The sequence below is a fragment of the Stigmatopora argus genome, chromosome 20 (assembly GCF_051989625.1).
Source record: "Stigmatopora argus isolate UIUO_Sarg chromosome 20, RoL_Sarg_1.0, whole genome shotgun sequence".
Taxonomy (NCBI): domain Eukaryota; kingdom Metazoa; phylum Chordata; class Actinopteri; order Syngnathiformes; family Syngnathidae; genus Stigmatopora; species Stigmatopora argus.
Window position 1 is genome coordinate 6043079 of NC_135406.1, and position 144179 is coordinate 6187257.

The 144179-nt window shown below is 39.5% G+C and overlaps 9 protein-coding genes and 3 non-coding genes across 14 annotated transcripts; 8 read left to right on the forward strand and 4 right to left on the reverse strand.

Annotated features, from left to right (window-relative positions):
* Positions 1–8436: 8436 nt before the first annotated feature.
* Positions 8437–43339, reverse strand: snx2 (sorting nexin 2). Of its 2 annotated transcripts, XM_077589153.1 has the most exons (14): positions 43127–43339; positions 40430–40505; positions 37235–37395; positions 34743–34806; positions 34478–34669; positions 32535–32613; positions 27826–27901; positions 24595–24708; positions 24430–24523; positions 22157–22362; positions 21941–22084; positions 13935–14015; positions 13781–13852; positions 8437–8742 (listed from the first exon to the last, which is right to left on the reverse strand). In XM_077589153.1, the coding sequence occupies exons 1-14, from the start codon at positions 43223–43225 to the stop codon at positions 8692–8694; spliced, it is 1509 nt and encodes a 502-aa protein (XP_077445279.1). In that variant the 5' UTR covers positions 43226–43339; the 3' UTR covers positions 8437–8691. The 2 variants fall into 2 exon arrangements, with proteins under 2 accessions (XP_077445279.1, XP_077445280.1); XM_077589154.1 differs by lacking the exons at positions 8437–8742; positions 13781–13852; positions 13935–14015 and adding an exon at positions 18106–18365.
* A 382-nt stretch (positions 43340–43721) lies between these two features.
* Positions 43722–54886, forward strand: rnf214 (ring finger protein 214). Its single transcript, XM_077589170.1, has 6 exons — positions 43722–44180; positions 47558–47805; positions 49881–50014; positions 50097–50325; positions 52397–52594; positions 54292–54886. Exons 1-6 carry the CDS (start codon positions 44114–44116, stop codon positions 54622–54624), a joined length of 1209 nt encoding a protein of 402 aa, XP_077445296.1. The 5' UTR covers positions 43722–44113; the 3' UTR covers positions 54625–54886.
* A 5047-nt stretch (positions 54887–59933) lies between these two features.
* Positions 59934–63574, reverse strand: LOC144065896 (uncharacterized). The gene is made up of 2 exons (XM_077589123.1): positions 63308–63574; positions 59934–62075 (listed from the first exon to the last, which is right to left on the reverse strand). Exons 1-2 carry the CDS (start codon positions 63432–63434, stop codon positions 60355–60357), a joined length of 1848 nt encoding a protein of 615 aa, XP_077445249.1. The 5' UTR covers positions 63435–63574; the 3' UTR covers positions 59934–60354.
* Positions 63575–64158: 584 nt separating this feature from the next.
* LOC144066502 (U1 spliceosomal RNA) lies at positions 64159–64323 on the reverse strand. The gene has a single exon (XR_013297653.1). It is a non-coding gene; the product is annotated as a U1 spliceosomal RNA (small nuclear RNA).
* Positions 64324–65704: 1381 nt separating this feature from the next.
* On the forward strand, positions 65705–71226 carry LOC144065932 (uncharacterized). The gene is made up of 2 exons (XM_077589178.1): positions 65705–66011; positions 69802–71226. The coding sequence occupies exons 1-2, from the start codon at positions 65885–65887 to the stop codon at positions 70740–70742; spliced, it is 1068 nt and encodes a 355-aa protein (XP_077445304.1). The 5' UTR covers positions 65705–65884; the 3' UTR covers positions 70743–71226.
* Positions 71227–71687: 461 nt separating this feature from the next.
* Positions 71688–90169, forward strand: LOC144065906 (uncharacterized). 2 transcript variants are annotated; one of them, XM_077589144.1, is made up of 4 exons: positions 71688–72041; positions 75531–75896; positions 76186–76671; positions 89954–90169. In XM_077589144.1, the coding sequence occupies exons 1-4, from the start codon at positions 72008–72010 to the stop codon at positions 89977–89979; spliced, it is 912 nt and encodes a 303-aa protein (XP_077445270.1). In that variant the 5' UTR covers positions 71688–72007; the 3' UTR covers positions 89980–90169. The 2 variants fall into 2 exon arrangements, with proteins under 2 accessions (XP_077445270.1, XP_077445269.1); XM_077589143.1 differs by lacking the exon at positions 89954–90169 and having other exon boundaries at positions 76186–78276.
* On the reverse strand, positions 81606–87678 carry LOC144065924 (uncharacterized). The gene is made up of 2 exons (XM_077589169.1): positions 87444–87678; positions 81606–86403 (listed from the first exon to the last, which is right to left on the reverse strand). Exons 1-2 carry the CDS (start codon positions 87553–87555, stop codon positions 85289–85291), a joined length of 1227 nt encoding a protein of 408 aa, XP_077445295.1. The 5' UTR covers positions 87556–87678; the 3' UTR covers positions 81606–85288.
* Positions 90170–95579: 5410 nt separating the features above from the next.
* On the forward strand, positions 95580–97593 carry LOC144065942 (uncharacterized). Its single transcript, XM_077589188.1, has one exon. It carries the CDS (start codon positions 95631–95633, stop codon positions 96435–96437), a length of 807 nt encoding a protein of 268 aa, XP_077445314.1. The 5' UTR covers positions 95580–95630; the 3' UTR covers positions 96438–97593.
* Positions 97594–102324: 4731 nt separating this feature from the next.
* Positions 102325–109390, forward strand: LOC144065864 (uncharacterized). Its single transcript, XM_077589063.1, has 2 exons — positions 102325–102929; positions 105797–109390. Exons 1-2 carry the CDS (start codon positions 102800–102802, stop codon positions 108376–108378), a joined length of 2712 nt encoding a protein of 903 aa, XP_077445189.1. The 5' UTR covers positions 102325–102799; the 3' UTR covers positions 108379–109390.
* Positions 109391–121348: 11958 nt separating this feature from the next.
* Positions 121349–127681, forward strand: LOC144065897 (uncharacterized). Its single transcript, XM_077589124.1, has 2 exons — positions 121349–121754; positions 125527–127681. Exons 1-2 carry the CDS (start codon positions 121619–121621, stop codon positions 127227–127229), a joined length of 1839 nt encoding a protein of 612 aa, XP_077445250.1. The 5' UTR covers positions 121349–121618; the 3' UTR covers positions 127230–127681.
* Positions 127682–136965: 9284 nt separating this feature from the next.
* trnai-aau (transfer RNA isoleucine (anticodon AAU)) lies at positions 136966–137039 on the forward strand. Its single transcript has one exon. It is a non-coding gene; the product is annotated as a tRNA-Ile (tRNA).
* A 314-nt stretch (positions 137040–137353) lies between these two features.
* On the forward strand, positions 137354–137427 carry trnai-aau (transfer RNA isoleucine (anticodon AAU)). Its single transcript has one exon. It is a non-coding gene; the product is annotated as a tRNA-Ile (tRNA).
* Positions 137428–144179: the final 6752 nt, after the last annotated feature.

Sequence of the window (144179 nt, forward strand, 5' to 3'; positions counted from 1 at the left end):
GCTTATACGCGAGTAAATACGGTGTTTAAATTTGGAGTGTACACATTATACCCATTCACAATGCTAGATGGTGCTACTTATCTATATTGACTACAACTTATCTATTAGGTTGACTAATTTATTAGTTATTTACTGATGAATTATTTATTGATTAGATATCTGTCCGTTTGTTTGTTGTTGTTATTTGTGCACTTCCCTATGTTTTTTACTTATTTTTGTTACCTATTTATGGATTGTTTGTTTATTCATTATTTATTAGCCTATTTGTTGTTATTAGTGGTGAACCTTTAAATCTTATTATACATGTATAATGACAAAATAAAAGCATTAAATTCAATATATTTGAAGCAAATGCTGAACACTTTGATGGTTAATACAATTATTGTAATTGTTTTATCAAAGTAGGGGTCGTCTTATATTCGGGTCAATACGGTATATATTTTTTTCCAAGTATTAAGGTAAGAAGCATGTATTAAAAAACAACTTCCTAAAATTGAAGTGACTTGATTTGTTCTTTTTAGTGACGGCACAACTTGAAATGGCGACTCCTATTTGCGAAAGAATCAGAATTAAATTGAGTAAATATCTTCAAGTAATGAATACGCATCAATCCACAGTTTGTTTAGCAAACTGAACATCAACTGCAAATCAAAATAACAATAAAAACAAGTGAAAACGACAAAAGGAATATGCAAATTTAAGCTATTGGTTTTTTTTCCCCCAACTTAGCACTTGTGTCAACACGTTGTTGTTGCCAAAATGATGAAAAAGACAACAGGGTGATTGGGAGGCGTGTCCAGGCTCGTCATGGCGTGGAGGCCCGTCGCCATGTCACCACTCGGCGCCCCCTGGGGAGGGAGCCGCCCATCAAACATAAAGGTTGCGGCTACTTTGCATAATCGTTAGCGCCACGACAGGAATTCGTTGCAGGGACAATCAATGTTGTTTTAAGAGACACCCCCTTCCCCTCCCTCCAAAATAAAGGTGCAACAACAACGGCGACAATGACGACGGCTTTTAGCGGAATCAGCGTTAATTCATTTTAACGACTTATTTGGAGCCGATCGATTGGCTTCACCGCGTTAGCTAGCATGTACTTCGTAGTTATAGTCCGTAAAATGACTCAAAACATGAATTCACTCTGGTTATACCCAAATTATTTTTTATTAGTGTTACATTCTGCTGTTTAATTGTGCTGCAGAGCCCAGGTGTGTGTGTATGGGAGGAGTCTACTGGATCACACCTGTGTCCCATCTGAACGCCTTGCTAATTTGTAATCGACTCTCCTCATTACTATTAATGGCCATTTATTGTGATTTCTTGTTTTGATCCTCTATCAGTTCATTTAAACCACAGGTGTTAAAAATACGGCCCACGGGCCAAAAGTGGCCCGCAATAGGATCTGATCCGGCCCGTGGGGGTTCTCCTTGACGGACATTGTGTAGCTTATTCATACTGTACGTATATCATTTAACGCTTCCATTTTTTTCGACAAGGGCGCCGCAATAGACACTATTAATTGGTTCCAAAGCTTTTTTCGTAACTTGAACATTTCGTAAGTAGGTGTACTTTATATGTAAATTCTCTCATTCGTTCCACGGTCCTGACAAAACTACCAACACACAAAAATGAGAATTTATTAATGTCTTAAAATAAATAAAGCCTATGAAAAGGTGCCCTGCGCTGATGAGACATCTTCCTCCACGGCCGTTATAGATGTAATACCCCTGTTTGTCCGCCAGATGGCGGCAAGAGCGCGTCCTACCAGGGCCAAAAGCCGTCCACTTTGTAGTATACTTTAGACTTTTATGTGTGCCACGTTGCATTTGTAGTTTTAGCTTAATAAGAATTCAAAATAAATTAGTGGCTAAGGAAATGCATTTACATTTTGGGGGATTTCATAACTTGGATCATTTTTGTATTTCGAGTCACTCATTTGCATATAACAAAAATTTGTAACCTGAAACTTTCATACCTAGAGGCATTCGTAAGTAGAGGTATGACTGTACTTTGAGATAGGAGCTCATATCTCAATTGTTTCTCATATAAAACAACTAAATATAAATTAATCCATTCCTATCCTCTGAAAAAAACACCTAAAAATAGGATTTTACAATGGAAATGTGTTCCAATTCACCACCTACGCTCATAAAGTAACAAATACCTATCTAGTGGTTATGATCTTCAATACTAAAATGTGACAGTGTACACCCATGCACTTAAAAATAACTTTTAATCTTGTGTTTTCACTTAATTCGGGACTGTTTAACATAATAAAACACGTAAAAAATGCAAACTCGTGTATAAGCCGCTCCCTGATTCCCAATTTTCACCTCCATATTCATGGTTTTAATAGGGACAACAAATGTGTTCTTTTGAAGGGAAAATCTTAAGAAAAATAATCACAGGTGGTATTTTTGAGATACTGTATGAATCAAAAGCATATTATTAGCGTCAATATCATAAGTTAATTATGCCTGTCTTTGGAAATGCAAAATATCAAATTATGCAATTTGAAAAAAGAAAGTAGTCTATCTTGATGAGAACCTGATTCTAATGACAGAAATATCAATTTTCTTACCAGAAGTTTAAGATGTTGTGGCCGTGACCGGACGTTTGGTCGCCGGACATTTGGTCGCCGGACGTTTGGTCGCCCGGGTGAATATAATTTTGAGAGCTGGTTTCAACAGTAAACTCTGTCATGTTGTCAAACGTCCGGGCGACCAGGCGTCCGGGCGACCAGGCGTCCGGGCGACCAGGCGTCCGGGCGACCAGGCGTCCGGGCGACCAGGCGTCCGGGCGACCAGGCGTCCGGGCGACCAGGCGTCCGGGCGACCAGGCGTCCGGGCGACCAGGCGTCCGGGCGACCAGGCGTCCGGGCGACCAGGCGTCCGGGCGACCAGGCGTCCGGGCGACCGGGCGACCGGGCGTCCGGGCGACCAGGCGACCGGGCGTCCGGGCGACCAGGCGTCCGGGCGACCAAGCGTCCGGGCGACCAAGCGTCCGGGCGACCGGGCAACCGGGCGTCCGGGCGACCGGGCAACCGGGCGTCCGGGCGACCGGGCAACCGGGCGTCCGGGCGACCGGGCGTCCGGGCGACCGGGCGTCCGGGCGACCGGGCGTCCGGGCGACCGGGCGTCCGGGCGACCGGGCGTCCGGGCGACCGGGCGTCCGGGCGACCGGGCGTCCGGGCGTCCGGGCGTCCGGGCGTCCGGGCGTCCGGGCGTCCGGGCGTCCGGGCGTCCGGGCGTCCGGGCGACCAAGCGTCCGGGCGACCAAGCGTCCGGGCGACCAAGCGTCCGGGCGACCAAGCGTCCGGGCGACCAAGCGTCCGGGCGACCAAGCGTCCGGGCGACCAAGCGTCCGGGCGACCAAGCATCCGGGCGACCAAGCATCCGGGCGACCAAGCGTCTGGGCGACCAGGCGTCCGGGCGACCAAACGTCCGGGCGACCAAACGTCCGAGTACCGTTGTGGCAGCCATATTGCTTCTAATGTCCAAATATCTCAATCTTTTCAATGGTTCATATTACTGCAAAAACCAAAAAAAATCAAAGTGGAATTTTGCTTTATTTCAAAATCTAGGCTACTCACGTCTGGCCAGTCAGAGCACGTTTAACAAGCTAAGATGGCGACGCCCTGAGCGAGCAGTGACAGGCACAAGTGAGTTTTTTTGACCTTTTATGCAAGCATTTTTTTCTTGAGTTTTATTCATAGACTTCAAAATAAATTTTGTTTAGATTTTAATCTTTTCTCTATTTTGAAATAAATGAGCGTATTGGCCACATTGTCTTGCGTCATGACGTCGTGATGTCATGACGCCATGGAGCCATGACGTCATGACGTCATGACGTCATGGCGTTGTCACCTTGCAGTTTCGTGCATGTCGTCTTTTTATGCGCATATAAGCCGTATCCTCGATTCAGTCATTTTTGTCCGACAAATGAGACTTATATGCGAGTTAATACGGTAATAAGGAAGCTTAAAATGGCGCAAAACAAACAGGAAGACACCTAGAAATGCCCAAAAATGAGCAAGAATTTGCAAACAGACAAGAAGCATCCTGGAAAGTCCCTCAAAATCAGTAGGAAATTTAAAAAAAATACCAGAATAAATGGATTACCTGCTATTGACCGATGTCTAATTCACCTGAACTGGCTGTGGAAGTGCCAGCAGTATCAGCCAATGAGTGAAGTCGTCTCCCAAGTACTCTGTACTGGAGGACAAAAGAGCAGTATCTCCAAACCTAAAGTATCATTAAAAAGAGGAAAAGTTAAAAGCCGAAGTAGAAAGAAAGAAAAAAAAGTAAATTAAATCTTTCATGTTCTCATTTAAAGCTCTCGCACGCGCTGTCAGCGGCGTGCATGACAAACTGGTCCAATTTCACCGTGGTGGTCTTCTGAGATTTGTCTCCCCCCCCTTTTCTTTTTTAGCTGGTGTCAGATGTGGATCGCGAACAGGGAGGGAGGTTTTTCGGGGGTACCGGGTGTGTGTGTGTGTGTTGGGGGAATACGGGTTGGCGCTGGGGTGGGGGGGTTCCTAAGTGACAGAGCAGAAATAATTAAAGTTTTCGCTGTTGTTTCTTATCGGCTGCTTGGGGCTGTTGATCATTTGGGGGTCTGTAAAAAGGGGCTTGTGCTACATCAGCCGATATGATAAACTAACTCAACAAGGTCACAACAACAACAACAACAACGACGACAAAGACATCATCACGGCCATTATCTGCCGCCGCGTGCTTACTCAACAAAAGCGGGAACATGAAAATGTCGCACTGGTGTCCACGGGTGGAGATAACGAGACGGCAAAAGGCGGGAAAATGATGGCGGCGCCGTCCAACGACGACGCTAATTTGTAGCTATTGGGATGTTTTTGGTTGAAAACTACAATGCACGGAATAATAGAAGTAGTGTTAAAAGACATATGATTTTTTAAAAATTGTTTGTTACCAGCTATTAGCATGACGGGACAAATTTTAGCGCCATTTAGCATCCATTAGCTAAGTTAAAAAAACTAACTTTGAAACACTAAAGCTATTTTAGGGGACAAAAGGCACAACTACAATTGTTGTTTCCATTTTTTGACCATGTTTTCTTTATTAGCATTTTGCACTCAGCGCTGCATGCTAACTAGCGAACATTTTATCATATATAGGACAAACAACATAATTACCGTAATACCTTGAGATATGAGTTTAATGCATTCCAGGACCGAGCTCGTATGTCAATTTACTCGTATCTCAAATCAATATTTCCCATAAAAATGAACTAAATACAAATGAGTTCATTCCCACCCGCTGAAAAGCATAACATAAACTTTAATTGAACTTAAATGAACTTAGATTACTATACACACACTTAAAAAATAGGTGTTACTCTTACGTTACACTAAATTTAAACCTTGGCAAGTTTAAACCGAGGCAAAGATGTTAATGTATTCCACCTCGAAACTTCCTGCCGGACCATTTTAGATATATTTAGATTTTTTTATATGAATGGATTAAAAGCCCTGAATATTCAGTTTTTTAAATAGATCTAGAACAATCTTTATTTTAGTTTTTTTTTAAATATATTTTGAAATTTTACGAAATGATTTTTGAACTAAAAACACAAAAAAATGATTAAAAAAATTACAATTATTGATTTAAAAAGGAGGAAAATCAGGAAATGTAATACACATATATACTCTTCATTTTAATTTGATCCTAAAACAGAAGGTCGGCACCTATGATTTACTTTCTCGGGCCGCACAAAGTGATGCGGCGGGCCAGATTTGGCCCCCTGGCCGCCACTTTGACACCGGTGGTCTAGACCAAGTGTGTCAGACTCAGGTTGGTTCGTGGGCCACTTTAACGTCAACTTGATTTCACGTGGGCCGGACCATTTTAGATATAATATTTAGATTTTTTTTAAATAAATGGATTAAAAGAACTGGATTAAAAGCCCTGAATATTCAGTTTTTATCGATCTAAAACAATGTTTATTTTAGCTTTTTTTTAAATATATTTTTAGATTTTACAAAATGATTTTTGAACTAAAAACTGAAAAAATGGATTAAAAAAATACAATTATTGATTTAAAAAGGGGGAAAATCAGGAAATTTAATATACATCTATACTCTTCATTTTAATTTGATCCTAAAACAGAAAGTCGGCACTCATGATTTACTTTCCCGGGCCACACAAAATGATGCGGCGGGCCAGATTTGGCCCCCGGGCCGCCACTTTGAAGCGTTCTGGTTGACGGTGAGAGGCTCAAATAACAACATTGCCACCGTTTGCAAAGATGCTTTCAAATCCTGCTGATAAAACTGGAATTTTCAAACGTCTATTAAACTGTGTTGTTTTTTTTATCCACTTTCAACCCATATGCCGAGTGATGCATTTAAATACAAATGGGAATTGTCACACTCAAAATATTCCAATACAGTGGCGAGTTTGGTGCATTTATGAATAAAAACAATAAATAAACTGTTGGATTGTGTTCATGTACATTTCATTAAAAATAAATACCACAACAAAATGGAAACATTAGTTAGTAACATTGACATTAAATGAAATGACGAGGATACATTCTTTATTTTCATCACAGGTAAATGACATTTCACAGCAAAATTACAAAATATAAAAGTCCATTGGCAAAAATGAAAAAAAAAGTACTAAAATCAAGTGAAGAGGGAAAAAAAAATCTAAAATTAAGACAAAGCAGTGGGGAAAAAAATACCTTTTGAAAATTGAAATGTTAATCCATAAAAAAATTATGATGAAATTCATCTATTAGCTTATTTTACAGGCAGGTATTTTTCAGTTTCACATTTTAGCCACAAGATTTAATTAATTAGCTTGGCGGCATGCTTAACTTTTTGTGTGGGGCGCTAATACAAGCGATGGCACAAAAAGTGATGATATATCATTTATAATATTAACTTATTTACTGCAATTGACACCAATGAACATCTATCAACATCAATGGCAGCAAATTAATTGACTATAAATATATTGATGTGTTGAAATGATTTAAGGACAAGGCAAGTTGTGCGAGGATGCAAGTTGCTAGTTAGCAAATTGTTAGCCACAATGATTTAGTGTAGCTTAGCTTAGCTGCTTCTTGATAAGAAAGCTTTAGACAGCTAACAAATGCTACTTTAGCTTGCAAGTACATCAGCGGCAAATTGTATTAAGTCTAACAAAACCCTTATCATCAATAAATTAAGATGAAATGATAAACAATTGAAGTGTTCTTTCATGCCACTTAGATGCTAGTTAGCATAGCATTTGAACGGTGAACACAAGGATTGATAAAATGTACAAATTACAAACAATGTGGTTTCACATTTTGGTAAGAATGAAAGAGTAATTTGATTGGCTAAGTTGCGCCCAAAAGTGATAATTATTATTATTATTATTTTTACATTATATGAATCGGAAGTTGTTGGGGTTCAACTTTTGGCGATGTAAGCTCAGTGTGAAAAATTAGATATTAAAATACGTGCCACTTTAGTATCTTTTGCTTCCGCTATGTTGACCCGTAGTCCAAGTTTTCTGTGGACTTTGTTGTTAATAAATTTATTATTTAATGCTAATTGGCTTGTGTGTCTGTCTCCTCATTGGCTGGGTTTTTCTGCTGTGGTAGTTGCGACTTCCAGGTACCTCTTACCACCAGGGGGAGTTGTAACATAGGGTCAATATCATAAGGAATTTATTATGCCTGTCTTTGTAAATGCAAAATATCAAATTATTCACTTTGAAAAAAGAAACAAGTCTATCTTGATGAGAACCTGATTTTTTTTCTAATGACAGAAATTACATTTTTCTTACCAGAAGTTAAAAGATGTTGTGGCAGCCATTTTGCTTCTAATGTCAAAATATCTCAATTCTTTTGATGACTCATATTACTCCAATAATTGTCACTTTCGAACAAGAAATAAAATGAAAAAAAATCAAAGTGGAATTTTGTTTTATTTCAAAAATGTTTTCACGCTTTATGCAAGATCCGATTTTTTTCTTGAATTTCATTCCTAGACGTCAAAATAAATTTTGTTTCGCATTTTATCTGTTTATCTTTTCTCCATTTTGAAATAAATGACCGTATCGGCCGCATTGTCTTGCGTTATGGCCTTTCGTTTTTGTCATCTTGTAGTTTAATTTGTACACGTAGAAGCCGTACCCTCGATTCAGTCTTTTTTTTTTGTCCGACAAATGTGGCTTATATGCGAGTAAATACGGTAGGAGTCTGAAATTTTAAGATTTTTCAACTGGTGGTGAACTTTGATACAAAAAGTGTGCCTCAGCCCAAAAAGAGTTGGGAAACACTATCGTATACAACACATACGGCCATAAATATTGTAGTAAAGTTGAGGTTAATACATTAATAGGAACAATTTGTAATTTGTTTTGAATTTTCCGCGCTGCGGAAGACGACAATGAAACTCATTCAAATTTAGACACAGGACAAGGCAACTCACTCAGAAATGGCATGTTTTGATATTTTGTACGTGGCTAATTTAAATGGTGAAGAGTGGAACATAAAAAGTCCAAATCGGGGAGGACCTTCCCATTGCTTTAAATTTTCTTACTTGACAAGACAGAAGAATTTGTAGAAAGAAGTTGTCAATTTTCCAGAGGAAAGGGATCCCATAGTGTGTTAGCTTCAGATTTCTACAGAAACAAGGAGGCCAGGTGCATTGTGGGAGCTCTAGGAGATGGCTTTGGCCTCTGGTAAGAATGCTTCCCAGTACTTAATCAGCTGTTCACAAAACACAGACAAATCCTCTTATACAACAATGCAGGGTTTTTCTACATAGGCACACATAGTATTTAAAGCCAAATTACATTTTCAATCTCACTTAAATTCCTTTTTTTCATAGAAAAACAGATCGCAACCACATATACAATTTTTGGGGGATTTTGACAATATATTAACGCTGTTGCTAATCAATGAGTATCAATGAGAGTATGCATGTGGAATCTCATGAAAGTGTGTTCAGGACTCAGCTCTCTCACCAGCGGGTTTTCATATTTTACCTCAAGTTAGCAGAGAGCCATATATGGCTCCCAAACCATATGTTCCCTACCCCTGCACTAGATGGAGCTGTAGTAGCAGTTTCGTGAATTGTAATATAGATTGACTAGATGGATCTGTAGTAGTAGTATATCGCGTTGTAATATAGATTGACTAGATCAGGGGTCTCAAACTTGCGGCCCGCGGGCCAACTGCGGCCCTCGGGACGATAATTTGCGGCCCCCGTCTTAATATGAAAGATTAATGTTCGTGCGGCCCGCAAAATTGATATGAATGACACTTGTGTTCGGAGCAATGTTCCCTCTAAGCTGTGCGCGTGCGCAATTGCGCACTACTTTCGTCTTCTCTGCGCAGTAGCAATCATATGGCGCGCAGTAAAAAAAAAATCTTTTTTTATGTAATTTTTTTTTTTTTTTTTTTTTTTTTTTTTTTTTACCCCTTTCCCCATGATGGCGCCGTTTAAGTGGCAGCCAGTGGCAGTAGCTCTGTCCACTCATGTTTTTCGTGTTTTACAGCATGTTTTACATGAAAAATTAGAGGGAAAATTGACATGCACCTGCTTGTGGCAAGTGTGATACTGGTGTGCCCATAGCGAGCAATGATGATGTCGTGACCGGATGATTCGCCTAAAGACGTTTCGCCGACGGACGTTTGACAGACGGACAGGTCGTACTAGTATTTGTTAGTTTAATGATTAAATACAAATACTAGTATTTGTATTTAATCATTAAACGCTGTTTTCAGCTGGATTTGACCGAATTTGAGAGCATTTTGAGCCGTTTGGCGAATGGACGTCTATAGACGTTTTTTTGCCTCCATCGCGATATCATCCAGTATTTGTATTTAATCATTAAATGCTGTTTTAGGATGGATTTGACCCGATTGCTGTCATTTTACGGCTCGGTTCTGCTACATCTGCCTGCCCAAGAGTGCTTATTCCCGGACTGCCATGCCTGCCCAAGAGTGCTTATTCCCGGGCTGCCATTGATGGTAGACGAACATTGATTTTTACTATAATTTGGACAACACCGGCGGCGGGCCGGATTAAAAATCCTAACGGGCCGTATATGGCCCGCGGGCCGAGGTTGAAAAACTTGTACACACACGATCCGGCGGGGCGAGCGTTCGAATCCCGTTTCGGCGAAACCTCCGTTCGGCCGAATGAACGTTCGATGGAACGTCCATTCGGCGACCTGCCCGTCTGTCAAACGTCCGTCGGCGAAACGTCTTTAGGCGAATCATCCGAGTACCGATGATGTCGCTCACACTGGTACTCAGTGCGCTCAGGGAGGTTGTCTTTCTGCTCAGACCAACAAAAAATTAGAGGGAACTTTGGTTCGGAGCTGAATGAACCAATCACGGTGAGGTATACGGCTCTGGAGGGCGGGACATCGGCCGGGCTGTCCAGTGCCTCGCTCACTCACTCATTCATTCCTCCAATCAGCTGGGCGGAGGAGAAGCCGTGAGGCCGATCACTCCGCTCGGCGCGCACACTCCTCCGCTGCTCTCAGCATAGAACTGAATGAGGCGCTATGATCCGTGATCCAGCCTGTGTCAGTGTCTGTAGCCATCTCCGCGATTGAAACGGAGAGCGAAAGTGCACATGCGCCACAAACCCGCGCGACTGAATGTGAAAGATCAACCCGAGACTCATTCCAAGTGGAAAAACATATTACAGAGCCCCAGAGATGTCTCTTTCAAAGCCTGTCGTGAAGAGAAAGGTCGGTGATGAGCACAGACAGTTTCAAGAAAAGTGGGGAGTGCAATATTTCTTTGTTGAACACAGGGGCACCCCGACGTGTCTCATTTACACTGAAAAAGTTGCGGTGCACAAGGAATACAATTTGAAACGTAATTGTACTACGAGACATGCTGAGGAGTACGAAAAATACCAGGGAGATGAGAGAGCCAACCAGGTTGCCAGTCTTAAAACACGTCTTCTGAGGCAACAGGATTTCTTCAAGAAGGCTACCAAAGACAGTAATGCAGCAGTCAAAGCTAGCTACGCCGTTTGTGAGTTGATTGATCCTGTGCTAAGTGATCCCAAATGGCTCATGGACTTGGCTTTTCTTGTTGATATCACACATGAGCTTAATGTACTGAACAAGAAGCTACAAGGCCAGGGGTAACTTGTCAGTGCTGCCTATGACAACGTGAGAGCATTCTGCACTAAACTTGTGTTATGGAAAGCCCAGCTCTCTCAGACAAACCTTTGCCATTTCCCAGCATGCAAGGCTCTCGTGGATGCAGGCACACCATTCAGTGGTGAGAAGTATGTTGAGGCCATTTCGAAGCTACAGGAGGAATTTGATCACAGATTTGCAGACTTCAAGACACACAAATCCACATTTCAAATGTTTGCGGACCCCTTCTCCTTTGATGTGCAAGATGCCCCTCCTGAGCTTCAAATGGAGCTCATTGACCTGCAGTGCAACTCTGCACTCAAAGCCAAGTTCAGGGAGGTGAGTGGAGAAGCAGACAAGCTTGGGCAATTTTTGAGAGAGTTGACCCCCAGCTTCCCTGAACTTTCCCGAAGGTTCAAGCGGACCATGTGCCTTTTTGGGAGCACATACTTGTGTGAGAAGCTCTTCTCCACCTTGAACTTCAATAAGTCCAAGTACAGGTCCAGACTTACTGATGAGCATCTTCAAGCTCTACTGAGGGTCTCCACTGCTTCCTCCCTCAAGCCAAATGTGACTATGTGAGAAGAAGCGCTGCCAGGTCTCTAGCAGCAAGGAGTAGGCAAGAGAAGCCGTGTTCAGAATATTTCATGTTCAATGTTCCATTCAAGTTCAGAAAGTTAAAGGTTAAAGAGCTGTTAATACAGACATTTGAAACGGAATAAAAATAATTAATTTTCTCTACTTAGCCAGCCAGTGTATATCTACTGTATGCTCATTAGTATTATTTGGTTTTGTATTACTGATTGATTTATTTTTTATTCATCTTTAAGTTAATTTATTTAATTCATTATTTTTTGTTAAAAAATAAAGATATTTGATAACGTTGGAATGTTTTATCAGTGCTTTTCTTGTGGAAATCCTGATGCGGCCCAGTCTCACCCAGACTCGGCCTCTAGCGGCCCCCAGGTAAATTGAGTTCGAGACCCCTGGACTAGATGGAACTGTAGTAGTAGTATATTGAGTTGTAATATAGATTCACCAAATGAAAATGTAGAAGTAGTGATTTGTAATATAGATTGACTAGATGGACCTGACATAGTTGAGTTGTGATATAGATTCACTAAATGGAACTGTAGTAGTAGTATATTGAGTTATAATATAGATTCACTAAATGGAAATGTAGTACTAGTGATTTGTAATATAGATTGACTAGATGGAGCTGTTGTAGTTGTGAGTTGTAATATAGATGGACTAGATGGAACTGTAGTAGTATATCGCGTTGTAATAGATTGACTAGATGGAACTGTAGTTGTAGTATATTGAGTTGTAATATAGATTCACCAAATGAAAATGTAGAAGTAGTGATTTGTAATTTAGATTGACTAGATGGAGCTGTCGTAGTTGAGTTGTGATATAGATGCACTAAATGGAACTGTAGTAGTAGTATATTGAGTTATAATATAGATTCACTAAATGGAAATGTAGTACTAGTGATTTGTAATATAGATTGACTAGATGGAGCTGTTGTAGTTGTGAGTTGTAATATAGATGGACTAGATGGAACTGTAGTAGTATATCGCGTTGTAATAGATTGACTAGATGGAACTGTAGTTGTAGTATATTGAGTTGTAATATAGATTCACCAAATGGAAATGTAGAAGTAGTGATTTGTAATTTAGATTGACTAGATGGAGCTGTCGTAGTTGAGTTGTGATATAGATGCACTAAATGGAACTGTAGTAGTAGTATATTGAGTTATAATATAGATTCACTAAAAGGAAATGTAGTACTAGTGATTTGTAATATAGATTGACTAGATGGAGCTGTTGTAGTTGAGTTGTAATATAGATTGACTAGATGGAGCTGTTGTAGTTGAGTTGTAATATAGGTTGACTAGATGGAGCTGTAGTAGTAGTATAGTGAGTTGTAATACAGATTCACTAAATGGAACTGTAGTAGTAGTATATTGTGTTGTAATATAGATTGACTAGATGGAACTGTAGTAGTAGTATATTGAGTTGTAATATAGATTCACCAAATGGAAATGTAGAAGTAGTGATTTGTAATATAGATTGACTAGATGGAGCTGTCGTAGTTGAGTTGTAATATACATTGACTAGATGGAACTGTAGTAGTAGTATATCGAGTTGTAATATAGATATACTAAATGGAACTGTAGTAGTAGTAGTATATCGAGTTGTAATATAAATTCACTAAATGGAAATGTAGTAGTAGTGATTTGTAATATAAATTGACTAGATGGAGCTGTCGTAGTAATATAGATTCACTAAACGGAACTGTAGTAGTATATCGAGTTGTAATATAGATTCACTAAATGGAACTACCTATAGTAGTAGTGAGTTGTAATATAGATTGACTAGATGGAGCTGTAGTAGTAGTATAGTGAGTTGTAATATAGATTCACTATATGGAACTGTAGTAGTGATTTGTAATATAGATTGACTAGATTGGGCTGTAGTAGTAGTATAGTGAGTTGTAATATAGATTCACTAAATGGAACTGTAGTAGTATTATATCGAGTTATAATATAGATTAACTAAATGGAAATGTAATAGTAGTGATTTGTAATATAAATTGACTAGATGGAGCTGTCGTAAAATGATTGAATTTTCCCTTACTTGTTGTTGCGTGACTGCAAGGGCTTCCAGATATTTGGTAATGATGCTCTTAAAGTCGTTGACTCGTTCCTTCTGCGGGTGAGGAAACGGCGACAAGGTTGAGAGGAGAGCAAACATGGCCACTTCGTTTAGCGCCGTTTAGCGCACGGCTCACCTCAAAGCGGCTCACTTCTCGGCGAATGACTTGAGAAATTTGCTCAAATTCGCACTCGCACTGTAGGACTTTGTTCTCCAACTGCAAAAGGGGAGCATTGTGGGTTAGCGTTGCCAACTCGTTCGTGAATTGACGTCTGTCAGTGTCAATGCCAAGCATGGAGTTAAAAGTTTAATAACCAGTGAGCACTCCTTTGCGAAGATTATCTTGATTCATTTAGAAACAGAAAAAAATGGCATGAACTATTGATGAAAAGTGAACAATAATGAACAAATACAGTAATACCTTGTCAAACATACAAGAAATTTGAGATACAAGGAAAGTTCCGAACAAATTTTTGCCCTGAGACACGAGACAAATTTGACATACAGTGGTACCTCGAGATACGAGCTTAATGCATTCTGGAACTGAGCTCATATGTCGAATTTACACGTACCTCAAATGAACGTTTCCCATAGAAATGAACTAAAGACAAATTATTTTTTCCAACACTCTGAAAAAACACCAAAAACAGGTTATTGGATTGAAAAAAACATTTTGATTTGTTCTAATTCGCCATCTATTAACAAAGTAACAAATAACTAGTGGTTTAATAGTACTAATGTGTTTAATAGTACTAAAATTAGAGAGACCTTTTGCACGGCAACGTGCTCGTAACATAAACAAATTCAAATGAACTTGGATTACGATGCAGACACTTAAATAAGTTTGATCTAACCTAATACTAAACTTAATTCTAATTTTGTTTTACATTTTGATACCGTTCTTCTCCCGGGTTGGCTCTATTGGCCCCGCCTCCACCCTAACTTTCAGATGCAACCTATCGAGGGTTGTATGCTTTTATATTCCCTTCAAAATATTCCCAAAATGATGCACACATGTTCTCACAATAGGATAACGCACGACCACTTGCCAACGAGAAGTAGTATACTCCTCTCATATTAGCGAACAAGCTCCGCCATTCGCACTGACTAACGGGAAAAATAATAATAATTTGGAATAAGGAGAAACAGTTAGCGGAATCTGCGAGGACTTGAAAGTAAAGCACGCAGCTGAGAAAGGGGGTACTTCGACGCCAGCCAAAACCTTAAAAGCGAGTGGTTCCAGGTTCGATAACTTTAAAAACCGAACTGGGGATACACTCTGTTGTGAGGCACGGAGAAGCAGCTAGTTCCGACTCGAAAGCCGCGGCGGAATACATTAACACCTTTGCCGGTGTTGGAATTATTGTATACAAGTTATCCTGATTCTGGTATGACTGTCAAAATGTTAGTTAATAGAATTAGAGTGTCTTGAGCTCTGGGGAGTTTCACCTTATTCAACAAAGAGGAACTACCCAGGGGGGCTTGTCTGTTTGAACTATTGTGTGAGGGTTGCAGGATATCGGGAAAGAGACTATAAAGATGTTATCTTAAAAGAGCATATGGTCATGATCAAAGAACCTTTTGTAACTGGGAGAGAACTCTCTCTCCTTTGATCAGCTTGAAACTTCCTGTAACTTGGACACTCCCAAAACACAATAAGAGACTTGGCGGGAGGGGACATCTTCAGAGTGTGTCGAAGGACTGAGACGCGAGCAGTCCCGAGACCCTCTCATTTTTAAATAAAATAACCTCAATTCTTTGTGTTCTTACTTATTTCAGATTGGTGATACAAATGTCTGGTGTTTAAACCTAACAGTCGGTTACATCCATTTTTAAGTGTGTATAGCAGGGGTAGGGAACCTATGGCTCGGGGGCCATATGTGGCTCTTTTGATAGGTGCATATGGCTCTCTAAACTGTGAAGTAAAATATGGGAACTGCTGTTGACAGAGCTCAGTTCTGAATACATCAATAGGAGCGTTACGTTGATCATTGTGGCGCCGACACTACCTTTAGTGCGGCTTTAAACATTTGTTTTTTCATTACATTCTTCTGCATGCATATTCCCATTGATTAGCTACAGCGCGACAACGTTGTCAAAAGATCTCAGAGAACGTTTGTACTTTAAAAATGGCGATATTACTACAAATAGCACAGATTTTAGTGTATTTTAACTTTTAAATTTTGAGTATTTGAGTATTTTGAGTATTTTGCCACCATCATCCCTGTCCCCAAAAAGCCAACCATTGGCGGCATGAATGATTATAGGCCTGTTGCCCTCACGCCTGTGATCATGAAGTGCTTTGAAAAGTTGGTAGCCCGCCATATCAGGAATACAATCTCTCCCTCAATTGACCCTCACCAGTTTGCTTATAGAGCAAACAGGTCCACTGATGATGCTATTGCCATTGCTCTTCATACAGCACTGAGCCACCTGGAACACCCTGGGAACTACGTTAGGATGCTCTTCATTGACTACAGCTCAGCCTTCAATACCATAAAACCGGACATTCTGACTGACAAACTCTCCCACCTTGGACTATCCTCTTCAATCTGCTGCTGGATAAAGGACTTCTTGACCAACCGCCCACAGACTGTTAGACTTGGTCCCCACCTCTCTTCCTCCATTACTCTTAGCACTGGCTCCCCTCAAGGCTGTGTACTGAGTCCTCTTCTGTACTCCCTGTACACCCACGACTGTACACCCACCCACCAGTCTAACACCATCATCAAATTCGCTGACGACACCACTGTGGTCGGACTCATCTCAGGAGGGGATGAGTCGGCTTACAGAGATGAGGTCAACAATTTGTCTTCGTGGGGCTCGGTGAACAATCTCACACTGAACACCACGAAAACTAAAGAAATCATCCTGGACTTTCGCAAACACGGCACAGATCTGGCCCCACTCCTCATAAATGGAGTATGTGTAGACAGGGTCCAGTCCTTTAAATTCCTGGGGGTCCACGTCACGGACAAGCTCTCATGGTCTACAAACACCACGGCAGTGGTGAAGAAGGCTCAGACACGACTCCATTTCCTCAGGGTACTTAGGAAGAACAACTTGGGCACCAATCTTCTGAGAACCTTCTATAGAACCACTGTAGAGAGCATCCTGGCGTACGGCATCACAGTGTGATACGCTGGAAGCACGGCGGCAGACAAAAAGGCCATGCAGAAAGTGATTAACACTGCCCAGAGGATTGTCGGCTGCTCTCTGCCCTCACTTGAAGACATTGCCAGCCCTCGTTACCTCAGCAGAGCCAAGAACATCATAGGGGACCCTTACCACCCTGGTCACAATCTGTTCCAGCTGCTGCCCTCTGGCAGACGCTATAGGTCCCACAAAGCACGGACAAATAGGCTTAAGGACAGTTTTTTCCCCACATCCATCAGGAATCTAAACTCGCGCTAACATAACACACATTCCCCTCTGCGGTATATGAACAGATGTTTGGTTGGTGATCTGCCTCCTACTAGCTGACTGAGGAAAGGTAAGTGGAAGACAGTGAAAGGTAAGCGCGAGGTAAGCGACCTGTATCCTCAACAGCGGAATGACAAATTACAAGTCCGTAACTTACACTTATTAGGTCTTTTGCCGATTAAACGTAGCTTATGGAGAAGCACCATCAATTTCGTCACACGCAGTTTCTGCGTGTGATGACAAGTAGGCTTTTGTGTTGTGATAATGACGACAGGGCCTATGTCCGATTAGTATGGCACTGAAGGAGCAACATTTACAAATATGATTTTTTTATGGCTCTCTCTGTCTAAAAGGTTCCCGACCCCTGGTGTATAGTAAGCGAAGGTCATTTAAGTTAAATTAAAAGTTTGTTATGTATGTAGTGTCACAAAAGAGTAGCGAACCAAACATGTCAACACGCATCAAGCTCGTATCTCAAGGCATTACTGTATGATTTAATATAGTAGCCAATGAGTTCAAATGGAGGGAAATTCACTTAAAATGACATTGGCCAAGGATAGATTTGATGGCGATGTTCATATTCTAAATACAAAAATCACACACAAATTGAATGGTTATGTAAATGTTATGAGGAAACATGATGGATCAAAAACCGACAAAAAATGCATGGGCTAGGAAAAATGAGTAAATGATTTTCGTCATAGAAATGATCAAATATAGTATTGAATTAAAATCCATGTAATTCAGATTTTAAATGGACTAAAATAAATAGATAAAATATGTTTTAATTCATAGTATTGTTGTTCTTTGCATCATTATTTTAATAACCATTTGCTGACATGTCTTAGTGAGAATGTGCAGAAAATTCAAAAAATATCAGTGGTGCAAATGATGAAAACTAGATTGAAACAATAATAACATGAGGTGACAATGTTATTTTCGTTTTTCAATGACAAATTGATTAAAATATGAAATCGAAATAGGACATTATTTCGACAATGTGAGCTTCGAAATGAACACTGGATAAAAAAAAATGCAATGCCATTTAAAAGCTGTGAAAGTACTCAAAAATAAGAAAAATGAGAAAGACAAAAATATGACAGCATCACGTGGGTGGTACTTCAAGTCCTACCTCTTCAATCTCCTTGTGCAGAAAGGCATGATGGGAAGGGGGGGAAAAAAAAAATCAAGCAAATTTAAAAATTCAAATCTGAGGACGATTTAAATAAGGAGTTTTCATTTTTTTGGTCACAATGAAAAAAATGCTGCAATAATATATTCACCATAATGTATTTTACGGACTATAAATCACATGTGAGCATAGATAGCGCACGCCAAAAATATATTTAAAAAAGAAAATCATTTTCTGTGCTAATAATTTCTTCAGTTACTGTTAACAGTTGTTTAGTTTTTTTTGATACGGTGCATGACATTTGAGTAATAATAATTGTTATTCATATCTATGTGCATAGTTTAATCTGACCTAGCACTGACTGATAAACGATGACTAAACTAATAAATAAAAACATCAAACTTAAATAAAATCTCATTAAAAATTAGGATTTTGCGCAATATGACTAGAAATGTATATTGATGGAAAAAGAAATAAAGCCAAACAAGAATATTATAACTATTGAGTGGGATTGTGTCTAGCAATATTACTGATGAGCATGTTTTTTTAAAATTAGAATTACATCACTTCAAATACAATCAATGGCAAACAATAGAAAATAATGATGAATTAAAAATATAAAGTAAAACGATTTTTCCCCCAAACAACGTGGTTACATGACCCTTTCACAAGTGTCGACATTTATTTCTAATACAGTGGTACCTCGGCCTACGATCAGCTCTACCTACGACATGCTCGAGGTACGATGAAAATTTCGATCGAATAATTCGCCCTAGATACGATCAAAATTTCGAGATGCGACCAAGCCAGGTGGCCATGACATGAGTCTGTTTATCATTGTAGCGCACTATCTATTTTTGCCGCATCTCTTTTGTGTATAACAGATATCTATGAGCACTGAATGGTTTCTTTCGCCTACACATGGACCAGAAAACGCACAACGCGCATGTGTGGGCAAAAAGAGGGCTTTCTGGGTAATGAAGTATACTTGTGCACACAACAACACAACACCGATAGCCAATGGCACCCTTTCTCAAAATAAAACGTCATTACCCACAATCAATACGTGGGTAGGCTGTTATTCCTTCCTTAGCCTGTTAACTCCCGCGATCGCTCATTCAAGAATATACTTCTCGTTGGCAAGTGTTCGTGCGTTATCCTATTGTGAGGACATTTGTGTGCATCATTTTCGGAATATTTTGAAGGGAATACAACAGCACAAAGCCCATGGATAGCGAACGTGAGGGTGGAGGCGTGGCAAACAACTAAACAGCCCAGAACGAAGGTAAAAAAAAATTAAATCAAAATTAGAATTCAGTTTTGTGTAAACTTACATTAAACGTATGTTTGAGTGTGTCTGTATATATTGATCCAAGTCAATTTAAATTTGTTTGTCCGGATACGAGTGCGTTGCCGTGGATAAAGTCCCACCGAACACCCCCCGGCTCCGTGTATGTCGCGGTCTCTACCCTCGACGAAATGCGTCTAATTTTACTTCTATTAAACACATTTTATTACTATCGTAATCCAAGTTCATTTCAATTTGTTTATGTTATGTTACGAGCGCGTTGTCGTGCATAAATTCCCACCTCTCTCTCCCCTCCACGAAATTCGTCTAATTTTAATACTATTAAACACATTTTAGTACTACTAAACCACTAGTTATGTGTTACTTTGTTAATAGATGGCGAATTAGAAGAAATAAAACATTTTTTCCAATCCAATATCCTGTTTTTGGTGTGTTTTCAGAGGGTTGGAACGAATTAATTTGTTTTTAATTCATTTCAACGGGAAACGTTCGCTCGGGTTGCGAAAAGCTCGACATACGATCTCAGTCCCGGAATGGATTAAGATCATATGTCGAGGTACCACTGTACAGAAAACAATATTTTCGGAGATGAAGGCGTGTTTGTGTGTGTGTGTGTGTGTGTGTGTATGTTTGCGTGTTTGTGTGGACACACGGAGAAAATAAAGGCTTGTTGTAACTCTACTGACAAACATTGACTTTTGACAGCAGCCCCATCAAAGACCCCCCCACCCCCCAGCTTTCTCCACTAACAGCTGACCCCCGACAGTGCCTGTGTGTACGCGCGTGTTTCCTGACAGACGGCTCGCAGGGTGAATTTGTGCGCTGACGGGCTAATAAAAGTCTTTTTTCGTCTCCGCTTGGTAAAATTCCTCAGCCGCAAAAACTAAAACTTTTCACTTGAGTGAGTAGCGAAGGTGGATTTAGTTTCATTTTGTTGACGTTTCCTTTTTTTTTTTAAACCCAGCTTTGTTTTCTTTATACCCCAGACAAGTTGCGTATTCTTTGCTATCACGCCATTAGCGAGACGAGCTTTGATTGGCACAATGATGGGGGGCGTACAATGTTCCCTCTAAGCTGCGCGCGTGCGCAATTGCGCACTATCGTCTTCTCCGTGCACAGCAATCATATGGAGCGCACAAAATAAAAATCAACTTTTTTCCCCCCATGATGGCACCATTCACGCGGTAGCCAGTGGCAGTAGCTCTGTCCACTCTTATGTTTTCCGTTTTACAGCCCTTCTATGTTTTTAATTACATTTTAGTATTTCTTAATACATTCCTTTTTACTTTACTGTGCAAATAGAAGAACAAGCGGTGAAATCAGGTGAGAACTGTCTAAATCTGCTGTGTGTGTGGTTGTGTGCGTGCGTGTGTGTGTGTCTCTAGTGTGTGAGATCGTTTGTCTTCAACCTACACAATGGACTATAAATGGAAATTAGCCCTCGGCTACAATCTTACATATATATGTTCATTAACATGAAAATAAGTATGTTCATTAATATGTGCTATCCCTTATTAAATAAATCAAAGCAAAATCATGGGAAAATATTGCATATAAATGGAAACTTGACTATCTCAAGTAACACGTTCAGCAGAAAAGTCCTTTGAACAAGAATGAGAAGTTAGGACAGGTGTAAAATAAGGTCAAATTTAAGTCGGATTTGTGCATATTCTAATGGCATTTATGAATCTGTTTTATCCATAGATATTTTTTCATTCATTTTCTGAACCGCTTTATCCATTTTATCACTCGCGGGGGGTGCTGGAGCCTATCCCTGCTGACTTTGGGCCAGGGGCGGGGGACAACACCCTGTATTGGTGGCCAGCCGATCGCAGGGCACAAGGAGACGGACAGCCATGCACACTTAGAACCATACCTAGGGGCAATTTTAGAGTGTCCAATCAGCCTACAATGCATCTTTTTGGGATGTGGGAGGAAAACTGAGTACTCAGAGAAAACCCACGTAGGCCCAGGGAGAATATGCAAATTCAACACAGGTGGACCGACCTGGATTTGAACCCAGGACCTTAGAGCTGTGAGGCCGACGCGCGAACCACTCACACGCCGGGCCGCCCATTCATAGATATTAATCATTACATTTTATTATTACTCAATCATTTATTAGTAGACGACATGCACCTGCTTATGGCAGGTGTGATACTGGTGTGTGCCCATAACGAGCAATGATGATGTTGCTCACACTGGTACTGAGTGTGCTCAGGGAGGTTGTCTTTCTGCCCAGACCAACCAAAAATTAGAGGGAACATTGGGGGCGTACCTCTTTGATGACATCTTTGGCCTGCTGCGCTTTGTCGGATTTGTTTGATAGCTGCAGTTTGACTTCGGCCTCTCGCTTCTTATTGAGGAGGACTTGAGTGTCTTGCCACTTTTGCCAGGACTTGACGCGTTGCTCAAACACGCCCTGAGCACGCGTACGTCACGTTACAGAAGTCGTCCGTCCGACAGGCCACGCGAGCGCGCGCCGATGACGAACCTTGATGGCGGCGAGCAGGCGCACGTAATCGCCGAGCAGCTCGGACAGGAAGAAGAAGTCGGCGTTGGCCTGCTGCTGGTACTGCTGCTCAACCTTCTCCTCTACCTCGGCCAGCTGGGATAAAGCGCGGGAAAGCGCCGTGTGGTCTTCGCTGTTGCCTAACATGGCCGCCGACTTGGCAAACTGTGCTCCGTACAAAGACAACTCTGCACGGGCACACAGAAATTAGCATATTTTAGATGTAAAATGACATTTGCGTTCATTCAAATCAAGGGCCTTTGATTGCTTTAAAGCTTTGACTACCTAAAGCACATTTTTGCGAAAATTAAAATAGGCCTAAATTTCAAAAATGGACCGGACGCCAAAAAACGTTTTGAAGTTAGCACTCTGCTCCTTACACGCCGTAGAAATGAAAAATAATGTTTCAAGTCTGTTAGCCGCTAGCTTGATAAAATAATCCGCAAAACAGCTGTTCCTATGTACTGTATTTTCTCGCATATTAGCCACCTCCACGTATAAGCCGCACCCTTAAAATGGTTGATTTTGACAATTTCTCTCGTATAAGCCGCCCCATGATTCAGAATTTTTACCTCCATATTCATGGTTTTAATAGAGAGTAAAAGTTTGTTATTTTGAAGGGAAAATCTTAATAAAAATCATTGCACATTGTATTTCTGAGATACTGTATAAATCGAGTCAAGTCTGCTGGATTGCACATTCCTAATGGGCGTTCCCTGCACGTAGACAAATTAAAAAAGGAAGTCACGTGAGCAATACAACCAGGAAGTGTGTCCGTAACAGTTTTTCTTTCTTGAATTTCATACATTGACGTCAAAATAAATGTTGCTAAGCGTTTTATCTGTTTGTTTTTTCTCAATTTTGAAATACTTGACAATTTGTCGCATTGTCTTTGCATTATGGCGTTTCGTCCTTGCAGTTTTGTGCATGTCAAGTCTAATTTGTGCGCATATAAGCCGTACCCACAATCCAGACATCATTTTTGAGCGATAAATACGGCGTATATGCGAGAAAATATGGTAAACGGATCAACATTTTACTGGACTTTTCGGCTTTTAAACTCTAAAAAGTTCATTTTTTTCAAGAAATAATACTAAATAAAAAATTAATTATCTCAGAAAGCTAATATTGGCATATTTCGATGGTAAATAGTCTCCAGAAGACCAGAAAATTATACAAAAGAAGGAACTAAAGCCTTCATGCAATTTTTCAGAAGCTTGAATGACACAGCATTGGGCAGCCAAAGGGTTAACATGATATCATCCACATTTAATAAGCATTTATTAAGTTCAACAGTCAACTAAAGATAATAATAAGATAATAATTGACATTTTTCACTATTTTGTTCACCACGTTTGCATTTGTGTCATGGCTATTTTTGTCCATGCTTTGGCTAATTTGTTTTTGTAAATTATTTGGAATTAGCATTTGTGTTTTTTTTGTTTTTGTAAATTATTTTGAATTTGCGTTTGTGTTTTTTTTGTTTTTGTAAATTATTTGGAATTTGCGTGTTTTTTTTGTAAAATATTTTGAATTTGCATCTTGTTTTGTTTTTGTAAATTATTTGGAATTTGCATTTGTGTTGTTTTGTTTTTGTAAATTATTTGGAATTTGCATTTGTGTTTTTTTGTTTTTGTAAATTATTTGGAATTTGCATTTGTGTTTTATTGTTTTTGTAAATTATTTGGAATTTGCGTTTGCTTTTGTAAATAATTTGGAATTTGCGTGTGTTTTTTGTTGTTTTTGTAAATTATTTTGAATTTGCGTTTTTTTGTTGTTTTTGTAAATTATTTTGAATGTGTTTGTGTTTTGTTTTTGTAAATTATTTAGAATTTGCGTTTTTTTGTTTTGTTTTTGTAAATTATTTTGAATTTGCGTTTGTGTTTTTTGTTTTGTTTTTGTAAATTATTTGGAATTTGCGTTTGTGTTTTCTTTTGTTTTTGTAAATTATTTGGAATTTGCATTAGTGTTTTTGTTTTTTTTGTAAATTATTTTGAATTTGCATTTGTTTTTTGTAAATTATTTTGAATTTGCGTTTTTTGTTTTTTTTTGTAAATTATTTTGAATTTGCGTTTGTGTTTTTTTCCCTTTTTGCAAAGGATTTGAAATGTGTATTTCTGTTCTTCGCACATGAATTCAGCAATTTTGATTTGCCCTTCTGCTGTACTCTGAATTTTTTGGATTAAGCGTCATTGTCAGTCTATTTAACACACTGTTCATTTATACATTTAAAAAAACCTAAAATATACCCATACCTTTCCGATGACACACAAGAGACTCAATGCTGGTGTGAAGTTTCCTCAGCTGCAAGTCGAGATTCTCAAAATGTTGTTGCTTCTCCTCAAACCACTGACACACAAAAAAAACACAAAGTCTGGGTAACAAGATCACCCTTTGTTCCGACACCCGTGGCAACTCACGGTGTCCGACTCGTTCATCTTGATGGTCATCTTGTTGACGGCGTCGGCCGCCTTGTTGACCATCCTGAGGATGCCGGCGCCACTCATGGCCTGCGTATTGATAGCGCGCGGCAACTGGAAAACATGCGCCAAGACACTTAGGCTCATCAAAGAAGCCGAAGTTAAAGGTGAAATGGAATGGTGGAAAGCCAGAACTAGCATCTAATGCACACCAAATATGGATTTATATTGTAGGGACAATAACACAAACATAAAATGGGGAAAATAAGGTAAAGCAACAATTACAGTAATACCTCGACAAACGAGCAATTTGAGATGCAAGTAAAATTTGGATTAAATATTTACCTTGAGATACGAGACGAGCTGCATTTTTTCAGTGTCCGGGTGTAATGTCTGAAAAGCTCCAGTATTTCTATTTAATCATTAAATGCTGCTAGGAAGTGGATTTTACCCGTTGAAGGCGCTACGAGAAAATGCACTGACCACCACTGAATTTTAGTACTATTAAACATCATAACCACTAGTTATTTGTCACTGTTAATAGCTGGCGAATTAAAACAAATAAATGTTTTTTCCAATCCAATATTCTGTTTTTGGTGTTTTTTCAGGGGGTTGGAATGAATTAATTTGTTTTTAAGTTCATTTCTATGGGAAACGTTCATTTGAGGTACGAGTATATCGACATACGAGCTCAGTCCCGAAACGCATTAAGCAAGATACCACTGTAGATAGTATTTCATTGGCCACTAGCAGGCAGTGTCTCCCTTCAAGAGTAATAAATACCATATTTTCTCACACACTGACTCAGAAAAGATCAAGAAAACACGTATATGTAATGGCTCAACCTGGAGGAGAACCTCCTGAAGATAGAATACGAACAAGGGTAGCAAATTGGGCCAATTTCCCACCGAAGTGAGTGGGTTATATTTACGCAGTGATTGGTTTGGAGTCTTTGTGATCTGGCAACCCTGACGTGCATCGCGGTACTTTTTGTGCGTGAGGCTCATTCTTAAACTTTTCTTCAATCCCTCTTGATTTTATAGGATAGTTTATAAGTTGTATTTTTTGTGTCGCCCTCTATGTGGACACCAGGGCTTGTGTTGTTGTCTTGATTAGCAAAAATAGTCAAACCCTGCGAAGGGTTAAAGACTGGGATTATTCTTGTATATTGTTGGAGTTATTTTGGGTACTCTTATGAATGTGCTTGAAATATTAATCATTATATGTATATGTGGAATATTAATCATTATATGCTATATGTGAAATATTAATCATTATATGCTTAACAAATGCTTACTTTGTTACAGAAACAAACTCGAAGATCACTCCCCACTGAATGGATGCTTGCTTGTTTTAATTCTTATGCAGTTGTTTTTGATTTCCGACCTTAATTGTTCGCTCGGGTTAATTCTTATGCAATTGTTTTGAGTAGATAACCTTAATTGTTTTGACTCTAATGCAACTAAATGGGCAGGAGAGGGTTTCGGTTCTTTAGAATCATCTGTGACGAGGACGAGCCAGGATCGGTTCTTTTCTTGCAAGAAAAGCTGGATATGCGCTCCGATTTCTACCTTATATTAAAGTATATCTATCAGTGGTGTGCCGTCAGGGCCTTCAAGGCCTTCTCTGCTGGCCTAAGAAATATCTGAATCACGGACTGATGTTAATTATATTTTGTCCATGAAGACATAATTCCAAATTGTCTGTTAGCCCGTCATTGCCTTCTATCTGAATCATATATTATATTTTGTCCATCAATACTTATTAAATAATTCCAAATTGTCTGTTAGCTTCCTTTCATTGCTTTCCCCCCTGGTTGCACTGCTTCCAGATGTGTGTTTTCATATTGAAGCATTTAACCAATCACATTTCAGCCATTATTTGTTGCCAGGGTCAGAAATCTGCCTCAAGGCCTTCACAATCAGTTCTGCAGGCTCTGCTGCATTAAACAAGCGTCGATAAGACTGTTGCTTTAACCAATCCGATTTCGAGTTGGCAACACCACAATGCCTTGTCGCAGGTGTAGGGATACGTCATCGCTTTCACCAACTATGATTGGCTAGTGATTAGCCAGAGCTACCAAAGTGTATCTGTAGCGAGCTCCACAAGCAAATATATTGCTGTGTTGATTTATAGCCATTTTCAAGACGGACTATGCCAGAAATACGACAGGACAGGCTCGACTTTCAGCATTAGCTTTGATGGCGATAGAAAAGAAGGAAGGAAGAAAGGAGGATGGATATTGTGTAGGGGTTAAAAAGGATTTTTGGGGAGTAAAATATGACTATTTCCTAAATAATATTTCAATTGTATGAGGTTATTATTGATTATTTTTTGTGTTGCACCTGTAGCTGCAGTAGAGGTTTTATAGCCATAAAATAATTTTTGCTGAAGGCGTCACTAGGAAATGCACGGACCGCCACTGATATCTATTAATGAACCCAACATATATAAAGATCACCACTTAGATGCGAGTCTTCAGTAAATGTGTCTGCTGAAGGCAATTGTCGACGACTGCTTCTTACGTCACGCAACGGAGACAAACGATGCAATTATCTCGCTGCCTCTGAATCTGTCTGAAAGCAAAAGCCTACCGTGACTCCTGCCGCCAACGCGATGGCATCAAAGCGCCCCCTGGTGGGGAGGTCGTGGTGCTCTTTGGTGACACAACACCAACTTGTGACATTTTTGGTTCCCCTCCGTTTAATTAGCCGCCGTGGTCGTCTTGTTTTCAACGCAATCACTTTGTCGACGTCTCCCCTTTTTACCTCCCGTCCATCTGTAAACCCCCCCCCCCCAACCCTCTCCAAAGTGATTGGAACATTGCTCGCATTCCAGATTAAATTCTAGCGGCGGGGTAAGAGAAGCTCATTTTTCTTCATTTCGGAAAAGTTTACTTTCGCGTGCGGTGGTCCTCCCCCAGAAAGCCATTTAAGCGGAGGCGGGGTCTCGGGGGTACTCTTTGATGGAAGCTAAATGAAGGGGGGGCGTTGGGAACCTTGGGGGGGGAGGGTTGGGGGCTTTTCATTTATAGCCCCTCCTGGTTGTGTTTCATTAAGTGGGCCGGACGGGACGCCGCGCTCACTCAAGCATCCCACAATTCATCTGTTAAGTCACTGACAGGTCGCCATTTCTTTCGTAGGCCACACCCCTCCCTCGCACGGCAGCGACGGGTCCCAGTAGGAATGAAATGCTTAGGGCAGTCTCAATGTGCGAGTTGCGTGCGTTTACCTCCGAAGTCTCCAGGAAATGCACCAGGTCGGGATCCTTGAGAAGGATGGGATGCTTCACTGTACGCGTCAGGAACCTGCGCCACAACATCAAAGGCGTTTTCCACAAGGGCCATGATCAGAACATGGCACATCAAAGACACTGATCCACATTTGTTCAAAGGGTGTCAGGATAAACCATTTTTCACAACTAATTTCATATAAAGAGAAAGACAACATTTTTATGTGTATCCCAGTGAAAAAAAAAAGTTGTTTAACAAATTGAAGGGGCATAGCATTTCATTTTTTATGGGTAATAGTGAGAAAATTATTAAAATAAAAGTATTTTCATGACTATAAGGCGCACATGAAAGTCTTACATTTTTTCCAAAATAGACAGGGCGCCTTATAATCCAGTGCGCTTTATATATGGACCAATACTAAAATTGTAATCACGATAAAATAAAATAAATCAGTCGATAGGGTACACCATCCTCTACAGCTCTCACAACTACGGCAAGCAGCCCCTGACTCTACTATTTTCCCCGTAGAAAAAGTACTGCGCAGTGACTGCTGGGATATGTAGTTCTTTTGTCAATACACCCAATGGATTGTGGCCTGGACATCGACATCAACACAGCTTTACGAAGCGTGGCAGGCAGCGCCGGAATAGTTACGCTAGCTACTAGCTAGCTACTACAGTGGTACCTCGACCTACGATCAGCTCATTGTACGACATGCTCGTGGTACGACGAAAATTTCGATCGAATAATTCGCCCGCGATACGATCAAAATTTCGAGATGCAACCAAGCCAGGGGCCATGACATGAGCTGTTTATCGTTGTAGCGCACTGTCTTTTTTGCCGCATCTCTTTCCTGTATAACAGATATCTACGAGCGACGAACGGTTTCTTTCGCCTACAGATGGACCAGGAAACGCACAACGCGCATGCACGGGCAAAAAGAGGGCTTTCTGGGTAATGAAGTATACTCGTGCACACAACACCGATTGCCAATGGCACCCTTTCTCAGAATAAAACTTTATTGCCCACAATCAATACGTGGGTAGGAGGTTGCATTTCCTGTTTCCCCCCCTTAGCATGTTAGCTCCCGTTGGCGGAGCGATCGCTAATTCAAGACTACTTCTCGTTGGCAAGTGGTCGTGCGTTATCCTATTGTGAGGACATTTGTGTGCATCATTTTCGGAATATTTTGAAGGGAATAGTACAACAGCAAACAGCCCATCGATAGCGAACGTGAGGGTGGAGGCGTGGCAAACAACTAACCCGGCCAGAACGAAGGTAAAAAAAAGATTAAAACAAAATTAGAATTCAGTTTTGTGTAAAGTTACATTAAACGTATGTTTGAGTGTGTCTGTATATATTAATCCAAGTTAATTTAAATTTGTTTGTTTTGTTTACGAGTGCGTTGTCGTGGGAAAAAAAGCCGACCACCCCCCCATAAGCTAGCTACTAGCTAGCGTAACTATTTGCGAATGGATTGTGGCCGCGTGGACGAACGTATAAAACTCAGCGTTTTCGATGACTCATTTGGACAATTGTTCAATTCAGACACAGAAAATGAGGACTTTGATGGATTTGTGGGTGATGATGACGTCAGTACATTGTAAAACGGCTAAATAAAGTACAACCGAACTCAGTCTTGCTTCCGTTGCCTTTTTAAAAACGTGTTTTAGCGTGTGTCCGTATGTTTAAGATGGTGTATGTTTTGCCATGCCTGGCTGCGTCTTTAAAAACGATGCGTCCTTTGTGTGTCAAATACAGAAATAGCACTCGTTACTGATGCTGCGGCTTAAAATACAATGTGCCATGTAGTCGTGAAAATACGGTAACCGTATATGCGTATAGGCCATCCCAACTATCAGCGGTCTAAGAAACCGGAGCGTGATTGAACCATTAATTTTGATTTATTGACCGCATTTTCTTGCATATACGCCGTATTTGTCATTAAATGTTTTTGACTGAATCAAAGGTACGGCTTATATGCGCACAAATTAGACTTGAGATGATTTTTCTTAAGATTTTCCCTTCAAAGTAACATTTGTACTCCCTATTAAAACCTGAATATGGAGGTGAAAATCGTGAATCAGGGGGCGTCTTATACGAGAGAAATTGTAAAATTCTACGATTTTAGGCCATTTTAAGGGTGCGGCTTATACTTGGGGGCGGCTTATATGTGAAAAAGTACAGTACATTACTAACAGGAAGTTACAGGCTTATATTTTTCCCTCCACAAAATAATAATAATTATTATTTCAAGCACTTTGGTCCAGGAGATAAAACAATGGAAACAATAGTTTTGGCGGATTATAATAATTTAATCGGTGCTAAACTGTTGTGATTGTCCGGCTAGTAACAAATTCTTGTTGGCAAAAGTAGTTTAGCGCTTTTGAAAACACAGCATGTTGATATTATACAATGTTCTAAAATTAATTAAATATTTTCTGTTGATAAAGAATGTATTTATCAATCAATCGAGGGGCGTAAATGCAGTGAACATTTTTTTTATGCAAGTATGAGATTGAAAGTAGTCAAAGCAATTTTAAGAAAAATGCTAACAGCTGAAGTCTTTGGCTAACTTCCTATTTGATATAGAACATATATATTAAAATAGAAAATTTATTAAATGAATGACAAGGGCTGCTTATTGTTCCACCTCAAAATTATGATAACCAACCCTTGTTATCTTGAACACAAGCAGAAATTACGGAACCAAATACCCAAACTCCACCCACTGCCGAAGGTAATCGTCATTTTAATAATAAAATATTTGCAAACACTTAACCAGTTTCGATCGAGTCACATCAAAAAAACGGTTGTTTGGTTTATGCATTTTTGGTGATGTTTTTCTTGTTGCTAATATTATTTCAAGTCATAGTCAAAGGCTTGTTTGAAGTGAGGAAATACAGTAGTTTTTTTGCACTATTGGTAGATGACATTGTTAATTCAGACGTAGTTTAAATAGCCTACAGACAACTAAACTCCGACAACCTGGACAAACAAGTGATCTCGTAATTGGCTGATTGGTGGTGGGTAGGACATCCTCATAAACAGAATTAAAACAACATTTACCTGGCCGACATCTTTGGAAAAGAAAAAAAATGAATCTTAACCATTGAAAATCAGTCATATCATCATATTTCCAAAAGACACTTTTCTATTGAAATATGACAGCAATGTAAAGCTTGCCATTTCAGAATTGACGTTTAATTCCTACAAGGCACTTATAAATTAGTTTGTCAATAGTAGCTGTCCAATTCCAAACCCTTTAAATTGTTATGTATGCACTTCCATACTTATTATTTATTATCTATTATTTATTTATTGATTATTTATTGATTAATTAGATAGTATTAATTGATTATTTATTTGTTGGTTGTTGTTAATTGTGCACCAAGTGGTGAAGCTTTTAATCTTATTATACATGGGTACCTTGACATACGAATGCCCCGACATACGAGCAATTTGAGATATGAGTAAAATTTTGGGCAAATATTTATCTTGAGATACGAGACACATTTTGATAAACGAGCCTACAGCGGACGCGAGAGGCTGCTCATAAGAACATCATGGGAACTGTCTTTCTGGTCGCAACTCCCTCGTGTAATGTCTTATGAGCACTGGGCGGAGCATTGCATTTTTTTCTGTGTTTTTTTTTCCCCGTTAGTCAGCGCAATTGGCGTAGCGTTCGCTAAAGAGGAGTATATACTACTTGTTGGCAAGTGGTCGTGTTTTATCCTATTGTGAGAACATTTGTGTGCATCATTTTCGGAATATTTTGAAGGGAATACAAAAGCAAACAACCCTCGATAGGTTGCATCTGAAACTCAGGGTGGAGGCGGGGCAAATAGAGCCAACCCGGGAGAAGAAAGGTATCATGTCAAACTAAATTAGAATTAAGTTTAGTGTAAGGTTAGATCAGGGGTCGGGAACCTTTTTGACAGAGAGAGCCCTAAACAATTCATATTTCTAATGTTATTTCTTGAGAGCCATTCTCAGAATTCCAAAGTAAAAATACATGAAAATGTGTGATTTTTTTTGTCATTTCACCATTTTTAAAGTACAAAAAGTCTCTGAATTCTTTTGACAACATTGTTATGCTGTTGTTAATAAATCAGTATCAATTATATTATGCACGGGACTCAGCTCTCTCACCAGTGATTTCCATATTTTACTTCACAGGTTAGTGAAGAGCCATATGCACCCATAGAAAGAGCCACATATGGCTCACGAGCCATAGGTTCCCTACCCCTGGGTTAGATTAAACTTATTTTTGAGTGTCTGCATCGTCATCCAAGTTCATTTCAATTTGTTTATGTTATGTTACGAGCGCGTTGTCGTGCATAAATTTCCACCTCTCTGTCCGTCTCTCTCTCTCCCCTCCACGAAATTCGTCTAATTTTAATACTATTAAACACATTTTAGTACTACTAATAGATGGTGAATTAGAACAAATAAAAATGTTTTTTCCAATCCAATATCCTGTTTTTGGTGTTTTTTTAGAGGGTCGGAACTAATTAATTTGTTTTTAGTTCATTTCTATGTTAAACGTTCATTTGAGTTACGCGTATATCGACATACGAGTTCAGTCCCGGAACGAATTAAGCTCGTATCTCGAGGTACCACTGTACTTGTATAATGGCAATAAAAGCCTTCAATTCAATGACATGGAAAAGCTACAACCAGGTGACTCGTGTTAAGACCAACGTACCTCTCTAAGGCCGACCTTCTTTTCTCCACAAACTCGTTAGACGATTGGTCCTCCATCCCGACCTTCACTTTGGTCATACCTACACTCATCAAATGAAACAAAGTATACATTAATGCATGGGTGTCAGACTCGGGTTGGTTCGCGGGCCGCTTTAACGTCAACTTGATTTCACGTGGGCCGGACCATTTTAGATATAATATTTAATATTTTTTTATTTTTATAAATGGACTAAAAGAACTGGATTAAAAGCCCTGAATATACAGTTTTTTATAGATCTAAAACAATGTGTATTTTAGCTTTTTTGTATTTAATTTTAGATTTTAGAAAATGATTTTTAAACTAAAAACACTGAAAAAATGGATTAAAAAATTACAATTTTTGATTTAAAAGGGGGAAAATCAGGAAATGTAATATACATCTATACTCTTCATTTTAATTTGATCCTAAAACAGAAAGTCGGCACTCATGATTTACTTTCTCGGGCCGCACAAAGTGATGCGGCGGGCCAGATTTGGCCCCCGGGCCACCACTTTGACATGTGCTCTAGAACAAGGGTGTCAGACTCTGGTTGGTTCGCGGACCGCTTTAACGTCAACTTGATTTCACGTGGGCCGGACCATTTTAGATATAATATTTCGATTTTTTTATTTTATAAATGGATTAAAAGAACTGGATTAAAAGCCCTGAATATTCATTTATTTATAGATCTAAAACAATGTTTATTTTAGCTTTTTTAAAATATATTTTTAGATTTCAGAAAATGATTTTTGAACTAAAAACACCAAAAAAAATGGATTAAAAAATTACAATTTTTGATCTAAAAGGAGGAAAAAACAGGAAATGTAATATACATCTATACTCATTTAAATTCGATCCTAAAACAGAAAGTCGGCACTCATGATTTACTTTCTCGGGCCGCACAAAGTGATGCGGCGGGCCAGATTTGGCCCCCGGGCCACCACTTTGACATGTGCTCTAGAACAAGGGTGTCAGACTCTGGTTGGTTCGCGGACCGCTTTAACGTCAACTTGATTTCACGTGGGCCGGACCATTTTAGATATAATATTTCGATTTTTTTATTTTATAAATGGATTAAAAGAACTGGATTAAAAGCCCTGAATATTCATTTATTTATAGATCTAAAACAATGTTTATTTTAGCTTTTTTAAAATATATTTTTAGATTTCAGAAAATGATTTTTGAACTAAAAACACCAAAAAAAATGGATTAAAAAATTACAATTTTTGATCTAAAAGGAGGAAAAAACAGGAAATGTAATATACATCTATACTCATTTAAATTCGATCCTAAAACAGAAAGTCGGCACTCATGATTTACTTTCTCGGGCCGCACAAAGTGATGCGGCGGGCCAGATTTGGCCCCCGGGCCACCACTTTGACATGTGCTCTAGAACAAGGGTGTCAGACTCTGGTTGGTTCGCGGACCGCTTTAACGTCAACTTGATTTCACGTGGGCCGGACCATTTTAGATATAATATTTCGATTTTTTTATTTTATAAATGGATTAAAAGAACTGGATTAAAAGCCCTGAATATTCATTTATTTATAGATCTAAAACAATGTTTATTTTAGCTTTTTTAAAATATATTTTTAGATTTCAGAAAATGATTTTTGAACTAAAAACACCAAAAAAAATGGATTAAAAAATTACAATTTTTGATCTAAAAGGAGGAAAAAACAGGAAATGTAATATACATCTATACTCATTTAAATTCGATCCTAAAACAGAAAGTCGGCACTCATGATTTACTTTCCCGGGCCACACAAAATGATGCGGCGAACCAGATTTGGCCCCCGGGCTGCCACTTTGACACGTGCATTAATGTCGAAGTGGGGTCAGTTAAACATCTCCCTGAAAGGACTGTTTGGAACTCGGGATGCGTGCCCTTGTCGATTCGTCCCTGGGCTGTCATAGCAACGTACCCACAATGCTCTTCTCTGGCGCGGGGGGCACCACATAGCCCACGTGCATGTACTTGGACGCCAGTTTCCCGTGAAGGCCCAGGAAGTCGCTGAAGCGGCGCTTGACCGAGAACTCTGGGAGTCTGAATAACGGTGAAGGTGGCGACACCTTGGTGGTTACCTTGTAAGCCATATAGGCATTAATCCCATCGCCTGGAAACATGGAACCGTGGTCACGTGATGTGAAATGGCGGACACTAGACGTTTAGGGAAAAGACGCACTCACCAACTTTCTCAGGGTCTGACACAGAAATGACAATGTCCAACTTGTCGCTGAGCTCATCTTCCATCTGCACGACAGCAACAGAAAATGCATTTGAAAAAATACACTGCCTTACTGTGCCTTAACAATGTTTTTCAGAGTCTATACTTTTCATGGATCAACACTGAAGACGTTACACACTGTCAATGAGTCACTTTATCCCTTAGACAACAAAAGAAATGTATTTTATATTCAAAATAACTCAAAACACAGCAATGAATGTGTGAAAAGCTGCCAACAAGTGTGTACACTTCAAGTGAAAATTTCAAAATTGGGCCCAAAATGACAATATTTTGTGTGGCCGCCATTATTTTCCAGCACCGCCTTAACCCTTAAGTCACGATGACATCGCAGAACTGATTAAAGAACATAAGCTCCCCCACCCCATGCTCAATAGGGTTTAGGTCTGGGGACATGTTTGGCCTGTCTATCACCTTTATCCTCAGCTTCTTTAGAACGGTCGTGGTCGTCTTAGGTGTGTTTTGGGCCGTTATCATGTTGGACTATTGTCTCATTTATCGCGGTTTTATCCGACCAAAGGACATGATTCCAGTAATCTACAGTGGTACCTCTACATACAAGCTTAATTCGTTCCAGGACTGAGCTCGTATGTCGATCTTCTCGTAGCTCGAACGAACGTTTCCCATTGAAATGAACTAAAAAATAATAATTTGTTCCAACCCTCTGAAAAAACACCAAAAACAGGATATTGGCTTGGAAACAATGTTTTATTTCTTCTAATTCGCCATCTATTAACAAGTAACACATAACTAGTGGTTTAATAGTAATAAAATGGGTTTCATAGAACTAAAATTAGACGCATTTCACGGAGGGTACAGAGAGGGACATAGAGGGGGAGGGGGGACTTTCCACTCGTAACCGAACAAACAAATTAAAATTAACTTGGATTAATATATAGACACTCAGACATACATTTAAATGTAACTTTACACAAAATTGAATTCTATTTTTTTTTTTTTTTACCTTCGTTTCCCGGTTAAGTTGTTTGCCACGCCTCCACCATCACGTTCGGTATCGATGGGCTGTTTGCTGTTGTATTCCCTTCAAAATATTCCGAAAATGATGCACACAAATGTCCTCACAATAGGATAACGCACGACCACTTGCCAACGAGAAGTAGTTTTGAATTAGCGATCGCTCCGTTAACGGGAGCTAGCAGGCTAAGGGCTGCAACGCTCCGCTCAGTGCTCGCAGATACGTTACAAAGAGGTATAGTTGCGACCAGAGATATTACACGAGGAGTTGCGGGGAGAGAGCCAGTGCCCCTGATGTTCTTTTGAGCCGCCAACGAGAAGTAATATACTATTCTGCTCGTATTAGCGATCGCTCCGGCATTCGCGCTGAGTGACGGAAAAAAACACTGAAAAAAATGCAACGCTACGCCCAGTGCTCGTAGATATCTGTTATACACGAAAGAGATGTGGCAAAAAAGACAATTTAGCTTTGACATGCACGAAACTGCAAGGTGACAAAGACGCCATAACGCAAGACAATGGGGCCGATACGGTCATTTATTTCAAAATAGAGAAAAGATGAACAGAAAACGCAAAAAAAAAAAATTTTGCCGTGTATGAATGAAATACCAGAAAACGATTAAACCGTATCTTGCATAAAACGTGAAAAAACTCCCAGGTGCCTGCCATTGCTGGCTCAGGGCGCCGCCATCTTACCAGACGCGAGTAGCCTTGATACACGTGTTCGTAGTGTTTATCATGTCAGGACATCAATAGTTGTTAAGGCCGATTATTAAAATATCAGCATTGACACCTGCGTAATGTGTATCTAATGCTATTATTGCACCCAGAGACTTGGTGAAAACAAAACCGCTATGGACACACTTCCCGGTTGTACTGCTGACATGACTTCCTTTTTGAATTTGTCTACGTGCAGACAATCCTTTCAATTCATACAATATCTCAGAAATACTACGTGCAATGATTTTTCATCTTATACGAGGGAAATTGTCAAATTCAATGATTTTAAGGCAATTTTAAGGGTACAGGTTATACGCGGAGGCGGCTAATATGCGAGAAAATACCGTAATAATTTTTTTTTTTTTTTTTCCATGTTGAACTTAGTGACCAACATGAAAGTGACTATGACAAATTAATATATATGCTCCCCAATCACACCTGACATCTTGTTTCAATATTAGTCACATTACACATGGAGGGTAAATGCTTAATTGGACCCATTTGTGGGTTAATTTTGAGATATTCACTTAATTTACTCACTTTTGTTGGCAGTATTCATTCATTGTTATGTTTTGAATATTTTGTGAAAATACAATACATTTCTGTTGTTATCCAAGCTGCTTTATATTGAATCACGGTGTAATTTCTCCAGTATTTTTCTATGAAGATACAATACAAAAATTGCAGAAACTCACTTTTGTGAGATACTGTATAATTGTGTGTTTATTTGTAGGTGTTTACCTCATCGAAGGAGGAGTGTGTAAACATGTCGTCGTGAGGGTGTCCTATGCGTGGCGTGAGAATGGAGATGGGTGGTGTGATGGGGGTGATGACAGGCGACGGGCCATCCGACAGCAGCACGCCTCTCTCCGGACTGTCCAGCGATACTTCCTCTGTGGCTTCTTATACACACAAAAAAGCATGCAGCAAGTACCAAAGTCAAAATGGGATGTTTACTTTTATGGATTTTTTTTCTTGACAAGATTCTTTTTTGTGTTTTCTTGTTGTCGTACAAAATCTGAGGGCTTTTATTTGAGATATACAGTCAGTTCAATAAGTATTATCCAGAATGACAACGGCCCAAAGCGAAATCAAGGAGTGGCTCCTTAACAAGCATGTCAAGATTATGGCCAGTCTCCAGACCTAAACCCAATATAAATTATGTGGAGGGATTTCAAACGCAGAAATCTGCCTGATCTAGAAGATCTGTGTGGAAGAGTGGGCCATGATACTTCCTGCAGTGTGTGCAAACCTGGTGAAAAACTACAGGAAATGTTTGACCTATACAATTGCAAAGAAAGACCACTGTAACAAATATTAATCAATTCATTTCAAACCCCTCCATAATTTCTAAGTGTGAGAACTTGTAATATAGAAGGGTGTTTGTCGGACAAAAAAAAAATTACTGAATCGAGGGTACGGCTTATATGCGCATAAAAAGTCGACGTGCACGAAACTGCAAGATGACAACGCCATAACGCTATGACGTCATGACGCCATGCAGCCGATACGGTCATATATTTCCAAATAGAGAAAACATACAGCTTAAACGCTAAACAAAATTAATTTCGTCGTTTATGAATGAAATTCAAGAAAAAAAACTCAGTTGCTCGCTTGGGATGCGGCCATCTTACCTAGGGCGCTAGCGTCTAAACCTAGTTAAACGTTCTGACTGTCCTAACGCAAGCAGCCTTGATTTTGAAATAAAACAAAATTCCACTTTGATTTTTTTCGTTTTATTTCTTGTTCGAAAGTGAGAACTTATTTCTATATTCAAATTGAATAATTTGATATTTTGCATTTACAAAGACAGGCATATTAATTATGATATTGACCCCAATTATGTGCTTTTGATTCATAGAGTATCTCAGAAATACCACGTGTGATGATTTTTCTTAAGATTTTCCCTTCAAAGTAACACATTTGTACTCCCTACTAAAACCATGCATATAGTAGTGAAAAATGTGAATCGGGGGGCGGCTTATACGCGAGAAATTGCAAAATTCAACAATTTTGAGTAATAGCCCCACTTTGTTTTAAGGTCCCCAATACTATCAACTAAAACCTTTAAAATGACCAAGTGCACCAATTTAATAAATATTAAGCCATTAAAATCAATAACATTAAAAATCATTTCTCCTTGTTTGTGACTGAGTCTGTAGGTAAAAGAGGCAGAGGCAAACATTTGGCGAAACTTACCAACACATGCACGTAAACACTACTTAAAATGATAAATTCAAAAAAACTTAACGTTCTTGGTCCATTTGAAAAATAAAGAATAAATTTGCTGTACGCACAGTCGAAAAATTAAAAAATACCGCGTTAAAAGTCCGTGACGAAAAACGGGCTAGAAAAACCACCATAGAGAATCAGCACCCTCTTAGCCAATGGTAGGCCAGTGGGTTGTTGGAACAGAGCAAATTGGAGGCCAGTGAGATTTCAGCCAATGGAAGAGAAACTATCATGCCAATTTCAAAATAAAATACAGAAAGTTTATTTTATGTTTTGGGGAGATTTGATTTTGGGGAGATTTTGCGTTTTATATACATAAGAGTGCACAATAGAGATTACTTTAAACCATTTACAATTTCAACAACAATTTCGTAAGTAGAGCAGTACTTTATATCTAAATTCTCTAATTAGTTCCACATTCCTCGCACAACTACCAACTAAACCCTTTAAAATTGGTCAAGATATCCCAATTTTGTAAGAAAGATGTGAGAAACACACAAAAAGAGAGAAAATGATCATTATTTTTTTTATTTATGTCACAAAAAGAATAGAGGTATACAGACGCTCCCCTACTTACGAACATACGACTTACGAACAACGGTACATACGAACATGTCTGCAAATTGCGTTTATGTCAAAAAATGTTCGTAAGTTCGATTTTGTATTTTTTTCCCGAGTAGTGCTTCTTTCCGCCGCTAATACCGACGCCTGGCGCTGTGAGGGCTCAGCTCACCCAGCATCTACCTTCTGTCCAATTCGTTGCAATGCGGAAGTGCGTGAACGTATCTCCAGTGCGCAAAGAACCTTTTTCATTTGTATCATTAAATATCTCGTGCATCCATTATTGAATATGGTTGGTAAAAAGCGAAAGGCTTCTTTTGAGGGAGTTGCAAGGAAGAGGCAAGCCATTTCATTTGAAACGAGTGGCAATAATAACGAAGCTTGATGCGCGTGAGAGTGGTGAGCGTTTCACGGGCATACAACTTGAATCGTTCGACCGTCAGTACCATTTATAAACAGAAAGATCGAGCAGCAGGACCCAAATATTGAACGTTGCACAAAGTTTGCAAATCAATTGAATGATGCCATACAGTGCTACCGCATCATTTATGATGAAAAAAAGAAGAAAACTGTGCAATCGTCGTTAGAGCGCTTCTTTCGGCCAGTTTCTAATACATAAATCTCTCTCTCTCTATACAGTACTGTACATATTCTCTCCATTGTATTAAATGTTTTTTTCAGTACAAACCATGCGTTGTTACTTATACAAGCCTTAAACATACAAATGCACTTATATAAACCTTCAATATACTTATATAGGCCTTAAACATAAATTATAATACAAAATATAGCACTGAATCAACTTACAAACAAATTCAACTTATGAACAATCGCTCGGAACCTAACTCGTTTGTAAGTAGGGGAGCGTCTGTATATACAAAATCTACCCTTGACAATGGGTTAAAGAAAATGGACGGTTGTTGTGAGACACTATTTTCAAAATAAAATAACGGATAAGGAATGCATGTACTTTTTGGGGGTTTCTGTAACTTGGATATTTGTATTATCTCGAGGCACTCATTTGCATATAAAAAGCTTTTGTAACCTGGAAATTTCCCACCTAGAAGCATTCGTAAGTAGAAGTATGACTGTATCTCGTTTTAAGGAGAATATTGAGCTAATAACATTAACACTTAAGTTTACCTGCAAACAAGTCATCCGGGTCTTCGTCATAATCCATTTTGGGCCCGTTGGATTTTCCGCCGTTTGGATGCATTTCCTGAGGTGGGAAAGAGGGTGAAACAGAGTAAACATTTCGCAAAAGCAGCTAAAGCAATAAAATTCACTCTTGAAATGACGCAAAATTAATCGAGGGCATCTGTTGTGAACACAGAATCAAAACAATAACTTGTTCAGGCTGATAATCGACCTAAAAATGGGAAAACCTCAGTTTAAACATTGAGAACAGTGTTAAAAATATATTTAAAAAAATGTTTCTTTAAGGTCTATTGGAAATTTAACGAATAAATGGTAATGCAAATGTTATATAATGCTCATTTCAATAAAACAAATGACTTTTTAATTGCGGTCTTTCCCTGTATCAAATGAGCAACTTAATTAGTGTACATATTTCTGCAAAAAAATGTGCCCGCCTTCAATAAACAAAACAAAAAATTGCTTTTTAAAGCTGTTTCTACGTTTTTTGTGTGCAAAAATCAAAGGATAATACTTGAGCCCCTCTGACATGGTGGTTCTTCACCCCTATTTTTCTTTAAACATGGCACTGGTAAAACAAGCGCAGGAAATGACAACCAGTGACTTCCTTACTGCTGACTCAGCATAAACACAACAGGAAGACAAAGACGAAAAGGAACAAAAAATGCTGACTGGACACAAAAAGTGAAACAAATGCAATACCGTATTTACTCGCATATAAGCCGCATTGGTCGGACAAAAAAACCCGACTGAATCGAGGATACGGCTTATATGCGCATAAAAAGACGGACATGCACCAAACTAGGTGACAAAGACGAAACATAATAACGCCATGACGCAAGACAACACGGCCGATATGGTCATTTATTTTGAAATAGAGAAAAGATAAACAGATAAAACGCTAAACAAAAGTTATTTTAATGTCAATGAATGAAATTCAAAAAAATAAAAAACATCTTGCGTAAAAGCTAAAAAAAAAAAACTCACTTATGCTTGCCTAAGCTCATGGCGTCGCGAGCCCACCACAGCTATAAGCCAATAGTATTTAAGGCTGATCGAAGGTCTTGCGGTCGATCATTAAAATATCAGCCTTTATACCTGCGTAACGTGTATCCTATGCTATTATTGCACCCAGAGACTTGGTGAACACTATAGTGGTACGGATACACTTCTTGGTTGTGCTAACGTTACTTCCTTTTTGAAAGGAACTTGTACATTTGTGATTATGAAATAAAACAAAATTCCGATTTGATTTTTTTATCTTTATTTCTTGTTTGAAATGACAACTATTGCAGTAATAAGAACCTTCGTGTAAAAAAAAAAATCGAGATATTTCGACATTAGAAGCAGTTCGGCCGTGACAACATCTTAAACTTCTGGTGAGAAAATTGTAATTCATTAAAAAGCATCAGGTTTTCATCAAGATAGACTTTTTTTCTTTTTTCAAATTGAATAATTTGATATTTTGCATTTAAGGCATATTAACTTCCTTATGATATTGACCCTAATCATGTGCTTTTGATTCATAAAGTATTTCAGAAATACCACGTGTGACGATTTTTCTTGCGATTTTCCCTTCAAAATAACACATTTGTACTCCCTATTAAAACCATGAATATGGAGGTGAAAATTGTGAATCAAGGGGGCGGCTAATACGCAAGAAATTGTAAAATGCAACAATTTGAAGGCAATTTTAAGAGTGGGCTTATACACGGGGCGGCTTATATGCGAGTAAATACGGTAATTGCCAAACCAAATCTGAAAAAAAGGCTAATATTAAAAATTGGAAATAATTTCTAGTTAATCACGTTAACTATCATGTGCCGAAAGCGCAGTCCATTGATTGGTCAGAGGTTAAAATCAAAATATGATGAACATTAAGCCATAGATTTACAGTTAGTTACTAGATTTAAATCGTAATACTATGAGATGAAAGTCATTTTATTGTTTATTTTTCTGTAATGAGAAGTTGTTCAGCTTCACGGGCATCAACTTTTGTTGACGTAAGGTCTGTATGGACACAACATTGCTTTTCACGATTTAGGCAATATTGGGAGTAAAAGTCAAAATTATGATATTTAAAGTGTTCTATGGGGTGCACAGACAACCTGTGAAAAATTTGATTTTGGATTAATTGGGGGGGGCGTTATTTGATTCCTTTAATCCAACTTTGATTAGAACAATATCATATTGTTAATAGGATGACATAGTTTTAAATTCGATTTTCAGCTGTTGCTGTACCCTGAGATTTTCTCAATGCAAAAAGGTTGTGAAACACAATTAGACGTTCATCACTGTCAGTGGCATGACATTGAGTAAGATAACTAGAAATAATAAAGACTGTAAAACTGTTTTACAAACCCCATGAAAGACACAATGTGAGTAGCTGAAGCTAAATCTTGCCATTTTGGATAAAATGTGGTCGAAAAAGGATCCTACGGAAGAGAGTTCCCAATTCCCCCAGTTAGTGAACGCCCCATCTTCACCCTCACCTGCGTGAGGTCACCTGATGAACAGCCACGCACCTGCTTCATAATTAGTCTTTTATTACCACTATTATTATTATTGTTATTTTTTTTAACAAACGATTACATTGAACGCAATTATAAACAGTGTTCTGGTTACCAAAGCTTCCTTTTCGGCTCGCAGCTCGGCTAAAGCCACTCAATGGCAAAACAACCTCACCTCGTTAAGGCCGCCCGCCAGCTGCGGGAACAGATCGTCGGCGTCCTCCACCTCCTGGAAGTCGCTGTTTGGCGGAGGGTCTCTGGCTGTGGCCGCCATGTGTTTCCCGGCGAGGAGCTGTGAGGAGATATCTTGACGAGTACACACAATGGCAGCTAACGGCTACAGCCTTGAGCTAACCTCCGCAGCTGGTGAGTGATTGACAAGCGGGAGGGGCGTGACGGAGGAGTCATATGATTTGCCCTGGCTAGTCACGTGACAAAGTCTTACGTCGAAAGCAAAAATTTCATAAGAAGACCGGTCACTTTTCTTAAAATTAACAGCCAATAAACTCCTTAACACTGATGGTTTAATACTCTTTAGGACACCATATTTTTTAAACTAAACTATTTATGCATGTATTTTAAGCGACTGTGTGTCTTTCATATAAAACTGTAGAATTCGTCGTCTCAAAGGTTTGAGTTTCTGGTGTTAATAGACAATCTTTGTGTTTGAGTCCGCACACTATAGTGAAACCATAGATAACACATTCATAGGGTAGATATCTAAAGGTGCAGTCGGCGGTGTAAGTAACTGGTGGTCATCTTCCGTTGGAGGCGTCTATGGCGAGGTCTATGTAGCGAACGTATTTTCTTCTCTAAAACGGGCGAATTTTATGAAAGCCCCGCCTGAAAGTTGAAAATCGAGCAATTTAGTATAGATATTTCAATTTATACACTCAATTAAGTATAATGCCCCCGACGCAAAATGGCCGACCACAGACAACAGTCCTCAATGCCTTACAGAGGGGATCAGCACCTAGCCTTAGTTTCTATCAAAAACTGATTCTCACTGCGAATGACCATCGTCACACTAAAAAAGGTTTAAAGAAAAAACGTCTGTGTAATTGTCAAAAATACGGTTGTTCAAGCTGTGGTAGCTCACCAGCTGCGGAACTGGTTATTCTGGTCTGGTAAGGAAGAATATTTCTAGTTTCGCGGTGCCAACATGGAGGCTAACACAGAAACTGTGGTGGAGACGTCTTTCGACGCGTGTGAGAATTTAATAATAGAAGGTAAAGTTTGCACACTTTTTATATTTTGGTTTCCAATCGGAAACAAACAAAAAACTCCGTGGTCAGGAGTCACGCGTCGCAAATGCTAACATGACGTTTGTTACAGAATAAATGCTAACACCGCGTCTGCTACTCATTATTTTAATAAGGGACCACGGCTTTGTTTATCATAGTCTTTAACTATTCCATGAATATTATCCCATCTTAGAACAGTCTGTCATTTACTAGGAAGTTTAATATAAAGGGTCTGGATTTGACTTTTTTTTTTTAAAAAGTATTTAATCGCTTTTAGCAGAACTTTATCATAATTGTTACAGTAACGTATCCACTTCCGGGATTCACTGGAGCACAAAACTGTCTCAAACTAAAGAAAATAAAGAAAACTGATGTGGCATTTTCAAAGTAAAATGATTCTGAAATTGCTAAGAGATTCATAAAAGTTGTCTCATCTTAATCTGACCGAATATTTCTAAATAAAAATAGTTTGAAAAATACTAATATGACTGTCATTTCAGCTGTTTTAAAAAAAGTATTTGGGAAAAAAAACTGGGAGATACCCAAGTACAGTACTCAAACATTCAAATTAAAGTACTTTCATAAAAATCTTGTGTAATATTCTGAGTAATAGTCTAGAGTCTAGACCAGGGGTAGGGAACCTATGGCTCGGGAGCCATATGTGGCTCTTTCCATGGGTACATACGGCTCTCCACTAACCTGGGAGGTAAAATATGGAAATCACTGGTGAGAGAGCTGAGTCCCGAACGCACTAACATGAGCGTCACTGTGGCGTTGATACTACCTCTACCACCACTTTAATCATAATTTTGTGTTTTATTACTCTTCTGCATGCATGATCTCATTGATACTGATTTATTAGCAACAGCATAACAATGTTGTCAAAATAATTCAGATACTTTTTGTACTTTAAAAGTGGTGAAATGACAAAAAAAACACTTCATGTATTTTTACTTTTCAATTCTGAGAATGGCTCTCAAGAAATAACATTAGAAAATATGAATTATTTATGGCTCTCTCTGTCAAAAAGGTTCCCGACCCCTGGTCTAGACTAACAGGAATAGATTAGATAACTTTATTCATCCCGTATTCGGGAAATATGTTACTGTCACAGTAGCAAGAGGGTGAGAATACAGACACAGGAGAAGACATTTTAGACATAAATAGGTAATAAATTAATAAATAAATAAGCGTGTTGCTGAAATGTATGTGTATGTATATATATATATATAAATACATACTTCCTTAATAATAATAGTAATAATATTAATAATAATAATGTTAATACCTTGAGATACGATCTTAATGCGTTCCGGGACCAAGCTCGTATGTCGAATTACTCGTATCTCAAATAAACTTTTCCCATAGAAATGAACAAAATACAAATTAATTCCTTCCCAGCCTCTAAAACCCCCCACCAAAAACAGGATAGTGGAATGAAAAAACATACATTTTATTTGTTCTAATTCGCCATCTACTAACAGAGTAACTAATAACTATCTAATACTAAAAAGAGACATTATTCAGTAAAATGTGGGAGGAGAAAGAAATAGATACTTTTTGCACAGCAACGCGCTCCTAACGTAACATAAACAAATTTAAATGAACTTGGATTACGATACAGACACACTCATAAATAAATTTAATCTTCCCTTGTAGCGAGGCGGTACCTTCTTCCACCTCCTCTTAATTAAAAATCTAATATATCCACGTACCATTCCACTTTTGACTTACACAGTCATACCTCTACTTACGAATTCCTCTAGGTACGAAAGTTTCAGGTTACAATTTTTTATACGCAAATGAGTGACTCGAGATACAAAAAAGATCCAAGCTATGAAATCACCCAAAAAGTAAATGCATTTCCTTATCCGTTATTTTATTTTGAATTGGCGGGCAAACACGGGTATTACAACTATAACGGCCGTGGAAGGAGATATTTCATCAGCGCAGGACACATTTTCGCATGCTTTATTTATTTTAAGACATTAATAAATCATTTTCTTATAATTTTCTCTCATTTTTGTGTGTTCCCTCACATTTTTCATACAAAATTGGGACACTTCGACCAATTTTCAAGGGTTTAGTTGGAAGTTGTGTGAGGACCGTGGAACGAATTAAAGAGTTTACATATAAAGTACACCTCTACTTACGAAATTTTCAAGTTATGAAAAAAGTATTGGAACCAGTACTACATTACCTCAAGACTTAAACTAAAGTGCATACTTTCATATTTTATGTGGTATTTATACCTGTCATGGCGGAAAAAAAACAAAAGTTTCGCCCGTATCATGACACTTTGTACTGTAGCTTTGTGTACATATGGTAAACATCATCATGGCTGTATGAATACTTTGAGGCAGGAAGTTGTGTATTCTTTGCTTCAAGTTAGGTTTAATACGTTAACTATAAAGGAACATTTTGGGCTAAATGCTAAACTACTAGCTAGAAAGCACTGCTTTAGCGTGTAATTCAAGATGCTAGCTTTATTGTTACACATTTCTATAGTAACACATTCATTAGTGGAAACCTTTTGTGTAAAAGCCTATTAAAGCGATAGTGAACAAAAAAAACTAATGTCCTTATCTCAAACTGAGATGTCATGTTACAGTAATGACTTTTTAATTGGTGCCGTTCTAATCCTTTCACTGCCGCTAACAACGCCCCCTGGTGGTATTTCATAATTTGATGCGTTAGGATTAGATTGTGAAAACCTGTAATACAAATCTGTTTCTAGTTTGATCGGAAACTATGTCAAGGACTACAGAAAACTGAGAATATTTGCTCTACACCACCTACTTAGTCTATTTTTCACGTCTCCAACACACCTGAATCAAATAATCAGGATCGTTATCAGTTTCTGGACAGCTTGCTGATGAGTTGATCATTTGATTCAGGTGTGTCAGAGAAGGACCGGAGTTGGTCAACCTTGCTCTACAATTTGTATCCCATTTTCATTTTCTGAACCGCTTATCCTTACAAGGGTCGCGGGGGGTGCTGGAGCCTATCCCAGCTAACTACGGTCACCTGGCGAGGGGCACCCTGAATCGGTGGCCAGCCAATCGCAGGGCACGAGGAGACGGATAACCATTCATGCGCACACTCCTATCTAGGGGTAAGTTAGTGTTCAACCAGCTAGCCTAGCATGCGTTTTTTTAGGTGTAGGACGTTTTTTTTAGGTCGAACAAATTCAGGCACATTTTGTACTTTGAAAGTGGTGAAATGACTAAAAAAGGCAGGCATTTTCATGTACTATTGTTACTTTTAAATTGCAAGTATGGCTGTCAAGGAATAGCATTTGGAAAATATTAATTATTTATGGTTACCACTCTCTGGCCTAATGTCTCATGCTTACTCAACAGACATCATTGGTCACCACAAGTCGGCGCAGACGGACGCGACGGCGTCGGCCGGACTCTCGATGGCCGACGCCGGCGTCAACACGGCGGCCGACTGGGAGGAGCAGCTCAAGGCCTCGCTGGAGGTCGCCGAAGAGCGAGCAGCCGAGGAAGATCAACTGGTCAAGCGGCGGCAATATGACGACGAGGAGCGAGAAAAGACCATGGCGCTGATGCAGGAGAAGAAAATGGAAACCCAGCGAGAGTATCAGGTTAGCGACTTAACGCTAGGACTAACTTACTTATTCACAGCCATTGCTGGAAAAGCCAAAGTAGTCAAAGTTCAAAATCAATCCATACATAAAAATAGAATAGAAAATAAAATGAACAGGAAAAAAAATGGAAACGACAAGTATTTAACGCCAGCTTTTGCAGACAACAATTATTGTTAGCGTTAGCATTTGTAGTTCATATTAACGAATGCAAAAAGAAGTAGCGTCCATTTTTGTATAGCACTGTTTGTTAGAATCCACACAACTAACCAATAGGAGAACAGTTCAACTCTATGCGCAAACAAGACCGCCCCCTCATTTGAATAACCGTATTTTACGGACTATAAATCTCACTTTTTAGTTTGGGTGGACCTGCCACTAATACTCTAATGCGACATGTTTTTTTTCTGACAACCGAAAGCCTTTTATTTAGTTTTTTTACACTACTGTAATCCCTCGAATATCGCGGCTTCATTACATCAGATTTTTAAAAATATTTTTTTTTAAATAGGGGTGACCCGACTTCCCGGTTTTTCGATTATCGCGGCCATGTCTGGTCCACATTAACCGTGATATTCGAGGGATTACTGTAATTACCTGTAAACACTTGTTAACAGTTTGTTCTTGGTTTTTAAAAAAAATAAAAAATTGCGACTTTACTCTAGTGCTAATTAAATATCTTTTTTCCCCTCTTTATTGTGTATTTTTTATAGTCCAAAAAAGATGGTGGTTTTGTCATGTTTGTGTGCGGTCTTGCTGCCAGAGAGCTATAACATTGTTTTTTTTTTTTAAATACTGTATTTTCTCGCACAAAAGCCACATTTGTAACAAAAAAAATGACTGAATCAAGGGTACGGCTAATATGCACACAAGACTTACAGTAGATGTCAGCAAATGTACATTACACATGCAAAAAAAACTGCAAGTTGACGTTGCGACAAAATGTCATTTATTTCAAAATAGAGAAAAGATAAACAGATACAACGCAAAACAAAATTTATTTTGACGCCTATGAATGAAATTCAAGGAAAAAAAACGTACGTATCTTGCATAAAACGTGAAAAAACACATTTCCGTCACTGCTCGCTCGAGGCACAGCCATCTTACCAAGGGTGCTGCCGTTTAAATCTAGTTAAACATGCTCTGACTGGTCAGACATGAGTAGCCTTGATTTTGAAATAAAATAAAATTCCACTTTGATTTTTTTTCATTCTATTTCTTTGACAACTATTGGAGTAATACGAAGCATCGAAAGAATTGAGATATTTTGACATTTGAAGAAATTTGGCTGCCACTACATCTTAAACTTCTGGTAAGAAAATTGTAATTTCTGTCATTAGAAAGCATCAGGTTCTCATCAAGATAGAATTATTTCTTTTTTTAAATTTAATTATTTGATATTTTGCATTTACAAAGACAGGCTTTTGATTCATACAGTATCTCAGAAATACCACGTGCGATGATTTTTCATAACAGCTTCCCTTCAAAGTAACACATTTGTACTCCCTACTAAAACCATGAATATGGAGGTGAAAATTGGGAATCAGGGGGGCGGCTTATACGCGAGAAATTGTAAAATTCCAAAATGTCAAGGCAATTTTTGGGGTGTGGCTTATACGTGCAGGTGTCCTATATGCGAGTAAATACGGTAAAACTTTTTGTCTCCATGTTTGTTTTTTATGCCTACATTATTTTTCTGAAAATCTGCATGTGAATGAATACATTGCTTTTCCATGTCCCCCCTCTGGTAATAGGCTTTATTTATTTTAAATAATTTCCTTATAATTTTCTCTCATTTTTGTGTTTCTTCACATCTTTCATACAAAATTGGGACACTTTGACCAATATTAAAGGGTTTAGTTGGTAGTTGTGTGAGGACCGTGGAACGAATAAGAGACATTACATATAAAGTACACCTCTACTTATGAAATTTTCAAGTTACGAAAAAGTTTGGGAATCAATTAATTTCGTAAGTAGAAGTACGCCTGTATTTTTTCCTTTCATTGCACATATTTCAGCTAGCACGGGTGCGACTTGCAGTCCGAAAAATACAATAAAACACTTTGTGGAGACAGGCTCTGATTGAGAAGATGAACTCGGTGCGTATGCAGCTCAAGCTCAACAACTCCAAAATCACCGACGAGAATTTCGAGTCCAAGAAGCAGCAATTCAGCTCGGAGAAAACCTCCGCCGAGGACGAGAAAAAAAGGTGCGCCCTAATCTCACCGCTCTCTTTCAGTGACGAGCGCTGGTCTTGAAACGAGCGCTATGCGGATTTTGCCACCGGCCAGGCTGTCCGACGAACTCGAGGAGCTCACCGCAAAGCTGTCGGCGTTGACGCGAGAGCAACAGGAGGAGAAGGACCGCTGGGACGTGGAGCTTATCGAGCTGAAGAAGGAGATGGAGCGAGTCCGCCAAGAGGCAGAAGAAAGCGAGAGCGCCGCCTTGCGACACCAGATCCGGGCCGTGGAGGTGCAGAGAGATGTTGCGGTCAAGCGCATAGAGGCTTGCCTCGCAGAGGTACAATGCTACAAAACGACGAAACTTCTTTATTAAGCATCAACAAACCAAAAACTTAAATAATAATAAAATACAGTAATACATTGAGATACTAGCTTAATGCGTTCCGGGACCGAACTCGTATGTGAATTTACTCATATCTCAAATCAATTTTTCCCAGAGAAATGAACTAAATAGAAATTAATCCATTCCCACCCTCTGAAAAAGCACCAAAACAGCATATTGCAATGGAAAAACAAATTCACCACCTACTCACAAAGTAACAAATATCGTATTTTCACGACTATACGGCGCATGGTATTTTTAGCCGCAGTGTCAGTAACGAGTGCTATTTCTGTATTTTACACACACAAAGGACGCACCGTTTTTATAGACGCAGCCAGGCATGGCAAAACATACACCAGCTTAAACATACACACTAAAAACACATTTTTAAAAAGGCAATGGAATCAAAAGTTAGATTGTAGTTTATTTAGCCATTTTACAATGTACTCACGTCATCAACACCCACAAATCCATCAGTCCTCATTTTCTGTGTCCGAATTGAACAATTGTCCAAATGAGTCATCAAAAACGCTGAGTTTTATACGTTCGTCCAGGCGGCCACAATCCATTCACAAATAGTAGCTAGCTAGTAGCTAGCGTAACTATTCCAACGCTGTCTTCCATGCTTCGTAAAGCTGTGTTGATGTTGATCGCCAGGCCACGATCCATTGGGTGTATTGACAAAAGAACTACATATCCCAGCAGTCACTGCGCAGTACTTTTTCTACGGGGAAAATAGTAGAGCCGGGGGCTGCTTGCCGTAGTTATGAGAGCTGTAGAGGATGGTGTACCCTATCGACTGATTTATTTGATTTTATCGTGATAACAATTTTAGTATTGGTCCATATATAAAGCGCACTGGATTATAAGGCACCCTGTCTATTTTGGAGAAAATTTAAGACTTTTATGTGCGCCTTATAGTCGTGAAAATACAGTACCTATCTAGTGGTTATCATGTTTAATACTAAAATGTGAGATTATCCAGTACAGACAGACGGGAGTGTTTACCGTGCGTGGAGAAGAGAGAGAGAGAGAGAGAGAGAGAGAGAGAGAGAGAGAGAGAGAGAGAGAGAGAGAGAGAGAGATTGAGCTTCCCCGTGCCTCACAACCGAGTGTATCCCAGTTCGTTTTTTTACAATTATCGAACCAGCCACGACTCGCTTTGAAGGGTTCACCCGGTGCCTTTTTCAGATGCTCGCTATGGTTTGTAGATTCCGCTGTCATTTTCGCAGATTATTGATTCGGTCATGCTATCTCCCGCTAACTATTTATCTTTTAACCATATTAAACAAAGGCTCTCCATCTCGTTACTAATGTCCCTGCGCAGCTTGGAAATGATGGTTAGCCCTTTGTTGCACCGGCTTGCTTTGGACCCATTGTTTTTCCCTAAATTTTGCCCTGATTTATGCAAAAAAATGCAACCTGTACGGCCGGTTCTCGTAGATAATCATAAAATTAAGATTAAAGTCATTTTGTTGCTTATTCTTATCGTATTTACTCTCATATAAGCCACTCTGCGGATAAGCCGCACTCTTAAATTGCCTTAAAATCATTGAACTTTACAATTTCTCACGTATAAGCCACCCCCTGATTCACAATTTTCACCTCCATAATCATGGTTTTAATAGGGAATACAAATGTGTTACTTTAAAGGGAACATTTTAAGAAAAATCATCGCACATGGTATTTCTGAGATACTGTATTAACCAAAAGCACATTATTAGGGTCAATATCATAAGGAATTAAGTCATCCAGTAATGGTTGTTTTCTTACTGCAAAACAGAAAATAACCAACAAATAGTAAATGTTACTTTTCCGACATCTATTGGTGAAAATGTATCGCAAGTCTTGTGCGCATATAAGCCGTACCCTTGATTCAGTCATCATTTTTTTTAAATTACAGCTTAAAATTCAGTATGTAACATGAACCGGAAGTTGTTCAGGGTCCGTGGACATCAACTTTTAGAGACATAAGGTCTGTGTGAAAAATAAGATTTTGATATAAAACTGCGCTAACTCATCCCAGATGTCCGAGTATGTGTCGTCGCTGCAGCCCGCCGACCAGGATGAGAAGGCGAGCTGGGCCAGCAAGGAGACGGTGGTCCGTAGAAACCTAACGGAGCTCCAGGAATGTTCCCGGGATGTCTTGGCCAAGTTGAAGAACAGGCACCAGTTGGATTCCCTGCCGTGCATCAACATGCCCACACTGCCACCTATTCCCACGGTAAAAACTTGCTACCTACCCGCACAAATACACAACAATACATCCACGTGGCCTGTTTTGATAACATGTTTAAGTAGGTGTAGATGTATTGTCTAATAAATTACAGGCAGTTTTTGATTTACAACTGACCTATGGCTGAGTGCCGTATTTCCCGGACTATAAATCGACGTTTTTATTATTATTATTTGTATAAATAGTTGACTTAAGCTCCAGTGCGACTTCTGTGTGAAAATATTCACGTATTATATTTTCATTTGTTAATTTGACACTTAACCCCAAGATGGCGCTAAAGGCATGTGTTGATCATTTCAAGATTAGCAGTGGGTTGAATTTTGGCAGGGTCGCCTTGACAAACCAGCTGTAATTTACTGTAAAATAAAATTATATTCCGCATGTTGTCCCGCATGTCTTCCAACATAACATGTATTGTATTTTCTCGCATATACGCCGTATTTGTAACAAAAAAAAAAGATGACTATCAAGGCACAAATTAGACTTGACATGCACGAAACTGCAAGGTGACAAATTTTCATAACGCAAGACAATGCGGCCGATACGGTCATTAATTTCAAAATAGACAAAAGGTAAACAGATAAAACTCTAAACCAAATTAATTTTGACGGCCAGACGTGAGTAGCCTTGATGTGTTCGTAGTGTTTACCATGTCAGCACATCCCAAAAGTTTTTAAGCCTGATCGAAGGTCTTGCGGCCGATCAATAAAATATCAGCCTTTATTCATGCGTAATGTGTATCTCATGCTATTATTGCATCTAGAAACACTTCCTGGTTGTCCTGACTTCCTTTTTGAATTTGTCTACGTGCAGGCAACACACTTTCGGAATGTGCAATCCAACAGACGATCCTTTTGGTTCATCCAGTATCTCAAAAATACCACCTGTGATGATTTTTCTTAAGATTTTCCCTTCAAAGTAACACATTTGTACTCCCTATTAAAACCATGAATATGGAAGTGAAAATTGTGAATCAGAGGGTGCCTAATACAAGAGAAATCGTCAAATTCACCAATTTAAGGGAATTTTAAAGGTGTGGCTTATACGCGGAGGCGGTCAATATGCGAGAAAATATGGCATTTTCTATGTTTTGGATCAAACAAATATCCCACTAAAGTCCAACTTATTTTTTTCCCTTTTCATTCAGCATTTTTTGGGCTAATGCAACTTCTACTCGGGTGAAATTTATAGTCCGAACAATACGGCACCGTATTTTCAGGCATATAAGCCGCTCCCGTGTATATAATTCCCTTAAAATCGTTGAATTTGACATTTTCTTGCGTATAAGCCGCCCAGATTCACAATTTTCACCTCCATATTCATGGTTTTAATAGGGAGTACAAATGTGTTACATTGAATGGAAAATCTTAAGAAGAATCATCACACATGCTATTTTTGAGATACTGTATGAATCAAGAGCACATTATTAGAGTCAATATCATAAGGAAGTTACTATTTCATCCAGTAATGGTTGTTTTCTTACTGCAAAACAGAATATAACCAACACATAGTACATTTTAATTTGCGGACATCTACTGGTGAAAGAGTATAGCATCGCTGTACGTCTTGTGCGCATATAAGCCGTACCCTTGATTTAGTCATCATTTTTGGTTACAAATACGGCTTATATGCGAGAAAATATGGTAGTTAATCTGTTAACGATTCTGATGTTTCCTGTCTCCCAGACCGAACTGAAGTTGCAACAGATGATATCGCGACTTCCCGCAGCACCGCCCCCGATGTCCGCCACACAATTGCCCGACATGGCGCCCCCTTCCGAGCCCGACTCCACCAGGCCCCAAATGTGCCAGGAGCACTACCCGCCACCCCCACCCGTTAACCGCTTGGAGGCCGCCGCCTCGTCTACCACCGTGTTGAGCATGCTAAGGACGCGTTTCCCACATATCTCCGAGATGCAGCTGAAGCAACTGCTAAAGCAGGTAAAAAACAAACACGGGACCCTAGCAGGTAGGTCAGTGAAGGACGTGGGCGATCAGATAGATGAGCTCCTGGCGTGAGGTAACGTGCCAGTGCCCATGGCGCCGCGCCATCCTAGCTGTGCTTGATCTGTGTGACGAATGTGCACCCGGAAAAGCGGCACCCGTTTCCCTGCGACTACGCCGTCCACAAAGACTGCATCCGTGTGTGGATTGAGTCCGGTAAGAACTCCTACCCTTTCTGTCCCAACAAGTGAGCGTCAAGCTAGTTAGCGTAGCATTGCGACATGAATTCTCCAGCATGTCTTTTTCCGAATGAATAAATCCTTTTACATTGTTCGCATTTTCATTGAAAGCCTCCATTTTTTTAAATACCTCTACTTACGAACTCCTCTAGGCATGAAAGTTTCAGGTTATGAAATGTTTTATATGCAAATGAGTGACTCGGGATACGAAAAAGATCCAAGTTACGAAATCCCCCCCAAAAAGTAAATGCATTTCCTAATCCGTTATTTTATTTAGAAAATATTGTCGCGGATGGATTGATTCTCACTTAAGACGCTTTACTGGGCTCTCATTTCATTGCTCTAATTATATCTCATATTATGACAATAAAAGCATTCAATTCAATTCAATTGGCTGTCGCACGACAACCACTATCCATGTTTCAAGATTCTCTCTTAAATACCTTATTGATGATTGGAAGTCCCCTTATTAAGCGATTAAAATCCAAAATGTGGCGCATGGCAACAACATCCAGGCAACATCCTATATTACTTTCATTAGCCTTTGAAATCTGAGCCAAGTTAGCATTTTTATGCTAACATTGTTTGGGGTAAAGATGGCATCTTTACGTTTGTAGATACGTTGGTCAGTAATTCAAATTAAAATGGATGGATAGAGGCATAAAATTGTCTTTGTGGATGCTGGGAATATTCAATATTTTATTTACTGTATTTTTTTGTAAATTAGTTTTGTTCTGCACGATAGAACTTCACAAATGAGTGATATGAAAAATATTGAAGTCACGAAATTACATATAATGTACTCTTTCACTTACAAAATTTTCAAGTTACAAAAAAATGTGGAACCAATTAATGACGTAAGTAGCGCTACGACTATGACACAAAAATCCAAAAAATGTACATGAACGCATATTTCTTCTAAATATAAAAATCCCCAGATTGCTCTATGTTCTTAAACGTTACATCTACCAGTGGCATAAAACTAAACCCCTAAAATGTTGTTGACATTTTCCACCAGCCGTCTCCGGTTTTCGGCGGTCGATGCGGCAAGAGCGAGCGTAGCCTAGCGTAGCGTAGCTAAGCGGCATCCTGCGGGAGCGGCGGACAGACACGCTAACAAGGTGTTCTCATGCTCGCCGTCAACCGCAATCGACCGCGACGCCCCGCGGACCTTCTCCCGAAGGCCGTTGCACGGCAACAAAAACATGCTTGGATGTCGCCCCCTGTTGGCCACCAGTGGCCCTTTTTGCGTTTGGTCAACGTATTTTTCTGAAAGGTTGTTTTGATCAACATCCATCATGGCCGCCCTTTGATCAATTAATGCGGTTGACGGCGGGGAGGAGGGCAACACCCAACACACAGTCGCTGTAAGACCACCCCCCCACCCCCAATCCCCCGGCATTAAAGTCCTGTCATCCCAGCTCGGCCCCCCAGCGCAGAGCTGTCAATTAAATGTGATTGACTGGCTAACAGCAGCACATAAATACAAAAAAAATAAAAAACAACAGACGGGAAAATCCATAGTACCCCGCCCCATCAGGCCTGTCCGACCTGGCCCCGCCCCCTCGCTGAAGACAACCAATTAGCAGCAGCGTCTGCCCTCGAAACCAAACGTGTTGTCCAATAACCACCTTGTAATTTACACCTATTACGTTAAGCATGTAAAACTCCAAGTGAGGACCGGCTTTATCGTCAACGTGCTTGTAGAAACGATAAAGCTGTCGTCGTCCTTTAGCGGCGGGCTAACGATTAGCGAGCGAGGGCCCCGCCGGCGGATCGCCAAGTGAAAACTGAACTGGAGTCTCTTTTGCCCGCCGAATGAAATATGTTCTCCCCTCGCAGATCTTTGAAAAGCCCATCGAGACGTTTGCCTCGCCGCTAAAAGCCAGCGAGATTGATGCGCCCGGCCAAGTGAGCTCGCCGCTCGTTTTAAGGCGTCCAAAAGATCCACTTAGCAACCCCGATTGATGACGTCCGCCTGGGAAATTGGCCTTTAATGCGACTCCCGCGGGGGTCCTAATAGGGGCCGGTCTAATGGTGCCCTCCATCACCCGCGAATATGAAATGTGACAATTAGCCAAACGAGCTGTAGCTTGTAGCGGCGGGCATGCTAGTTTGCACAAATTAATTGATGAATTGAACTTCATGGATTGGACATTTGCCGCCATTGATGGCGATAAACATTTAAGATGTAAAGGCGCGAAAGAAAAACATGCGACCTGTCTTAAGTGTTGATTAGCAACAGCCTTTAATTGCTGTGTCAAAGTGGCGGCCCGGGGGCCAAATCTGGCCCGCTGCATCATTTTATGTGGCCCGGGAAAGTAAATCATGAGTGCCGACTTTCTGTTTTAGGATAAAATTAAAATGAAGAGTATAGATGTATATTAAATTTCCTGATTTTCCCCCTTTTAAATCAATAATTGTAATTTTTTTAATCATTTTTTTTCTGTGTTTTTAGTTCAAAAATCATTTTGTAAAATCTAAAAATATATTTAAAAAAAGCTAAAATAAACATTGTTTTAGATCGATAAAAACTGAATATTCAGGGATTTTAATCTAGTTCTTTTAATCCATTTATTAAAAAACGTGAAATCAAGTTGACGTTAACGCGACCCGCGAACCAACCCGAGTCTGACACCCCTGCTTTAATTGAAATAAATATTCATTTTGATATTTACATTGATGATTGCATTGGTTTTCTAAAGTTGATAATTTCAAAATATTTTTTTTGTTTTAAAAACAAGTGAAAAAACATCCTTTTTTAGATTTATTTTAACTTTTGTCTGGGAAAATAAATACTTAATTAATTCATTTTGTATCTTTTACTCATTTTTGACAGAGTATATGTACCTTAATAGGTTTTATTTTCATTTAAAAATAAAGGGGGAAATATTCCATTCATTTTTTTAAATTCTGATTTTAAATTTTTTTTTGGGCACCTAAAAACAAGCTGGAAAAAAAGTAAATATTTTTTTATTCACTTAAAAAAATAAATTTAAAAAATGAAACAAAGGCTAAAAAATTTCTTCATATCTATAATCTTAATTTGAATTTTAGCTTGATTTACTTTACTTTTACGTTATATACAACTACTAGATGAAACTATAGTATTACCGTATTTACTCGCATATAAGCCACCCATGCGTATAAGCCGCACCCTTAAAATTGTTGAAATTTACAATTTCTCGCATATAAGCCGCCCCATGATTCACAATTTTCACCTCCAGATTCATGGTTTTATTAGGGAGTAGAAATGTTACTTTGAAGAGAAAATAATAACAACAAAAACGGATGCCTACAGAACAAAAAAAACATTTTTATACAAATTCATCTAGTAATGGTTGTTTTCTCATTAGGGTCAATATCATAAGGAAGTTGGTAATTCATCCAATGTTTTTTTTCTTACTGCAAAACAGAAAATAACACAGTACATTTGCCGACATCTACTGGTAAAAGAGTATAGAAATATTATATACGTCTTGTGCGCATATAAGCCATACCTTTGATTCTGTCTTCATTTTTTTGAGTAACAAATAAGGCTTATATGCGAGAAAATACAGTAGTATTAAGGTGGGGGTGCTTTTATATACATCTAAATTAAATTAGTTTCAGTAATGTGGGTGAGATACATCCACTAGATGGAGTTGTAGTAGAAGTGTGGGAGGTTGTTATACATCCACTAGATGGAGCTGTACTATAAGTACAGTCATACCTCTACTTGCAAATGCCTCTAGAGTTTCAGGTTATCCATTTTTAAATATTTTTTTTATAATGGGTGATATTGGAGTTGCAAAAAAGATCCAAGTTACGTAATCCCCCAAAAAGTAAATGCATTTCCTTTTCCGTTATTATGTTTTGAATTTCCCATATTACAGGATGAACAACTACAAATGCAACATGGCACATATTTTCACGCACAGGGCACACGTAAACGTCTAAAATGTACTACAAAGTGGACGACTTTTGGCTAGAATGGGCTCTTGCCGCCATCTGGCGGACAAACACGGGTAGTACGTCTCTCAGTATAACGGCCGTGGAGGGAACTATTTCAGGGCACATTTTAATATGCTTTATTTATTTTAAGACATTAATAAATCATTTCCTTATAATTTCCTCTCATTTTTGTGTTTCCTCACAACTTTCATACAGAATTGGGACACTTTGACCAATTTTAAAGGGTCTTGTTGGTAGTTGTGTGAAGACTGGAAGGAATTATAGAATTGACATATAAAGTACACCGACTTACGAAATTTTCAAGTTACCATAAAGTCTTGGAACCAATTAATTTCGTATGTAGAGGTACGACTGTAGTTACTTTTGTTACACACCCACTAGATCAGGGTTCGGGAACTTTTTTGAAAGAGAGAGCCATAAACAATTCTTATTTTCTAATGTTATTGCTAAAGAGCCATTCTCAGAATTTACAAGATATGAAAATGTGCAATTTTTTTTTGTCATTTCACCACTTTTTAATCACAAAAAGTCTCTGAATTATTTTGATAACATTTGTATGCTGTTGCTAATTAATCAGTATCAATGAGAAGATGCATGCAGAAGAGTAATACAAACTAAATTCTGATTAAAGTGGTGCTAGAGCTAGTCTCAATGCCACAGTGTCAACGTGACGCTCCTATTGGTGCGTTCGGGACTCGGCTCTCACTAGTGATTAACATATTTTACCTCACATGTTAGTGGAGAGCCATATGCACCCATGGAAAGAGCCACATATGGCTCCCGAGCCATAGGTTCCCTACCCCTGCACTAGATCAAGGGAATTTTATAAAACATTTAAACAATATTGATCCATTGCCAGCTTTTGAGTCTTTCAGCTGCGCCTTATAGTGCAGAAAATACAGTACTTGAAAATAATGATGAAAGTCAAAAAACAACTCCAGAAAATTATCCAGAATAACCGGGTTGATTTTTTTTAAACCCTCAAAATAAATTAATCAAAGTAGAAAAAAATATTTCAAAACGCAAATGCTAATATAACCTATTTAAAGTGTTAAAAATATAAGTAAAAAAAACAAGCCTCTATGATTTAAACAACCACTACAATACATTTCGGAAAACAGATTTAAAAAAAAAATAACCACAAAAAATACAGGATGGATAAAAATAATTCATTTTTATTAATTCAAAAAATAATTCAAAAAATAAATTAAAGTGAGCTGGAAAAAAAATCAAGAACAACCACAAAAATAGAAGGATAAAAATAATTATTGTGAAAAGAATTTAAATTAATCGATATGCGAAACACCAAAATCTGAATTTTAATTTAAAGAGTGGAGGTGGGGCCCAGACCAAGCATTATGCCACTTCAAAAGTGTTGATGAATATCATACACAGATTGGACAAAGAATCCATAATTAATAATGTTTCAAATAGAAAATGACATCATTGGTCAACGCTCCTCACAACACGTGTCTTTACGACTAAATCAAGCTGAGCAGGAAAAGGGTTTCTGACCAATTTCTTCACCAATGTGTGGGTTTTTAATTGGGATTTAGTAGCAAAACTGTGGCCACAGGACATTGTTCTCCAATGTGGGATATAAAGTGTTGTTTTAGGCTTTGCTTGAGCACGAAAATGGGTTGTTGCCAGTGTGGGTTTTTGCGTGTCTAATTAAGCTTTTCTTCTGTCTAAATGTCTGACCACAAATTGAGCACGAAAATGGTTTTTCACCAGTGTGGGTCATTAGGTGTTTTTTTAAGTTTCCATTCAATGCGAATGCTTGACCACAAACTGAACAGGGAAAGGGTTTTTCACCAGTGTGGGTTCTTGTGTGACTAATTAAGGTTTCCTTCCGTGTACATTTCTGACCACAAACTGAGCACGAAAAGTTTTTTTCGCCAGTGTGGGTTCTTGCGTGCCTATTTAAGTATTCCTTGTAAGCGAATGCTTGACCACAAACTGAGCACAAAAATGGTTTTTCGCCAGTGTGGGTAGTTGCGTGCTTAATTAAGCTTCTTTTCTCTGTAAATGCTTGACCGCAAACTAAGCACGGAAATGGTTTTTCACCAGTGTGGTTTCTCATGTGAGTAATGAAGCTTCTCTTCCATGCGAAGCTTTTACCACAAACTGAACACGCAAATGGTTTTTCACCAGTGTGGGTTCTTGTGTGAAGATTTAACTGTCCCTTCGATTTAAATGTCTGACCACAAACTGAACACGAAAATGGTTTTTCACCAGTGTGGATTCTTGTGTGACCAATTAAGTTTGCCTTCTGTGTGAAAGTTTGACCACAAAGTGAGCACGAAAAGGGTTTTTCACCAGTGTAGGTTCTTTTGTCACATTTTAATTTGGTTTTGGTCGCAAATATGTGCTTATTAAAGTGTGTATTTAAGTTTTTTTTATAGGAAAATGTTCGACCACAAACAGAACAGGTAAATGTTTGTTGAACAGTGTGGGTTAATAAGTGTTGTTTTAAGTATCTCTCCACAGTGAATCTTTTAGGACAGAATGAGCAGGAAAATGGTTTTTCACCAGTGTGGGTTTTTGTGTGGGTTTTCAGGCTTGCTTTTGTTGTAAAATTTTTACCACAAACTGAACATGAAAAGGGTTTCTCCCCAGTGTGGGTCATCAAATGTGATTTAAAATGAGACTTCTTGCGAAATGTTTTCCCACACTGGTTGCATTTGTAGAGTTTGTCGCCACTGGGCTTTTTCTTAACACCATCTTCTGCTTGCAATCCTTCTGTTGAGCTGCTGCCGTGGGGAAGCTCCGCCCCTCTGATGGCCACGCCGAGATCATTTTCACTCTTGAAAGGCTCACCAGTTGACGATTTGACACCTTCCTCGTTTTTGATTGGAGGTTCCTCTTCTCTCTTGTCTTGTTGGGGGGACTGTGGCTCCTCCTCTTTAATTTGGGGCCATGTTGACATGTTTGCAGGCTCCGCCTCTCCACTGACCACGCTTAGATCCTCTTCCCGCTTGAAAGGCTCACCAGTTGACCCGATGACATCTTGCTCCTCCTTTTTGACTGGAGGTTGCTCTTCGCTCTTCTGATAGAGTTGAGGGAATTCAGGCTCCTCCTCTTTAATTTGGGGCCATCCTGAGGCGTTTGCAGGCTCCGCCCCTTTGCTGGCCACGCCCAGATCATCTTCCCTCGTCAAGGGCTCACCAGTTGACCAGGTGAAATCATCTTCCTCCTTTTTGATTGGTAGTTGCTCGTCTTGCATTTTTTGTTGAGGCAACTCTGGCTCCTCCCCTTTGATTTGGGGGAGCTCAAGTTCCTCTTTAAGGCCAACAGACTCTTGCCCATCAGGACCAAGATATTTTCTGAAACCTGCAAAGACACGAAGATAAATGATATATTTTATTAACTGTATTTAACGAGAAGTCCTTTAGGTTAGACTGGGAATTTAAAGACTGGAGCAATTTTCGACGGAACGAAGATTAACCATTTTTCCAATTCAAATGACTGAATTTCTTGTTAACAGTAATGAAACTAAACGGAAGAGAGCGCCATATATTAATGACGTCACCTAGCAGAACAGTAATACCTTGATATACGAGCTTAATACGTTACGGGACCGAGCTATGATTTTTTTTTTTTAAATCGACATGAAAGCACATTTATATCGATTTGTGAAGCCACAGTGACCAAAAAAATAAAAATGTTATGTTTAAACATACGGCCTTCATTGTCGACCTGCAACAATTATTTACCTTATTACTAATAAGACGATTAATCTAACAATGAATCGGTCCGATGTTTCTTTGTTGTTAATACCTTATCAATTTAATTACAGTGGTACCTCGACATACGAGCGCCCCGACATACGAGCAAATTGAGATACGAGTAAAATTTCGGGCAAATATTTATCAACAATATGTATCAACATTTAAAACAAAATTAGAATTAAATGTTAGTGCAAGGTTAGATTAAATTTATTTGTGTGTTTGCTTCGTAATCCAAGTTCATTTCAATTTGTTTATGTTATGTTACGAGCGTGTTGCCGTGCAAAAAGTCTCTCGTCTAATTTTAGTACTATTAAACCACTAGTTATTTGTTACTTTGTTAATAAATGGCGAATTAGAACAAATAAAAATGCTTTTTCAATCCATTATCCTGTTTTGGGTGTTTTTTTTCAGAGGGTTGGAACGAATTAATTTGTTTTTAGATCATTTCTATGGGAAACGTTTATTTGAGTTACGAGTAAATGGACATACGAGCTCAGTCCCAGAACGAATTAATCTCGTATCTCGAGCAAGGATTAATATTAGTAGCTTTAAGCCTGTTTTAAGGAAAAATGAATGACTATTGCCTTTAAAAAAAGGGGGGTTACGTACATTTAACTTGTTCCAGTACAAAAACCTAGCAAAATCATGTTCACTCAAATTTTTAAAACGTGCTGCTTTTTCTCTATTGGCAAAGTTCTGATATAAATTGACCATTTCTAATATTCTTGAAACAAAAGACTTTACAAAACACGATTAGGATATCATTATGAAAAAGAAAATAAACATTATATCAAGTGTAAGCACTATAAAAATGAGTGTATAAAGTGAACCCACCTTCGAGCCTGTGAAGAACGACCTTTGCGTGCATTATTTTGCCAAAAGCCGGAAATATCTGATGTGCCGGATCTTCCTTTGTCCCCGAAAGTTCCTTCTTAAACTTTGGTGTCGTTCTAGCGGACATTTTCCACACTTGAGTTCTGCCTGCTTGGTGACGTGTCAAACAAAGAAGCCTGTTTTCTTTAGCTAGCTAAGCTATCGTAACTGAAATGGAGGAAAAACATGGCGAACGGAATGACGAATCTACGGAGGAAAATGCTTGTCTACGTCGTAATCCGATTCGAGAATACCAACTGTTGAGCAGCGCATGCGCAGTGCATAGGTAAATGCACTGCGCATGCGCTGCTCAACAGAATTCTTGAAGCGCGCATGCGTAGATTTGCGCTTTTTAAAAAAGAGTATCTACGTTATATGTATGGAGGAAAAAAATACGCAATTGGCTCATTAAAAGGCTTCTATCTATATTTATTGTTTATATTACTACTACGGGAAAAGGCGTCGGCGGCTCAGACAGAAATAAATGACTCTTTTGGAGACACTAAATTAAAAAAAAGGCAAAAAACATAAAAATTTCCATTTCCAATCATTGTGCCAAACAGTGAAAATTATGGCGTAATCAAGAAAAGAATTCCCAAACGAAACGCCGTTTTATATATCCCAGCATGCACCGCGCACTACTTCGAAGAGAAAAAGGAGTCGGCGGCTCAGACAGAATTAAACGATTTTTGGAGACACTAAATTAAATTATCCTGTGCCAGCAGATAGCTAGTTCCACATGAAGCCGCGTGTTCTTTTGTTGCATGTATATGATAATTATGAGAAATGTAGTTTTTATTTTACTTTGTAATCAGGGGAGAGCGCGAACGCAGTCCCCCACTACCATAAATTGTGCAGTCGAGATTCCCACATTTGGGGAATTCGCAGAGGTCAGCACAGCCGGGAGTGCAATGGCTGAGCCTCACCCTGGGTGAACCACCTTCATGATCATGGTATCTCCCCTGCCAGGTAAGTATGAGTTGTACACAGCTGCAGCACCCTCTTGTTTCGCGTGCTCAACATCTTCAGTCACGTGCTCGTTTACTACACCATAATAACATAGTTATAAACACACGCACATTCTACCAAGAACTAGTGCATGTAATAGTTCAGTCATTACATGAATTGACCGATCTTTAATTTAGCTTTAAGTATGATAAATAATCCCATCATGCTTTGCTGCTCTTCCAAATATTTATACATAGTCAATGCGCATGCGCTGCTTTTTGGGGCGTAACCAACTTGACGATGTAGCCCCACCCCCTCACAGTTCCTATTGCACTTTGCTACTAACATCAAGTGTTGTGCAGAACATGAATGCGATGGTATATAAATTTTAAATCTTGTGATAATGTTTTGTCCTTAGTTTGTCAAGATAATGACTTTAAACAAATAAAGGTCTGAACAAAGGCAGAAAACAAAATACAACTAGCACTTCTCTAAAAATCACAATTTTTTTATCTATAACAAAATGATGATTTGAAAAATTGAAAATCAAATAGAAATTATTTTTAAAAAAGAAATTTAAAAAGGGGAAAGGAAGCTTTCTTCATAAAAACCGCCTCTTTTCAGTGTTAAAACATTCATGAACAAAACTGTGGTTTTAAAGTTCTCATCTCATTTTCTGAACTGCTTTATCCTCATTAGGGTCGCGGAGAGTGCTGGAGTAAGTAGAGGTACAACTGTAATTTGCCTCCGCAAAATAAGGATCATTCTGTATGTAGTTTAATACTGACACCTAGTGGACGTAAAAAAACCTGCAGGAAACATAGTTGACGAACACAACTGACACTGATTAAATGACCTATTGTTTCCATTGTTTTAATTTACGTATTTGCGTTCACATTTTCTTGTTCCATATACTTGTTGTAATTAAAAATGCGACACAGTTGATAAATTCATTGAACATCTGTCCTAATGTCAAAAGCTAAGTGGAAGTTATGTGAATAAAAATAACAATGGACTCGTTTATTTAAAAAAAAGTTTCTCCAGGGTTTATTTTTTCGTTTCTGTGTCGCAATTTCTCCTGTTTTGAAGAATATGGAATCGCAGGAAAAAAAATAGTCGCAAATCTACGCTTTTCATGTACTTGTGTACTGCGCATGCGCAGTTACTGCCTACGTTATCTTAGCTAAAGAAAGCTAGCTTCTCCTTTGTCACGTCAGCAAGCGAGAGGAACTCACGTTAAAATTAATATTGGAAGGAATAGAATAAAATATAAACAATAAATATAGATATAATTCTTTTAATGAGCCAACAAATTTTCAATTGCGTATTTATTCAGTTTTTTCCTCCATACACAACGTACTCTTTTAAAAAAAGCGCACATCTACGCATGCGCCTTTCAATTACCTATGTACTGCGCATGCGCTGCTCAACAGTTGGTATTCTCGAAAAGGTTTACGACATAGACGATCATTTCCCTCCGTAGTGTCGTCTTTCCGTACGCCATGTTTTTCCTCCATTTCAGTTACGTTAGCTTAGCCCAGCTAAAAACGTTTGACACGTCATCAAGCGAGCAGAACTCAAGTGTGGAAAATGTCCGCTCAGACGACAGCAAAGTTCAAGAAGGAACTTTGTGAGACAAAGGAAGATCCAGCACCCCAGACATTTCCGACTTTCAGCAAAATAATGCACGCAAAGGTCGTTCTTCACAGGCTCGAAGGTGGGTTCACTTTTGGACGCTTATTTTGTCCTATTGGTTTCTTCATACCTGGCAACCTCGGCCAATTGCTCCCCTTATTAATGATTGCAATTCCCCGCATTAAGCGATAATAAACACAACGCAGCAATATTTACTCACATAGGGCGTACTTAAAAGTCAAACATTTTCTCCAAAGTGGACGGGGTGCCCAATTAGTATGCACTAAATTCAAGATAATGTAGATATTGTTAGACTTAAGATTTTAGCTTCCGACTCCAATTCCTAAATCTGTCTTATCCCGTCTAACAATGTAAGACGGTAACCAACCTCAAAGCAGAGACTTTAGACAGAGACCTTTTGTTCATTGTAATCGAGTTAAGACAGTGGTTTTACTCCTACAGTGGTAATATATCAGAATGAAATAGCTACAACAAAATGAATGAGTAAAATATGTCATATTCTTCAATATCCTCTATGATACTGACATTGGTACATTGCTTGCTGACGCACTATATTTATATAGTGAAAAGGCAGACATCTATGTTTTTTGATCATTTCAAATTGTGTACGCCGTATAACAACTTTTCCACAGGATTTTTTTAAGTACAGTGGTACCTCGAAATACGAGCTCATATGTCGATTTACTCGTAACCATAGAATTGAACTAAAAACAAATTCATTCGTTCCAACCCTCTGAAAATCACCCAAAACTGGATATTGAATTGGAAAAACATTTTTATTTGTTCTAATTTTCCATTGAAGAATATGACATATTTTACTCCATTTCATTGTAGCTGTTTCATTTTGGTATGGTACCACAGTAGGATTAAAACTATTGTTCTCAACTCAATTACAATGAGCAAAAGGTCTTTTGTTTGAGTTTCTGCTTCAAGGTGCGGTCGGTGATAACTGGTCGGTGATAAGGAATCCCTGCGGGGAGGGCGACTAGGCCAGACGTGGATTCAAGGACAAGCAGATTCTAGGAGAGGACACCCCCGCAGAACGTCGTGGGACAGTCCACATATCATTAAACTCAGCGAATGAATATTCATCTGTGTTATACTATAATTTGGCAAACGCGGGTTTTGGACTTTAGTCTCTTTCATCCTCCACTGAAGCATGGCGACGCTCAGCTTGTTTTATATTTGGGAAAGGGACCCGGAGCTCTGTAAGGATCAATATCAGGAATAAATCATCTGTGGAGTAACGCGCATACCCTGGTCTCTTCCTTCGATGCTGAACACGCACAAGTTGTTAGACGGGATCAGACTGAGTTAAGGAATTATGGTTAGGTGCTAAAACTGTACGTCTAACACCATCTAGTGACAAAGTAACACATAACAAGTGGTTTAATAGTACTAAAATGTGTTTAAAAGTACTATAATGTGTTTAAAAGTACTAAAATTAAGATGGATTTCGCGGAGGGGAGAGAGAAAGGGACAGAGAGAGAGCGAGAAAGACTTTTTGCATGGCAACGCGCTCGTAACATAACATAAACAAATTTAAATTAACTTGGATTACGATGCAGACACACTTAAAAATAAATTTAATCTAACCTTACACTAAACTTAATTCTAATTTTGTTTTCAATTTTGAGACCTTTCTTCTCCCGGGTTAGCTCTATTGGCCCCGCCTCCACCCTGACTTTCAGATGCAACCTATCAAGGGTTGTTTGCTTTTGTATTCCCTTCAAAATATTCCCCAAATGATGCACACAAATGTCCTCACAATAGGATAACTGTGGGATAGGCTGGCCAGCTTGCTTTGCAATTGTTTGTCCGTATTGCTGCAGTTTGTGTGAGCTATAAAAAAATCTTGTTTGCACAAACTTAGCCCTGCAAATGTCTAATCTTATCAGCCTAAAGTTTGTTCGTTGCCAAAGAAACTTTGCCTGCATCGTTATCATACAAACTTTACCTTGTGAATGGTTGACATGTCAGCACAAATACTGAACAGTCTGACACTGATTAATCAGACTTTGCTCTGTTCTCTGCTGTGCGTTCTCACGCTGTTTGAGCACGACCACTTGCCAACGAGAAGTAGCATATACTCCTCTCGTATTAGCGATCGCTCCGCCATTCACACTAACTAACGGGGGGAAAAACACAAAAAATGCAACGCCCCACCCAGTGCTCACAAAGACATTACACGAGGGAGTGTATGCTCGTATATCAAAATTTGTCTCGTATCTCAAGATAAATATTGGCCCGAAATTTTACTCGTATCTCAAATTGCTCGTATGTCGGGGCACTCGTATGTCGAGGCATCACTGTACATTTTTGGGTAAAAATCGATCTCGTTTTACCCATTTCGGTTCTAATCCGGGTTGTCTCGGTCACTGGTAGCAGATGAAAACGTCCACGTCGACTGCTAATATTGTCATGCTTTAAGCATGATATGCGCACGCATTCCCCTTTCACCCGTCCACCTTTTCACTATATAAATATGGCGCGTCGGTAAGCAATGTACTCAGACGGTCAAGCTGCCAGCGTCATACAGCGACTTCTACAGATTCTTGATTGGGCACCCTGTCCACTTTAGAGAAAATTTTAGATACAGTGGTACCTCGTCATACGACCGCTCATCATACAAAATGCTCGTCTTACGGGGGAAATTTCGATCGAATAATTCGCCCGTGATGCGGTCAAAATTTCGTGATGCGACCAAGCCAGGTGGCCATGGCATTTTTTTTTGCCTATCTTTCGTGTACGTATAACAATATTTACGAGCACCGGATGAGCTATTCAGACCAGGAAACGCACAACGCCCATGCGCGGGGAAAAGAGGGCTTTCTGGGTAATGAAGTATACTCGTGTTCGCAACAGCATCCCCGGTAGCAACTCTATCATAGGCGCCGTTCGAGGGGATGCGAACACAGATGCTACAAGCTAAAAGGAGCCGCTAGCCAGCGCCCCCGAAGCTCCCATGAGCAGCGGTGCGATCGCTGATAAGACTGCTGCCCGTTGGCAAGTGGTCGTGCGTTCTCCGATTGTGAGGACATTTGTGTGCATCATTTTCGGAATATTTTGAAGGGAATAGGACGACAGCAAACAGCCCATCGTTAGCGAACGTGAGGGTGGAGTGTTTGTTTTGTTTACGAGTGCATTGTGTGGAAGAAAAAAATACCCGAAGCCCCCCCCGCCCCTTTTGTGCCCCTCTCCTCTCGGCGAAATCCGCCCAATTTAAGTTAGATTAAACACTTTATTTCTATTAAACCACTCGTTATTTATTACTTTGTCAATATATGGCGAATTATAAGAAATAAAACATTTTTTTCAATCCAATATCCTGTTTTTGGTGTTTTTTTCAGAGAGTTGGAACGAATTAATTTGTTTCCCATTCATTTCAATGGGAAACTTTACCTCGAGTTACGAGAATCTTGTCATATGAGCTCAGTCCCGGAACGGATTAAGCTCGTATCTCGAGGTACCACTGTATTTAAGGACGCCCAATGTGAGTAAAAATGTGCCGCTTTGCATTTGTATGGGTTTTTATTGCTTAATAAGGGGAATTGCAATCAGGTATGCGGACGTGACTGATGCTATGGAAGAATGAATCAGCACAATCTGCTCATTCAGCGTCGGGAGGAAGAACCCGATCTTTAATGCAAGCTCACGTCTTTTATGGACCCCGAAAACAAGAAACATCTGCAATCCATCGTCATCGTTTTGGCCCAAACACCATTTACCTTTGGTCACGTATGCAGAATGTTTACAAGATTCGCGGGGGCTTACATAAGCGAGTTATACAAGGAGTTGATTTTAGGTCATTAGAAATCGCTTATATTATGGATTTTTCTCGTGTCTTGCAGGTTTCACAAAATATTTTTGTCTTAAACGGCATAACCAAGAGTCTCGTGACATTAAAGAGGAAGTTGAGCTCCTCCAAATCAAAGAGGAGGAGTCAGAGCGCCAGCAAAGGAGAGAAGAACAAATTCGAATCAAGGAGGAAGTAGAGCTGCCATACATTAAAGAGGAGGAAGAGGTGGAAGATTGTATGGGCGAGGCCAGCAGAGGGGCAAAGCCTTGGAGCAGCAGCTCAATGGAAGGTTTGCAGGGAGACGATTTCATCGCTCGCTCATTAGATCACGAGGACGTCGCGTCACTCTCATCTGACAATGATGGTGAAGGTCAGAAGGAAACTCACAGTGGCGCGGGACTCTGCAAATGCTCTCAATGTGGGAAAACCTTTGGTCAAAGGTCTCATTTGAATAGACACTTAAGAAGCCACACAGACGCTTTTATCTTTTCCTGCTCAGTCTGTGGTAAAAAGTTCAACTACAATTACACCTTAAAATTACACTTAAGATCCCACACTGGTGAAAAACCATTTTCCTGCTCAATTTGTGGTAAAGATTTCTCCCAAAAGGCCCACGTAACAAGGCATATAAAAGCACACACTGGTGAAAAACCATTTCCCTGCTCAGTTTGTGGCAAAAGCTTCACAGAAATGATTCATTTGAAAACACACACAAGAACCCACGCTGGTGAAAAACCGTTTTTGTGCTCAGTTTGTGGTCAAGCTTTCTCTAAAAAGGTCAACTTAAAACAACACTTGAGAATACACACAGGTGAAAAACCTTTTTTCTGCTCAGTTTGTAACCGCAAATTCAGTCAAAAGTCAAACCTAAATGCCCACTTAAGAACCCACACAGGTGAAAAACCTTTTTCCTGCTCAGTCTGTAGTAAAAAGTTCACTAACAAGCAAAATTTACAAAAACACATAAAAACCCACACAGGTGAAACCAATTAGCTTAACAACGAACCCACTCAAAGGGAAAAAAAAACTTCCTTATCAGTCTGCAGTTAACGATTCAGTCACAAGAACACTTAAAACACACACACAAGAACTCACACTGGTTAAACAAAATCCTGCTTAATTTGTGGGAAAAATACTGTCACACAAACACCTGTAAAACCCACAGAGGCGAAAAACCCTTTCAAAAATTCACTCAAAAAGTGAGAGAGAAATAGTTTTTTTTTCCAGTTGTTTTATTACTATAAGATATGCTGACTCGCTCTTTGCAATTGCTTGTTAGTAGTGCGTCAGTTTGGTATGAGTTATAAAAAATGTCGAGTCATGTTGAGAATCAGCCCACACCCTCTTTCTGTTATCTTCTATGTACAGCATCCTGTTTTTCACATATAAGTAGATGCACATGTAAAAAAAAACTATATACAATAATAGCTTTTACTGACTTTCAAGAAAACTAAAATAAAAAACACTGTACATTTGAGTTTATAGTCCTCATTGATTTCTATCTGTGTATAACACACAAGCACGTATTTATTGTAACCACCAGAGGGCACTGTAGCAATGTATTGAATGTGTCTCTGTGGGCTGCGGGCTTGTGGCTGAGAAACTTTTTTTTTTAAATTGTTTTTTATTTATTTTCTTCACCACCTGATGGTGTAGAGGTTCACTCACCAGTCTTCATGGTCATTTTCAACCTTTCACTGGAACAAGCCTCCGTCCCAGCCTGTCTGAAATCAGCCACCATCATCCCAGTTCCTCACAATAATCATCACTAAGTGCTTTGAAAAATTGGTATTTATTGATTATTTATTTGTCTGTTTGTTGTTGTTATTTTTTCACTATGTGGTGAAAGATTTAAATCTCGTTATACTTGTATAATCAGAATAAAAGCATTCAATTCAATGCCATCGAAAGAAGTGACGCTACTACTATACAGGAAGTGACGCAATATTCCGCGCATGCGCAACACCAAAAGTCACGGTTCCGTTCCTCGTGAACATCTTGTGACGTTGCGTGTCTTGTTTTTCCTCAATTTTAGCCACTTAAATACACCCACGGGTCTCCGAAGTGTCTTGCTTAGCTACGCTATGGTGTTAAGTTTCAGTCAACATCATATTCAAGTCGTCTAAGACTTCGTTGAAGCTTTGCGGCCTACTTTAGCTTAGCCTAGCTAGCAGCTATCAAAGGATCCTCCATCAGAATTGACGTGTGGGAAAAGACCAGCAAAGTTTCAGGAGGAACACTCGACACTTTGCAAAATAATGTATGCAAAAGTTGTACTTCACAGACTAGAAGGTGGGTCCATTTTTATATCTATATATTCCCTTAATGGTAGTTGTAGAAGTGCTATTTTTGTGGAAAAAAAAAGTCAGGCGGGGGACGGGTAGAAGGATGCTCTCTGGTTTGGGCGTTTAGCTGTTAACTCAATTTTGTAGGATCGAGGCCTTCCCTTCTAGTAAGGCTTTCGTTTAATAAAAGTATCTGTTTTGCATACAGGAGATGTGAGATAATCTCGCAAGATTTACAGTCTAAAGCACATGTGTCAAAGTGGCGGCCCGGGGGCCTAATCTGGCCCGCCGCATCATTTTGTGTGGCCCGGGAAAGTAAATCATGAGTGCTGACTTTCTGTTTTAGGATCAAATTAAAATGAAGAGTATAGATGTATATTAAATTTCCTGATTTTCCCCCTTTTTAAATCAATAATTGTATTTTTTTAATCATTTTTTTCTGTTTTAAGTTCAAAAATCATTTTGTAAAATCTAAAAATATATTTTAAAAAAGCTAAAATAAACATTGTTTTAGATCTATAAAAAAACTGAATATTCAGGGCTTTTAATCCAGTTCTTTTAATCCATTTATTTAAAAAAATCTAAATATTATATCTAAAATGGTCCGGCCCACGTGAAATCAAGTTGACGTTAAAGCGGCCCGCGAACCAACCCGAGTCTGACACCCCTGGTCTAAGGGGTTCTCACCCTTGCTTATGGCTTTGAAGGCCCTTGGTCTAGTTAAACCTAAGTCTCTTAGTTTAACAGCATAGTGATGCTTGGTAGGAGGGGGAGTATTAATAGGGATCATGAGATCGCTGTGGCCAAAGGAAGTGAGATATGAATTTGAGGGTTTTTCCAGATTACTACAGCTACTAAATTATTAGGGGAGAGGGTAAGTGTTAGGGTGTATGCAACACGTAGGTAGAAGAAAAGACTTAAAAGTGCAGACAAGGCTATTAATGTGGCTAACAGAGCTAGTTTCTGGGTGTGATGACAAGTAGGCTTTTTTTGTTGTTGTTGATAATGACGACAGGGCCTATGTCCGATTATTATTATTATTATTAACCATTTAGGGCCCAACCCTGTCATAGGGGGTAGTCAGTCCTGCTAGAGATAATATAACTAAAGGAGTGAGTGCAGTCAATACGGGTGATTTTGATCATGAGATTGCTAATATGTTCATAGATGTGGCATTATTAGCTTTAACAAGTTCGAAAGCAGATAAGGTTATAAAGATGTATGTGATTAAAGCAAATACTGCTAGAGTGGAGTTATCCAACCCAAATGTGCAATGGAGGAGTATGCAAGAATTTTAAGTAATTGGGTTTGGTGAGACCACCTCACTTTGCGTTCAATAAGGGTTAGAAAGGCGACTGCTAAAAGTACAGGCACAATATAGCAGTGGCGGGCCCTCAAGGCCTTCTCTGCCGGCCTAAGAAATATTTGAATCATATATTATATTCTCGCCATCAATACTTATTAAATAATTCCAAATTGTCTGTCAGCTTCCTTTCATTGCTTTTCCCCCTGGTTGCAATGCTTCCAGATGTGTGTTTTTATATTGAAGCATTTAACCAATCACATTTCAGCCATTATTTGTTGCCAGGGTCAGAAATCTGCCTCAGGGCCTTCACAATCAGTTCTGCGGGCTCTGCTGCATTAAACAAGCGTCGATAAGACTGTTGCTTTAACCAATTAGATTTCGAGTTGGCAACACCACAATGCATTGTCGCAGGCGTATCGACGTCCATTGCTGTCTTTTTCCCGGGGAAATGATACCCCGGGCCCGGTTCTGATGTCTAAAAAGCTCCAGTATTTGTATTTAATCAATAAATGCTGTTTTCGGTTGGATTTTACCCCATTTTCGGGCATTTTTTGCCGGTATGCCATTGACGTTCATCGCTGTCTTTTCCCAAGAAAATCTTTAGTTTTATGATCTTTACCCTGCTTATAAAGTGGTGTCTTATTTCAAAAGGGCTGTACCCATTTTGAATTACAGTGGTACCTCTACATACGAGCAGCTCTACCTATGAGATGCTCGAGATACGAGGAAAATTTCGAGCAAATAATTCGCTCTAGATACGAGAAAAAAATCGAGATGCGAGTAAGCCAAGTGGCCATGAAATGAGAGGCTGTTTATCATTGTAGCGCACTGTCTTTTTTGCCGCATCTCTTTCGTGTATAACAGATATCTACGAGCACTGAACGATTTATTTAGACGAGTTTCCGCTATACATGGACCAGAAAACGCACAACGCGCATGCACGGGCAAAAAGAGGGCTTTCTGGGTAATGAAGTATACTCGTGCACACAACACCGATAGCCAATGGCACCCTTTCTCAGAATATAACTTCATTACCCACAATTAATACGTGGGTAGGCTGAGCTGTTGCATTTCCTGTTTTTCCTTCCTTAGCCTGTTAGCTCCTGCGATCGCTCATTCAAGACTACTTCTCGTTGGCAAGTGGTCGTGCGTTATCCTATTGTGAGGACATTTGTGTGCATCATTTTCGGAATATTTTGAAGGGAATACAACAGTAAAAAGCCCATCGATAGCGAACGTGAGGGTGGAGGCGTGGCAAACAGCTAACCCGCCCAGAACGAAGGTAAAAAAAAATTAAAACACAATTAGAATTGAGTTTTGTGTAAAGTTACATTAAACGTGTTTGAGTGTGTCTGTATATATTAATCCAAGTTAATTTACATTTTTTTGTTCGGTTACGAGTGCGTTGCCGTGGATGAAGTGCCCCAGAACCCCCCCCCCCCCCCCCCCCCCCCGCCTGCTTCTATCTCCGTCTGTGAACCCTCCGCGTCTAATTTGAGTCCTATTAAACACATTTTAGTACTATTAAACCAATCGTTATTTGTTACTTTGTCAATAGATGGCAAATTAGAAAAAATACAAATGTTTTTCCAATCCAATATCCTGTTTTGGTGTTTTTTCAGAGGGTTGGAAAAAAATCATTTGTTTTTAGTTCATTTCAATGGGAAACGTTCGCTCAAGTTACGATAAGATCGACATACGAGTCCCGGAACGAATTAAGCTCGTATGTAGAGGTACCACTGTATCACTCTGGCTTGATATGAGGAGGGGTAACCAATGGGTTTGCGGGGGTGAAGTTATCAGGATCTCCTAAAAGTTTGGTGTGAATAGGGCTAGTAGGGTTAAAACGAAGACAACAGGTGTACAACTGTAGTTGCCGCTAGGTGTAATGCATGGCTAAAAATAAGCCTGTTAAAATTTGCACGCCTAAACACAAACCTAGTAATGAACCAAAATTTCACCAAACAGATATTAGAGGGGGGCTTTTTTTTAGTAAAGGGTGAGTTTTGCGAAGGTTTGCCATTCATGTTTTTATAGTTGAATTACAACGGTGGTTTTTCCATATCATTATTATTGGTTAAAACCCCAATAAGAATTACGATTTATTCTATATTGCTTTTGCTTATCAGGTTCGTTTTCAGGGTTATTGCCGTGGCAATAAGATTTGTCTCGTGTACTGTTGTCTTGCAGATGTCAGTCAAGCGCATCGTCCTCAGCGCCAGGAATCTGCTCCTGTGGTGAAAGAAGAAAATTATGAATTTGAACGCATTAAAGAGGAACAACATGAGTATTTTATTACAGTTGGAAAACCTCACATTGAGAAGCATCAGCGTATCCTCATAAAGGTGGAGGAAGACCCTCTATATGTTAAAGAGGAGGGAATGGACGTCCCCATAAGGACTGTTGAGCCCTTGAGGAGTGAAGATAAAGATCCGGGTGAGGCCAGTAGAGGGGCGGAGCCTTCGAGTGGGAGCAGCCTAACAGAAAATTCCCAAGCAGGGACCCTCATAGTTCCACCAATAGATAACAACGACACCACATCACACTTGCAAATCCGTGAGTATAAAGTCACTAACATAGAAAGGAGCATAAAGGTGGATCATTTCATTATTTAAAATATTTCTATATTATAATATACAACCTAGGTCATTACGAATGCCCCATTAAAAAGGCTTAGGCCAGCATATGGGACTTGCGTGGTCAAACAGCGGCATCGTGCGTTCACGCACAGTTACTGCTTTTTAAGTGCCCTGGAAAAAAATCTAGATCACGCTATGTTCGCTCCTTGAAAAGTTTAACCTCGCAGGGAGACCATAAAATATATTTTTGGTCTTTTGTCTTGCAGGTTTGGCAAAATATCTTGGTCCTGAGTGGCAGGTGCCAGCGTCTGCTGCCGTCATTAAAGAGGAATTTGAGCACCGCCGAATCAAAGTGGAGCAGCCAGAGCACCCTCAACGGCAACAGAGAAAAGACCAACTTCCAATCAAAAGGGAGAAGAAGGAAGAGCTGCCATTGGTTAAAGAGGAGGAAGATGTCGCCCGGTCGACTGGTGACCCCTTGAAGTGTGAAGATCGTGTGGCAGAGGCCAGAAGAGGGGTGGAGCCTCCACATGGCATCAGCTCAACAGAAGGATGGCAAGCAAATGATTTTATTGCTCCTCTATCAGATGCCGACGATGTTGCGTCACAATCTCATGATGATGATGATGGTGATGATGATGATGGAGGTCACAAGAAAATTCAACTGGACGACAAACGGTGGAATTGCTCTCAGTGTGGGAAATCCTTTGCTGAAAAGTATGACTTTAAAATACACACAAGAATCCACACTGGTGAGAGACCTTTTTGCTGCTCCGTTTGTGGTAAAAAATTCCGTCAAAAGAAAACCTTAAAAATGCACATGGTGACCCACACGGATGAAAAACACTTTCCTTGCTCAGTCTGTGGTCAAAGATTCACTTGGAAGGCGCACTTGAATGGTCATTTAAGAACCCACACAGGTGAAAAACCATTTTCCTGCTCAGTCTGTGGTCAACGATTCACCCAGAAGGGACACTTAAAAGGTCACTTAAGAACCCACACAGGTGAAAAACCATTTTCCTGCTCAGTTTGTGGTCAAAGATACACTAGGAAAGAACACTTGAAAAATCACTTAAGAACCCATACAGGTGAAAAACCCTTTTCATGCTCAGTTTGTGATAAAGCTTTTTCTTGGAGGCAATGTTTAAAAACACACTTAAGAACCCACACTGTTGCAAAACCTTTTTCCTGCTCAATTTGTGCTCAAAGCTTCACAAAAATTGGATCCTTGAAAATACACACTGCAACCCACACTGGTGATAAACCATTTTCATGCTCAGTTTGTGGTCAAACATTCAGAGGGAGGAGATACTTAAAAACACATGTAAAAACCCACACTGGTGAAAACCTGTTTCCTTGCTCAGTTTGTGGTCACGCTTTCTCAACAAATCAATCCTTAAAAAATCACATAAGAACCCACACCGGTGAGAAACCTTTTTCGTGCTCTGTTTGTGGTAAACAATTTACAATTAGGTCAAACTTAAAAAGACATGCAAGAACCCACACTTGAGAGAAAACCTTAAGAAAGTTATATGCTGTGATCCTAGGCCTGGATGACCTGGGAAAAAAAATCACTGATGTTTTCACTTTTTCTTTTACTTGTCTTTTTTAACATATTTTTTAATACAGTCATTCCTCTACTTACGAATGCCTCTAGGTGTGAAATGTTCAGGTTACGAAAGCTTTATATATGCAAATGAATGCCTCGAGATAAGAAAAATATCCAAGTTATAAACCCCCCAAAAAGTACATGCATTCGTTATCCGTTTTTTATTATTTTGAAAATATTGTGGCGGATGCACCTTACTCTATACTGGGCTCTCATTGGCTGTCTCACTACAACCACTGATTCAAGATTCTCTCTGATGTAGTTTTGACCGCCGTTCGTCGTCACGGAGTTCTGACAGTGTTTTTGTTGTTGAGTTTTTCCAAGTGTGGATAAAGCAGCTGCTTCTGTTTTTCTCATCATGCCTCCTAAGAAAATTACCCAAAAAATTGGTCATGTGGGATTTTTTTGGGTTGCCTCACATATTTCATACAAAATTGGAACACTTTGACCAATTTCAAAGGGTTTAGTTGGTAGTTGTGTGAGGACCGTGGGATGAATGAGAGAATTTACGTATAAAGTACACCTACTTACGAAATTTTCAAGTTACGAAAAAAAGTTGCTTAACCAATTAATTTTGTAAGTAGAGGTACGACTGTACAGTGGTACCTCGACATACGATCTTATTCCGTTCCGGGACTGAGATCGTATGACGAGATTCTCGTAACTCGAGCGGAAGTTTTTTTATTTTCCATTACTATTTCTTTCAAATGTGAACAAAATCCAACCCTCTAAACCAGGGGTGTCCAAACTTTTTGCAAAGAGGGCCAGATTTGGTAAGGTGAAAATGTGTGGGGGCCGACTATTTAGCCTGACATTCTTTGAATGTAGTAGTAGTAACTAACCATGGAAATTTGACCGTTATGTTTTTTTTACGGTGGAACAAACAGAAACAAATAAATCCGTTCCTCTTGTTTGGCCCTTCAGACTCTGGAGGTCCAGAAGCTCTTCACTCACGTTCATGTCATTGTCCACTCCTCTTAAAAAGATCAGTAACTGAGCGGTGTCGGACGCATCCGTGCTTTCATCGCACGCTAACGAGAAAAAGTCAAACTCAGTTCCTTTTTCCTCTAACTGTCTCTTAATATCTAATGAAACGTCTTCAATTCTCCGTACCACAGTATTACGAGCCAGGCAAATATTGGCAAACTCTTGCTTCTTCGCGGGACAAATTTTCTCAACCATTTTCATTACACAGTCTTTAATAAATTCACCCTCAGTGAAAGGTTTGCAGTGCTTTGCAATCAGCGTTGCCACGTCGTAGCTTGCCTTTGTGGCATTTTCATTTGACTCACGGACTCTTGTGAAAAAGCTTTGCTGTGCCGTTAAAACAGCTTCCAGTTGCTTCACTTTTTCACCGCGTTTGTTCCCAGTTAGCTTGTCGTAGCTAGCATGTTTCGTCTGGTAGTGCCTCTTGATGTTGAATTCCTTGAAAACAGCCAGTCACTTGGCAAATTAGGCAGACACAGTTGTTTCGTATTTCAGTGAAAAAATACTCAAATTTCCACTTGTCCTGGAAGCGGCGGCCCTCGCGGTCAACTTTCCTTTTTTTGTTTACAGACGCCATGTTAGAAATGTGCTGGGCTGAAACGATCACGCAAGGTCAAGGGTCACGGCGGCCAGAGTGCGGCCACAGGGCTACTGCCATCTTCTGGTGAAATGAAAAATATGAAAAATAGCTTTTTGTACACATGTATTTTATACTGTGGTCAACAGTGCTGGCGGGCCGCATATTATTGATTTCATGATGAAAAAAAAAAAAAAAAAAAAAAAATATTAAAAAAAAAAAAAAAAAAAAACATTCATGATAGAGGCCGCGGGCCGGTAAAAATTTGTCCACGGGCCGCAATTGGCCCGCGGGCCGGACTTTGGACATGCCTGGTGTAGGTTGAAGACAAACGATCACACATACTAGACACACGCACGCACGCGCACAACCACACACACAGCAGATTTAGACAGTTCTCACCTGATTTTGCCGCTTGTTCTTCTATTTGCACAGTAAAGTTATTAGAATGTAATTAAAAAAAAGATAGAAGAGCTGTAAAACACGAAAAACATAAGAGCGGACAGAGCTACTGTTACTGGCTGCCGCATGAACGGCGCCATCATGAGGAAAGAGGAAAAAAGTTTGGATTTTATTTTGTGTGCGCCATATGATTGCTGCTGCACGGAGAAGACGAGAGTAGTGCGCAATTGCGCACGCGCGCAGCTTAGAGGGAACATTGGTTGCAGGTCCCATTTTTTGTGGTACTATTTATAAAAAGATATTTCCATAGTTTCCAGGCAAGGTGGGTCAATCCTAGTAGTCTACGACTTTTACTACTCACATACTAAAAATTATGCACTTTCACGGATAAAATTTGGAGAAAATTGGAACTAAATTTGCTGCATGTGTTACACCCTGCATTTGATCTTGAAACACGGGGAGAAATAATCAGAACAGTGATCCATTGTTGTTTCTTCAATCCAACTTTTACTGTAATGATCAACACAAAAACCCATGACATACAATTACACCCATATATATACATTATCAACACGTTAGAACCCAAAACATAATGTACAATTACACACATACATATACATATACACATATACATATACATACACATACATACATATATATATACATATATACATATATATACATATATATATATATATATATATATATATATATATACATATATATATATATATATATATATATATGCAACACTTTAGAAGCCAAAACACAATACACACACACTCGTTCAACACACGGTCATAACTTGTTATATCTTTTCCTTTTACAACTTCTCATCTATTCAACAGGGCAAAAAATGCAATATCAATAATATAACATCCTTTCTATGACCGTTATAGACACTGTCAACGATAATGGTGGCCGAAGGTAGCATGCTAAATGCTATTCCATGTGCGTGACCCGAGATTCGCACATTCACGCCCGTAATTCAAAAGTAAATAAACATTAATAACCATTATCTCTTTTCTCACACGCTAAACAGTGTATATTACAAACCCCAAACTCAACCAGCCTTTACAACAAACAGCATACCTTGACACACAGGGGGAAATAATCAGAACAGTGAGATGTTGTTTCTTCAATCCAACTTTTACTGTAATGATTCAACACATCTCCCGTGCCTCAAGCTATTTGCTAAGACATCAATAATCGAATACCGATCTTCTTTAACATGCCCCACACTTGTCATATGGATCAAAGGATCAACAATCGAACACCGATACACACATTCAATCCAAACTCGTTGTACCTTCTTTACATGCAATCATTAATAAATCAAACACTCTAGCATGTCACACTAATAGATCAAACACTCTAGTATGTCACACGTGCATGCTTTGTTCAAGGGTGCAGGTCCCATTTTTGTGGCTGTATGGAATATGGAAGATGAATGAATGAATTTAAAAGTTGTGGAAGAAGTTCCACAACTGAATGAAAACGTGTTTAGGTTGTGAAATTCAGTGACTTAGTTTCAAATTATGAGAAAGGAGGATTGTGAGGTGTGAATTGATTTTATGAGTGAAATGGGTTTGAGGTTTTGACAAATGGGAGCAAGTTTAATTGAATGTGGCCTTTTGCTTTCGTGAGTTGGATTTTCTGAATTAGCAATTGGGAAAAACTAACGTGTCACTGTCAATCAGTAGTTACTGAAAATGCACGTTTGAAATGAATAATAAAGGAAAATGAAACATTTCTTAAGGTTGTCATTAACTGAGAACACATTTTGTAAGCAAAATTTCTGAAAGACTTTTTTTTTGCCAGGTCATCCAGGCCTAGAATCACGGCATGCGACTTCATACGTGAGGAAGTTCACAGAATACATTTGTTCTACATTCATAAACTGATGAAGCCATCATCACCCCTTCCCACACCAACACAGTTGTCTCTTAAGGTTCTCCTTCTGACTTTTTAAGGTTTGTTTCAGTCTAAATGTTTGGCGAACATTCTGTGTCCAATGTGTTTAGACTACACGTCGATGATGGGCTCGAATTTGTACATGAATACAAATGGTCTTGGGTTTCTCACCTCGTTATTTCTACAACAAGCCGGCTTTAAAATGACAGCATTTTTTAAAATATAGTTTTTGTATTTTAATCTAGAATAACCATCTATTGTGTTTGAATGTGTGTACTTTATTTCTTAAATTGGTTCTTGTTGGAATAATGATTAAAACCTTTTGAATCATTATTAGTAATATTTAATTAAAAAAGGAAAAACATCTTTCAACATAACTGCTTACAACTTCGAAGGAGATACCTTGTGACGTCGTCTTAGTCCACAAGGCATTCTTAATTGCAGTAACTGAATCATTGTATTTAATCGCGACACTCGAAAAACATGTTTATGTAATCTAGAAAAACAACAGTGCGAGAATTGCCGAAGTGAGCATAAAAGTTGAACAAGGCACCCAAACAATGGCGTGAGGAATTGCATAATATTTTCATTATAAGGTAAACAAAGTAGTTTAAGAGTCCTTGTAGATCCTGGAACTTGTATCTGGGGAAAGGGTTGAGGCGTATCTTCCAGTAATCAGTCCTCGGAGCAAGGACTCAGTGAATTGTTAAGTCTCTAGCTGGAGCCAGCTGTCCTGGAGAGTGACCTTGGAGTAAGCGTTTGTCTTCGTTGAAAACACATATTAATTCTAACTCTAACATAAAAGCGATCAACAATATATATATATTGTTTAATATAGTTACACATTTAGGATGAGCATTACTATTCCTAATAAGCAAATATATTGATTAATATAGTAAGCATGTATATTATAAGGCTTTATATTCCTAAATAAGCATTGCAAACACATTTATAATAATGATTACTCCAACAAGGTTCTAAAGTGTTGATAATATATATATTTATATATATAGGTGTAATTGTACATTATGTTTTGGGTTCTAACATGTTGATAATGTATATATATGGGTGTAATTGTATGTTATGGGTTTTTGTGTTGAATGATTACAGTAAAAGTTGGATTGAAGTAACAACGACATTTCACTGTTCTGATTATTTCCCCGTGTGTCAAGATCAAATGCAGGGTGTAACACATACATATACATACATATACATACACATACATACACACACATACACACACATACACACACGTACATACACATACATACACATACACACACATACATACACATACATACACATACATACACATACATACACATACATACACATACATACCAAGATGGTATGTATGTGGATTCCAAGATGGCGCCGTTCACGCGGGAGCCAGTGGAAGTAGCTCTGTACACTCTTGTTTTTCGTTATTTACAGCCCTCCTATCTTTTTTTCAATTACATTTTAATATTTCTTAATACATTCCTTTTTACTTTACTTTGTACTTTATACTTTAATGTTTTTACAACTTTCCTTGTTCTGTTAGCCTGGCTTCTTTCAGCTACTTCTTTTTTTGGAACCATTCAGCCATACCTACGCTGCCACACACATGGGACTAGCTGTTACAATACGCAGCGGAAGGAGCAACACCTCGATGCCGCCGGGGATTCAGAGCTGGACAAAAGTGCCGGGAGAAGAGGCAACGCTTCTGACCAACTGTTCCATCGTGGGATAAGATGGAAGAGCTGTCGGCGCTTACGAGCAACAGAGTCGAGGGGCCCTACTCTGCTACTGTTGTCTTCAGCTCCAGACTACTGAGGAACTGTGCGGATAAGCTTGGAAGAGTGAATCTGCATATTCTCTACCTCGGTCAGTCTGCAGAAGTTCCCCATCTTGTGGAAGACTTCCTGTGTGTGGTTCCAGTTTTTGTTTCCATTTTCCAGTTTCCATTTACTTTGATTTGCTTTGTAGTTTTGCTTTGTTGTTGTGTGGCCTTTGCGACTGTACTGTCTAACTTATAACTATGCCTTTTCTTGCTACTGTCACAATGAAATTTCCCGAATACAGGATGAATAAAGTTATAAAGTTATCCAATCCAATACACATACATACATATACAGTGGTACCTCGTCATACGACCGCTCGTCATACAAAATGCTCGTCTTACGGGGGAAATTTCGATCGAATAATTCGCCCGTTATGCGGTCAAAATTTCGTGATGCAACCAAGCCAGGTCTTTTTTGCATATCTTTCGTGTATAACAATATTTACGAGCACGGAACGAATAATTCAAACGAGTTCCTTCTCGGACCAGGAAACGCACAACGCGCATGCAAAAAGAAGGCTCTCTGGGTAATGAAGTATACTCCTGCAAACAACACCCATACCTTTCTCAGAATAAAACTTCATTACCCACAATCAATACGTGGGAAGCTCAGCTATGTCATTTCCTGTTATTCTTTCTTGGGAAAGGTACCGCGTCCGTTCTTTAAAGACTATTTCTCGTTGGCAAGTGGTCGTGCTTTATCCTATTGTGAAGACATTTGTGTGCATCATTTTGGGAATATTTTGAAGGCAATACAACAGCAAACAGTCCATCGATAGCGAACGTGAGGGCAGATGCGTGGCAAACAGCTAACCCGGCCAGAACGAAGGTAAAAAAAATGAAAACAAAATTAGAATTCAGTTTTGTGTAAAGTTACATTAAACGTATGATTGAGTGTCTGTATATATTAATCCAAGTTAATTTAAATTTGTTTGTTCCGTTTACGAGTGCGTTGTCGTGGGAAAAAAACGAACCCCACCCCCCCAAACGTCTCTGTCTCCTGTCGGAGAAATCTGCCCAATTTTAGTTAGATTAAACACATTTTATTACTATTAAACCACTAGTTATGTGTTACTTTGTTAATAGATGGTGAATTAGAAGAAATAAAACATTTTTTCCAATCCAATATCCTGTTTTGTGTTTTTTCAGAGGGCTGGAACGAATTAATTCTTTTTCCGTTCATTTCAATGGAAAACGTCCGCTCGAGTTACGAGAATCTCGTCATACGAGCTCAGTTCTGGAACGGATTAAGCTCGTATCTCGAGGTACCACTGTACATACATACCAGTGGCGGGCGGTGAATTTTCTGGTAGCGCCTTCAACGTATCAATCCAACCCTCAAAAACTATTTTATGGCTATAAAACCTCTACTGCAGCTACAGCTGCAACACATAAAAAAAAAAATCAATAAATCAATGCACAAAAATGGGGTAAAATCCACTTCCTAGCAGCATTTCACGATTAAATACAAATACTGGAGCTTTTCAGACATTAAAACCAGGCCAGGGGGTGATTTTCCCGGGAAAAGACAGCGATGAACGTCAATGGCGTACGGGCAAACATTGCCAGAAAGTGGGGTAAAATCCAGCCGAAAACAGCATTTATTGATTAAATACAAATACTGGAGCTTTTTAGACATCAGAACCGGGCCCGGAGTATCATTTCCCCGGTAAAAAGACAGCGATGAACGCCGATACGTCCATACGTGAAATGACAAAAAAATGCACTAAAATTAGGTAAAATCCACTTCCTAGCATCATTTATTGATTGAATACAAATACTGGCGCTTTTGAGACACTACAACCAGGCCAGGGGGGTGATTTTTCCCGGGAAAAGACAGCGATGGACGTCAATGGTGAAACGCCAAAAATTAAACTGGGGTAAAATCCACTTCCTAGCAGCATTTTATGATTAAATACAAACACTGGAGCTTAAAAACAAACACTGGAGCTTTTCAGATATCAGAACTTGGCCCACAATTGAAATATTATTTAGGAATATGGCCATATTTTACTCACCAAACTGCACCTGGAAAAGGTTTTTGAATTGTGTAGCTTTTTAATTGGGCTGTTGTAGCGAATCTGTGGCCAGAGACTGAGCAGGAAAACATTGTTCTCCAGTGTGGGTTAATAAGTGTTTTTTTAAGCTTCTCCTTTCGGAAAATGTTTGACCACAAACTGAACACGAAAATGGTTTTTCACCAGTGTGGGTTCTTGTGTGTATTTTTAAGCTTCCTTTCTCGTTAAATCTTTTACCACAAACTGAACACGAAAATGGTTTTTCACCAGTGTGGGTTCTTATGTGGATTTTTAAGCTTCCTTTCTCTTTAAATCTTTTACCACAAACTGAACACGAAAATGGTTTTTCACCAGTGTGTGTTCTTGCATGACTAATTAAGTGATCCTTCCGTGTGAATCTTTGACCACAAACTGAACACGAAAATGGTTTTTCACCAGTGTGGGTTCTTGCATGACTAATTAAGTGATCCTTCCGTGTGAATCTTTGACCACAAACTGAACACGAAAATGGCTTTTCACTCGAGTGTGTTCTCGTGTGCGTTTTTAAGTTTCCCTTCTCTGTAAATCTTTTACCACAAACTGTACATGATAAGGGTTTCTCCCCAGTGTGGCTCCTCCTATGTGCTTTAAAGGTAGACTTTTTCCCAAAGGTCTTTCCACACTGAGAGCATTTCCAGAGTTTGCCGTCCTTAAGACCTTCATTGTCATAAAGCAAGTCTTCGGTATCTGATAACGGAGCAATTAAATTGTCTGCTTGCCCTTCTGCTGAGCTGCCGTTCGGAGTCTCCGCCCCTCTGCCGGCCACGCCCAGATCCTCTTCACTCTTGAAAGGCTCACCAGTTGACACGGTGACATCTTCTTCCTCCTTTTTGATTTGCTGTTGAGGGAACTCTGGCTCCTCCTCTTTAATTTGGGGTAACGTTAAGGTGTGTGCAGGCTCCGCCCCTCTGCTGGTCACGCCCAGATCCTCTTCCCTCTTCAGGAATTCGCCAAATGACCAGGTGACATCATCTTCCTCCTTCTTGATTGGAAGTCGCTCGTCTCTCATTTGTTGTTGAGAGAACTCTGGCTCCTCCCCTTTGATTTGGGGGAGCTCAAGTTCCTTTTTAAGGCCAACAGACTCTTTCCCATCAGGACCAAGATATTCTATGAAACCTGCAAAGACACGAAAATAAATTATATGTTTCATAATCTGTCTATCTAACGAGAAGTCCTTTAGGTTAGACTGGGAATGTAAGTCTTATACTTATATTGGCGGTGGTTAGGCTCGAAACATGACATGAACTTGAAATTTAACTGAAATCAACTCAAATGACTATACACACCCACACATTTTTGACCACCCGGAACCATCTCAATAAGCTCGTATCTCCAATTTGTCTCATATCTCAAGGAAAAAAATTGCTCGGAATTTAGCCCGTTTCTTAAATTTTCCGTAAATTGGGACACTCGTATGTCAAGGTATTCCTTAAATATGCTGGCTGCCACAGCAAATGTTTAATTAACAAGGAATAAGCATATAGCACTCGCGGGTGACCCGCATTGTAATCAACAGTTTGAGGAAAAAAAGAGTTCACCTTCAAAATTAAAGTACAATTAAGAGCACACCTACACATTTCAATGTTTAAAAATGTTTTGTTTTATTAAACCCAAAGGATTCTTTAATCTCATCTCATTTTCTGAACCGCTTTATCCTCATCAGAGTCGGGGGGGGGGGGGTGCTGGAGCCTATCCCAGCTGACTTTAGGCCAGAGGCGGGGCACCCTGATTCATTCGCAGGGCACAACAAGACACACAACCATTCACACTCATACCTAGGAGCAATTTAGAGTGTCCAATCAGCCTACCATGTCTTTAGAATGTGGGAGGAAGCCGGAGTACCCGGGGAAAACCCACACGCGTCAAAATAAAAAAGTAAATTCTGGGCCACTTTTCACATTTTTATGAACTTAGAATAAAATAAAAATCTTCAGTGCTGAGTCCTAGTAGCAAGCGGAAGACATGGGAGTTGCTTCCGTTTGAAAAATAATTTAAAAAACAAATAACATTTTCCCCAGAAAATATCCGCGATGTAGTGAAATGCTGAGGGATTACTGTACTTGAATTTCCAATTGCAGCACACAGATATAGCACTTCTACAATTACCATTAAGCCTTAATGATGACGGGAATATATAGATATAAAAATGGACCCACCTTCTAGTCTGTGAAGGACAACTTTTGCATGCATTATTTTGCAAAATGTCGAATTTTCCTCGTGGAACTTTGCTGGTCTTTTCCCACACGTAAATTCTGAAGGAGACGCCATTGATAGCTGCTAGCTAGGCTAAGTTAAAGAGGGCGCAAAGCTTCAAAGTTCTTCGACGACTTGAAGAGTTGTTCCTTTGATATATGCTAACAGGCTGAGCTAAAGTAGCGCACAAAGCTTCAACGAGGTCTTGAAAAGGATTTTGGCTGATATTTAAGGTCATAAAGTAGCTGAAGCTAGACACGACGGGGACCCATAGGTTAAGTTTGGTGGCGAAAACTGCGCATGCGCAGTGGCAGCGTCACTTCCTTCGATGCATTAAGTTTATAAATGTAAGAGAGTTGGACATAGGAAATAATTATTCTTCAAATTTTCTGACATGTGGTTTGAGCAAAAAAATGTTTGCGCAGGTTTGAATTTAATTGAAAATTAAATTAAACATAAATCACTTGAAGATCGCGTCTCAAAAGGAGGCGTCGCAAAACGCGCATTCGCAGAAAAAAATCGCCCTTGATAATGGTGCTGTTCTGTTTTGCCGATTGGCATCACGGGAGAAGTAGTTCTTCATTGAAACGGTTTGAACTCGCAGGAATCAGTCTCTTATTTACGTACTGCTCGCTCGTGGTCAGGAGAAAATTTGTTTCATTCTAAGTTCAGTATTCGTGGACACTGTACACAATATTTAAGACACTGTCAATCAAAAGTTATCGGGGGAAGCACATTTTAAGAAATTATATCAGAAAATTAGCAATTTCTCAAAGGTGTCTTAAATCCAAAAGGAAAAGTTTGTTTTTTCTTTTATTTACATTATTCCCTTAATCTGGACCAACCACTAGATGTAAATTATGTCTTGATTTTCCCATTTTTAACGAATATTTGCAATTTTCCCTCCAATTTTGTTCTTTTTGTGTTTTAGTTCAATAAGTATTTTGTAAAATGTAAAAATAACTATATAGAGATATTTTCAACAAATGATTCTTCCCTTTGTTGGAATAATGATTCAAACCTTTTAAATCATTATTAGTAATATTTAATTAAAATAGGAAAACATCTTTCAACATAGCTGCTTACAACTTCGAAGGAGATACCTTGTGACGTCGTCTCAGTCCACAAGGCATTCTGACGAGCGGCATACTCTTCGGTCCATTTAGCGCAGGGGTCCCCAAACTTTTTCTTGTGAGGGCCACATAACTTTTCCCTTCTCTGATGGGGGGCCGGTGTCAGTTTGTAACAGAAAAAGTGTGACGATCGTAGGGGAGCTTAATTTTTTTTTATTGTTTTCCAGAAAGCCACACATAACCAAATAACCCTTTCCAGGTTCTTTACAGAAAAAAAGTCAGGAAACATATAATAACACTATTAATGAAATAAATAATAACTAAATAACCCTCTCTGATTTCTTCACAGAAAAAACAGGAAATAAATAACACTATTTATGAAATAAATAATAACTAAATAACTCTCTCTGGGTTCTTCATAGAAAAAAAAGCCATGGAACATTAACTTTCTGTTGTGCCATGCACAATCTTCTCCCTTTGCTCTGAAGTTTATGCACGACACCACAACCGTCATTACAGAATCCCACGTCAACATTCTGCAGCACAGTGCTTGGTGGTGAATTTGGCAGTGGACTCGTAGCGGGGCGGTGACACCCCTTTTTTCCAACTCCTGGTTCATGCGTCCCATTATTAGACCGCGAGTTTCGGCCACCATGCTAGGAGCCCCGTCAGTCGTGATGCTAGCTAGCTTTGACCAGTCCAGGTCCAACTTCTCCATGGTTTGGCACACTTTGTCAAAAATATCCTCTCCCGTTGTAGTCCCTTTGAGACTTTGGAGGGCTGCCAGATCCTCGCAAATCTCAAAGTTTGCGCTAACTCCACGAATAAAAATGAGCAGTTGCGCTGTGTCTTGCACGTCCGTGCTTTCATCCAGTGCTAATGAAAAAAAGTCAAATTATTTCGTCTTCTGCTTTAGCTGGGCATATACATTACTCCCGATTTCTTCAACGCGTCTGGTCATTGTACTCACCGACAGACTTACGGCATTAAATGCATCTTTCTTCTCGGGACACACCTCCTCCGCGACAGTATCCATACATTTCTTAACAAACTCTCCGTCAGTGAAAGGCTTACCGCTGCTTGCTATCAATTTAGCAACCCAAAAGCTGGCCCGAACGGATGCCTGGTTCTGCTGAGATAGTAGTCCACTTTTTCGCTTTGAGAGTTTGTCTGCTCGTATTTGGCCTTGCAATCTATCGTACTTGTCTTTGTGACGGGATTCATAGTGTCGGCAAAGATTGTATTCTTTGAATACCGCCACCGTCTCTTGACAAATGAGACAAACAGCCTTTTCATTGAACAAAAAAATAATCGTTTGTCCACTCCAGGTTAAATACCCTGCATTCTGAATCAATTTTTCTCTCACCTAACTTTTTCGCCATTATTCCGTTCTCAAACAGGTTGCAGTTTTAATATGCTTGAATAGTCCGCGATGGTCCCAGGGCTCCGCCCTCACCTGCGATCGTCCAGATGTCTCGGTAACACTGCTCGTGCATGCAACGGTGGACGTGCCCGCATGCATCAAAGGGAAACACTCTCCCCGCGCGTGTCACCAAAGAAGCAATGCGAAGTCCCGCTTCACTGGGATGATTTGTGGGCTCAGAAGGGGTGCAATGAACCAAACACAAGATTAAAACGTCCCAGTCTTCAAGGCCAAATAGGAAAAAAAATCCGAAAGCATCTCTGGTATTGTTCAGAGGGCCGGTCCAAATGTGCCGGCGGGCCGCATCCCCCCCCAAAAAAATAATAATAATAATAATAAATCCGATAGCGTCTCTGGTATTGTTCAGAGGGCCGGTCCAAATGTGCTGGCGGGCCGTATCCGGCCCGCGGGCCGTAGTTTGGTGACCCCTGATTTAGCGGCACATAACCAAAACATTCAAAGGTAATCTGATTTAAACAATTGCATAAGCAAAAACAACTGTCTCAACAGTTTTGAACAATTGTATAAGCTTAACCGAATAACATCATGAAGGTTATAAAAACAACTGTCACAACAATCTGTTTTTATCGGAACACCTGCGTAAGAATTTGCACAATAAGCAAAACAACGGCATTAGAATTTGCACCAGTAAGCATAATAATTTCTTTATAAGGTAAACAGAGCAAAGCAGTTTAATGTAAACAAAGCAGTATTTTCAAATCTGCTGCTGGAGTCCCGTCAAAACAGTCTCGTTGGGTTCTGCCGAAGAGTGTCCGAAAACAATGTGTCCTCGAGCTGTGGGCCTTGGAGTAAGCGTTTGTCTTCGTTGAAAACACATATTAATTCTAACTCTAACATAAAAGCGATGAACAATATATATATATATATATATATATATATATATATATATATATATATATATATATATATATATATATATATTGTTTAATATAGTTACACATTTAGGATGAGCATTACTATTCCTAATAAGCATTATATTGATTAATATAGTGAGCATGTATATTAGAAGGCTTTATATTCCTAAATAAGCATTGCAAACACATTTATAATAATGATTACTCCAACACCCTTATTAAGAATAAAAGCTCAAATAAACATTATTTTAGATCTATGAAAAATATTTAAGGCTTTATATCCAGTTCTTTAAATCCGATTTAATCTCTCTCTCTCTCGCTCTCTTGCTCTCCCTCTCTCCATCTCTCCCTCCCTCACCCTCTTTGCCTCTCCCTCCCTCCCTCCCTCCCTCCATCCCTCCCTCCCTCCCTCCCTCCCTCCCTCCCTCTCGCTGTCTCTCTCTCTCTCTCTCTCTCTCTATATATATATATATATATATATACATATATATATATATATATATATATATATACATATATATATATATATATATAGTTGGAATAATGATTAATACCCTTAAATCATTATTAGTAATATTTAATTAAAATTGGAAGACATCTTTCAACATAACTGCTTACAACTTGCAAGGAGAAATCACTACCAACGCGTCTTTGTTCGCAAAAGGATTCTGACGAGCGGCATACTCTTCGGTCCATTTAGCGGCACATTACCAAAACATTCAAAGGTAATCTGATTTAAACATAGCATAAGCAAAAACAACTGTCTCAACTGTTTTGAACAATTGTATAAGCTTAACCGAATAAAATCATAAAGGTTATAAAAACAACTGTCACAACAATCTGTTTTTATCGGAACACCTGCGTAAGAATTTGCACAATAAGCATAAAAAGTGACCCGAGCGGATCGTAAATCAAAACAACGGCATTAGAATTTGCACCATTAAGCATAATAATTTCTTTATAAGGTAAACAGAGCAACAGTATATTTGAACAATAATGCGAGTATTCTCGGAAGTTTGTTTCGATTTATCGCCATCTGCAAGATTCCGAGACAAAGCAGTTTAAGAGTCCTTGTAGATCATCCGTCTGGCCTGGAACTTGTTGTCCTGTTCAGTCCATAGTTATGAAGATAATTGACTGGCCCCGACAGGAAGACTGGGGGAAAGTGCACTCGGTCCAAACAGTATGGCACAATTTAAATTATAGCTTCATTACCTATTAATTCCAAATGAACAAAGAACTGAATGACAAGCCTTGCGTTTTACATTTTTTATAGATCTAAAACTATGTTTATTTTAGCTTTTTTTTTCTTACTGAGGGAAGATGTCTTTTAATCATTTAATTTCAAAAGGAAACGAAATATGTTTTTATGTTCAAAATTGAAGTGGAAAACAGAAAACATTTTTATATAGTTATTTTTACATTTTACTAAATACTCATTTAACTAAAACACAAAAAGAAAAAATAAGGATGAAAAAATTGCAAATATTCGTTAAAAATGGGAAAATCAAGAAATATAATTCACATCTAGTGGTTGGTCCAGATTGAGGGAATAATGTTAATAAAAGAAAAAACAAACTTTTCCTTTTGGGTTTAAGACACCTTTGAGAAATTGCAAATTTTCTGATATAGTTTCTGCGCTTCTTCGATAACTTGTGATTCACAGTGTCTTAATTATTGTGTACAATGTCCACGAATACTGAAATTAAAATTAAACAAATTTTCTCCTGACCACAAGAGAGCGTTACCTAAATAAGAGACTGATTCCTGCGAGATCAAACCGTTTCATTGAAGAACTACTTCTCCCGTGATGCCAATCGGCGAAACAGCAACAGCTCCATTATCAAGGACGATTTTTCTCAGCGCATGCGCGTTTTGCGACGCCTCCTTTTGAGACGCAATCTTCAAGTTATTTATGTTTAATTTAATTTTCAATGTAATTAAAACCTGCACAAACATTTATTGCTCAAACCACACGTCAGAACATTTGAAAATTAATTATTTCCTATTTCCGACTCCTTACATTTATAAATCGAAGGAAGTGACGCTGCCACCGCGCATGCGCAGTTTTCGCCACCTAGTTTAACCTATGGGTCCCCGACGTGTCTAGCATAAGCTACTTTATGACCTTAAATATCAGCCAAAATCATTTTCAAGACCTCGTTGAAGCTTTGCGGCCTACTTTAGCTCAGCCTGTTAGCATATATCAAAGGATCAACTCTTCAAGTCGTCGAAGAACTTTGAACTTTGCGCTCTCTTTAACTTAGCCTAGCTATCAGCTATCAATGGCGTCTCCATCAGAATTTACGTGTGGGAAAAGAGCAGCAAAATTCCACGAGGAGAACTCGACATTTTGCAAAATAATCCATGCAAAAGTTGTCCTTCACAGAATAGGTGGGTCCATTTTTATATCTATATATTCCCTTCATCATTAAGGCTTAATGGTAATTGTAGAAGTGCTTTTTTGTGCGCTGCAATTGCATATTCAAGTACAGTATTCCCTCAGCATTTCACTACATCGCGGATTTTTCTGGGGAAAATGTTTATTTTTTAAATAATTTTTCAAGCGGAAGCAACTCCCATGTCTTCCGCTTGCTACTAGGACTCAGCACTGGAGATTTTTTTAAAGTTATAAATTAATAAAAATGTGAAAACCGGCCCAGAGGAGCGAGTGGTTAGCGCATCGGCCTCACAGCTCTCGGGTCCTAGGTTCAAATCCAGGTCAAGTCCACCTGTGTGGAGTTTGCATGTTCTTCCCAGGCCTATATGGGTTTCCTCCAGGTACTCCGGTTTTCCTCCCACACTCCAAAGACTTCCATAGTAAGGCTTTTTTTAATAATAAAAAAGACCATGTATAGTAAAGTATCAGTTTCTTTAAAAAATGACCATTTATAGAAAGGCTTTTTTTTTCCAAAAAAATTACCTTTTTATTTTGACGCGTGTGGCATTTCTCTAGGTTCTCCGGCTTCCTCCCACATTGTAAAGACATGGTAGGCTGATTCGACACTAAATTGCTCCTAGGTATGAGTGTGAGTGTGAATGGTTGTCTGTCTTGTTGTGCCCTGCGACTGGCTGGCCAACAATTCAGGGTGCCCCCCCGCCTCTGGCCCAAAGTCAGCTGGGATAGGCTCCAGCACCCCCCCCCACGACTCTGATGAGGATAAAGCTGTTCAGAAAATGAGATGAGATTAAAGAATCCTTTGGGTTTAATAAAATGACACATTTTTATACATTGAAATGTGTAAGTGTGCTCTTAATTGTACTTTAATTTTGAAGGTGAACTCTGTTTTCCTCAAACTGTTGATTACAATGCGGGTCACCCGCGAGTGCTATAATTATTGCTTGTTAATTAAACATTTGCTGTTGCAGCCAGCATATTTCAGGAATACCTTGACATACTAGTGTCCCAATTTACGGAAAATTTAAGAAACGAGCTACATTCCGAGCAATTTTTTTCCTTGACATATGAGACAAATTGGAGATACGAGCTTATTGAGATGGTTCCTGTGAAATATGAACTGTATTCTTATATTTAATCTTGCACCCTTCTGCACTCTTATGAATTTAGTCACTAGAATAGAATTTTTACTGACACCTACAGGTCAAGGCCTGTCATCACTTTGTATATAACCCACCCCTTTCGTGTTCCCGCCTAAAGTTTGTCTCCGCATAACTTCTATTAAATACCATCACCGACCGAGCGGACGGCGTATCTGGATGGGGGACCTCGACGTGGACGGCTAGCTCTGTCCGTCCGCTCGCCCCCTTCTTAGGAAGGGTGGGGGCTAGCCAAGGGGGCTAGCCAAGAACAAAGAAAGCGGAGCGGGCAGCGACCATTTTGAGAGCGGTCGAGATGAGGCCTCCTTTCCAGATAACCTCCATTCGGCCGGGAGTCAAAACTACCACGTGTTTTGCTGCTTCCTCTGTATGAAGATTATTGTCGAGGCAACCCAGCTTTGACAGTTCCGGGTGGTCAAATATGTGTGGGTGTGTATAGTCATTTGAGTTGATTTCAGTTAAATTTCAAGTTAATGTCATGTTACAAACCTAACCACCGCCGATATAAGTATAAGACTTTACATTCCCAGTCTAACCTAAAGGACTTCTCGTCAGATAGACAGATTATGAAACATATCATTTATTTTTGTGTCTTTGCAGGTTTCAGAGAATATCTTGGTCCTGATGGGAAAGAGTCTGTTGGCCTTAAAAAGGAACTTGAGCTCCCCCAAATTAAAGAGGAGGGGCCAGAGTTCCCTCAACAACAAATGAGAGACGAGCGACTTCCAATCAAGAAGGAGGAAGATGATGTCACCTGGTCATTTGGTGAATTCCTGAAGAGGGAAGAGGATCTGGGCGTGACCAGCAGAGGGGCGGAGCCTGCACACACCTTAACATTACCCCAAATTAAAGAGGAGGAGCCAGAGTTCCCTCAACAACAAATGAGAGATGAGCGACTTCCAATCAAGAAGGAGGAAGATGATGTCACCTGGTCACTTGGTGAAAACCTGAAGAGGGAAGAGGATCTTGGCGTGACCAGCAGAGGGGCGGAGCCTGCACACACCTTAAAGTTACCCCAAATTAAAGAGGAGGAGCCAGAGTTCCCTCAACAGCAAATCAAAAAGGAGGAAGAAGATGTCACCGTGTCAACTGGTGAGCCTTTCAAGAGTGAAGATGATCTGGGCGTGGCCGGCAGAGGGGCGGAGACTCCGAACGGCAGCTCAGCAGAAGGGCAAGCAGACAATTTAATTGCTCCGTTATCAGATAGCGAAGACTTGCTTTATGACAATGAAGGTCTTAAGGACGGCAAACTCTGGAAATGCTCTGTGTGGAAAAACCTTTAGGAAAAAGTCTACTTTGAAAACACATATGAGGAGCCACACTTGGGAGAAACCCTTATCATGTACAGTTTGTGGTAAAACATTTACACACAAGGGAAACTTAAATATTCATGCAAGAACACACACTGGTGAAAAACAATTTTCGTGTTCAGTTTGCGGTCAAAGATTTACAGAGAAGGGACACTTAAAAATGCACACAAGAACCCACACTGGTGAAAAACCATTTTCGTGTTCAGTTTGCGGTAAAGCCTTTTCTCAACAGGCACACTTAAAAACGCACACAAGAACGCACACAGGTGAAAAACCATTTTCATGTTCAGTTTGTGGTCAAAGATTTACAGAGAAGGGACACTTAAAAACGCACACAAGAACCCACACTGGTGAAAAACCATTTTCGTGTTCAGTTTGCGGTAAAGCCTTTTCTCAACAGCATCACTTAAAAATACACACAAGAACACACACTGGTGAAAAACCATTTTTGTGCTCAGTTTGTGGTCAAAGATTTACAGAGAATGGACACTTAAATATTCATGCAAGAACACACACAGGTGACAAACCATTTTCGTGTTCAGTTTGTGGTAAAAGATTTACAGAGAAGGGAACCTTAAAGAGGCACACAAGAACCCACACTGGTGAAAAACCATTTTCGTGTTCAGTTTGTGGTCAAAGATTCACACGGAAGGGACTTTTAACTATTCATGCAAGAACCCACAGGTTAAAAGCCATTCTCGTGTGCAGTTTGCGGTAAAGCCTTTTCTCAAAAGCAAGATTTCCAAAAACACAAGAATCCACCCTGGTGAAAAAAACATTTTCGTGTTCAGTTTGTGGTAAAACATTTACAGATAAGGGAACGATAAAAACCCACAAAAGAACCCACACTGGTGAAAAAACAATTTCCTGTTCAGTTTGTCGTCGAACATTTTCCCAAAGGAGAAGCTCAAAAGAACACTTATTAACCCACACTGGAGAACAATGTCTTCCTGCTCAATTGAAAAACCTGAAAAGAAGACTTAACAACCCGCAGTGGTGAGAAGCCCTTTCTTTGCTCAATTTGTGGTTCAACACATTGGTTAAAAATACTTAATAATACAAAGTTTGTTGTCAATGATTTTTTCATAAGACTTAAAAGACACAAAGGTGTGTGTGTGTATGTTATCTATTAATTGGCAAATATGACGAGAACTTGTGTCATTTTTGAATCATGTTGATAAAATTAGTCTGCTGTGAATTTGTGTCTGTTTGAAAAAGAGAAAAACAAGTCAAATGTTTTATTTCATTTAATCTTCAAAATTTTCTATTAGCTTTGTAGACTGCATTCTTTTCCTTTTTTAACTATAAGAACTTACTTTGGGTTCATTTTGGAGTAGTTTTCCATTTTATATTTATCCAAACTGATTTGATTTTTTATGTAAATAGACCTGGCAGTCGGTATATGAAGTCAAATGTGAATTGTTTTTTTTAATTTTATGTTAATGTTGAACAAACAGAAAATACTCAATATTCTTATGTATAATCATTAGTATGAAAAATATATTGATGGCTTGAAACTTATCGTTGTGATTGTACATTGCTTTCACCTGTGGTCGCCTCCCCTGTGTGTCACCCACCTGTTTTCCATGTCTTGTATACCCATGACTTACTGCGTCCTGCGGCTTTTAGTTTATTTTAATTTTTTGGGGTGTAATTTTTTATTTTGGGCTCAGGTTTTCAGTTTGCTTTTTGTGTTTTTAATTAAAACTCTATGTATACTGTAATGATTGTATTGACTCACTACTAGTGATGGGTTTGTGAGCATCACTTGTCGTTTCCATACAGTGACCCACTGCTTTGCAGAATACTGACACCTGGTGGACGTAAAAAATCACTGCAAGGAAACAATACAAAAAGCCCAAGGGTGCATTAACGTCAACTCGATTTCATGTGGGCCGGACTATTTTAGATATAATATTCATATATATATATATATATATATATATATATATATATATATATATATATATATATATATATATATATATATATATTTATTATATATATATATATATATTTATTATATATATATATATTTATTATATATATAATATATATATATTTATTATATATATAATATATATATATTTATTATATATATAAATATATATAATATATATATATATATATCAGTGGCGGGCGGTGCATTTTCTAGTAGCGCCTTCAACGTATCAATCCAACCTTTAAAAACTATTTTATGGCTATAAAACCTCTACTGCAGCTACAGCTGCAACACATAAAAGAAAAGAGAGCGATGAACGTCAATGGCGTACGGGCAAACATTGCCCGAAAATGGGGTAATATCCAGCCGAAAACAGCATTTATTAATTAAATACAAATACTGGAGCTTTTTAGACATCAGAACCGGGCCCGGAGTATCATTTTCCCGGTAAAAAGACAGCGATGAATGTCGATACGTCCATACGTGAAATGACAAAAAATGCACTAAAATACTAAAATTAGGTAAAATCCACTTCCTAGCATCATTTATTGATTGAATACAAATACTGGAGCTTTTCTAGACATTACAACCAGGGCAGGGGGGTGATTTTTCCCGGGAAAAGACAGCGATGGACGTCAATGGTGAAACGCCAAAAATTCAACGGGTAAAATCCACTTCCTAGCAGCATTTTGTGATTAAATACAAACACTGGATCTTAAATACAAACGCTGGAGCTTTTCAGATATCAGAACTTGGCCCACAATTGAAATATTATTTAGGAATATAGCCATATTTTACTCACCAAAAATCATTTTTACACAATATCCATTATCCTTTCTTTCTTCCTTCTTTCCTATCGCCATCAATATGGTTGGTGCTCTATATATCTTTATTTATCTATATTTATATATATATATATATATATATATATATATATATATATATATTTATATATATATATATATATATATATATATATATATATATATTTATATATATATATATATATATATATATATATATATATTTATATATTTATATATATATATATATATATTTATATATTTATATATATGTTGGAATAATGATTAATACCCTTAAATCATTATTAGTAATATTAAATTAAAATTGGAAAACATCTTTCAACATAACTGGTTACACTTGCAAGGAGGATACCTTGTGACGTCGTCTTAGTCCACAAGGCATTCTAAATTGTAGTAACTGAATCATTGTATTTAATCGCGACAATCCCGTTGTGTTTTGCCGAAAAGCGTCCAAAAACAATGTGTCCTCGAGCTGTGGGGCCTTGAGGAGACGATGGGGAGGAAAAAATGTCCATGGTCCCATGAATTGGTTTATAGCCTTATTACTTATGAAAAATGCTTACAACACATATAGAACATTCCATAATAAACCCAACAATATATATATATATATATATATATATATATATATATATATTTATATATATATATATATTACACACGTCTACACACCTATGCAGTGGTACCTCGTCATACGACCGCTCGTCATTCAATATTCTCGTCTTACGACGGAAATTTCGATCGAATAATTCGCCCGTCATGCGATCAAAATTTCGTGATGCGACCAAGCCAGGTGGCCATGGCACTGTCTTTTTGCATATCTTTCGTGTATAACAATATCTACGAGCACTGAACGATTAATTCAGACGAGTTTCTCCTACGCATCGACCAGAAAATGCACAAACCGCATGCGCGGGCAAAAAGAGGGCTTTCTGGTGAAGTATACTCGTGCACACAACGCCGATAGGCAATGGCACTCTTTCTCAGAATGAAACTTTATTACCCACAATCAATACGTGGGTAAGCTCAGCTGTTGCATTTCCTGTTATTATTATTATCTAATACGAGGAGTATTATATTACTTCTCGTTCGCTGCTCCTAAGAACATCAGCGGCACTGGCTCGCAATGCCCTCTTTGTAATATTTCTGGTCGCAACTCTCTCTCTCTCATAGGCGCTGTTCAAAGCGGGTGCGACCAGAGTCATTACAACGAGGGAGTTGCGAGCCGGTCTTTATGAGCAGCGGAGCGATCGCAAAAATGTACTGCAAGACTATTTCTCGTTGGCAAGTGGTCGTGGGTTATCCTATTGTGCGGACATTTGTGTGAATCATTTTTGGAATATTTTGAAGGGAATACGTAGTACAACAGTAAACAGCCCATCGATAGCGAACTTGAGGGTGGAGGCGTGGCAAACCGCCAACCCGGAAAACGAAGGTAACAAAAGATTACAACAAAATTAGAATTCAGTTTTGTGTAAAGTTACATTAAACGTATGTTTGAGTGTCTGTATATATTAATCCAAGTTAATTTAAATTTGTTTGTTCCGTTTACGAGTGCGTTGTCGTGGAAAAAAAAATCCATTAATTCCCAATCCCCCTAATGTTAAAATCTATCAATTGCATGCTAATTGGGTGAACCAGAAACATTTTTAACTGTCCATCTGATCGTTATCAAATTTTGTGGGAAGTTTACCACTTGTAAAATAAATAATAACTGCCAAATATTGTGAGTATTTGTTAACAATTGTGTACTTGTGCAACTCTTTTGATGATGACTTTCACAGTAAACCATCAGTTGAATGTGATGCTTGTCTTCATTGGCATCACTTGGGATGTGTTGGGAGGAAAACCAAACCAAAGACAAAATTCTGGTTCTGTAGGCAATGTTTCTTGTAACATGTGTAATGACAACGGAATTGTGTTTTATTGCCATTAGTATTGGTGAATGAACAGATATGGTTGATATGTATTATGTTAATGTTGGGTTTATTATGGAATGTTCTATATTTGTTGTAAGCATTTTCAATAAGTAGTAAGCCTATAAACCAACTCATGGAACCATGGACATTTTTTCCTCCACATCGTCTCCTCAAGGCCCCACAGCTCGAGGACACATTGTTTTCACACACGCTTTTCGGCAGAACACAACAGGACTGTTTTGACGGTACTCCAGCAGCAGATGGCGATAATCGCATTATTGTTTGAAAATACGGATGCTTTATTTACATTATAATACTGCTTTGTTTACATTATAATACTGCTTGGTTTACTTTAGAATGCTTTGTTTACCTTATAATGAAAATATTATGCAATTCCTCACACCGTTCTTTGGGTGCCTTGTTCAACTTTGATGCTTACTTCGGCAATTCTCACAGTTGTTTTTCTAACCATCTAGGGCAGGGGTGTCAAACATACGGCCCGCGGGCCGGAACCGGCCCCCAAGGAGGTTCAATCAGGCCCGCAGGATAATTTGAAAGTGGAAAAAATGCATAAAAGACATGGAATTAATATTTTTAATTCGCTGCAATTCATGGATTATCCGCTAAGGGGCGCACTCTTTCCATCGGAGTAGAAGACAAGCCGCATCACTGAGACAGACTGAAAACAGCGGACGGTATCAATGCGCCATCTGCTGCTTGTTACGACGTTGTTAATACTAATTCTACTGTTCATACAACTCCATAAATTTTCAGTATGTATTGTATGTGTATGTATGTTTCATGTATGAAGTTGACAGATTTACAGGACAGGCGAACACTTTCCTCATTACACATTTAAAATCACATGCAGGGATTACCTTTACATTTTGTATGTGTAAGTGGTTTAAAAATTCCTTTCTTTAAAAGTCTCATTTAATCTTAAAGTGCATGACTATATTTTTCAGTACCAATTAAAGTTTTGTGCCTTTGTACAATCAGTGGGATCAGTTGCAATGCATATTTGTGAATGATAAAAGTCAATTGCACATTTGTCTAAGGAAATATATGAGGTGTTTCATGAAATGTTTTGTAAAAGGATAGTTCATTACATTTCAAAATTTTCCTAATCTTCTTGTGCTTCTTTACACCAAAACAAAGGAAAGACATGATATTTTGGTTATTTATAGCAGAGCATGGTATAATTTTAATGGTCCGGCCCACTTGACATCTCCCTAGGCCGTATGTGGCCCACGATGCCAAATGAGTTTGACACCCCTGATCTAGGGTGTTATTGTCCTGATTACATAAACATGTTTTTCGAGTGTCGCGATTAAATACAATGATTCTGTTACTACAATTTAGAATGCCTTGTGGACTAAGACGACATCACAAGGTACCTCCTTGCAAGTGTAAGCAGTTATGTTGAAAGATGTTTTCCTATTTTAATTAAATATTACTAATAATGATTTAAAAGGTTTTATTCATTATTCCATGAGTTAACAATGTTACTTGTCTAAAAAGTGCTACTTCTAAAGAAGTTTAAAGGATTGGAGGGTTACATGTGTTTTATTACTATTAGTATCATTGGAATTGTATGTAACACTTGTCTTAGAACTGTTTCAATTCTAAAGAAAATTGGTGTCAATGGACTATGTAGACACCTTTGAGACAACATAGTAAGTCCACATTTTTGTTAACTGGTAAATCATGTGAAATAAAAGTGATTATTTCGTTTTGCCTCACACGATCAAAATGATTCCACACTGGGGAAAACTTCTTAGAACGAGCCAAAATTACGCCAAAGTCCGTCCAACAGACCCACGACACTTGGATACAGTTTATTTCTTTAAACTATTATCACACTTTGGCCTAACGATACATTTCCTGTTCCGGTCACGTGATTCTTTCTTAAACCTCAACACGCCCCAATACGGGCTTTCTCTCTTGAGCTATCCGCACAGTGCTGACGCACCAGCGTCGCTCGTTCCATCACTATTTATCAGCAAAACCTGCTTTAGCTAGCCCAGCTAGCAGCTATCAAAGAAACAAGTCGTTGACTAGCTTGTTTATACTTTAGCATAATTTAGCTAGCAGCTATCAAAGGAACAAGTCGTTGAAGAGCTTGTTAATGCTTTAGCTTAGCTTAGCTGGCAGCTATCAAAGGAACAAGTCGACGAAGAACTCGTTGTAGGTTTCCTGGCTATTTTAGCTCAGCATAGCTAGCAGCTATCAAAAAAATAAGTCGTTGAAGTGCTTGTTTATGCTTTAGCTTAGCTAGCAGCTATAAAGGAAAGGGTCGACAAAGAACTCGTTGTAGGTTTCCTGGCTATTTTAGCTCAGCATAGCTAGCAGCTATCAAAGCCGCTGCCATCATCATCAGAATTCACGTGTGCAAATGTCGGCAAGAACGCAACGGCCAAAGCTCCAGGAGGAAGTTTTTGAGGTCAAACAGGAGCATTCAACTCACGAGCAATCGACATTTTGCAACATAACGCATGAGAAAGTTGTTCTTCATAGACTAGAAGGTGGGTTCTCTTTTAATTTTCATATGTTCCCTTAAGAGTATTCTGTTGACATGACACTATAGTAGCGTATGTACATTTTCATGAATTTACACTAGCACCATTCGAAGAAAGACGTAATAAATTCGATTTCTATTTAAATGTAACCACACTCGGAGGGAAGAATGAGTCAACGCGTTAATACTTAACAACGGCATCAAACAGTAGCTTTCCTTTTTTTGTATCCTTATCACAAACAAACAATGTATTTTTCAAATTACGCAACGCGCGAGCGTCCCCCAGAGGCATTCAAGAGTCATTCCTGCTACTCCCCCTCCATTTTTGGCTACATGCTTGAGTGACAACACATTTGCTTGCTCTAAATTGAAAATTTAAAAAATAGAGATGTAGATGCACTAAACAACAACGAGAGCAGCGTTCAAACAATGGTGTCAAAGTTGCGGCCCGAGGGCCAAATCTGGCCCACTGCCACTCCGTGGTGCGGCCTGCGAAAGTACTTCATATTTAATGCTAAAATTCAAATGCAGCTTATAAATAAATAAAATATTAACTATCATCAGAGATCATCACTACATCACTCCGCATAGACATTGAGGTATGGTCCTCCAAGGCAAGAGCGCTTCACCTCATAGAACTAACAGTACCATCAAAGGAGGGGATCGAGACCACCTTCGAGCGCAAGAAGGCCGAATACTTGAATCTGACAGCCGAGTACCAGAAAATTGTCTGGAAATGCACCATCTACCCAGTCGAGGTTTGCTGCCAACGCTACGTTTGGCTTCTCCCACTGTTTTTAATTCCAACATTCATTCATTCAATTTCTGATATGCTAAATCTTGTATAGGGGGTGCTGGAGCCTATCCCAGCTGCCTTCGGGCCAGAGGCGAGGAATACCCTGAATCGGTGGCCAGCCAATCGCAGAGCACGAGGAGAAAAAACACCATTCGCGCTCACACTCATACCTAGGGGCAATTTAGAGTGTCCAATCAGACTGTACAGTGGTACCTCTACATATGAGCTTAATTCGTTCCAGGACTGAGCTCGTATGCCGATCTACTCGTAACTCGAGCGAACGTTTCCCATTGAAATGAACTAAAAACAAATTAATTTGTTCCAACCCTCTGAAAAAACACCAAAAACAGGATATTGGATTGGAAAAAATGTTTTATTTCTTCTGATTTGCCATATATTAACAAAGTAACACATAACTAGTGGTTTAATAGTAATAAAATGTGTTTAATGGAACTAAAATTAGAAGGATTTCGCGGAGGGTACAGAGAGGGACATAGATACAATGATAAACAGCCTCTCATGTCTTGGCCAACTGGCTTTCTCACATCTCGTTATTTGCTCGAAATTTTCATCGTATCTCGAGCTGCTCGTATGTAGAGGTACCACTGTACCTCTATTTCAATGTCATTAATCCCCCAAATAATAATATACCTGCTACTGAATAAAAGATAATGCTTTTTTAAATGCCTCCCCTTTGGCGAAAGCATTTTAACTAAATTAAAATCTAAAACATGAAAGAGAATGTTTACAATGAAAAGGCTCCCAAAAAGATTTGACTAATTTTAAGGAGTTACATCACCAGGGAAGAAACTTTTCTGACCAATAGTGCCATACTTTGAAAAATGCACCTATAAACAGTTTTCAACTTATGTTGCTATTGACGAGAATACTACAGTAGTCAGTACAGTGGTACCTCGTCACACGACCGCTCGTCATACAATATTCTCGTCTTACGACGGAAATTTCGATCGAATAATTCGCCCGTCATGGGATCAAAATTTCGTGATGCGACCAAGCCAGGTGGACATGGCACTGTCTTTTTTGCATATCTTTCGTGTATAACAATATTTACGAGCACTGAATAAGTTATTCAGACCAGGAAACGCACAATGCGCATGCGCGGGGAAAAGAGGGCTTTCTGGGTAATGAAGTATACTCGTGCACACAATGCCGACAGGCAATGGCACTCTTTCTCAGAATAAAACTTTGCTGACAATCAATACATGCGTAAACTCAGCTGCTGCATTTCCTGTTATTTTTATCTAATACGAGGAGTATTATATTACTTCTCGTTCGCTGCTCATAAGAACATCAGGGGCACTGGCTCGCAACTCCCCGCAATAGCATCCCCGGTAGCAACTCTATCATCGGTGCCGTTCAAAGGGGATGCGAACACAGATGCTACAAGCTAAAAGGGAGCCGCTAGCCAGCGCCCCCGAAGCTCCCATGAGCAGCGGAGCGATCGCTGATAAAAGACTGCTGCTCGTTGGCAAGTGGTCGTGCGTTATCCGATTGTGAGGACATTTGTGTGCATCATTTTCGGAATATTTTGAAGGGAACAGTACAACAGCAAACAGCCCATCGATAGCGAACGTGAGAGTGGAGTGTTTGTTCCGTTTACGAGTGCGTTGTGTGGCGAAAAAAAACCTGAAGCCCTCCGCCCCTTTTGTGCCCCTCTTCCCTTGGCGAAATCCGCCCAATTTTAGTTAGATTAAACACATTTTATTTCTATTAAACCACTAGTTATGTGTTACTTTGTTAACAGATGGGGAATTAGAAGAAATTAAACATTTTTTCCAATCCAATATCCTGTTTTTGGTGTTTTTTCAGAGGGCTGGAACGAATTAATTTTTTTTCCATTCATTTCAATGGGAAACGTCCGCTCGAGTTACGAGAACCTCGTCATACGATCTCAGTCTCGGAACGGATTACGATCGTATGTCGAGGTACCACTGTACTGCATTGTGACGAAATGAATGTATGGCGCCCTCTTGCGTTTGGTTTCATTTCTGTGAACAAGAAATTCAGTCATTTTATAATTAGAAAATAGTTAATCATTTATCTTTGTGTCTTGGCAGGTTTCAGAAATGATCTTGGTGCTGATGGGCAGGAGTCTGTTGACCTTGAAGGGGAAGTTGAGCTCCCCCAAATCAAAGAGGAGGAGCCAGAGTTCCCTCAACAACAAATGGGAGACGAGCACCATCCAATCAAAAGGGAGAAAGATCATTTCACTTGGTCACTTGGTGAGTTCGTGAAGAAGGAAGATGTTCTGGGCGTGGCAAGTGGAGGGGCGGAGCCTGCAAACACCACATGGCCCCTAATTAAAGAGGAGGAGCCAGAGTTCCCCCAACAACAAATAGGAGACGAGCAACTTCCAATCAAAAAGGAGGAAGATCATTTCACCTGGTCACCAGGTGAGTCCGTGAAAAGGGATTATCTGGGCGTGGCCAGCGAAGGGGCGGAGCCTGCAAACGCCTCAGCTTGGCCCCAAATTAAAGAGGAGGAGGAGCCAGAGTTCCCTCAACAGTGCAAAAGAGAAGAGCAACCTCCAATCAAAAACGAGGAATGTGTCAAATGGTCAACTGGTGAGCCTTTCAAGAGTGAAGATGATCTGGGCGTGGCACACATAGGGGCGGAGCTTCTGAGCGGCAGCTCAACAGAAGGATGGCGAGCAGAAAATTTAATTGCTCCTTTATCAGATGACAACGACTTGCTTTTTGACGATGATGATGATGTTGAAGATGTTAAGAAAAATCCCAGTGGCGACAAACTCTGCAAATGCTTTCAGTGTGGGAAAACTTTTGGGAAAAAGTCTTCTTTGAAAACACATATGAGGAGCCATACTGGGGAGAAACCCTTATCATGTTCAGTTTGTGGTAAAACATTTAAACACAAGAGAAAATTTAAAATGCACAGAAGAATCCACATGGGTAACAAACAATTTTCATGCTCAGTTTGTGGTAAAGCCTTTTCTCAAAAGCAAGTTTTACAAATACACACAAGAACCCACACGGGTGAAAAACCATTTTCGTGTTCAGTTTGTGGTAAAGCCTTTTCTGAAAAGCAAGGTTTACAAAAACACACAAGAACCCACACTGGTGAAAAACCATTCTCGTGTTCAGTTTGTGGTCAAGGATTCACAGACAAGGGAAACTTAAAAAGGCACACAAGAACACACACAGGTGAAAAGCCATTTTCGTGTTCAGTTTGTGGTCAAACATTCACAGTCAAGGGAAACTTAACTATTCATGCAAGAACCCACACTGGCGAAAAACCATTTGCGTGCTCAGTTTGTGGTAAAAGATTTACAGAGAAGGGAAGCTTAAAAATACACACAAAAACCCACAATGGTGAAAAGCCATTTTCGTGTTCAGTTTGTGGTCAAGCATTTACACGGAAGATAAACTTAAAAATCCACATAAGAACCCACACAGATGAAAAACCATTTGGGTGCTCAGTTTGTGGTCAAGGATTCACAGACAAGGGAAAATTACAAATCCACATAAGAACCCACACTGGTGAAAAACCATTTTCGTGTTCAGTTTGTGGTAAAAGATTTACAGAGATGGGAGGCTTAAAAAAACACACAAGAACCCACACTGGTGAAAAGCCATTTTTGTGTTCAGTTTGCGGTAAAGCCTATTCTCAAAATGAACACTTAAAAAGCCACATGAGAACGCACACAGATGAAAAACCATTTGCGTGCTCGGTTTGTGGTAAAAGATTTACAGGGAAGGGAAGCTTAAAAATACACACACGAACCCACACTGGTGAAAAACCATTTTCATGTTCAGTTTGTAGTAAAGCCTATTCTACAAATGAATACTTAAAAATCCACATAAGAACCCACACTGGTGAAAAACCATTTGCATGTTTAGTTTGTGGTAAAACATTTAATCACAAGGGACACTTATTTAATCATGCAAGAACACACACAGGTGAAAAACCATTTTCGTGTTCAGTTTGCGGTAAAGCCTTTTCTCAAAAGCACCACTTAGAAGACCACACAAGAACCCACACTGGCGAAAAAACATTTTCCTGCTCAGTTTGTGATAAAACATTTACACACAAGGGATACTTAATTAGTCATACAAGAACCCACACTGGTGAAAAACAATTTTCGTGTTCAGTTTGTGGTAAAACATTGACACGCAAGGAACACTTAATTAGTCATGCAAGAACACACACTGGTGAAAAACCATTTTCGTGTTCAGTTTGCGGTAAAGGCTTTTCTCGAAAGCACGATTTACAAAGACACACAAGAACCCACACTGGTGAAAAACTATTTTCCTGCTCAGTTTGTGGTCAAACATTCATAGAGAAGGGAGGCTTAAATAAACACGCAAGAACCCACACTGGTGAAAAGCCATTTTCGTGTTCAGTTTGTGGTAAAGCCTTTTCTCAAAAGCAAGATTTACAAAGACACACAAGAACCCACACAGGTGAAAAGCCATTTTCGTGCTCAGTTTGTGGTAAAACATATACTGAGAAGGGAAATTTAAAAAGACACACAAGAACCCACACTGGCAAAAAAACATTTTCCTGCTCAGTTTGTGGTCAAGCCTATTCTCGAAAGCAATATTTAAAAAAACACTTATTAATCCACACTGGAGAACAATGTTTTCCTGCTCAGTCTGTGGCCACAGATTCGCTACAATAGCCCAATTAAAAAGCTACACAATTGAAAAACCTGAAAAGAAGACATAACAACCTGCACAGGAGAAAAGCCCTTTTTTTGCTCAATTTGTGGCAGGAATATCTTAAAAACACAATTACCCACATCGGTCAGAACCCCTTTTCCTGCTCAGCTTCTTGCCAGAGATTTAGTCGTAAGGATAGACTTAAAAGACGCAAATGTGTTGTGATAATACGTGAGTGGCCAATCACGGCTTTGCTTGCTTTTTCAATTTCTGTATGAAAGATCATTGTAATCGAAATATAATTGTATTTTGCATTCTGAAAATCTTGTTTAAACTTTTTAATGTGTAGTATCGATCCACACGATTCAAATACAGTAATACCTTAAGATACGAGCTTACTGCGGGATTGAGCTAGTATGTGAATTTACTCGTATCTCAAGTCATTTCTTGAAATGAACAAAATACAAATTAATCCGTTTCCATCCTAAAAAAACAAAAACAGGATGTTACAACGGAAAAAAATCTTTGTGTTCTAATTTATGTTTCAAATTTCTCGTATGCTGAAACATTTGTATGTCAAGGTATTACTGTATAAGAAAACTGAGTGTCGTTGAAGATTTTATTGACTTCACAATTCTATCCGAAATAGTAGAGCCTACATTAGGAAATTACAAAGTAAATAATCAATAATCTGATGTAAATAATATGGAAAATGTCTTCACAGTTAGAGACATGCCGAAGAAATTTGAAAAATAGCAGTTTTTGTCTATTGAATTTGCTAGCAAATCCAATAAGAATATTGAGTCTTATTCAAACATGATACATTTTAATGAAAATAATTGATATATTGAATCTAGGATCTAAGAAACATTAATAGAAATATGGTGTGAAAGACAATGAATTTGCTCAAAATAAATAAGTAGTACAATGTCCTTATACTTTTGTCATATTATAAGATGAATCACGTTTTAAAACCGATTTAACGTGTCATCTTTTTGGTAGTTCCAATAAAGCTCTCTTTTTGGTGAAAAATACTTTTTGGGTCTTTTTGTTGACAAAATCAGCCTTCCAAATTCAAAGGTGACAAAAAAGAGAAGCGTTATTTGCTAAGATTTAAAACTAAGAGGAAAATAAAGAGAGGGGGAGAGAGAGAGAGAGAGAAATTGTTAATAATACAAAGGGCATTATAATGCATCTCTTGCAAAAGTAAGGACTGTGGTTCGCATCAAGAGGACTGGGAATGGCCTTGGGCAGGATGGGTTCACAACAAGAACTGTGGACTGTTTTCGGCTAGGGCAGGATGAGTCCACAACAAGCGCCCTTGGGAACTGTGGACTGTTTTGGCTTCGCAGGACGGGTCCACAACAGGCGCTCTTGGGAAGATTCGACAGACCTACCATTGTTTTGATGACTGTGATAAATTGTTATGAGACTCTAAAGATGTTTAGACATCTGTGGGGCATGGCGTTAAAATGATTATGAATAAATTAGCGAGAAAGACCTCGAGTTGTTAGAATTATCCTGACTGGGTACGCAGATGGATGTATTCTCTTCTTGCAAGAATTAAACAAAGATATGACTTCAGATGCCTCTTTTATTAGGAATTTGGAAATAGCTAAGGATTATTCCAACAATATATATGTATGTATGTATATACATATATATACTACATAAACACACATACACACATACATATATATACACACACATATATATATACATATATATACATACATATATATATACATATACATATATACACGCACACACGTACACACACACACATGGACACACAGACACACATATACATATACATATATATATACACACATATATATATATATATATACATATATATGTATACGTATATATGTACAATGGTACCTCGTCATACGACCGCTCGTCATACAAAATTCTCGTCTTACGGCGGAAATTTCGATCGAATAATTCGCCCGTCATGTGATCAAAATTTCGTGATGCGACCAAGCCAGGTCTTTTTTGCATATCTTTCGTGTATAACAATATCTACGAGCACGGAATGATTAATTCAGACGAGTTTCTCATACGACCAGGAAACGCACAACGCGCATCCGCGGGCAAAAAGAGGGCTTTCTGGGTAATGAAGTATACTCGTGCACACAACACCCATAGGCAATGGCAACCTTTCTCAGAATAAAACTTCATTACCCACAATCAATACGTGGGTAAGCTCAACTATTGTATTTCCTGTTATTCTTTCTAAGGAAATAAGCTCCCGTGATCGTTCTTTAAAGACTATTTCTCGTTGGCAAGTGGTCGTGCGTTATCCTATTGTGAGGACATTTGTGTGCATCATTTTGGGAATATTTTGAAGGGAATACGTAGTACAACAGCAAACAGCCAATCGATAGCGAACGTGAGGGTGGAGGCGTAGCAAACCGCCAACCCGGAAAACGAAGGTAACAAAAGATTACAACAAAATTAGAATTGAGTTTTGTGTAAAGTTACATTAAACGTATGATTGAGTGTCTGTATATATTAATCCAAGTTAATTTAAATTTGTTTGTTCCGTTTACGAGTGCGTTGTCGTGGAAAAAAAAAAAAGAACCCCCACGCCCCCAAACGTTTCTGTCTCCCGTCGGCGAAATCTGCCCAATTTTAGTTAGATTAAACACATTTTATTACTATTAAACCACTAGTTATGTGTTACTTTGTTAATAGATGGCGAATTAGAAGAAATAAAATAAAAAATCCAATCCAATATCCATTTTTTGGTGTTTTTTCAGAGGGCTGGAACGAATTCATTTGTTTTCCATTCATTTCAATGGAAAACGTCCGATCGAGTTACGAGAATCTCGTCATACAAGCTCAGTTCCAGAACGGATTAAGCTCGTATCTCGAGGTACCACTGTGTGTATGTGTGTATGTGTATGTGTATATATATATATATATATATATATATATATATATATATATATATATATATATATATATATATATATATATATATATACACACACATATACACATATATATATATATATATATACATACACACATATATATACACTCATATACACATATATATACACGCATATATATATACACACACATATATACACACATATATATATATACACACACATATATATATATACACACACATATATACACACATATATATACACACATATATATATACACACATATATACACACATATATACACATATATATACACATGTATATACACATATATATACACACGCACACACACGCACGCACACACGCACACGCACACACACGGACGCACGCACACACACACACGTACCTCGTCAGACCACCGCTCGTCATACAAAATCCTCGTCTTACGACGGAAATTTCGATCAAATAATTCGCCCGTCATGCGATCAAAATTTCGTGATGCGACCAAGCCAGGTGGACATGGCACTGTCTTTTTTGCATATCTTTCGTGTATAACGATATCTACGAGCACTGAACGATTAATTGAGACGAGTTTCCGCTACACATGGACCAGAAAACGCACAACGCGCATGCGCGGGTAAAAAGAGGGCTTTCTGGGTAATGAAGTATACTCGTGCACACAACGCCGATAGGCAATGGCACTCTTTCTCAGAATGAAACTTCATTACCCACAATCAATACGTGGGTAAGCTCAGCTGTTGCATTTCCTGTTATTTTTATTATCTAATGCGAGGAGTATTATATTACTTCTCGTTTGCTGCTCCTAAGAACATCAGCGGCACTGGCTCGCAATGCCCTCTTTGTAATATTTCTGGTCGCAACTCTCTCTCATAGGTGCTGTTCAAAGTGGTTGCGATACATACATGTATATAGTATACATACATTATATATATATATATATATATATATATATATATATATATATATATATATATAATTTGCATTTCATGCATAACTTTCGTATTATATATATATATAATCTTTCGTATTATATATATATAGAATATATATTATATGTATACGTATATGGATGGATGGATGGGATGGGATTGGATGGGATTGGATAACTATTCATCCCGTATTCGGGAAATTTCATTGTGACAGTAGCAAGAAAAGGCATAGTTATAAGTTAGACAGTACAGTCGCAAAGGCCGCACAACAACAAAGCAAAAGCAAATTGGAAACAAAAACTGGAACCACACACAGGAAGTCTTCCACAAGATGGGGAACTTCTGCAGACTGTGACCGAAGTAGAGAATATGCAGAGTCACTCTTCCAAGCTTATCCGCACAGTTCCTCAGTAGTCTGGAGCTGAAGACAACAGTAGCAGAGTAGAACCCCTCGACTCCATTTCCGGCCAGGTAAGCGCCGACAGCTCTTCCATCTTATCCCATGATGGAATGGTTGGTCAGAAGCGTTGCTTCTTCTCCCGGCACTTTTGCCCAGCTCCGAATTTCCTGCGATATTGAGGTGTTGCTCCTGCTGCGTATTGTAACAGCTAGTCCCATGTGTGACAGCGTAGGCATGGCTGAATGGTTCCAAAAAAAGAAGTAGCAGAAAGAAGCCAGGCTAACAGAACAAAGAAAGTTGTAAAAACATTAAAGTATAAAGTACAAAGTAAAGTAAAAAGGAATGTATTAAGGAATATTAAAATGTAATTAAAAAAAAGATAGAAGGGCTGTAAAACACGAAAAACAAATAAGAGTGGACAGAGCTACTGCCACTGGCTTCCGCGTGACGGCGCCATTTTGGCATGTTTATCTGCTATTTAGAAGGATTGGTCAAACGTTTGAGGACTATTACACTCTTTTGAATTAAGCCACTTTGACTAACGAGGAGGCACAAGATTAACATGACGCAACATATCTGACATGAAACGTTGGGAAGAATATCAAAGGCGACTTACTTGGATTTGAAGTAGACGCTACCCTACTTACGAACGAGTTAGGTTCCGAGCGATTGTTCATAAGTTGAATTTGTTTGTAAGTTGATTCAGTGCTATATTTTGTATTATAATTTATGTTTAAGGCATATATAAGTATATTGAAGGTTTATATAAGTGCATTTGTATGTTTAAGGCTTGTATAAGTAACACGCATTGGTTTGTACTGAATTTTTTTTTTTAATAAAATGGAGAGAATATGTACAGTACTGTATAGAGAGAGAGAGAGAGAGAGAGAGAGATTTATGTCTTAGAAACTGGCAGAAAGAAGCGATCTAACGACGATTGCACAGTTTTCTTCTTTTTTTCATCATAAATGATGCGGTAGCACTGTATGGCATCATTCAATTGATTTGCAAACTTTGTGCAACGTTCAATATTTGCGTCCTGCTGCTCGATCTTTCTGTTTATAAATGGTATTGACGGTCGAACGATTCAAGTTGTTATATGTGCAACGCTTACCGCTCTCACGCGCATCAAGCTTCGTTATTATTGCCACTCGTTTCAAATGAAATGGCTTGCCTCTTCCTTGCAACTCCCTCAATAGAAGCCTTTCGCTTTTTACCAACCATATTCAATAATGGATGCACGAGATATTTAATGATACAGATGAAAAAGGTTCTTTGCACACAGGAGATACGTCACACACTTACGCAACTTACGCACTGCAACGAACTGGGCAGAGGAAGGTGGATGCTGGGTGAGCTGAGCTCACAGCGCCAGGCGTCGGTATTAGCGGCGGAAAGAAGCACTACTCGGAAAAAGGCGCGCAATACAAAATCGAATTTACGAACATTTTTCGACATAAACGCAATTTGCAGACATGTTCGTATGTACCATTGTTCGTAAGTTGAATGTTCGTAAGTAGGGGAGCGTCTGTACTGTGTGGTCACAGAACAACAAAATACTGCAAGGGTAAACTTCCCCAGTAGATGGCATTACTGTCTCTTTGATAATATTGAATAAACAACCACTTTAAACGATTTTATAACGCTCGAAACGTAAAGACAACTATGAGTCGCGTGAAATTAAATAAAACGTGGTCCTTCCAATAGTTACTCAAAGCTTCCAGCAATTAAAACTACTTATTATTGTTATTGACACTGTATTTATTCATTAGCTATTTATTGATTATTTATTTGCGCACAAGCTTTAAATCCAGCATTTAACCAATCAAATTTCAGCCATTATTTGTTGCCAGGGTCAGAAATCTGCCTCAAGGCCTTCACAATCAGTTCTGCAGGATCTGTTGCATAAAACGTGCGTCGATAAAACTGTTGCTTTAACCCAGGGGTGTCCAAACTTTTTGCAAAGAGGGCCAGATTTGGTAAGGTGAAAATGTGTGGGGGCCGACTATTTAGCCTGACATTCTTTGAATGTAGTAGTAGTAACTAACCATGGAAATTTGACCGTTATGTTTTTTTTACGGTGGAACAAACAGAAACAAATAAATCCGTTCCTCTTGTTTGGCCCTTCAGACTCTGGAGGTCCAGAAGCTCTTCACTCACGTTCATGTCATTGTCCACTCCTCTTAAAAAGATCAGTAACTGAGCGGTGTCGGACGCATCCGTGCTTTCATCGCACGCTAACGAGAAAAAGTCAAACTCAGTTCCTTTTGCCTCTAACTGTCTCTTAATATCTAATGAAACGTCTTCAATTCTCCGTACCACAGTATTACGAGCCAGGCAAATATTGGCAAACTCTTGCTTCTTCGCGGGACAAATTTTCTCAACCATTTTCATTACACAGTCTTTAATAAATTCACCCTCAGTGAAAGGTTTGCAGTGCTTTGCAATCAGCGTTGCCACTTCGTAGCTTGCCTTTGTGGCATTTTCATTTGACTCACGGACTCTTGTGAAAAAGCTTTGCTGTGCCGTTAAAACAGCTTGCAGTTGCTTCACTTTTTCACCGCGTTTGTTCCCAGTTAGCTTGTCGTAGCTAGCATGTTTCGTCTGGTAGTGCCTCTTGATGTTGAATTCCTTGAAAACAGCCAGTCACTTGGCAAATTAGGCAGACACAGTTGTTTCGTATTTCAGTGAAAAAATACTCAAATTTCCACTTGTCCTGGAAGCGGCGGCCCTCGCGGTCAACTTTACTTTTTTTGTTTACAGACGCCATGTTAGAAATGGGCTGGGCTGAAACGATCACGCAAGGTCAAGGGTCACGGCGGCCAGAGTGCGGCCACAGGGCTACTGCCATCTTCTGGTGAAATGAAAAATATAAAAAATAGCTTTTTGTACACATGTATTTTATACTGTGGTCAACAGTGCTGGCGGGCCGCATATTATTGATTTCATGATGAAAAAAAATAAAATAAAATAAAAAAATAAATAAATAAATAAATAAATAAAAAATAAAAAAACAATTCGTGATAGAGGCCGCGGGCCGGTAAATATTTGTCCACGGGCCGCAATTGGCCCGGGGGCCGGACTTTGGACATGTCTGCTCTAAACCAACAGGGCACACATTTAAAACACATAATACTACAATACTACACAGCCATTTCACACAAAAACTCAATTCACATATATCAATCCTCCTTTCTCATAAATTGAAACCCAGCAAAAAAAAACTTGTGTTCAATGAGTATTGTTGTGTTCAATAGATTGTGTTTTTCATTGAGTTGTCTAACTTGTACTAAAACTCTTCACCTTCAGAAAAGGACCCCAAAATACTGTGTTTATGCTTTTGTTATGAGATGAATAATGGGTACTCGGATGATTCGCCTAAAGACGTTTCGCCGACGGACGTTTGACAGACGGACAGGTCGCCGAATGGATGTTCCACCGAACGGTCATTCGGCCGAACGGAGGTTTTGCCGAAACGGGATTCGCGCGCTCGCCCTGCCCCCGGATCGTGTGTGTACAAGTTTTACAACCTCGGCCCGCGGGCCATATATGGCCCGTTAGGATTTTTAATCCGGCCCGCCGCCGGCGTTGTCCAAATTATAGTAAAAATCAATTATTCATTTCCCTTTGCCGCTCATCACTCTCAATTTATTAGTCTACCGTCAATGGCAGCCCAAAACAGGGTTTAATGATTAAATACAAATACTAGTATTCGTATATACAATACTAGTATTGTATTTTATACTAGTATTTTATTTAAAAGAAGACAAAGGAAATTCACATATTCTTCGTCGTCTTCCTTTTTTTTGCTTGGTAGTCCCATAGGTATCGTGTAGACTAGATGTTCGATGCGCGTTGTGAGGCAACGGAGCTAGACGTCGTCGCTTGTCGGCCATTTTAAGAACAGGGCCATTCGCCAAACGGCTCAAAATGCTCTAAAATTCGGTCAAATCCAGCCGAAAACAGCGTTTAATGATTAAATACAAATACTAGTATTTGTATTTAATCATTGGCGAATGGACGTATATAGACTTTTTTTTTTTGCCTTATCGCGGCATCATCGCGACATTTTACAGAGGAATTCACTTCCCTGGGCTTGGTTCTAATGTCCAAAGAGCTCCAGTATTTGTATTTAATCATTAAATGCTGTTTTAGGATGGATTTGAACCGATTGCTGTCATTTCACGGCTCGGTTCTGCTACATCTGCCCGCCCAAGAGTGCTCATTCCCGGGCTGCTATTGACGGTAGACTAATAAATTGAGAGTGATGAGCGGCAAAGGGAAATGAATCATTGATTTTTACTATAATTTGGACAACGCCGGTGGCGGGGGCCGTATATGGCCCGCGGGCCGAGGTTGAAAAACTTGTACACACACGATCCGGGGGCGGGGCGAGCGCGCGAATCCCGTTTCGGCGAAACCTCCGTTCGGCCGAATGAACGTTCGGTGGAACGTCCATTCGGCGACATGTCCGTCTGTCAAACGTCCGTCGGCGAAACGTCTTTAGGCGAATCATCCGGCCACGGAATAATGCCTTTAAACTGATGTACTGGAGTGTAGACTTGAATTGCAGTGTTACTTTTTTGAGAGTAGTAATAAAATTCTGATCTCATAAAAAGTTTTTGTCCCTTTTATTGATGTAAATTCAGGCTCTGACCCAATAGATGTAACAATTCTTTCATTAGAATCTAAGAAAAAAATTGGTGGAGTTTGCGAGCTCTGGCTCGTTCACTCTGGCTTTGGCCTGCCTACTCTATCACTAGCCAATCATAGTTTGTGTAAGCGATGGCGTATCCCTACGCCTGCGAGAAGGCCTTGGTGTCGCCAAATCAAATTCCGATTGGTTAAAGCAGGCATGTCCAAAGTCCGGCCCGCGGGCCAATTGCGGCCCGTGGACAAATTTTTACCGGCCCGCGGCCTCTATCATGAATGTTTTTTTTTTTTTTTTTTTTTAATATTTTTTTTTTTTTTTTTTTTTTTTCATCATGAAATCAATAATATGCGGCCCGCCAGCACTGTTGACCACAGTATAAAATACATGTGTACAAAAAGCTATTTTTCATATTTTTCATTTCACCAGAAGATGGCAGTAGCCCTGTGGCCGCACTCTGGCCGCCGTGACCCTTGACCTTGCGTGATCGTTTCAGCCCAGCACATTTCTAACATGGCGTCTGTAAACAAAAAAAGGAAAGTTGACCGCGAGGGCCGCCGCTTCCAGGACAAGTGGAAATTTGAGTATTTTTTCACTGAAATACGAAACAACTGTGTCTGCCTAATTTGCCAAGTGACTGGCTGTTTTCAAGGAATTCAACATCAAGAGGCACTACCAGACGAAACATGCTAGCTACGACAAGCTAACTGGGAACAAACGCGGTGAAAAAGTGAAGCAACTGGAAGCTGTTTTAACGGCACAGCAAAGCTTTTTCACAAGAGTCCGTGAGTCAAATGAAAATGCCACAAAGGCAAGCTACGACGTGGCAACGCTGATTGCAAAGCACTGCAAACCTTTCACTGAGGGTGAATTTATTAAAGACTGTGTAATGAAAATGGTTGAGAAAATTTGTCCCGCGAAGAAGCAAGAGTTTGCCAATATTTGCCTGGCTCGTAATACTGTGGTACGGAGAATTGAAGACGTTTCATTAGATATTAAGAGACAGTTAGAGGAAAAAGGAACTGAGTTTGACTTTTTCTCGTTAGCGTGCGATGAAAGCACGGATGCGTCCGACACCGCTCAGTTACTGATCTTTTTAAGAGGAGTGGACAATGACATGAACGTGAGTGAAGAGCTTCTGGACCTCCAGAGTCTGAAGGGCCAAACAAGAGGAACGGATTTATTTGTTTCTGTTTGTTCCACCGTAAAAAAAACATAACGGTCAAATTTCCATGGTTAGTTACTACTACTACATTCAAAGAATGTCAGGCTAAATAGTCGGCCCCCACACATTTTCACCTTACCAAATCTGGCCCTCTTTGCAAAAAGTTTGGACACCCCTGACCTACACAATGGAGCAGGGGTAGGGAACCTATGGCTCGGGAGCCATATGTGGCTCTTTCCATGGGTGCATATGGCTCTCCACGAACCTGTGAGGTAAAATTTGAAAATGAATGGTGAGAGAGCTGAGTCCCGAACATACTAATAGGAGCATCATTGTGGCGTTGACACTACCTCTACCACCACTTTAATCATAATTTTGTTTTTTATTACACTTCTGAATGCATGATATCATTGATACTGATTTATTAGCAACATCATAAAAATGTTGTCAAAAGAATTCTGAGACTTTTTATACCTAAAAGTGGTGAAAGGATAAAAAGATCACACATTTTCATGTAATTTTACTTTTCAATTCTGAGAATGGCTCTCAAGAAATAACATTAGAAAATAAGAAATGTTTATGGCTCTCTCCGTCAAAAAGGTTCCCAACCCCTGGACTACAGTAAATGGAAATTAGCCCTCAGCTACAATCTTACATATATATGTTCATTAACATGAATATAAATATGTTCATTAATATGTGATATCCCCTATTAAATAAATCAAAGCAAAATCATGGAAAAAATATTGCATATAAATGGAAACTTGACTATCTCATGTGACACGTTCAGCAGAAAAGTCATTTGAACGAGAATGAGAAGAGAGAAGGACAGATGTGTAAAATAAGTTAAAATTTAAGTCGGATTTGTGCATATTCTAATGGCATTTATGAAAATGTTTTATTCATAGATATTTTTTCATTCATTTTCTGAACCGCTTTATCCACTTTATCACTTGCAGGGGGTGCTGGAGCCTAGCCCTGCTGACTTTGGGCCAGGGGCGGGGGACACCCTGTATCGGTGGCCAGCCGATCGCAGGGCACAAGGAGGCGGACAGCTATGCATACTCAGACCCAAACTGAGGGGCAATTTTAGAGTGTCCAATCAGCCTACAATGCATCTTTTTGGGATGTGGGAGGAAAACGGAGTACTCAGAGAAAACCCACGCAGGCCCAGGGAGAATATGCAAATTCAACACAGGTGGACCGACCTGGATTTGAACCCAGGACCCCAGAGCTGTGAGGCCGACGCGTGAACCACTCATCCGCCGGGCCGCCCATTCATAGATATTAATCATTACATTTTATTATTACTAAATCATGTATGTGTAGTAGACATGCACCTGCTTATGGCAGGTGTGATACTGGTGTGTGCCCATAGTGAGCAATGATGATGTTGCTCACACCGGTACTCCGTGTGCTCAGGGAGGTTGTCTTTCTGCCCAAACAAGCTAAAAATTAGAGCGAACATTGGGTATAAGTGTGTATGGTTGTCTGTCTCCTTGTGCCCTGCGATCGACTGGCCACCGCGACCCGAGAGAGGATAAAGCCGTTCAGAAAATGAGAATCTCGGCTGAAATGCTTGCACTTTGCTTTTGGTCTCTTCAATTAAAACTCTTTAAGTATACCATGAATGTCCTGGTTTCCCTGCGATAGGCTACACTCCCTCCTTCACCCCCACACTACGTGACATTATGACAAGTCAAAGAAATGGGCTGGTAAATCGGGCTGCTGCTATTCTCCTTTTCACTCACTGCCACACCACAGGTAACTAAATTGTGGGAATCTAGACATTTTTTGCAGAGGCAATCATTTATTTGTGGAAAAAAAATCTTGCATCTTCATTCGCTTCAATTTTAAAGTCAAGCTTCCATGGAATTGCTACACTGATAATGGAAATTCCCCTTTTACATAACAATTGAGACGGACAATCATGCACACACACACCCATACCTAGGGGCAATTTAGAGTCCAATCAACCTACCATGCATGTTTTGGGAATGTGGGAGGTAACCGAAGTACTCAGAGGAAACCCACGAAGGCCCAGGGAGAACATGCAAGCTCCACACAGATGGACATGACCTAGCTTTGAACCCAGGACCCCAGAGCTGTGAGGCTGACGCGCTAACCACTCACGCCAAAAATGTGTGCATTTAATTTAATATTCCTACACTTTTAAAATACAAAAAATCTCTGAATTCTTTAACAACATTGTTATGCCGTTGATTTGCAAAAAGGAGTCTCATAAAAAAAATTCATTATGGTTAAAGCGAAGCTAGAGGTACCGTCAGTGACACGGTGGTGTGCAAACGTGACACTTCTATTAGTGTGTTCGGTCGGGACTCAGCTCTCTCACCAGTGGTTTCACATTTCATTTTACAGGTTAGTGAAGAGCCATAAGCAATCCAACCAAAGGACCATAAACAGCCCATGAATTAATTGGCAGTGGTGGGATTTGGACCCACGCCTCCTGAGAGACTGGAACTTAAATCCATGGCTTAGACCACTTGTCCACACTACCTTGAATGAGGCTGAATGAGGGATTGTGGACTTGTAAATTTTGAAATAACGTTAAAAACACTTATATTAAAATATTAAAATGTGTTATTTGTTACTTGCAATAAGATCAACCACAATGTAACATTTAAACCAAATGTCCTTAAAATTACCTAACTTTTTCTCAAAGTGTAGCTTTTCGATTTAGTGTCACGTCTAGCTAGACTCGAACTGGACTTCGAGCTGCTGTCTTCACGCTGTGGCATTAAGAGACCAAATTTAACATTATCGCCCCCTCTGTCTAAAATCTGAATTGAGAACTTGGTATTTTGAGGTATTGAGACAGTAGAGGGCGATAATGCTACAGTACGTTGGCTGCCAACAACCGTAAAACCTCAAGCGGAAGAAAAAGAAGAAGAAGAAGAAGAAGAAGGGATTCGGGCGTTCATTTCTGCATGGCTAGGGTTTTAACTTTTTGTTTGTGCGCCTCTTGTTTCTCCTCAATTTAATTTAACTTAAATGAAACGAAACCTCGACAACATGCTCAACATTAAATAGTTTGTGGACTCGAACGTCAGTCCGTTTGTCTTCAATCCGTTTTGGGAGTCGTACTTTAGCCTAGCCTAGCTGGCAGCTAACAAAGGAACACGTCGTCTGCATCAGTACGTCGTCAAGCGAACAGAAAAAAAGTGTGAAAAATGTCTGGGAGAACGACGCCGGTTGCGGCAAAGTTTCAGAAGGAACTTTATGGCGTGAAAGAGGATCTCTCATGTCATCAACATTCTATTGTTTGCAAAATGATACAAGCTAAAGTTGTTCTTCACAAACTCGAAGGTACGTTCACTTTTGACGATCATAAATGCATGATAGACCGATATATACTTTACGTTACACAATTAATATTTCATAATGAAATATTTAACGGGGTGGCATTGTTGTTTCTGATCGTGACTTTACTGAATGAATCGAAGCACGACAGCGCATAGCATTATGGGTAGAACTGAGAATGTGCTACAATGATGAACCACTAGATGTCGCTAACTGCTGAATATTCATTACTATAATCTGTAACATCTTCCTTCCTTTAGATTACTGTTCTGCAGTGGCGGGCGGTGCATTTTCTGGTAGCGCCTTCAACGTATCAATCCAACCCTCAAAAACTATTTTATGGCTATAAAACCTCTACTGCAGCTACAACTGCGACACATAAAAAATAATCAATAAATTAATGCACAAAAATGGGATAAAATCCACTTCCTAGCAGCATTTCATGATTAAATACAAATACTGGAGCTTTTCAGACATTAAAACCAGCCCAGGGGGGTGATTTTCCCGGGAAAAGACAGCGATGAACGTCAATGGCGTACGGGCAAACATTGCCCGAAAATGGGGTAAAATCCAACCGCACAGCATTTATTGATTAAATACAAATACTGGAGCTTTTTAGACATTAGATCCGGGCCCGGAGTATCATTTCCCCGGTAAAAAGACAGCGATGAATGTCGATACGTCCATACGTGAAATGACAAAAAATGCACTAAAATGAGGTAAAATCCACTTCCTAGCAGCATTTATTGATTGAATACAAATACTGGAGCTTTTGAGACGTTACAACCAGGCCAGGGGGGTGATTTCCTTGGGAAAAGACAGCGATGGATGTCAATGGCGAAACGGCAAAAATTGCACTAAAATGGGATAAAATCCCCATCCTAGCAGCATTTGGTGATTAAATACAAACACTGGAGCTTAAATACATACACTGGAGCTTTTCAGATATCAGAACCGGGCCCACAATTGAAATATTATTTAGGAATATAGCCATATTATACTCACCCAAAATCTTTTTTACACAATATCCATCCTCCTTTCTTTCTTCCTTCTTTCCTATCGCCATCGAAGGTAATGATGAAAGTCGAGCCTGTCCTGTCATATTTCCGGCATAGTCCGTTTTGAAAATGGCTTTAAATCAACACAACAATATATTTGCTTGTGCAGCTAAGTTAGCGCACTGAAAGTGGAACGCACACACCATTTTCCCGGCTGTAACAGGCTTGCTAGCTTCGGAGTTGACCGCCCTTTCTTAATGATGTCCATTTTTTTATGGAAAAGTCCGTCTGGAAAATAGCTTGGTGAGCAAATCTGCAACAGAATCCATTCGTTTTTGCCTGTTTTTGCTGTGAGTCGGCCATTGTGGGTGGAGTTTGCGATCTCTGGCTGCCTCACTATGGCTTTGGCCCGCCTACTAGCCAATCATAGTTGGTGAAAGCAATGACGTATCCCAGCCAGCAAAATGCTAATGCGTATGAAAAAGCATTGTGGGGTTGCAACTCGAAATCTGATTGGTTAAAAGCAACAGTCTAGTTTAATGCAGCAGAGCCCGCATAACTGATTGTGAAGGCTTTGAGGCAGATCTGATCTGGCAACAAATAATGGCTGAAATGTGATTGGTTAAATGCTTCAATATGAAAACACACATCTGGAAGCAGTGCAACCAGGGGGGAAAGCAATGAAAGGAAGCTAACAGACCATTTCGAATAATAAGTATTGATGGACAAAATACAATATGATTCAGATATTTCTTAGGCCAGCAGAGAAGGCCTTGAAGGCCCTAACGGCCCGCCACTGCCCTTTGGCGAAAGCATTTAAACTAAATTAAAATCTAAAACATAAGAGAATGTTTACAATGAAAAGGCTCCAAAAAAATTTGACAAATTTTAAGGAGTTACATCACCAGTGAAGAAACTTTTCTGACCAATAGTGCCATACTTTGAAAAATGCACCTATAAACAGTTTTCAACTCATGTTGCTGTTTACGAGAATACTACAGTAGTAAGTACAGACGCTCCCCTCTTACGAACATTCGACTTACGAACAACGGTACATACGAACATGTCTGAAAATTGCGTTTATGTCGAAAAATGTTCGTAAGTTCGATTTTGTATTGCGCGCCTTTTTCCGATTAGTGCTTCTTTCCGCCACTAATACCGACGCCTGGCGCTGTGAGTGCTCAGTTCACCCAGCATCCACCTTCCTCTGCCCAGTTCGTTGCAGTGCGTAAGTGCGTGACGTATCTCCAGTGCGCAAAGAACCTTTTTCATTTTTATCATGAAATATCTCGTGCAGCCATTATTCAATATGGTTAGTGAAAAGTGAAAGGCTTCTAGTGAGGGAGGTGCAAGGAAGTGGCAAGCCATTTCATTTGAAACAAGTGGCAATAATAACGAAGCTTGATGCGCGTGAGAGTGGTGAGCGTTGCACGGGCATACAACTTGAATCGTTCGACCGTCAGAACCATTTATAAACAGAAAGATCGAGCAGCAGGACCCAAATATTGAACGTTGCACAAAGTTTGCAAATCAATTGAATGATGCCATACAGTGCTACCGCATCATTTATGATGAAAAAAAGAAGAAAATTGCAATCGTCGTTAGATCGCTTCTTTCGGCCAGTTTCTAATACATAAATCTCTCTCTATACAGTACTGTACATATTCTCTCCATTTTATAAAATGTTTTTTAGTACAAACCAATATGTGTTATTTATACAAGCCTTAAACATACAAATGCACTTATATAAATGTTGGAGTAATCATTATTATAAATGTGTTTTAAGTTTTATTAGGGGGATCATGTGCAAATTTATAATATAGGGGGGAATATTGGAATAATCATTATTATAAATGTGTTTGCAATGAATATAAAGCCTTATAATATACATGCTTACTATATTAATCAATATATCTGCTTATTAGGAATAGTAATGCTCATCCTAAATGTGTAACTATATTAAACAATATATATATATATGTTGATAGCTTTTATGTTAGAGTTAGAATTAATATGTGCTTTCAACGAAGACAAACGCTTACTCCAAGGTCGCTCTCCAGGACAGCTGGGTCCAGCGAGAGATACAAGTTCGCAAGGACATAAAACAATACACTGAGTACTTGCTCCGAGGACTGATTACTGGAAGATACGCCTCAACCCTTTCCCCAGATGCAAGTTCGCAATGAAGATCTGTGAAGGACGCTTAAATTGTTGTTGGTTCAGCGGATGGCTATCAGGCATATTGTTTTAATTTGTGACGCTAGGTTTGCTTGATTATGGAATTGTTTTGTTTCTTGCTTACGCAATTGGATCGAATCGATAACCTTGTAATTGTTTTGATTTGAGGCCTTAAATGGGCAGGACATAATGCCACTCGTTAGAATAATCTTGACCGGACGAGCGGGAGGATGTATTCTCTTCTTGCAAGAATTAAATGGTGATGTGACTACAGATGCCTTTTTTATTGAAAGCTGAATTGGAAATACCTAAGGATAAACGTACAATTGGATGAACCTAACAATAAACCTTCAATATACTTATATAGGCCTTAAACATAAATTATAATACAAAATATAGCACTGAATCAACTTACAAACAAATTCAACTTATGAACAATCGCTCGGAACCTAACTCGTTCGTAAGTAGGGGAGCGTCTGTACTGCATTGTGACGAAATGGATGTATGGTGCCCTCTTCCATTTGGTTTCATTTCTGTGAACAAGAAATTCAGTCATTTTATAATTGGAAAATGGTTAATCATTTATCTTCGTGTCTTTGCAGGTTTCAGAAATGATCTTGGTGCTTATGGGCATAAGTCTGTTGACCTTGAAGGGCAAGTTGAGCTCCCCCAAATCAAAGAGGAGGAGCCAGAGTTCCCTCAACATCAAATGGGAGATGAGCAACTTCCAATCAAAAAGGAGGAAGATGATTCCACCTGGTCACTTGGTGAGTTCGTGAAGAGGGAAAATGTTCGGGGCGTGGCCAGCGGAGGGGCGGAGCCTGCAAACACCACAACATGGCCCCGAATTAAAAAGGAGGAGCCAGAGTTCCCTCAACAGTGCAAAAGAGAAGAGCAACCTCCAATCGAAAATGAGGAATGTGTCAAATGGTCAACTGGTGAGCCTTTCAAGAGTGAAGATGATCTGGGCGTGGCCAACAGAGGGGCGGAGCTTCTGAGCGGCAGCTCAACAGATGGATGGCGAGCAGAAAATTTAATTGCTCCTTTATCAGATGACAACACTTTGCTTTTTGACGATGATGATGTTGAAGATGTTAAGAAAAATCCCAGTGGCGACAAACTCTGCAAATGCTTTCAGTGTGGGAAAACTTTTGGGAAAAAGTCTTCTTTGAAAACGCATATGAGGAGCCACACTGGGGAAAAACCCCTATCATGTACAGTTTGTGGTAAAACATTTACACAGAAGGGACACTTAATTAGTCATGCAAGAACACACACAGGCGAAAAACCATTTTCGTGTTCAGTTTGTGGTAAAACATTTACAGAGAAGGGAAATGTAAAAATACACACAAGCACCCACACTGGTGAAAAACCATTTTCGTGTTCGGTTTGCGGTAAAGCCTTTTCTCATAAGCAAGTTTTACAAATACACTCAAGAACCCACACTGGTGAAAAACCATTTTCGTGTTCAGTTTGTGGTCAAAGATTCACACAGAAGAAAGACTTAAATAGTCATGCAAGAACACACACAGGTGAAAAGCCATTTTCGTGTTCATTTTGTGGTCAAAGATTCACACGGAAGGCAGACTTAATTAGTCATGCAAGAACACACACTGGTGAAAAAACATTTTCGTGTTCAGTTTGTTGTCAAAGATTCACACGGAAGGGAAGCTTAATTAGTCATGCAAGAACACACACGGGTGAAAAGCCATTTTCATGTTCAGTTTGTGGTAAAACATTTACAGAGAAGGGAAATTTAAAAATACATACAAGAACCCACACTGGTGAAAAACCATTTTCGTGTTCAGTTTGCGGTAAAACCTTTTCTCAAAAGCACCACTTAGAAGACCACACAAGAACCCACACTGGTGAAAAACCATTTTCGTGTTCAGTTTGTGGTCAAACATTCACACGAAAGGGAATCTTAATTAGTCATGCAAGAACCCACACTGGTGAAAAACCATTTTCGTGTTCAGTTTGCGGTAAAGCCTTTTCTCAAAAGCACCACTTAGAAGACCACACAAGAACCCACACTGGCGAAAAACCATTTTCCTGCTCAGTTTGTGGTCAAGCCTATTCTCTAAAGCAACATTTAAAAAGACACGTGATAACCCACACTGGCAAAAAAACATTTTCCTGCTCAGTTTGTGGGCGAACATTTTCCCATAGGAGAAGCTTAAAAGAACACTTATTAACCCACACTGAAGAACAATGTTTTCCTGCTCAATTAAAAAGCTACACAATTGAAAAACTATATACTATAAATATATGGACAAATACTAAAATTGTTATCACGACAAAATAAAATAAATCAGTCGATAGGACAACTACGCCAAGCAGCCCCAGGCTCTACTATTTCCCGTAGATAAAGTTCTGCGTAGTGACTGCTGGGATATAGAGTTCTTAATACACCCAGTTCTTCAATACACTTAGTATGACGGCGAGCACACTAATTTGGTGCTCACCGTCATTTCGGCTGTATTTACAAAAGAAATCCTGCCGCTAAATGTTGGCGTCAACAGAGCATTCAAAGCTAGACTGTGAATTATATATATACAACTACGCCAAGCAGCCCCAGACTCTACTATTTCCCGTAGAAAAAGTACTGCGCAGTGACTGCTGGGATATAGAGTTCTTCAATACACTCAGTATGACGGCGAGCACACTAATTTGGTGCTCGCCGTCATTTCGGCTATATTTACAAAAGAAATCCTACCGCTAGATGTTGGCTTCAACGGAGCATTCAAAGGTAGACTGCGAACTATATATATATATATATATATATATATATATATATATATATATATATATATTTATATATATATATATATATATATATATATATATATATATATATATATATATATATATATATATATATATATATATATATATAATATATTATATAATAACTCAAAGCTTGCCCTCATTCCCGGAGGCTTAAGAACTACAACCGCTCGACCCGGTGTTTTGGAAGACTCATTTGGGCAATTGTTGAATTCGGACACAGAAAATGAGGACTTTGATGGATTTGTGGGTGATGATGACATAAGTAAGTTGTAAAATGTCTAAATAAAGTACAACCAAACTCAGTTTTGCTTCCGTTACCTTTTTAAAAACGTGTTTTTAGCGTGTGGGTGTAGCGTGCAAGAACTATATTTCCCAGCAGTCACTGCACACCGGAACCCGGAAATAGGCTACTTCCGGTAGCCGGCGCTATTGCGTTTCGATGTTCATCCATATATAATATATATGCGTCTAAAAAACGGTGCATGCTTTGTGTGTTTAAAATACAGAAATAGCACCCGTTACTGACACTGCGGCTAAAAATACGATGCGCCGAATAGTCGTGAAAATACGGTACCCACGTCGGTCAGAAACCCTTTTTCTGCTCAGCTTCTTGCCAGAGATTTAGTTGTAAGGATAGACTTAAAAGATGCAAATGTGTTGTGATAAGCTGTGGCCAATCACAGCTTTGCTTGATTTTTCAATTTCTGTATGAAAGATCATTGTTAGTGAAGTATAATTGTATTTTGCATTCTGAAAATCTTGTTTACACTTTTTAATGTGTAATATCGATCCACACGATTCAAATACAGTAATACCTTAAGATACGAGCTTACTGCGGGGTCGAGCTAGTATATCAATTTACTCGTATCTCAAGTCAATTCTTCCCATAGAAATGAACAAAATACAAATTAATCCGTTTCCATCCTAAAAAAAAAACACCAAAATTTGTTTTAATTTACTACCGACTCACAATTGGAACCATCTGGTATGCGCTCATCTCAAATTTGTCTCGTATGTTGGAACACTTGTATGTCAAGGTATTACTGTATAAGAAAATTAAGTGTCGTTGAAGATTTTATTTAATTTACTATCTAAATAATATGGAAAATGTCGTCACAGTTAAAGACATGCCTAAGAAATTTGAAAAATTGCAGTTTTTGTCTATTGAATTTGCTAGCAAATCCAATAAGAATATTGAGTGGTATTCAAACATGATACATTTGAATGAAAATGATTGATATATTGAATCTAGGATCTAAGAAACATGATTAGAAATATGGTGTGAAAGATAATGAATTTGCTCAAAATAAATAAATAAGTTGTACAATGTCCTTATACTTTTGTCATATTATAAGATGAATCACGATTTTAAACTGATTTAACGTGTCATTTTTTTGGTAGTTCCAATAAAACTCTTTTGGGGGAAAATACTTTTTGGGTCTTTTTGTTGAAAAAAAATCAGCCTTCCAAATTCAAAGGTGACAAAAAAGAGAATCGTTATTTGCTCAGATTTAATGAATACATTAATTTGAACAATTTGACAAATTAATATATAAAAGATTGTTTTCTTTCTACAGGTGTGAAAATACGCTAACTTCATTATCTGAAATTAACGGTAAATTGATTTTATCTTTTTGATGTTGAAGGGGATAATTGGGAGATATGTAACTAGATTTTTATTTTATGTGCAACTATTGGAAAAACATCGAGTAAGAAAGTTTTATAGGAGATGATAGACAAACTACAAAGGGAATGTAATGTTAAATGTTTGCAAAAAACTACTAGATTGGGGTATTGCTCATTTCAAACAACTGCGCAATACACATTATTGAATGAATTTGGAGTTTTTGATTAGCATGCATTTTATGTGGCTTAATTGCTGTAAAGGGTACAGGCTTAATATATTAATCCTTGCCAACAGGGGGAGATTGTGATTCAATTCTATTGAAAAATATACTGTTAGGGTTATTAGTCTTACATTATTATATATTTGCTCGCAATGAAGTACGCTTTGCTTTACTTAGCTCATTAACACAAGAAAAGTTATTATAGTCTACATCTGCTTGCAATGAAGTAAATGCTTTGCTCCTTAGTTAGACCAAACAACAGGAAGGTCGAATCCTTTTGGACTGCTGGGATGTGGAGAAGAACCTTCGTCTCTACATGACCTTCATTTGTTTTGAGAGCTAAAACTTGTATTGTAACTAGGGTCCTTTACTATTGACTTCTCACTCCTATTTTCCCAACCCTCCCTTGAGAGCTGAGACCTCCATTGTAACTATGGTCCTTGAAGCTAAAACAGGGAAAAGATGCGTGTAACGTGAGAATGAACCTGGACAGAGACGAGTCGATTCGATTCTCTCTTGCAAGAATTTCACAGAGGATTGCCCCATCTCTTTATTTGTGCGGGCATTTGAGAATGCCTATTGGTGAACTTATCATACCACTACTAGGATCCAAGGGTGAAGAGATCATCCTGCCTTTAACTTCCCCAGTAGCCACTAAGTGCTACTCACTGACTATCACTCATTCCTTCATCTATGCTCCAAAGTGCCCTGTCAACTTGATGGGCCAGGACCTTATAAAGATGTGTCCTGTCCAGATGGACAACAACTCCAAGACTCTCCTGCAAGGGACCACCAAGCAACTGCCCCAATCTTTGCTGTGTGGGATAGACTGGCCAGTTGGCTTAATAATTGTTTGTTCATGTCGCGCCATGTGGCCAAACTCGCTTTACAATTGTTTGTTAAGATCGTAAAATGTAAGATAGACTGGCCAAACTGGCTTTACAATTGTTTGTTAAGATCGTGGAATGTAAGATAGGCTAACTAGCTGGCTTTGCAATTGTTTGTTAGATCGTGGAATGTTAGATAGGCTAACTAGCTGGCTTTGCAATTGTTTGCTTGTATTGTGCGATGTGGCCAACTAGCTTAATAATTGTTTGTTTGAATCGCGCGATGTAAGATAGGCTGCGGCAGTTTGTGTGAGCTATAAAGATATCGTGTTTGCATACAACTTAGCCCTGCAAATGTCTAACCATATCAGCCTAAAGTTTTGTTTACATAAACTTTGTCCTACATCACTGTCTTAGAAATATTTCCCTGTTTTCCTATATAAAGACTTACCCACTGTTCATTCGGAGAGAGAGTTGCAAAGGACACCACGCTGAGCGGTTCACCACTGTTAGAGCTCTCTCTCCATCTTGCAGTCTGGTAATAAACCTATTTCCTTTAAATTGATCTCACTTTTTCTGTGCCTATTCCTGAAGTTGTATTACAGATCTATCAGCTGACATCTACTGGGCTCGCATTGACACCGACTCCGACGGCTGGAAACAAGCCGAACACTACTGGCCTTTGTGACTGCCCTGGGTACGGCACCTACGTACATATGATTTGGTTTCTAACTGCTTGCATTGCACGCTCTACTATGATAGGCAAGGTAATGAGGTCTATATTGATTCGTTACAAACAATTGAAGGACATACTTGGCAAATACATTGTGGCGATTTGTTTATTGGTAACCCGGAGTGGCTTTCAATACACATTTGTCTGATGAACAATTAAAATGGTACATGAAGGATAACCCGCCGGATCTCCCCATGTCACCATCTCATCCACATGTTTCCATGATGATATCTCCTCACTCAGCTAAAAAAACCTTGGGCCCTTTGTATGAGAATACATGTTGGCTGAGGATTGGAAACCCACCATAACTCAATCTTTGTTTTATTCTTGATGTTTATTGTGTCCAATCTGAAAAAGTCAAACCATGCTTCATTTTGGAGCATCGACTGTTGGAAGACACCATGGTTGTGAAACAATGGACAGTGACATGGCCTCAATGTTTCTCGCTGACCTGCCGGACACAATTTGTTCCGTTACTCCTACAGACATGGGCTTGTGTAACATTGCTTTTGCACTTTTCACATGACTTCCAATCCCGTGCATGTCGAAAGCAATTTTTATCATTCAACTGTTCATTTCAGTAAATACTACAATGACATTGAAAAATACATTTTTAAAAAGGTACTTAGTCAAGTGAAAACAACAGTGGCTGAGGATGCCAATCACATTTTTGGATTATTATTCATTAAAAAAAGCAATACCTTTTGTCACTTTTACTGAACCAAGATGCCTCTTGAATTGTATGAAGTTAACCTGGTTCCTACCTTGGCGTCTTGTGGAACTTGGCAGTCTTGGTATTTGTCTCCTTGACTGCACCCCTCAGGTCAGTGGTGTGCTCCTGGATTAGCTTTGGCATATGGCCAATTCATTCCAACTTGGTCTCAATCGTGGAAGCCTATTGACAAGGACAACGTTTAAAATGTTAAGACAATTAGAAAAACGAGCACTTTTTAATCAGTGCTTTTTTGATGAAAATGTTGACCATAATTCTTGCTGTACTTTTATTCTTGACAATGAAACTAACCTTCAGAACAATGTTGCTCGACCTCCAGGAACGGTGGGCCACTAAAAAAGTAAACGTGCGGGGTCTCTTTTAAGGTGCTCAGTCAGCTTGATGTCTGCCATCTATAGAAGAAATGGCATGATGAACATTTTGATGGAGAACATTGCATCGGTACAAAGTGGGTTAAGGATGACACATTGAGTTTTTTTTCTTGTAAATGTACTCGTTCTCTAGGCATCCTTCACCACCTTGCACACCACCAAGGACTTCAAGAGGAAGATTTGTCTATTTTTTCCCATGCTCAAGGCTATTCTTGAATCCCAGACCTTGAAGGAATCCTGCAGGAGCAGCTCTCCTTGTGACTCAATGCATTCATCAAAACCTGAAGGGGGAGAGATGAAGGTGACATGTAAGCAAACTGGACTTGATTTGTGAGCAAATGTTTTGCCATCTTGTCATCATGTTCAGTTACCTTCCAGCATGGAGAGATTCATGGTATCATTGGTATTCTTGGGAATGCCAAGAGTTATATCCAGGGCTTTTTTGAGCTGCCCTTACCCTTCTTCAGAGCATTGCAGCGGATTTTTAAATAAGCCAACAGACTCTTACAATGGCTGCGAGACACTGTTCTCACAGAATAACGAGAATTTACTGTATATAGGTATTGTTAAATGCTCCGTTTGTGTTACATCTTTTGGACCCAATTGCAGTGAAGCAGGCAAGGAGAAGGAAGTAGTACTCAAACGAATCTTTAATAACTTAAACCGGAGGCAATAGACTAACAAAAGACTTGGCGTCAAAGAACAAAACAAAACCTGACTAGGGGAGACACGGGAAAGCAAGGAACGAGGAGCGCCACGTTGGATCGAGGAAAATGTGGAAACATGGCATGGTAATCAGCAGACGATCCAACAATGACAAAGCAGTCAGTGGGGTTATAATAGACTGACACGTGTTGACGAGACAATTAGGAACACCTGGGAAACACAAGAGGGAGGAAGGATACACCAGGGGCGGAGACACGACAGCTGAACACAATGGGCAATCACTCAGACAGGAAACCAGGCGGGAAAAAGTATAACAAAACCAAGCAACAAAAACAGTTTGTCTGTTGTGTACTAAAGGAAGTTTAAGATTACATCCATGTTCGTTTCAGTGGGCTGTTTATGTTTTGTTTCATTATGTTAGGGGACCTTCATGAGACAAAATAAAAGGTGATGTTGAATTAATTTCTTTCTAATGGGGTTCAGGTTTACGGAAGCTGATCGCACTCACCTTGAAAATAAAATAAAGTCCTGGCCGTTTTTCAAATTAATTCATCTTTGGTGTGGTGTTGTTTTTTTGAAGTATTTTTTTCTTTGTTTTTCAAATTAATTTATTTTCTGAGGGTGTTTTTCTTTGTTTTTCAAAATGTATTTTTGGCGTTATGTTTTTGAATTATTTTTTTCTTGTTTGTTTTTCGTTTTTATTTATTTTTTCCTCAGAAAGAAAATACATTCAAAAATCGAGCAAACAGCAGTTATCGACATATTTGGAAGTCTCGCGTGGACTGCGTCCCCCAAATTCTAGACAGGAGGACCCGTGCTCGCGTACACACCTACCTCCATTCAGCACAATCATGTTTTATCCAGATATGCGGCAAAGACAGTGCGAGACAGCCCAGTCATCAAGTCACCTTAATGACAAGTACACTTCTAAGTTTCCTCTCGTATAGAATTTGAAACCCCTCTTCTTGGCCAGTCTGTAGTCAAACATTCATTTGGAAGGAAAACTTAAAGCATCACACAACAAACCCACACATGCGCAAAGACCTTTTCAAACATTCAGTAAGAGAGCAACTTTTTTGCTCAGTTTGTTGCCAATGTTTTATTCCTAAGGACAGGAATTTCTTTTCTCATATTTAGATGTAATTTTCGATTGTTTTCACTTTTTTTACCTGTCTTGTTCAGTTGTTTTTTTAACTGGTACTGCATTTTCTTTTTGTTGAGAACATGCTCTCAAAGTGTATGAAACTAGAATGCAATTAAACACTTGTTGTTGTTAATATTTGAAATAGATGACAAAAAGAAAAATGGACTAAATGTAATGAAATAAAAATGAATTTTCCTATTTGACTATTTTCTGTTCCTTTTTCACAATGAATTTTAGGCCTTACCTGACATGTTTTGCGGTATCACTTCCGCCTTCATGAGAATATCAAGGCATTTAAAAAAAACAATGTGTTTTTTATCAAATTCCGATCTTGTGAAAATGATGCGATCAGGCCCGATTTCCGATCTGATTTTTGATCAGTAGGAATCCCTCAGAAGAAAATGAGAAAGGAGAAGTTTTACCGAATTAATAATTTTCAAGAACAAATTTTCACAGCAATGGTAACACTTGGAAGTGGGGTAGTTTGCTTCTACAAAAAAGAGCTGATGTTAGTAGCAGAGAATGGTTTCAATCCATTGAGCCCTGGATTATGGGTCAACCACGCTTCCGCTGCACCACTCTGCTTCTTCTGACATATTACTTCACACTTCACAAGGTTACTCACAAAACTAATCAATCAAATCGAAGCAGATATACTGAGAGCACGTGGGTATTCCCACCTGCTGACAGAGCTCCTGAGGACCACCAGCGCAAGAACCTCGGTCTCGGCCGGGGACTGGCATAGCCTTGGTTAATCCTGCTATTCACAGAGTCATCCATTACGCATTTAAAAATTCCCATTACCATAAAAAACGCGGTACGAGACATTCGGCCCCGGGATTTACAAATCAAGATACCATGTTGAATTTAAACTTGCACTTAAGATAATAATACCCCACCGACGAATCATTACCTTATCGTGGTGGTGGGGTTTGTGTGTCCCAGTGGTGGGGTTTGTCAGTCCCAGTGACCCTTGGAGCTATGTTGTCCAGAGCCTTGTACCCCTGGTAGGGTTATCCATGGCAAACTGGTCTGATGCGAGGGATCAGACAAAGAATGGCTCAGAAGACCTCTTATGATGAGCAACATTATTGGACGACATCTTCCCTCACCCGGACGCGGGTCACCGGGGCCCCACTCTGGAGCCAGGCCCGGAGGAGGGGAGCGATGGCGAGCGCCTGGTAGCCGGGCCTAGACCCATGGGGCCCGGCCGGCTGGGCACAGCCCGGAGAGGCGACGTGGGTTCCCCCTCACATGGGCTCACCACCTGTGAGAGGGGCCAAAGAAGGCGATCCCCGGCTGCAGAAACTATCTCTTGGGGCGTGGAATGTCACCTCCCTGGTTGGGAAAGAGCCTGAGCGTGATGTTGAGAAATTCCGGCTCGACATAGTTTGGCTCAGCACTACACAGCTTGGGTTCCGGTACCAGCCCTCTCAAGGGGGGTTAGACACTTCCAGCATCCCTCCATCTTCGGGTGGGGGGACGGCACCTGATTTGTGTGCATGCACCAAACAGCAGTTCAGAGTACCTACCCCTTTTGGAGTCCTTGGAGGGGGGGCTGGAGAGTGCTCCTTATGGGGACTCCCTTGTTCTGCTGGGGGACTTCAATGCTGATGTGAGACCTCGAGGGAGTGATTGGGAAGAACGGCCCCCCTGATCGAAATCCGAGTGGTGTTCTATTGTTGGATTTCTGCGCTCGTAGTGGATTGGCAATAATGAACACCATGTTCAAGCATAAGGGTGTCCATATGTGCACTTGGCATCAGGACAGCCGCATGTCTTGGATACTCGGGTAAAGAGAGGGACGGAGCTGTCAACCGATCAAAACCTGGTGGTGATTTGGCTCCGATGTGGGGGCAGATGCCAGTGCAGCCCGGGAGACCTAAACGTTTCGGTACCCTATTAGAAGCACTTTCAATTCCAACTCGCCGCTCCCCGCTCGACCTCACCCATCCGAGCTCCCCGCTAGGCCTCGCCCGTCCGAGCTCCCCTCATCTCCGTGCCGACTCGCCCGCCAGTCGCACCTGAGCCAAATCCAGCACATTGCTGTTTAGCTCAGTTAGTCAGAGCGTGGTGCTGAAAATGTCTAAGTCATGGGTTCGATCCCCAAGCAGGCACGACCTTTTTAGCGCATGGGCATCAAAGTGGTGGCCCGGGGGCCAAATCTTGCCCGCTGCATCATTTTGTGCGGCCCGGGAAAGTAAATCATGAGTGCCGACTTTCTGTTTTAGGATCACATTCAAATGATTATAGATGTACATTACATTTCCTGATTTTCCCCTTTTTAAAATCAAGCAATGCAATTTTTTCATCCAATTTTGTTCTTTTGTGTTTTTAGTTTAAATATACAAATATTTTCCATTTTCCAATTAAAAAAATACTTTGTTTCCACTTTAAATAAAAAACATGATTAAAAGAAATTTTCCAATACTAAGAAAAAAAAGCTCAAATAAACATTGCTTTAGATCTATAAAAACTAAATATTTAGGGCTTTTGAGCCAGTTCTTTATTCCAATTTAGAAAAATTAAAAAAAATCTAGATATTAGATCTAAAATGGTCCGACCCACATGAAATGGCGTTGATGTTAATGTGGCCCGCGAACCAACCCAGGTTTGACACCCTTGCTCTAGAGTAAGTTAAAATTGCCTAAAATGATTTATTTTGCCGTAACATAACAGTTTAGCTATCTGATATTTGCACTTGCGGGCATCACACAAAAATCATGGCCAATTTGCACATAGCTGGTTAGCTCAGTTGGTCAGAGCGAGGTGCTAATAATGCCAAGGTCGTGGATTTGACCTCCATATGGGCCATGACCTCTCCGTAGTCATTTAAAATTGCCTATTCCAACTTCTTTTGCCGTAACATAAGTGTTTAGCTAGCTGAAGTGTTGCATTTGCGTCATCATGCCAAAAAATGGCTTTTTCATGGCTGGTTAGCTCGGTTGGTCAGAGCGTGGTGCTAATCACGCCAATGTCGTGGGTTCGACCCCCGTACGGGCCATCACCTCTCCGTAGTCTTTTGAAATTGCCGACTACAACTTCGTTTGCCGTAACATAATTGTTTAGCTAGCTGACGTGTTGCATTTGTGTCATCACGCAAAAATCTGGATTTTACGGCACATGGTCAGTTAGTTCAGTTGGTCAGAGCATGGTACTAATAACGCCAATGTCACGGGTTCGACCCCTGTACGGGCCACGACCTCTCTGCACTATTTGAAATTGCCTACTATTGCTGCTTTTGCCGTAACATAACTGTTTAGCTAGCTGACGTGTTGCATTTGCGTCATAAGGCAAAATCTGGAATCTCAGACACGTGGCCAGTTAGCTCAGTTGGTCAGAGTGTGGTGCTAATAATGCCAAGGTCGTGGGCTCAACCCCCACATGGGCCATGACCTCTCTGTGATAGTTGAAATTGCCTAATACAACTTCTTTTGCCCAAACATAACATAATGTCTTGTCTTGATGTTTCCTCAGTTTCTGTGATCTGACAAATTCTCAGCTCCACAAGGCAGAAGACGCCACCCAGGGTGTGAATCATCTCAGTGAGGGAATACTTGAGGTTTGTTCCCACCACATTTCTGTCCTTCCCAAATTGTTGTGAAATTAAATTTGTCTTCATACTCAAGCGGGCAGAACAGTGTTTCTCAACTTTGCTTAGCCTCCAATGAGGAAGCCTGTAGAAAATGATAATATGATTACTCTTAATAGTCGTCACAAGTGCAAAAATCTCCAAATAAAGATGTAAAAACTCTTAAAATAGAATCAACAAAATGCTGTAACAGAGTTGTCTATCTGTCTGGTAAGTTGACTGAGCTACCTTGCTAATGCTAGTGGGTTAATGTTCTGAACCTTAGCTTGTCATGCTAATTTCTAGCATGCGCGAATACGAGATTAGACACAGTTGGCGTATGTCTATCAATATTAGAATATAATAACACATCACAAAGTATTTATAGTTGAGCATTGTGGTCACATTTTCACTCTTTCATGGATATCTTTTTAACTTTACGCTAAAAGCTAAGCTAACCACAAGTGACATAGAACCCTTCTTGAGAGAGTAATTACTTGCCCAAGACGCTAAACAAAAAGTGCATAACCTGATGACAACAATTTTTTTTCACATTTGAATCTAACTTTTACAAATGGAAGTATAGTTCTATAACCATAAAGATACAATTCAATCTTAAATTGCCGTCCAGAATAATTTATCGCATTTCCCTTCCCAGTACGTGTATGAGACCAACGAAAACAGCGACAAAGTGGTCCTCGGGAAAGGCACGTACGGGGTGGTGTATGCCGGCAGGGACGTTAGCAGCCATCAAGAAGATTCCAGAAAAGGACAGCACGTGAGTGGATTGTTTGTCCTTCCACTTGACAGCCACTAACAAACACAAATATTCCCAGCCGCTCCACGAGGAAATCTGCCTGATCAAGCGACTGAAGCACCGGAACATCGTCCAGTATCTGTGCTCCCTCATCGAGGACTCTTTCATCAAGATCTTCATGGAAGAAGTCCCAGGAGGTTTGTAGACAAAGCAGTGTTGATGAATAAATCCCAAATACTGTATTTTCACAACTATAAAATGTACCTTGTGATAGGGTGCAGTCTCGTTTGGGGGTATATTTTCACTTTTTTGTCAATACCTTGGACGCCTCATCCGATAAGGCACTAGCATGACACTAGGCTCGCGTATGTTATGCTAGCCGCTAGCATATGTTTTGCTATCTGCTAGCGTACCTATGTTATGCTATCCGCTAGCGTGCCTATGTTATGCTATTCGCTAGAGTACTTATGTTATGCTAGCCTCTAGCGTACCTATGTTTTGCTAGCCGCTAGTGTACCTGTTAAGCTAGTCACTAGTGTATGTTAAGCTAGTCGCTAGTGTATGTTATGCTAGCCACTAGCGTATGTTATGCTAGCCACTAGCGTACCTATGTTATGCTATCCGCTCGCATACATATGTAATGCTAGCCATTAGCGTATGTTATGCTATCCGCTAGAACACCTTTTTTATGCTATCTGCTAGAGTACCTATGTTATGCTAGCCTCTAGCGTACCTAAGTTTTGCTAGCCGCTAGCATACCTGTTAAGCTAGCCGCTAGCCTATGTTAAGCTAGTCGCTAGTGTATGTTATGCTAGCCACTAATGTATGTTATGCTAGCCACTAGCGTACCTATGTTATGCTATCCGCTCGCATACATATGTAATGCTAGCCATTAGCGTATGTTATGCTATCCGCTAGAACACCTTTTTTATGCTATCTGCTAGAGTACCTATGTTATGCTAGCCTCTAGCGTACCTAAGTTTTGCTAGCCGCTAGCATACCTGTTAAGCTAGCCGCTAGCCTATGTTAAGATAGCCACTAGCTTATGTTAAGCTAGTCGCTAGTGTATGTTATGCTAGAGACTAGCGTATGTTATGCTAGCCACTAGCGTACCTATGTTATGCTATCCGCTCGCATACATATGTAATGCTAGCCATTAGCGTATGTTATGCTATCCGCTAGAACACCTTTTTTATGCTATCTGCTAGAGTACCTATGTTATGCTAGCCTCTAGCGTACCTAAGTTTTGCTAGCCGCTAGCATACCTGTTAAGCTAGCCGCTAGCCTATGTTAAGCTAGTCGCTAGTGTATGTTATGCTAGCCACTAGTGTATGTTATGCTAGCCACTAGCGTACCTATGTTATGCTATCCGCTCGCATACATATGTAATGCTAGCCATTAGCGTATGTTATGCTATCCGCTAGAACACCTTTTTTATGCTATCTGCTAGAGTACCTATGTTATGCTAGCCTCTAGCGTACCTAAGTTTTGCTAGCCGCTAGCATACCTGTTAAGCTAGCCGCTAGCCTATGTTAAGATAGCCACTAGCTTATGTTAAGCTAGCCACTAGCATATGTTATGCTAGCCACTAGCGCAGGGGTGGCCAACCCGCGGCTCTAGAGCCGCATGCGGCTCTTTGGCTGATTTCATGCGGCTCTTTAAGCGATATTCTGGCGTAAGGCGTAAGTGTAAACCATGGTCAAACACACCGTAACAACCCCATTCAAGAGATTAATTTACCCGACCGCTAGATTCACGAGATCCACCAACTTCAGCAAATACCGCACTATCGCCACATACGGCGCTGTACGTTTATCAACAAACTGAAACTGTTCAAGACGCAAATTCAAAAAAAAGATTTAACGCATTTTCCCACTCTGCTGAAAGCCAGTGAACATGTCACCAGTGCCGCCCTGAAAAAGAAAAGAGACAGATATGCAACGCTGATTGAAAACTTGCACGAAAGCTTTGTGACCCGCTTCCGTGATCTACAACTGAAAAGACCACAGATTACGTTCCTTGTCGACCCATTTAATGCGGAGATGGACTGTTTGAAAATCCCGCTCGTCACAGATGAGGCTGCGGCGGAGTTGGAGATGATTGATCTTTAAGAGGAGGATCAACTGAAAGCTGTTTTCAGGGAAGGGACCATTGAGTTCTGGAAACGTGTTCCGATGGAAAAATACCCCAACATCAAACGAGCTGCGCTAAAGATCCTGTCGATGTTTGGGTCAACGTACGTCTGCGAGTCTGTGTTTTCCACCCTGAAACATGTGAAATCAAAGCATCGATCTGTTTTGACTGACACTCATGTGAAGGAGTTGCTTCGAGTGGCAACAACGGAATACAAGCCAGATTTGAGGAGGATTGTTCAGGACAAGGAATGCCAGAAGTCCCACTAAGCAGCATAGTAAGAGAAAAATGTCATTGAAAATTGTTATATTTTTGTTTGTGGACTTGCTTTAACTGAGAGTTTATGTGTGTGTGTGTGACAGTGCACACAATGTTAACTGTTGAAAAAAATAACTGTCATTATCTTGCTGTGGGTCATTTTCAATAAATCTGGCTGAGCAGAGCAATGTTCCCTCTAATTTTTCGTTGGTCTGAGCAGAAAGTCAACCTCCCTGAGCGCACTGAGTACCAGTGTGAGCGACATCATCGGTACTCGGATGATTCGCCTAAAGACGTTTCGCCGACGGACGTTTGACAGACGGGCAGGTTGCCGAATGGACGTTCCGCCGAACGTTCATTCGGCCGAACGGAGGTTTCGCCGAAACGGGATTCGCGCGCTCGCCCCGCCCCCGGATCGTGTGTGTACAAGTTTTTCAACCTCGGCCCGCGGGCCATATACGGCCCGTTAGGATTTTTAATCCGGCCCGCCGCCGGTGTTGTCCAAATTATAGTAAAAATCAATGTTAGTCTACCATCAATGGCAGCCTGGGAATAAGCACTCTTGGGCGGGCAGATGTAGCAGAACCGAGCCGTAAAATGACAGCAATCGGGTCAAATCCATCCTAAAACAGCATTTAATGATTAAATACTAATACTGGAGCTCTTTGGACATTAGAACCGAGCCCAGGGAAGTGAATTCCTTGGTAAAATGTCGTGATGATATCGCGATGGAGGCAAAAAAACATCTATATACGTCCATTCGCCAAACGGCTCAAAATGCTCTCAAATTCGGTCAAATCCAGCCGAAAACAGCGTTTAATGATTAAATACAAATACTGGAGCTCTTTGGACATTAGAACCGAGCCCAGGGAAGTGAATTCCTCGGTAAAATGTCGTGATGATATCGCGATGGAGGCAAAAAAATTTCCATATACGTCCATTCGCCAAACGGCTCAAAATGCTCTCAAATTCGGTCAAATCCAGCTGAAAACAGCGTTTAATGATTAAATACAAATACTAGTATTTGTATTTAATCATTAAACGCTGTTTGAACGAACGTTCATTCGGAGACCTGTCCGTCTGTCAAACGTCCGTCGGCGAAACGTCTTTAGGCGAATCATCCGGTCACGACATCATCATTGCTCGCTATGGGCACACCAGTATCACACCTGCCACAAGCAGGTGCATGTCAATGTTCCCTCTAATTTTTCATGTAAAACATGCTGTAAAACTAAGTGGACAGAGCTACTGCCACTGGCTGCCGCTTAAACGGCTCCATCATGAAGAAAGGGGTAAAAAATAAAATTAAAATTAAAATAAAAAAATAAAAAATCCGTTTTTTTTTTTTACTGCGCGCCATAGGATTGCTGCTGCGCAGAGAAGACGAGAGTAGTGCGCAATTGCGCACTCGCGCAGCTTAGAGGGAACAGTGGAGCAGAGGTCTGTGTGTGCCCATGTATGATGTGGCTCTTTGCAGTAACACAGTAAAAAAAGTGGCTCTTAGTCTCTGACTGGTTGGCCACCCCTGCACTAGCGTATGTTATGCTAGCCACTAGCGTACCTATGTTTTGCTATCTGCAAGCGCGCCTGTTATGCTAGCCACTAGCGTATGTTATGCTAGCCACTAGCGTATGTTATGCTAGCTACTAGCGTATGTTATGCTAGCCGCTAGCGTACCTATGTTTTGCTATCTGCTAGCGTGCCTGTTATGCTAGCCACTAGCACATGTTATGCTATCCACTAGCATACATATGTTATGCTAGCCGTTAGCGTATGTTATGCTATCCACTAGAGTACCTTTGTTATGCTATCCGCTAGTGTACCTATGTTATGTTAGCCACTAGCCTCACTATGTTATGCTAGCCGCTAGTGTACCTGTTATGCTAGCCGCTAGAGTATGTTATGCTATCCGCTAGCATACCTATGTTATGCTAGCCGCTAGCGTTCCTATGTTATGCTATCTGCTAGCATACCTATGTTATGCTATCCGCTAGCATACCTATGTTATGCTAGCCACTAGCGCATGTTATGCTAGCTGCTAGCATATGTTTTGCTAGCCGTTAGCATAACTATGTTATCCTATCCGCTAGCGTACCTATGTTATGCTATCTGCTAAAGAATCATATAATCAATGTAATTTTAGTTTATGTAGAATAGTTTTTTACTGGAGAGTATTTTCTTGGGTCCTTTTCTGAAGTTTCAGATGAGGATGCATAAATTCATGCAAAAACAGAATCATCATCTTCAACACCACAAGTTTATTTACCAGGTTTCGATTTATGAGAAAGGAGGATTGTGAAATGGGAATTGAGTCTGTGTGTGAAATGGGCTTGTGATATTTTCAAATGGAATTTAGTTTTATTCTATGCCTTTGAAATGTGTGGGTCCTTTCAGATTTTCTGTTTTAGCAATTGGGAAAAACAACTGCAATGTGTCACTGTCAATCATGAGTACTGAAAATGCAAATTTGAACTAAATAAATCGTACTGGAAAAATAAAAATTGCTCCAGCGTCTATAACCCAGGAGACTTTTTAAACAATTTCCAAAAAGGGCATTAATATGTGACTCAAAGTCATGTTTTGGCAGTGGCGGGCAATCAGGGTCTTCAAGGCCTTCTCTGCTGGCCTAAGAAATATCTGAATCATATTATATTTTGTCCATTTATACTTATTATTCCAAATGGTCTGTTAGCTTCCTTTCATTGCTTTCCCCCCTGGTTTTACTGCTTCCAGATGTGTGTTTTCATATTGCAGCATTTAACCAATCACATTTCAGCCATTATTTGTTGCCAGATCAGATCTGCCTCAAAGTCTTCACAATCAGTACTTGCGGGCTCTGCTGCATTAAACTAGACTGTTGCTTTTAACCAATCAGATTTCGAGTTGGCAACCCCACAATGATTTTTCATAGGTGTTAGCATTTTGCTGGCTGGGACATGTCATTGCTTTCACAAACTATGATTGGCTAGTAGGCGGGCCAAAGCAGTACCCGAGGCAGCCGAGATCGCAAACTCCACCCACAATGGCCGACAGAAGCAAAAACAAATGGATTCGGTTTGCTCACAAAGCCATTTACCAGACGGACTTTTCCAGAAAAAAAATGGACATCATTAAGAAAGGGCGGTCAACTACGAAGCTAGCAAGCCTGTTACAGCCGGGAAAATGGTGTGTGGGGCACTTTCAGCGTGCTAACTCAGCTCCACAAGCAAATAGTATATTGTTGTTTTGATTTAAAGCTTTTTTCAAAACGGACTATGCCGGAAATATGACAGGACAGGCTCCACTTTCATCATTAGCTTCGATGGCGATAGGAAAGAAGGATGGATATTGTGTAAAAAGGATTTTTGGTGAGTAAAATATGGCTGTATTCCTAAATAATATTTCAATTGTGGGCCAAGTTCTGATATCTGAAAAGCTCCAGTGTT

Excerpts from the sequence above, each read along its gene's own strand:
- LOC144065864 (XM_077589063.1), top strand. The coding sequence starts at position 102,800 with ATGTCGGCAAGAACGCAACGGCCAAAGCTCCAGGAGGAAGTTTTTGAG. Across the intron at positions 102,930-105,796 it reads TGTTCTTCATAGACTAGAAG|GTTTCAGAAATGATCTTGGT; the intron begins GTGGGTTCTCTT and ends GTGTCTTGGCAG.
- snx2 (XM_077589153.1), bottom strand. The coding sequence starts at position 43,225 with ATGGCGGCCACAGCCAGAGACCCTCCGCCAAACAGCGACTTCCAGGAG. Across the intron at positions 37,396-40,429 it reads CCCGGATGACTTGTTTGCAG|AAGCCACAGAGGAAGTATCG; the intron begins GTAAACTTAAGT and ends TGTGTGTATAAG. Across the intron at positions 22,363-24,429 it reads TCTTGTGTGTCATCGGAAAG|AGTTGTCTTTGTACGGAGCA; the intron begins GTATGGGTATAT and ends GTGCCCGTGCAG.
- LOC144065924 (XM_077589169.1), bottom strand. The coding sequence starts at position 87,555 with ATGGCGTCTCCTTCAGAATTTACGTGTGGGAAAAGACCAGCAAAGTTC. Across the intron at positions 86,404-87,443 it reads TGTCCTTCACAGACTAGAAG|GTTTCATAGAATATCTTGGT; the intron begins GTGGGTCCATTT and ends GTGTCTTTGCAG.
- LOC144065897 (XM_077589124.1), top strand. The coding sequence starts at position 121,619 with ATGTCTGGGAGAACGACGCCGGTTGCGGCAAAGTTTCAGAAGGAACTT. Across the intron at positions 121,755-125,526 it reads TGTTCTTCACAAACTCGAAG|GTTTCAGAAATGATCTTGGT; the intron begins GTACGTTCACTT and ends GTGTCTTTGCAG.
- LOC144065906 (XM_077589143.1), top strand. The coding sequence starts at position 72,008 with ATGTATGCAAAAGTTGTACTTCACAGACTAGAAG. Across the intron at positions 72,042-75,530 it reads TGTACTTCACAGACTAGAAG|ATGTCAGTCAAGCGCATCGT; the intron begins GTGGGTCCATTT and ends GTTGTCTTGCAG. Across the intron at positions 75,897-76,185 it reads CACATCACACTTGCAAATCC|GTTTGGCAAAATATCTTGGT; the intron begins GTGAGTATAAAG and ends TTTGTCTTGCAG.
- LOC144065896 (XM_077589123.1), bottom strand. The coding sequence starts at position 63,434 with ATGTCCGCTAGAACGACACCAAAGTTTAAGAAGGAACTTTCGGGGACA. Across the intron at positions 62,076-63,307 it reads CGTTCTTCACAGGCTCGAAG|GTTTCAGAAAATATCTTGGT; the intron begins GTGGGTTCACTT and ends GTGTCTTTGCAG.
- LOC144065942 (XM_077589188.1), top strand. The coding sequence starts at position 95,631 with ATGACAATGAAGGTCTTAAGGACGGCAAACTCTGGAAATGCTCTGTGT.
- LOC144065932 (XM_077589178.1), top strand. The coding sequence starts at position 65,885 with ATGTCCGCTCAGACGACAGCAAAGTTCAAGAAGGAACTTTGTGAGACA. Across the intron at positions 66,012-69,801 it reads CGTTCTTCACAGGCTCGAAG|GTTTCACAAAATATTTTTGT; the intron begins GTGGGTTCACTT and ends CGTGTCTTGCAG.
- rnf214 (XM_077589170.1), top strand. The coding sequence starts at position 44,114 with ATGGAGGCTAACACAGAAACTGTGGTGGAGACGTCTTTCGACGCGTGT. Across the intron at positions 47,806-49,880 it reads AAACCCAGCGAGAGTATCAG|GCTCTGATTGAGAAGATGAA; the intron begins GTTAGCGACTTA and ends TTGTGGAGACAG. Across the intron at positions 52,595-54,291 it reads CACTGCCACCTATTCCCACG|ACCGAACTGAAGTTGCAACA; the intron begins GTAAAAACTTGC and ends CCTGTCTCCCAG.